This window comes from Pelophylax lessonae (genome assembly GCF_965119305.1).
Source record: "Pelophylax lessonae genome assembly, chromosome: 4".
NCBI lineage: Eukaryota > Metazoa > Chordata > Amphibia > Anura > Ranidae > Pelophylax > Pelophylax lessonae.
Window position 1 is genome coordinate 101,534,538 of NC_138771.1, and position 144,179 is coordinate 101,678,716.

The window sequence follows — 144,179 nt, forward strand, 5'->3', positions numbered from 1 at the left end:
GAGGGAGAATGTCAGGCAGCTTGTGTAAACAAACTGCCTGTCATTCTCCTCGCTGCAAAGACACTGATAAAACGGATCTGGTATGTAGATCCGTTGATCAGTGTCCTTACAGCTAGAGCCACAGCCAATCACAGTAGAAACCACGCCCCTAGGGACACACACAGCCCCTCCCTTCCAAATAAAGTTAACCCCTTCACTACCAGTGTATTTTTACAGTAACAGTGCATATGTATAGCACTGATTACTGTAGAAATGTCACTGGTAACCCCAAAAGTGTCAAAAATGTCAGTCAAGGGTCCGATCTGTCCGCCGCAATGTCGCAGTACCGCAAAAAAAATCGCAGATCGCCGCCATTACGCGTTAAAAAAAAAAACAACAAAAATGACAAAAATCTTTCCCTTTGTTAGTAAACGCGATTTAGTTAGTAAACGCAACTTTTGCGCAAACCAATCAAAATACGCTTTTTGCGATTTTTTTTACCAAACATAGGTAGCATAAAATAAATTGGCTGAAAATTTTTAAAAATTTTGATTTTTACATTTTTTTTTGGGGGAATTTCATATAAAAAATGTGAAAAATATTGCTATTTTTGCAAAATTGAAGCTCTTTTTTTGTTTATAGCGCGTGATCAAAAAATCGCACAGGTGATCAAATACCACCAAAAGAAAGCTCTGTTTGTGGGAAAAAAAGGACGTCAAATTCGTTTAGGTACAGCGTCGCACGACCGCGCAATTGTGCGTTAAATTCACGCAGTGCCGAATCGCAAAATACCCCCTGGTCGGAATGGGGGTAAAATCTTCCGGGGCTTAAGTGGTTAATGATAGTTCTTAATGACCTTGGCTGCATGTTTAAGGTCTTTATCCTGCTACAGAATACATTTGGGTCCAATCACATGTTTCCTGATGGTATGGCATGATGGATAAGTATCTGCCTGTATTTCTGTACTGAGGACACCATTGATCCTGACCAAATCTCCAACTCCTTTTGCAGAGATGGAGCCCCGAACTTGCAAGGAATATTCACCATGCTTTACTGTTGCCTGCAGACACTCATTATTGTACCGCTCTCCAGCCCTGCTACAGATTGCCAACTGCTACAGCCAAATATTTCATATTTTGATTCATAAGTCTAGAGCACCTGCTGCCTTTTTTCTGTACCCCATTTTCTATGTTTTTTTGTGCACAGTTGAGTTGCTTAATTAGACTTATCCAGACAGTAAATGGGTGTACCTGGGTCCCACTGATTTCTGACAGTTCTGTGCTGATGGCACTGCTAGACATCTGAGTTTGGTTGTTCCTCACTCAGTTTTAAGTCTCTAACACAACTGTTTCTTTTTAGGTTTATGACTGTATTTTAAGGTATATTTGAAATTGATGATCATTAGCACCTGCTTGGTGTAATTGATTAATCATACACCTACAAAATCCATGACTTTGATCAAGTGTACAAAGTGTGCAAGTGTAAGAATTGATGCTGTCTTGAAGCCACAAGGTAGTCATCTGTTTGCTTACTTTGCATTTTGTAAATTGATAAAAATAAACAATTAAAATATATATTTTTAAAAGCCTTCTTACTTAACAGAGTTTCTTCATACCTTCCTAAAATGTTTACACAGTACTGTATACAGTATATATATATATATATATATATATATATATACACACACACATATATACAGATATTATTGTATCCGTCTAGCAACAATATATCAAATCTGTGTGTGAATATTTTATATGATAAGTTTCATAATGACTGTAGCAGCACTAAAATCAATCAACCTGATTTCAGGTTTAAACAAATTGTTTTTAATGCATTTATTATAATGCTACCATATTATTCCATGCCTAATACATTGCATGCATCCAATTTCATTTAGAGCAAAATGTGAAGGAAATAATAATCAAATTCACCACCAACTAAAATCATTCATAAACCCACACACATACACCAAAATATTTTGACTAGGGCCAGTTTGGTCAGCAGCCACATTCCTACTTGTGTGGTTCCCAGCTATGGGAACAAAACAAAGCTCCTGAATCATTTTCAAGGAGACAGTATAAACTTACAAGTTAACGTGATTGGGTGAAAGGGAACCACCGAACCAATGCATAGCATAGTAAAGCCTTCTTAGAACAGAAGATATCTACATGCCTCATTCTAACACTATGAACCCCAAAATAGGGATAATTTTACTTAGAGAGTAGGACAATCCTTTTTGTCCTTGGGTGGACTGTACTTTGAGAATCATTGGTATATAGCACAGATAGAGCCTAATATTATAGAGACTTTTATTCCATATTGCACACAGTTGTGTAAGGCTCATTTGACGTTATGAGAGCATGAAACCATTGCTTCTATAGAGTAGGGCTTGGAGTCCTCCAAGAAAGTTTAACCTAACAGGTTATAGTGAGGTGGGCCCAAAGTAACAAAAAGCTCTCCTCTGAGTGCCTTTTTAGAACAGAAAGTATTTATGCTCCATCAAAATCTCCAAAAATAAAGAGGTTATATTGCATAATAAAGGAGGGATTGGACATACAAATCATCCCTTTATGGAATTGGAATTCTATGCAAATGCAGGAAGAACAGACTCTATTTTCCTAGGGCCCTAGTCAACTTAAGCCTGAAGTCCAACACTGCAAATCAGGAGTTCTGATAATCACAGTGCTGTCTACACTAAGCTGGAAAAACTATAATCAGTATAAGCCTTTACATTTTGAAGAAAACAGTTATATTAGGATATCATAACAGTGGTATACATAATGCAAACCAGCCTACTTTTGCTGTGGTTAAAACGGGAAGCGTTGTACCGAACAATCTGCTGTGTTGTTATATAAGCATATGTTCAATAGAAAACACTGACAACTTTTTTTTAAAGCTGACCTCACACTAAAAAGGCTAGAGGTAGGCTACAATTGCACCTATTTGTGAGGCTCTCTGCAAAGACTGTTGGGCATATAGCACTGTATATTAAGGATACCATAAAGAACATTTTCAGGTTTGGTTAAAAAGCCCCCAAACTCTGGTCTTCGATAGTGCCCAGCTCACCACCCCCACATGTGTGGCATCGAGCACTGTGCCTACCATTAACCTCCTAGGCGGTAATCCCGAGCGTGACTCGGGGTTGGTTTTTCATATCAGGAGCGGAAACCCCGAGTCACGCTCGGGGTGGATTGCAGAGAGCGCAGCGGTGTTCTCTTACCTTATCCTGGCGATCCAGCGATGATCTCTCATTGCTGAGATCGCCAGCCGAGAGTCCCGCCGCTCCTCCGTCCCTCCGTCGGTCTGATCACTTCCTAGTTCCGTTCCCTGCAGCAGCAATGCTGCATGGGAGCGGAACTAGGGAGGGAAATTTAAAAAAAAAAAAAAAAAAAACGTTACACAAAACACATTTTGTATTATATATATATATATATATATATATATATATATATATATATATATATGCATATACATATATATATATATATATATATATATATATATATATATATATGCGCATATATATATATATATATACCGGTATATATATATATATATATATATATATATATATATATATATATGCACACACACACACATATATATATATATAAAATTATATTATTGATTCAATTATAATTCATGCGTTATATAATATATATATATATATATACACACATATATCTATAATATATAATGCATGAATTATAATCTAATCAATAATATAATTTTATTATATATATTATATATTAAATAATAAAATAATATTATTGATTCGATTATAATTCACGTGTTTGTGTTTCAAATTTATCACATCTGGGATGTCTACTAGAGTCTTGTTTTGGTCAGGTTTAAGTCAGTAATTACTAAGAATTATAGGCCTATAATACATAACGCCAAATTTCCATGAAAACAATTGTACCGCTTTTGGTATGTAATTCCTGACATAATCATACCGCCAGGGAGGTTAAAGCGGAGTTCCACCCTGAAATTTTTTTTTACCTAAAAATACCCCCGGGACAGTCAGGGCTATTGCATTTAAGCAATCTGAACTGTCCCCTGTTTCACTTACCTTTTAGAAGAAATACTGAAAATGTCTTGTCCAGCAGCCCGTCTAGCACTGGCGAAAGCCTGGAAATCACCAAAACCCCCCACACTAGCGGACACCATTCTCCTGCTAAAGAATTACCTCCAAATGGAATTTGCTTTCGCCAAAGCCAATATGACTACCACCTCCTTCTACAAGCACTGGGCACCTTTGCTCTCTGATAATAGGAGTGCTAACCTATGAATCTCCAACGGTCTCGATCTAACTGTTTCCTGAACTCCGTCCCAGATAACCTACATCACCCCAACTCTATTTTGTTTGGGAAATACAACACATCCCCATGGACTGGGGACACTCCCACGCTTTCTGCATCAGGTGTCCACCTACTTATCAAAACATCTTCCTCGTGGGTTTTTTTCTTTTCCCTTTCCTTTTTGTGGAACCTTGCCGGTACATGATCCTTCCTCTCGTAGCCCACCCACCGATTAGCCTACCACTAGTTAATCGTTGCTGACCCCAACCCATAATACTCCCCCTGTTGTACCCAGTCCTGACTACAGTTGGTTCCTATGTGGGGTAGTCAGAGCCCGTTGTACCTTAATGTTTGGTCCTCACGGGGTGGAAGCTCAACACACTCATATGTCCCCAACAAGGTTCACCTGAAGTGCCTTGACTCGACCTGTTATTATGTTCATGTTTCTTGTTTCAAATCTGTGACCATTGTGATAATTTTTATTTTCCTTATTATGCTTCTACAACGTCTGTACTTAATCTTCTTGCAAAAATTCAATAAAAATTTGGTTATAAAAAAAAGCCCCCAAACTCTACTTCCTACCCCCAACCTACCCTAAGCTAAATCCTCCCCCCACCCTGGTGCCTACTTGCCTTTTTCCAATCGAAGTGGCCTTTCAACCTCCATCCTTGAAATCTTTTCAACTCTGTCTGCCAGAAACATCTCTTAGACCAAGGGCTGTACCTGCACTCTTGGTGTAAGCCATATTCATGTCTAAAGGAGGTTATTGTGCTAACAAAATGGCACCAAGAGGATTTCTGAATGTGAGCATAAACACCATGGAAGGCTTTAGCTGTAGGAGTCAGGTAACTAGGCACCTGAGTGGAAGGAGTAGGTTAAAATTTGGAGTAAAGGACTTTTTGAGCCTGAACTGACCCTTTAAACCTTCCATTTTATCACATTGCATTGTTTAGTGAATGTTCCTGAAATATGGTGCATCAAAATGATTTGTGTCAGATAAGTTTATCCCTCAAACAACTCTACTTGGCTTATAGTTATTTTGACAAGTTTTTCTGTGTATACATTACACACCAAAACATGTTAAAACCGCCAACATTCTAGTTTAGAGAAACATACTCAAACTTGCATATCCTCCTATAATTTTGACTTATATTATTAATCAAAAAACAATTTTTTAACAATATTTGCATGCAGATATATATATATATATAGTGGGTATAGAAAAGGATCAAAGGTGAATGTCCTTGCGTGGCCTAGTCAGAGCCCCAACTTAAACCCCATTGAAAATCTGTGGAATGACTTGAAGACTGCAGTCCACAAATGGTCACCATCAAATTTAACTGGACTTGAGCAGTTCTGCACAGAAGAGTGGGCATATAGGGCATATTGCAAAGTCTAGATATGCAAACTTAGTAGAGACTAAAGGCAGTAATTAAAGCAAATGGTGGTTCAACAAAATACTGACACGGGGGGATACTTTGTACAATTCAGGTATTCTGCTTTTGTTTTTTTGTTTTTTGTTCTAAATATTTCTAAAGCACATAAAATTTCTAAAGCAAGATTAATTTCTAAAGCACATAACATACACTGATATCAATAGTGAATACTCTTCATCAAGCTAAAATATTTAGGGTCTGCAAGCCACAGGAAGGTTTTCCTGGTGACTAGAAATTTTTTTGTCCATTGATCTTATTTACAGTGTAACTACGTTCTCCTGCAAAATGGTCACTGAGCTTTTCCTCAACTTTTTAGCAGAGATTCTGAAAGTCTAACAAATGGAACATTTCATGTCACTAGACTGTTTCTACCACACCCAAAAACCACAAGGAAATTCCTCAGAATGTACCAGTCTATTTCCTAAATGCCAATGGCTTTAGGCATTCTATCAGAGTTAGTATCAGGTCGGTACGACCCGTGGCTCTCACTAAGCAACCAGGCTCAGGAATGGTTAGAAGTGTTTCTCAGTTCCAGTCGTTGGGAGTCAAATGCATGTTTTCCAGGATTCATAACAGAATTGCAGTTGAAATAATCCATGCTATAACATGAAATAATAATTTTGTATTCTTTTAGGCTGTTGCTGATAAAAAAAAAAAGCTGTATTACCATCTGGAAGACATTCACATATGGTGGCCTACTGAAATTGAGAACACGGCTTTAGGGCTTCCTCTTTTACTCGTTAAAAGGGGTTCCTCCACACACATTATCATTCCTATTGGGATTTTCTCACTGCTTGATCTGAGGGGTACTGACCTAAATGATACAGTATACATATATGTGTTTGCCTTTGCTTCATGATGACACAAATGTATGCAATATTTAGGCCTTAGCAGACTACACCAGCCTATTGATCTTCATTTGTTTCTCCCTGCAGCCTTTTCACTACATGGTGAACATTGGAAAGCTGGGGGGAGCCCCTTCTGAAGTAACATTGACTTCAGACTTGCTTATGCATTCGGTAAAAAAGGTAAGCATTGTAAGAAACCACACACAGAGACCAATCAGTTAACTGAACTTTTAATGAAAAAAAAATAGAAAATATTAATATCCTTTACATTTTAACAGCTGTACATACATGAATTATGATCAAGCAAAAACATGCAGATTGATTTTGCAGTATTTTGTGGCATTCATTATTATAAAACAGTCAAAGTCTCATTGTGGCTTGCATATAAGTTAGTTTTTCCCCAGCCCTATACATTAAAACACCTGCAAAACTACCATTTATAAATATCAATATCTCTGGGCATTGTAGGTAAGTGAATTTATAAAACAGTTACCAGTTTCCAGTTAATAAAAGGGTTTGGTTAAAAACAAAGGAAAAAATTGCCTGTCACCTGTAAAGCCCATATGATTGTTTTTCTGATTCCTAACTACTAAATATTTTTGTACCATAAGACTAACTGCCTAGATCATACTATCCCCATCATACAGCTACAATAAACTATCATGGTGCATTCATATTTTCTTGTTGCTAAGGCTTAAGCTGACATTCTTTGAGTACGTAATTATAAGCGACCAATATACCCATGAGCATTTTAGAGTTTTAAACATACAACTGACTTATCATATTTCATGGCTATCACACCTCAGTAGACATCAGGTACATTTAAAAAACTGTGGACCACCATAAACATTTCTTACTTAAATCCAATATACCATGAGTATTACTGGTTGAGCTAGGGGCTGCATTTTTACCAATCCTCTTATCTGGATTTTGTTTTAAGTGAGAGAATAACATTATCGTTGCATGGCATCTACATTGCATGCATCTAAGACTAGAGAAAGGCTGATTGTATAGTTGTGTAAAGCAAAGACATAGAATAAAATACATATATATTTATATACACACACATGCAGTACATATTTAAAGTTGTTGCAGAGAGATTAGGAGCAGGAAGACACTTAACCCTGCCCTCATGACAATTTAAAGGAAAATATATACAAAACTAAAAACCCAACCTATAAACTTATAAAACAAAGTCAAAAGAGAAAGCCTTTATGTGTAGGCGTACAGTAACTTTAAATCTGAATGATTCCTTTTTTTAAGTTTTAAGGTCTCCTACAGTGCTCTATAATGGATCCTCTTAAAAGCAGAACTCTTCCAGATTTTATTAGCCATTTTTCAAGTAAACATTTAAAATGTCCAAAAAATGAAACATCTGCTTGATTTATCTAGTGTCCATTTTATTGAGCAATAAAGCCAGTAATGGAAGCTTTAATATATCATTTAGAATGCTAAGGCTGAACATAGAGCCTTCAGAGTAATCAAGAACAGGAACTACTAGAGAAAACCCCTGTCCTCCCACCTCCTCTTTCATTTTAAGACCATAATTTGTAATAAGAATCTTACAATTAAAATCCAGTTTAAAAAAACATTGGCTAGATCACAGGAAAGTTCAGGGCTCTTATAAATAGGGTAAAATATCTGACTTTGAATCTCACCGTTATTATGTTTGTTTACACATAAGAGTAAACTTGGCCAAAAGTGGCAAAATCTGGAAGACTGCAAAATGACCAATGACCAACATGCTAGCAGTGAAAATATCAAATATATTAGATATGTCAAAGAGCTAGAAGACCTATCTACAAGCAGTCACACAAAAAAAAAAGTATTTTTTCTTTGCATTACCAATCGAACAACCTCAGTACAAAGTTCATCTATTGTAGATGGCAGTAATTTGGCTCCCTTACATATTAGAATAAGTATATCAAAGACCTAAGGCTGGCTAATACATATTGTCCATATTTTAACTGGTAGATACAGAAACAGCTTAAAGAGGTCATTGTATATTACATTCTGTTTCTGAGTAGTGGTCTGAATAAACTTAACAGAAGGTATTAGACATTCTACAAAAAGAGCTTGTCCCTACATATCAACCTTCAGTCCAGTTCAGTGAAGTGTTATAGAATACCAACATCTTAGTTCTTTTTAGCGAGCAATGGTCATCTTTATCATAGTATGCTGGCTTTGATAAACTTATTAGGAATTCTTCTGTGGGATCTTTATGGTCACTGTTTTGGCTTCTGTGTATTCCCGCAATCCATATTCACCCCTGAAATAGAGAATAGCAAAATAAGAAATTATGAACTTAAGATTCAGTTAAATGGCTAAGTAAAAAAGACATTTAGATTGCTATGCAGTGGCTTAAAATCTGTACATGCCAGAATGTTTCCACTATGATGGTGCAGGTACAACAAAATATGTTAATCCAAACAAGAACACACCTGCCAAACAATATGGCTCCGAAAGGAAGTGGTGCCCATTGACCCTAAAACATAGTAACTCTCAAAATGACATATTACATATTTAACAGTTATGAAATACTAAAACAGTCAAAATAATACATTTAGGGTTTGGCCACACTGACCCTGATTTGTTAAAGGAGTATAGCATGTTAACTTTCAAAGTGAATTTTTATCTATCCTATGGTTATCATCTGCCCTTGTTTGTGGGGACAGTCCCTGTTTTGAGGGGTCTGTCCCTGGCAAATAAGAATCCCTGGCAAAATCCCCAGCAGTATAGTCCAACAGTTTAACCTGTACTGTACAGATGCCTTGACTACCCCCTGTATAGAACTGCAGGCCTAAGTGGACATGTACAGTAATTGTAGTTTGGTGGGTCAGCCTGCCTCCTGAGTATTGCTTAACTTGCACAATTGGCTACAAAGTTCAGCAGTACCATATTGGAGTGGCCATGGTGCCTGCTCATTGTGGGTCAGACTACACATCCTGACTGACTGGTAAATATTATTTTTTTTGTTACAGCAGATATCTGGTTATTTACCCAGCTCACAAAAATAGAGGAAACATTTTTGCTGCAGAGACAAAAACCTGGATTTGTCAGTAGCAACCACTCAATTTACAGATTTACTGTTTTCTTACTTTGGAAAAGTAAAGACCAGCAAATGGTTACTGAGTAACTGTATTCCAGACTTCACTTTTTTAACATGATGGGGACATGTATAATTAATAATGTGTAACAATGAAATGCCCTATTTTCTAGCGCTACTTACTCCTTACCTACAACTCTCTGCTTAACTAAGGTTAGGTTCACACTTGTGCGGGTTGTTCCCGCACCCACAACCATTCGCAGCCAAACCGCGCTGCTCCTTTGCAGACATGTTGGGCTGCCATTCATTCTCAATGGCACCCCTACGCATCTGAAAGTGCAAAGCATATACAGGTGCAGGAAATTGTGTGGTGCAAAAGCAGTCCACGCACCCAGCAGAGCATTGCTGGGTGCAGAAAATCCCATGGTGCAAAAGCACCAATGCGATTTCCATTCAGCTGTGGTTTAAAAAAGGTTTTTTCCTGCATGGTACAACAACCCCTTTCAAATGAACGAGCCACCATTTCTGTGCAAACACAGGCCGCAGAGCCGCCTAAATGTGAACCTAGCCTTTCTCCTGATATCTGAACTCTCCGTATCACTTACTCCTAACCTCTGCCATCTGTGTCTTACTTACCAATGACTCCTGCACTCATTTGTACTAAAGCTGGGTAGAATGTCAAACGAACATTCTTAGAAAGTTATTTGTTTTTCTAATCATTAGTGGGTCAAATTGACGTCCATTTTCAAATGCAGTGAGTTGAAAATTCGAAGGAGAAGGATGGAAAATTTTTCTTGACCTAACTAATTACTTTTTTGGTAAAGTCCATTAATATCAAAATCAAATGTTAAAAGGTAAACAAAATCTTTCGACATTCAAATGTTCGGAGAATTTTTGTATGAATTTTCCTAATACTTTTTCCAAGAATTTTCTTTAGAAGAAGAGTAGCCCTGAAGTCAAAGAACAGAAACCTCTAATAAAATACATAAATAAATAAACGTAATTAGAACGTGCAAAAAAGTGTGTCTTCTCGCTAGTAAAGTTAGTAGCATATGCCTTGTGGTGACTGCTCTAAGGCTGGCATAAATTGTGTGATCAAGTTGAGATAGAAGGTTCCATTTCCAGACACATTTACCACATGCAGTTCTTTTGTAGTGACTCTATATCTAGATATAGTGAATATATCTAGCTTGTTTGTCTCAGAGTAAATGTGGCAAATGATTTGGGGAATGGTTTCTTTGACTGCAGCCTTTGTGATCGATGCTTTTAACATTTATTTTTGTAACATATGTTACAGTGGTAATGCCAAGCTTGACATATACAGGTTGACACTAGCACCAGAATACATGTGAAAACAATTCATTGTGTAAAATAAGTACATTTATTCATATATAGAATGTTATGAGTTTATAAGATGCACTTACATTTCTCTTCCATTTCCAGACATTTTGTATCCTCCAAATGGACTTTGAGCATTTAAAGCATTGTAACAATTTATCCTGCATTAGAAAAACATTCACATTTAATTCACACGAAAATTATATGATTTTCACATTGTCAAAGGCTAACAGTTCCACATACTCTAGATATGTTGTTTAGCACTCACCCCTAAATATTCATCTTTATACAGGAAAAACGTCTAGTCAACTCAATACACATTAGTAGGACAGGAAATGTAGTTACTACAATACACATCAGTTGACCATGCAGATTCTTTTATAAACATCGGAGAAGCATTGTGTATTGCAACCAAATTTAAGGTGACATTTAGCCAGCATGTTTGAAAGAATTCAAAGGTGAATTTATTCAAATTTTGTAAGGTGTTACAACTTTACAAATACAGGGCTATGCATGCTTGCCATGCTTGGAGGACAACTAGAATAGGAGTAAACTATTTTTTTCTAGTACACTTACTGTAGCTAGCAAAAATGATATACGCTAACAATTTGTGTTAAAAACTGTTTTAGGTGCACAACATTTGCAAATATAGGTGGACGTCACACACTTCCTTGTACGGGCCCCTCTGTAAAGTGCAGTCCTACCTCTAGTCTATGAGAGCCTCCATGTTGGAGCTTACTGTATATAGCAATGAATAATTAACTATAATGAATATCATTTTTACTTATTATATAATTATATATATTATATACTATACTTATTACAACTCACAGGATCTTTAGCTTCAATTTATTGCTCAAGATCAAAAGAGTGTTTAGTTAGCTTAGTAAATACATTGATGTGTCTTAAATCCAAACATGAGCAAGGCAAAATCTTTTTTTTTTTTTAATTTTCCAGCCCTCTATTGGTTATTCAAAATCAATATTCTGTTTTTCCTTTAGTGAATCAACCTTTTTATGGTGGGAATGCTACTAAATGACTGTTTTCTATGTGTCCCATGCACAAATAATACACCACTAAACATAGTGTGCATTACACTATACTATAGTATATACACCACTGTATAGAGTAATATATATATATATATATATATATAGATAGATAGATAGATAGATAGATAGATAGATAGATAGATAGATAGATAGATAGATAGATAGATAGATAGATAGATAGATAGATAGATAGATAGATAGATAGATAGATAGATAGATACAGTATATGTATATATATATATATATATTTTGATAAAATATTTAAGCAAGCACCTTACTCTTATACATGAATTGAAGTCAGATTAAAAATATATGCACAGCAGATGTATATTTAAAGCATAGCTTATATAAGAGAAATAACTTAATATATCACAGCTAACCAGTCTTTACATTTTGTTGCTGCATTGGTTTTCTTTTTTCTTTTTTTTAACCTATGTGGTCCTGCCAGTAACACACATTCTGTCCTAGGGTGACAACATTCATTCAAAGAACTGTATCTTGAGATATTGAGAAGCATTAATGCCACCTTAAGGCATCACTCAAAACCAATAAACCAAAACCAATAAAACAAAAAAAGACAACCATACAATCCCATATACACAATTCTATACAGTTGATTCAGAGGAAGGCAAAAAACCCCAATAAAGCATGATCCAATTTGCTACAGCAGGGAAAAAAATGTGTTCCCGATCCCCCAAGAGGCAATCAGATATTCCCTGGATCAACTTTACCTATACATGTTAGTACCCAGTTATATTATGTTTATTTAGGAAATAATCCAGGCCTTTTTTAAAGCAATCTAGTGAGCTAGCCAGAACCACCTCTGGAGGGAGTCTATTCCACATTTTCACATATCTTTCACATATCTTACTGTGAAGAAACCCTTCCGTATTTGGAGATGAAATCTCTTTTCCTCTAGACGTAAAGAGTGCCCCCTTGTCCTCTGTGATGACCTTAAAGTGAATAACTCAACACCAAGTTCACTATATGAACCCCTTATGTATTTCTACTGTAGCAACCTACAGGTAGGTGCTAGGTAAAGGTATAGTGTGCCTTGTCTGCCTAACAGCAGGGCTGTGATTTGCTTAGCCAGGGTGTCATGGTTTCCAGGTGTGCCTGCTGAAGGCGGAGTCTCCCCACTGGCTCCTGTGAGAGGCTTCTCATAGGGCAGTGGAGGAAACCCAATCAGGGGACACATCCAGTCTTGTAACTACCCCAGAAGGCAGATTATGCTGCAAAGGATTCTGGGAGTGGGTAGTGGTTTGGGGGTGGCGCATGACACAATCTCTTTGATGGGAGCAGAGTCCCAGGAGGGAGAGAGCGGCTGTCTCTCCTCCTGTCTGAGGAAGAGGATCTCTGGTTGTTGTCTGCAGATTCAGAGAGAGTGCTGAACTAAGCTGAGGGGATCTGGTGTGCCAAGAACCTGCAGAGAATCAGAGGGGTCCAGTCCCAGGAAAGCCTACACAGGTCGTGAGTACTGAGGATTGCCCCTGGGGGTCTGCCTAGAGTTAGAGGGAATCATCCGGGGGAGGTTCTGGGATCCAGTGCCAGCTAGTGGGGAAAGGGAATACCTAGGTTGAGGACCCTGAAGTGAGAGAGAGGGTACATAGTCAGTGGATCCTGAAGAGTTCAAGGTTAAAGGGGGTGCCTGCAGTTGGGCCCTGAATTGGACAGAGTGTGCCAGTTGGAAGTTACAGCTTTACAGAATCCTACCACATACTACCTCAAGCCAGTGCAAGGCGGGAGGGAAGTATTCAGTGACTTGCAGTACAACAGTGTCAGTAGTTCTACCATTCACAGTCCTGGATCTTCTGGACTTCAGGTCGAGGATTCATCACTTCTATTGAGTGACAGAGTGCTCTCAGAGTTAGTGAGCGTTGGCTGGCCCTGGCTGGTGTCAAGGAAGCGCCAACGGGCATTTTTCAGGAACAAAGTCCCAAGTGTAATTAGTTGAAGCCTAAAGGAGTATCCCACTCATTCCCTTCTCCCATCCCCTTTAAATCAAATAAAACAACAAACAAAGATGCCGGAGTTGTCGATGTCTCAGTGCTCACACCCAGTGTCGCAGCTCACATGGGCTGGAGAGGTAACCAGTACTGATGGCAGACCCACATCAGGCCACAGGCCTGGAAAACCTGCTACACTAGCAAAATGAACAAGTACTTCTTTACCAGATGCAACAAAGAGATACACAAAACAACAGAAATTCATTGTTAGCATTTAAACACCCTGTAATGGATTCATTCTGCTCTTTCCTTATTAGCGATGGGGGAAAATCCTTCCAGTTTCAAAACACTGGGAGCTCTAATTTTCAGTTTCAGGTTCTGCTGAAATATCTTTGCAGCAGTTTCATTTGTACTTTTACTATAAAATTCAGATTATAGTTGTTGTTTAAATAGTTCCTTGGGCTATAAGCAACATAAATAGCACTGTAGCAAATACCTAAACCTGACGTCATATGTACTTTAATTAGGCTTCATTGCTAATAAAGTGTTTTCATGGACTCAGAAAGGGCCATATTAATCTGTATAAAAATCCAAAGGCAGCAAATTCCAAAACAACCTTTATTGCATTCTGAAAAAGACCAATATTGCAGGATCTTAAAGTTAAGATCATAAAATGAAAAGTCTTGTTTTGCATTGATGTAATGTTTGCATTCATTTAAACCTATGCAGATTATACCTAGGTAGATATACTGTATATTTGTTTGAACAATTGACTATATAAATTCATATGATAATGCATAATAAAAAGTCAAAACAGTATGAGAACAAAAATTTATAAACGTTGATAAAATCTAGACGTTTTCTTACCACACTGTTCCAGCCTGCATTGCAGAGGAGACTGTAAGGGCCTTGTTGATATCGTTGGTAAATACAGCTGCAACTAGCCCAAAGTCAGAATTGTTGGCTCTTTCAATAGCTTCCTCCATTGTTTTAAACCTCAGTATTTGTTGGACGGGTCCAAATATCTAAAAGGAATGTTTTTGTTTAAAATCAGTGTCTTTTCTTTTACAATGTGTATTTCACATAACTACTAACTCTTCTAGCGTTCCTGGAAACATATGGTTAAAGAGAGCCCAAAGAGATGCATAATATCCAGAATACTAATTAAAAATACAAAACACAAAGCCCCCGAAAAATCGAAGATAAAAAAACACCATGTACCCTATCACCAAATAGTGCCTCCCTGGCATAGAAATAGTTAAAAAAATAAAAAGGGGCAAAGAATCATTGCCCCTTTTTATTATTTCTATCCCAGGGAGGCACTTTTTGATGGTAGGGTACATAGTGTTTTTTGATCTTTCATTTTTCTGGGGTTTTGTGTGGGATGGTAGGGTTCAATGGGATGGGGAGGGAAGGGGAGGTGGAGGCGGACTTAGTACTCTATATATATTTTTTTTTTAAATCAGGTAAAGGTTTATTGAGATGCCACAAATTTGTACAACCAGACATTAAAAGTATATGTAGTTCACATCAGATATCAATTCAGCATACCAGTATTGTAATTCATGTCACAGAAATGCTTTAGAGCCGTATGTAGGGCTGTGCACAAGCAGGACACTAGGGCCACCAAAACAAAGCAGGTAGACAAGCATTAAACGTTTGGAAAGCAAGGGCATACAAATTTCAGCAGAGCATTACCAGCTAAATTAAACATATCCATTTTTTGTGATATCATTATTCACAACAATATCCTGTCCATTAGTTAGTCGGTTGGGGCCAAACCAGAAGAAGCCAAACAGCTACCCCATACCTTCTCAAATTTGGAAAAGGTGCCCCTATGCTGATATCAGCTTTTCTAACCTCAACGTTGTTCCCATCTGTGCAGGCCACATTTGAGGCGAAGGGGAGTACTGGAAGTTCAATGAAGTAAACTGAGCCTGCAAGCCTGAAACAATGCTCTGTGGCCTTTTTATCATACTCTATATTACCAAAAGTATCAGGAAGCCTGCCTTTATACTTACATGAATTTAATGGCATCCCATTCTTAGTCTGTAGGGTTCAACACTAGGTTGACCCACCCGTTGCAGCTATAACAGCTTAAACTCTTCTGGGAAGTCTGTTCACAAGGTTTAGGAGTGTGTCTATGGGAATGTTTTTGACCATTCTTCCAGAGGCGCATGTGTGAGGTCAGGCACTGATGTGGACGAGAAAGCCTGGCTCGTAGTCTCCCTTCAAATTCATCCCAAAGGTGTTCTGTCGAGTTGAGGTCAGGCCAGTCAAGTTCCTCCACTCCAAACTCACTCATCCATGTCTTTATGGACCTTGCTTTGTGCACTGGTCCAAATCATTTGGTGGAGGGGGGATTATGTGTGGGCTTGTTTTTCAGGGGTTGGGCTTGGCCCTTTAGTTCCAGTGAAGGGAACTCTTAAGGCATCGGCATACCAAGACATATTGAACAATTTCATGATCCCAACTTTGTGGGAACAGTTTGGGGATGGCTTCTTCCTGTTCCAACATGACTGCGCACCAGTGCACAAAGCAAGGTCCATAAAGGCATGGATGAGCGAGTTTGGGGTGGAGGAACTTCACTGACCTGCACAGAGTTCTGACCTCAACCCAATGGAACACCTTTGGAATAAATTAGAGTGGAGACTGCGAGCCAGGCCTTCTCGCCCACATCAGTGCCTGACCTTACAAATGCGCTTCTGTAAGAATAATCAAACATTCCCATAGACACACTCCTAAACCTTGCGGACAGCCTTCCCAAAAGAGATGAAGCTGTTATAGCTGCAAAGGGTGGGCCAACTCAATATTGAACCCTACGGACCAAGATTGGGATGCCATTAGAGTTCATGTGCATGTAAATGCAGGCATCCCAATACTTTTGGCAATATAGTGTACCTATCTGGTATTACAGCATTAAGCAAACCTAGTATATAGTGTTAAGGATCTATGTCTATAGAGATCTAAAATGCGGAGTTCACCATAGTAACAACAGCATTCCAGTAGTGATGAAGCTTCGGGCACCTCCATAGCAAGTGTATTAAGTCCTCTACATCCCTATTACATTAGCTTATATGGCATCAGGACGTACGCCCATGAAATGTAGCCTGAGTGGGGTACGGTGGACTCTCAACAGAATGTATAATTGTGACAGTCTCTGTGAGACCTTTAGAGAGCACCCCCACACTGCCTCCAGAAACTCCTCCCATTGGTCTCCCGGGATGTCCCTCTCCCACCTTTCACATGCAGAGCTAGGGAATTTCTCCTGATATACCCTATATACAATTTTAATCAGTATTCTGGATATATTTTATTTCAGTCTTTGGACGCTTATAGTTTAATGTACTACTATAACGTTTCTACAACAGAAAGTATGGAGGAGCACACTAGGGTTTTAAAGGTGAACTAGCAAGATTTTGGATTGTGGAACATGTGGAAACATGTACTAGATTTTGTGGGAATCAAGTACAATACAAGATGTTTGTATTTTTATTCTTGTGACTTGTCTTTGTGGCACACTTTACCTCCTCTTTAGCAATTCTCATGTCATCTGTCACATTGGAAAAGACAGTTGGCTCTATGAACAGTCCTTTCCTTCCCAATGGTTTGCCCCCACATTCCAGTTTTGCACCTTCCGCAATGCCACTCTGAATCAGTTCCAAGATTTTATTGTACTGCTTCTTATCAGTCTTCAGAAAGAAAGAAAGAAAAGCAATAAATATAATTATTCATAAGTATAAGGCTGGAGAGATTAAAAAATTACAAATGTTGCATAAGGTTTCACTAATTCAATTTAAAAAAGTTTACTTGATAGATCGATAGAAGCCAGGTATACCTGAATTGCCATTACAAAGGGGCCATGAGTCTGCAGTCTGCTATGATAATACCAGCTCTTCAGCATTGCATTGATGTTTCAAGAGGGTCAAACTCCTTAAATATGCCAGCCTAAAGATGAAGAGGTCTCCTCTGCACCTCACAAGAATGCAATTGAATGTAATGGTAGCATTTTTCCAGTAACTTTTCTACCCCTGCTGAGGTAAGTAAATAGCTATTCCCTGTTCTGTTGATGAGGTATTGGAATTCATGCGACCCAACCAATAAAAGAGGTGCATAAACAAGCCCACATTCTTATATCTCCTCTAGACCCTTAACAAAGGGGACTGAAAATAATTGTTTTGGGGGAAGAAGGCATATTTGCTCACCCAGTACTGAAGGGCATTTAGGCTGGTATCACCTTAGCAGAAGACCTGCTTGTGCACACTAGGCTGTTAGCCAAACCAATTGGTAAATATTGAGAAAATAAAAAAAGCTAAAGAAGTCATTAAAACATTGATTTACCAGGTTAGTGTCTTTAGGGGTTGGGCATGCCTTGTGGATCTGGTTGTATTTTCCAGAATCCACTTTGTGTGAATAAGCTCAACTTATATTGGATCTTACATGGCACAAATAGTTGATAAACCCATATCTTCATTAATGACTGATGTCAAAGTATACAGCACTCTACTGTAAAACTTTATAAAACACTTTTTGTGAACGCCACCCACTCATGATTATATCTTTTGGTTCACTAAGTTAATTTAACTGTCAGATCATAATCAATGCATGTCATTTGAAGGAACAATCAGTCTTATATTAACAGATGAGGCAAACTGCTGTGCTGGTAATTTCCTAATACCTGTGGGCCTTGTTCTGTAGTTGGATCGAAAGGGCTCCCAACTATTCTCCTCTTTGCACGTTCAACACTTCTCCGAACAAATTCATCATAGATCGTGTCCTCAACAAATGTTCTGGAGCCTGCAGTACAACATTGTCCTTGGTTGAAGAAGACACCTTGGTGTGCTTGTTCCACAGCATAGTCCACTGCAAAAGATATAGAAATACCAGCAGAATCATTAATATGTATTAAAATATGCTTTGTGAAATAAAAAGAGACCCACAAGCCCACAAGTAGGACATAAAGGAGCAGAAGCATAGTAATAAGATCATCCCTCTAGTCAGCCAAGCCTAATGGGCTTCTTCTGCATGCCCTCCCTGTCTTAGGCAACAGGATTACAGGTGACCGATATTAAAACAAATTCATGTCCCTATACTAGTTAAAAAATAAATTTAACATTTGTAAAATACATGGAACCATATTCAATGATTATTTTTTTATATATACATTGATTTTAGCTTTAAGGAGGTTATGTTGATATTCTACCAACATAAGAATGGAGAAAATGTGTGACCTAAGCATCTCTGACCATTGATCGTAGGTACCAGACATGACTGGATACTACATTAGTCTTAACTAAGTGTAAAAACTTGCTTTAAATATGTTTAAAGAATGATCCTCATGCATTAATAAAGTAAAAAATAGGAAATATAACTTTAGAAATATGTTCAAGGAATGATCAGCATGCACGAACAAAGGTTATACACCTTAGTATTTCCTGTGTCAGTTTCAGAACAGGAATACAATTATATTACTAAATGTTTTCAATCCCAAATATTTAAACCCACCCTAATCTGTCCAGTCTCTACCAAACCAAAAAGACTTCAACGTATACTTACGATCTGCATCTGCAAAAATAATGTTAGGACTTTTTCCCCCTAGTTCAAGAGTCACTCTTTTAAGATTGCTTCTTCCCGCTGCCTCTTGAATCTGTTTGCCAACCTAGTAATAAAAGAGGGGGTTAATAATGAAAGAGCAGTACTAGTAAAATGTGCAGAATGTAACATTATTATTGTTCAAATAAATAAATAAATGAAAGGCTTAAACCGCTTAGTGATTTTTTTATTGTTATAGAGTTTGGAGCTAGGATATATTTAGATATGTTACTAAGACCTATGGACATAACCATAGTCATTACACTAGCACTACATCTAAAGTGGAGTACGGGGACGTAATGCAGACTTTAGCATAATAATACACTATGATACAGTGGAATAGGGGACACAATTGTAGTCTTTGTCCTTTGGCCTACTCCTATATCACATTGCTTGTAGACCTTTCTTGTGTTAAGGGCACTATAATTGTCATCTAAAACAACCTTTCTCAACAGGGGTGCCGCAGCACCCTGCGGTGCTGTCTGAAGTTATAAGGTTTTAAAAGGATGCCACAGCATCCTGGTAAAGAAAGGAATGTGGATTACACCGAGCTCCCACTCCTCTGCTGAACTGTATATTGGCACAGTAGGAACTTCTTCATTCAGCAAAGTGAAAACAATCAAAGGAGGAGGTGTCTTCTTGAGCTTGCGCTGTGCTCTCTGCCTCCCTTTACAGTGCAGTACCTGTCAGTGCAAGTGCATGTACAGTAATTGTGTGTGTGTGTGTGTGTATATATGTATGTATGTACAGTATGTGTTTATATGTGTGTATGTATTTATGTATGTGTATGTGTATATATGTGTGTATGTACAGTATGTATGTATGTATGTATGTGGGTGTGTACACGTGTGTATATATGTATATATGTGTGTGTGTGTGTGTGTGTTTATATGCATTTGTATGTATATGTGTGTGTGTGTGTGTGTGTGTGTGTTTATATACATTTGTATGTATGTATGTGTGTATGTATATATGTACTTTATTTTAATCTTGACCCCCCAAATGATCAGAACTGCTTTTTTTTAGGACTTGTTGATAATAGTAGCGAGAACTGATGCTCCTCTGAAAGGCAATCCATGCTTGGATCTCTTTTCAGAGGCATATGACAGGCGATGAAGAGGCAACATATTACCTCCTCAATGCCGGTTTTAATGCCTCAAAGGCAGCATCACCGTGTGGTTACAGCACTGCCTCATTATCCTGGTGGTATACTTCCTGCCGATGCCACAGCATGCATATGACCATGGCTGCTTCCTCTGGAGCAAAAGGGGGAGCATTTGTGGGTGGTAAAAATGTGGCTCAATCATGTGATTTTTTTACCACTCCCCCAAACATTACATGTGAATGAGCTTTTGGTACACATCTGTGAAGCTGTGTGCTCCGTGTTGGGAAAACCATTACTTTCAATGGGCCGCCCTACCCATAGAAATGCAGAGAAATATGCCCCAGACCCTTTTTTTACAGTTACACCAAAAAAGCACCGCATTTGTAAATGCGTGGGGGTATCAATATGAATTAATAATACCCCTGCATGTCTGCTAAAGAGCATCATGTTTGTCTGTGTGTTGGGAACGCACACGATTTTGTACACGTTCTCCCATACTCAGTAATGTGAACCAAGTCTTAGGTTGGGGTGCCTTGAGATTGAAAATACTTTTCAAGGGTGAACTGACTAGAAAAAAAAGTTGAGAAACACTGCTCTAAAACAATAAATAGGCACAAACGTTTACTGAAAGATTTTCAAAGTAAAGGCACATTATTTCAGTGATTATTTTCTTTATAACACTATAAACATCATTTTAATTTTCTACTTTAATTTTATATATCCTAAAAGCCTCTAACCATTCAACCATAAATATGTTATTGTTCTGTTTCCAGTCCGGAGTATATGGTGGTGGGGTCGATTTTACATGTTACTGGTTTATGTCTTCCATTTAAGTATATTTTATAAAAGTAAACGTACACTAAAGAAAGAAATCAAACAGGACATGTGAAAGCCTTATTTCCAGTCCTAGCTATGAGGATTAGTAAATAATTGTACCAGGTATGGTTCCATTTCTGACCTGAAATTGGATTCTTTTACCATGTTTTTTTTTTTTTTTTTTTTAGGACCATAATATGAAATTGCTTAGTAAAGGGTTATATTATCCTGTATTTTATTTTCTTCCTTTCTCATAAATCTATTTCATATACTCCTTGCTTGTAGAAATATATGAACTTTATTAACAGAAGTCATTTCTAGAACCATGAAATCAACTAATGGAAATATATTACATTTAGAGAAAACAGAGCTCAGTTCAACTTAGGAAAATCACACAATAGACAGTAAAGTGTTTATTACCAAAGGGAACATAGTAGGCCAATATCCCCACTTATTTATAGTTTTTTGTAAAAATACAATATTAACAAACATCATAATGGGGTTGATTTACTAAAGGCAAATAGACTGGACACTTTGTTAATGCAGTTGCTGTCATGTTCCTCAGAGCTTAGTTAATGTGGTGAAGCTTTACTTTGTAGAGAATTCACAATCGGGTGCCAGAAATCAAAAAACAGCATTTTTGCTTGCACATGATTGGATGATGGAAATCAGTAGCGCTTCGCCACATTCCCTAAGCTTGGGGTAAAATGAGTGCACCTGCACTGCAAAATGCATAATCTATTTGCTTTTGGTAAATCGAGCCCATTGCGGAATGGATACCAAACTTTTGGGATTAGTAAATGCTATCCTAAGATACTTTTAACATACATTATCTGCTCTGGTGGTCATGAGCGTGCTTATAATTCCCTCATAATCTAGATACCCTGTTTGGCCAGATTGGATGGGGTTGGCTACCTAATTGCTGGTTACTAGGTCTGTTGGTTTATGGCAATTATAATATTAGAACTTTAAATGAATTTCAAGCATGTAGGGTTCTAATTACCTTGTATGTAGCAAGAAACTAGAGAGGCACTTTTAGAGTCCATTCACACTAATACGACTTGTCAGGCTGACTTGGTCAGCCAGACAAGTCATGCACCGTCACGGTCCATTGTGTAGTACAGGAACGGTTCTAATAGAAGCGACACAAGTCGCTCCGACTTAGAAAAAGGGTCCTGTACTACTTCGGGGCGACCTGGAGCGACTTGCATAGACATTCATTTTATGAAGTCCGTGCAAGTCGCGCCGAAGTCGCGCTGCACGCGACTTCACAGGTCGCCCCCAAAGTCGTGCCGCTTCAGTGTGAATGCGGTCTTAGCTGTAATGTTTCAAAATTTTTGGTTCTGCATAATCTAACAGTAAACAAAGTAAAAAAAAATCTGATTTAAACCTTTCATTATGTTTTGGTTAGTCTTATAGGTACTAATCATCAGATAGCAGGGTAGTAGGGGCAGCATTGTATTTACCAGAATAACACACATGTGTGCTGATCAACTATGGAAATTGTATTTTAATTATTTATTTATTTAATTGTTTTTTCAAGGGCTATACTTAGTAACAGATGGTATAACAACACCTCTACTTTAAAAGTACAACCGTAGGGCCAGTAAGTACACCAAATTCTTCTACTGGAGGTTAAGCCTGGTTTTTAATGTATCCTTCTTCTGGCTCATTAGTTACCCAAAACATTGCACAACAGAGTTAAGAACTCATTATTTAGCCAGAGGTCAGAAGCTCTGTATATACTATACATGACATTAATCTCACTTAAGAAATGAAAGGGAAATCCTGCTGAGTAAATTAGAATCAGTGGTAATACAGCTGTTTGCTACAAACATTTGTTTGGCATTAAACTATTGCAATTCTCCTGTAGTGCACTTTGATGGCTTCACTTGTATCTAGTTGAGTAATGATGAGATCATAGTTTGTATAAAGAAAACACATGGCCAAGCATAACAGCACGTAAAAATAGGTTTAACAGTGTCTGCATAAAATTTTGTATCTAAATCAGCAATTACTCCTTTTGTTATGTGCTGAGAAAGCAAATTTTAATATTATATATTGAAAATGGCTCCTGTCAATATAGCCATTTTAGGAAGAAACTTGATTTTGTACCCTATTAGCTGTGATGTTTGCCAAATACAAAGAGCAGCCTCCTCACATTGCACAATCAGATTTGAATGCAGCCTTTTACTAGAAAAAAAACTATTTCTTAGCACAATGTATGCACATACTATCTTGAAGCAGCACATGAACCCGCAGATAATAGCCTGAAGGCTACTTTATTATTTTACACTTAAATGAAAAAGATTTTGATTTAATTTGGTGCCTCCTGCCTATCACTTCACCTGATCCAAGCTATTAAATTGAACCTGACCTGTAATGACCCCCCCCCCAGAGGTCATGCTCCCCAACTAGAAGTTCAGGGGGAAGCCACACAGAAGGGTTTATATGCTGTACCAGTAAATAAAAGAAAATGTAGGTCTTTAGTGGCATTGTATTAAATAATTGATTATTGTCCAGTTATAAATTTTCCAAGACAGATACACTGTAACAGATAAAGTTCTAGTACTACTTTTTGACTAGCATTTACTGTACAATGCCAGTGTGTGTGAGACCTTAATTGTACCTGGAAGGAGAATCCTTCCTTTAGGCTGGATTTACACTGGGTTTACCCCCCCAAGTCTATAAACAAATGTTACTAATAACAAGCCAACACTTGCCCTCAGATCATTTTATTTGCATGGATCTTAGGACACCAGTCTACATGCAAGACTTTGATCTTTCTACATGTTATTCCATCAATACAACTACAACTATTCCACTAACAAGGGACAAGACGTGTCCTTGAATGGATCTTTTTACTAATAAGGTAAATTAAGCCATCAATAGCCAGGTCAAGACTTCTGTGAAAAAAGGCCAACACATTGTTAGCAAAACTGGAGCACTGGGGTTAATTTACTAAAACTGGATAGTGCAAAATCTGGTGCAGCTGTACATGGTAGCCAATCAGCTTCTGACTTCAGCTTGTTCAATTAAACTTTGAAAAAAAAAAAAAACTGGAAGCTGATTTGTTTCTATGCAGAGCTGCACCAGATTTTGCACTCTTCAGTTTTAGTAAATCAACCCCACTGTCAGTAGGCATAGATAAATAGAACTACCCAATGAAACAGCTTAAAAGTAAACTACACACAACAAGTATAATGCCTGAAATGCTTATATTGAACTAAAACATTTCTGTGCATTTCAGTATCCAATCCTATTCTCCTGTTGTAGCTATATTAAACCATTGATCATTATTATTATTATTATTATATAGGATTTATATAGCGCCGACAGCTTACGCAGCGCTTTACAACTTGAAGCTAGACAGTACAAATACAATACACTTTCAAACAGTAGGAATCAGGGGGCCTTGCTCATTAGAGCTTACAATCTAAGAGGGAGGGTATCATAGTCTTTAATTGGCAATATTAACTGGTCCATAAAGCTATCAGAGAAGTCATAACATAATCAACCAACTTCCAAGCAATCAGTTTAGCAATCTCTTTCAATCCTTTGCAAACAAAGCATGGAGACTTTAAATTATCCTAAAGTAAACCTGTGCAAAGAAAATGCACACTAATGTATTTTACATATTCTAAACACGCAGTAAAAGTCCAAAAAAACAAGCTCTCATTCATCTCTGTATCTGCAAGCATTGTGAAGGAATCCATTTTAGAAATTCACAACAGATGCAATATGTTTTTCTATGATGACAGATCTTGGAAGCCTGCAAGCCTTCTAATGTAAACAGCTAGTAGATGTTTATATCCTGTTAGAACTGCCTGTCAGTTTTTCAGGCAGATCTGAATAGAAGCTTCATGTTAGTCTATGGGCAGACAAGTTTTTTTTTTTTTTAAAGCCCGTAGCGTGTGAAACACACTCAAAAGACTTCACCCGGTGCATAAAAAAGTGCACACACACAAACGTGAGGAACACAAAAAGTGCACAGGGTGTGCGAACAAAGTGGTCTTCCCTCCGAAGAGGTAGGACCCGAACCTCGATCCCCCGGGGCGCAAGACTCCTGACAGGGATTTGAGGTACTCATGGTCTGTCTGGCCGGAACCAGACTGACCCCGTTCTTCAGGGGGACTGCCGAAACAGCCCCCACCGAGTACTAAGTGGGGCTCCCCCGAAGGGAGACCCCATGAGAGAGGGCGGACCAAGCCAAAAGGCCATATCCACCCCCTCCCAAGACTCAAGGTAGGGCCCGAGGACCCACACCCTACAAGTCGTGCCAAGTGAAAAAAGGTGATAGAAAAGTGACAAACCACAAAGAAAAAGCACACACAAACAAAAAGGTGGGGGAGGGGAAGTGGAGAGGTGAATTAGTGCCCTTGTGAAAATACAAAGGCAGGCCTTCCGGCCGGAATAAAAATTCCTCTGGTCGAAGCCAAAAGGCCTTGCCCAAGAGGCAGGTGCTTAAAAAAGTGTGCGTAGGTGCAGTGACCATGGTGCCGAAAAACTCAAGGCGAGCTGCCCCTCACCAGTGAGAATTAAGGCACCCCTGGGCTGCCACCCCAGGGGCACATACACTACGGGCTTTTTCTACCCCGGCCCAATAGCCAGACCGAGTGTAGCCCTTGCCCACCAGGAGGTTTGGAACGTGGACAGCTTAGGGTGAGCCTGCCTTCAACTGGGGACAAGCCTTTTGCAAGGCCAGATTCAACCCAGGAGGAAAGGCCCTCCCACCGCCATCCTAATTCCTCACCAATTACATCCAGGAGCAATACAGACCGGCCTCCATGACGAACCAGCCCTCTTGCTCCCTTCAAACTGGTAGGGGCGGACCCATTCAAATCAGAAGGCAACGGACCCATCCGGCTTTCTCTGACAGTGCCTACTTCCCGGTCCCCCAGTGACGTCTGGAGCGCCCCGGTTCATTTCAGCCCCTGCCGATACTAACCATCAGGGTCCATACCAACTGATAAGAACAGATACTACACTTGATCTTAGCCAAAAGGCCGAGAAGCGATGGGCAGACAAGTGTCAAAGGACACGCATCTGTTTACATCTGACACCTCCAAGTCTGTCCAGGTCTGAAAGTAAAACAGAAAAGGACTGTTCCCCTTTCCATTGTAGAGATCTGTTGTCCTCTCCTGTCTGTATTTGTAAGTGACAGTGCTTGTTAATTACTACAGCGTTCGCTGGTTAAGTGGTTATAGACAGACACTTCCTGCTCCTACTAGTTGGGTCAGAAACCCTGATTGGAGGACTGTAATGTTTTATAAAGGGAGGTTTCTAGGGAAGTAGAGGCAGAACTTAGCCACGTGACTTTTTACACACACAGGAGCTGCTGCTGCTGCTGTATTTCACCCATGCAAGCAACAGAGACTATTAAGCAAGAATTCTTATATCCAATTAGTTTAACTGCAGCTGCCCACAGTTTCTTGATTCCTGTGAAAGGTGTATCTCTCTCTTAATGTTATTATCTCATATGCGCAGTGCTCAATGCGTAAAATTTGACAAAGTGCTTGCCAAAATTTAGAGATAATAAGTATTTCTATACTGGTGTGCATTTATATGCTTATGGATAGTGTTATATACTGGTTGCAGTAGTTCCACTGCTCCTAACTACTTTGATCAGATCACTGGTTAATTTCACAGGAAGTGAAGCCCCACTGTTCACAGAGGCCCTGTCCTGGGTGGAGGCACTGCCAACTTTATTATCAAACCCACTCCTCAACTTAGAGAAGGTTGTGATTCTCTTGGTTACCTACAGGTTTAGCGCAATATACTGTTTGGGGAGTGTCATCTCTCATAACACCCCCACCCCAAAAGAGGGCTACACAATTTGTTCATATATAAACGTGATGGAGCTGAGGTAGTTTGATGCAAATGGGCGCATTTCCATTTACATCCACCTGCCCTTAGACCTAACATGGGTTCAGCAAACCCTTGTAAAGCAAAACTGAATGTGACATCTATACCCCTCAGCTCCCTGCTGTTCAGAATGGGCATGACCAGTGTGGGGACCCTTAGAAACATACTAAACCCTGATTCTGAAATCTCTGTTGTGTTAAGTAAGAATAACTTTACATTAAAAGTTGCTGGAGAACTCATTGGTGACACGTAAAGCTTTTTTTTTTTTTTACTGCTTGTTAATGTTATGTAGATTAATGTCCATAGTCTCAGCACAGGTGTACTTTAAGCTTCAGGTAGCTAATTTCAAGTGCCTTTTGGTCAATACGTTTTTTTTTTTGTTAGTTTGCCATTGCCAAGCTATAACAATTACATCTTTAAAAACCGGGTACATTAAGAACTTGCCAGCTATGGAATTTACAAGTTTTGGCTTTAATGTGACAGTTGTTCGGGCAGAAAATAAAACTGTCATAAGAAAGAATAGGGACAGATTTCTTTTCCTCAAATCATTTTTTTTTTTCATCAATTGAAAGTAAAGTCCTGCGTTTACAAATTGTTATTACAGTGAGTGTATTTAAGATGTGATAATGTTGACCGCTGTCACAGGAAATCTAAAATATGGAACAGTTTATGTTAGCCTTGCATTTAAAACTTCCATCTGTTCTTGCTTAGCATCTTAAGAGACCCCTTCTCTCATATTAGTGTTGCTTGCCACTTCCTATTACAAAGCCTGTTGTATTACTAGCTAAGAAGCTTCTCTTTAAAAAACTATGACAGCTTTTGATCTTTAAACCCTGTTAACTAGTTTCAGCTGAAACAAAATATTCTGTTATGGAAGAACTGTGGTCTGTAGTCTTGACACCAATAATTGCCTTACAATTAAACACTTTACGAAAACTAAATACTTTTTTGGACACTGGTCAGAAAGAATCATGAAATGTTGAAAGCATTGTACTTTGTGGCTTCAAAAAAACAAAGTGTTTTGGCTTGGCATAGAGAATTGAAATGCATAATTGCTATGTTAACATACACTGTTCTTCACCCAATAGTAAATGATGATACTGGCTTTTTCCCCAACTGTCATTTAGCTGAACTGATTATAGCCACACATAAACAGGGGTTTTTGCTGATGTGGTCATTATGCAAACAAATTTACTATATCTGCCATCAGACATCAATGTAATTATGATTCATATTATTCAGCTATGGTTGAGGCTATTTATCAGCTATGAGATAAAGCTCTGCTGACTTCAATCACCCAATCCAATAGATATTCTTTGCAAAGTGACATTTCAACACATTTACAAAATTTCCTTGAAAATTGCAACTCTCCTTTTTGCCTATTTGCCTTTAGTAAATTTTTCGCCATGTCTCTGTGTGGAGGTGGTCATCTTGGTAGAGGAAAGGCCTTGCCTTCTCATTTGAAAGTCCCCAGCAAGGAGAAGAGTGAACAGCACAGTAGTGTCATCTTCAAATCAATCAAAATGACATAATCAAATCACTCCAAATGTTGTGAGACTGCGACTCAGAGGCACAGTGCCTTAGGTCTCGCACTGCAGAAAAAAAATGATGTGGCTGTAGGCACAGGAGCGCCTATGTACCTTCAAATGCCTGGAAATGCACTTCTACATTTTCCAGACTTCCAGAATTGCAGACTAAATGTACATTTTCAATGTATTTCTTGATGTCCCCTACAATATAGCAATCTTTAATTTTTGACTTCAGGTTCATTTGAAAGGGTCCTGTGCATAGGCCTTTGGTTACAATTAAACTGCATTTCCTCCATAAAAAAAGTAACTGTATATAAAAAAACCACTACGCTACTGTCATGGAGACCAGCTGCAGGCACTGCAACACAACAATGTTGTAAAAGACTAAGGAAAGAGATATAAATTCCACGCTATTGAACAAATAATATTAACAAATAAAGTGCTGCACGTAACCATATACAGTTACGTATATCTGTGACTAAAGCATCATATAAAGTCCGAAAATTGTGCAATATATGCAAATGTGCAAGCACAATGTCATGGAGAAAACTCAATGGATCCAATGGGTAAATCGGTCCATTGAGTGCTCCATAGCATTGTGCCAATTGGATTTCCTTGGATCCCACTACTTTGTACCAGAATCGCTTAAGAGAATGTACGTTTTCTACTTTTAAATAAAGTCTATCTTTGATGGTTTTACACTATGAAAAAGGTTTTTTGTTCCCTTGGTTACCCAAGTTCCTATATGCTTATCAAAAGAGTTGAGGAGACGGTGACAACCACTGGGAGATTATTGCACCACAGGTGACACCACTTCCTGCCTGAATGACTCTTTACCGATGGTATTTGAATCCATGAATTCTGGTAAGCGCTCCTGACTCTCTTTTGGTGATGGTTGCACCCAGGGTGACAATTCTCCATTTTGTACAAGTGAAATTCCTCCTTTGTTTGCATGTGGACTTTAATTCTCTGAGCCCCTTTTTTATATAAGTGAGGACTTTAATTTATTAATATTCATGTATTTTTTTTTCTTATTGCACACATTTTTGCACTTTATTTAATGTTGTTTATTGCACATCTATTATATTGCATTTTTGCATATATAGCACAATTTTCTAACTTTATAAAAAAGTAAATGCCAATAAAAAGTAACCTGAAGCAGCTCTACACAGCTCAGTAAAACTCAGAAGCTGCTTCAGGTATTTCCTTCAGCAACCAAAAGGCAAATCAAAGCAACTCAATACCAAGTGAAAGCAGTTCAGAGGCTCCTAAAAGCATACTGCATTTGACTTGCATCTGAATCTGATGCCTTTATAAATGAGCCATAAAATTACTGTAGAATGCTATGGTGTTTTCAGATAACTATGAATAAATGGAAAATTATTGGATGAATGATTGGAACTGGGGGTCTAAGGTTGGCACTGAAAATGAACCAGTATAAATATTTAATTCTAATGCAGCCAAAATCTACAATGCTTTAGTCTAAGCTCATAAAACCATATAAGAGTTCTCATATGTGATCATTTATTCTAGTTTCTAAAAAAATAAATTAAGTTCACACTTCAGTATAGGATGGAAGACCATCCAGTTAGAAAATAGTTGAGACATGAAGAAACATTGCCCTTCACATACAGAAAATGTACATACCTCTGTAGAGCCAGTGAACGCAATTTTATCTATGCCAGGGTGAGAAGTTATTGCTGCGCCAGCAGTTGGCCCATATCCTGGCAAAATATTCACAACTCCTGGTGGAAACCCAGCCTAGTAAAATAAAATTGAAGGGGAAAATGGAGTGTCAAAACTATCTTCATACATTTATTTAAAGCTCTTAGTTTTAGCACTTACGAAAGTATAATATCGTAACTGCTGCTTTTTCTTTCTTTACCTCTTTGATGAGAGCTCCCATGTAAAGTGCAGTGAGCGGTGTTTGTTCAGCCGGTTTAATCACAACAGTATTCCCACAGCAGAGAGCTGGTGCCACCTTCCATGCAAACATTAGTAAGGGAAAGTTCCACTGCAAAACAACATTAAAGACAATATGCTTTATTTGCTAAATTTATAGAGGCTGTCAACCTATCAAAGTAAATGTTCACTCTTAAAAATGAATAGTGAATAAGGTGAAACCATGTTAGCTATGAATACCCAATCATGTTCAATTGAAAAAAAAAATGTTTTTCTAACTCATTTCTTGATATTCAAATTTTTGTATTGGATAGGGCGTGGCTAAAACATTTGGCAGGTTTTTTTGTTGCTCTCTGTGTTCCATTGGGTGGATTTCCCTTCACTTGTTGTCTTACACAAAACAGGGCACAATGGGACGTTAGATGAAATCAATACTAAGTTAGGGGAAACCTCTCTTAGACAATTATCACTGGCATTACAAGATCTCCACTATTCTTGTTCCGGTGACAACAGTACACTTTTGTTTTTCCCAATAGTTACAAAGGACTAATGGGAGCGTAAAGTTCTCTAGCACTAGCAGGGGACACAGACAATAAAGCTGTGACAGAAGTTCTAACCCTCCCCTATTATGTCAAAAACTACAAAAAACTGTTTTGTACTAAAACACATTTTAACTGAACTGGGCCTTCAGAATACTTCAAAGTAGACTACAGCAATGAAAGTGGCATAAATACCAAAAATAAGCTAAGCTTAACACAAGGCTTCGCTGCCTGAATGGTATCAACTACCCCTACATTTTTGCAAACGTTTGCTTCTTCAAAGAATTGCTAGAAAACAAACTAATGGCTTCATTTCACCAAACACCTAATTTACTTCTAACATAAATGTTTATAAATCAGATATTAAACAATTTCTGTATCAAAAAAATCCATTAAAAAAAGAAAAAAAAATGGCCTGAAAGTCATGATGCGGGCAGCTTCCATTTAAAAGATTTTAGATGCCAGATCTCCCAGTAAGCATTAGGCAAAGGCCAAGCTCTTTGCCAAATACTACTGCTGACTTTAGGGAAAATGAGTGACTACATTAAAGAATTTGGAAAATGTATTGTTGATATAACTATTTTTAACATTGCTGGAAAAAGATGGAGATGCCACCCTTGTTTCAAAGACATCAAGATTTTAAACTACTTGTTTGTATTTATTGACTTAAATTCATTATTTTACAGTATTTTTCTTACAATGAAACAGAAACACTCAAGCCCTGCCAATAATTCTAGATGATTTAGCAGGTATAGGCTCCCTTCACATCTTTAAATCACAAATGCTTAGGTTAATAAACAAAACCTCAGTGAGGGAAAATCTGCAATAGGGATACAAATAGCAATTAAAGATCAAGTTCAGCACTGTATGTCAAAGGGCTCATGGTAGGCCAAATGTAGAAGTGATAACAGATTAGTGGACATTAATGTTCAAAACATTGAAAATGTACCCTTTACTGTATGTGGACATCTTCAAGTTATGACATTTATGGCTTTTGATTTTCTTTTTTACATTTTTATTTATTTTTTTTATTTTTTATTGCCTTTTTAGATTTCAATTTTTATATAGATGCATGATGTTGTTCCTAACAAAATCAGTCATGTCTCTCAAATGCTCATGTAGGTAAGACAAGACAGCATGGAAGAGGATAAGAGCTTAGGTTGTGTAAGTCACCCTCTTGTTTGACTGCTGGCCTTCCTCATTGTTTTATTAGTCATAGCTGGATAAAATCTGAAGAGCAAAATTATAGCCTTGGAGTCTTTACTGATGAGTGCAGGTTAGTAATGTTATTTCTGTCCACCTTTGTAAATGAGTAAGGGCTTTGGAAAACCTACTGTGGTATCATAACAAATGTCATGAAGGAAAGATAATATGCCCAGGAAACTAAGGGATAAAGAAAATGTTTACCATAAAAGCCAGTGTTCAGACTTGCTTTAATATTGCAATACAGCATGCTTGCCACAAGAATTTTCCATGGGTGTGTTAAAGGGAAAATTGTATTGGATATTAAATGTTCCACTGGCACAATGGCACACTAATTTATATACACTAGAACGTAGACTGTTTTTGATTATGGACCTTAAGTTAATTGGACAGTCTAATCTCTCCCAGTAATGTCTATAATACAGAGAGAGGGGAGGAGCTGATCATATATATACGTTTAGGCAATCAAAACTAAAAGTTTTTTTTTACAAAAGGAATTTCTCTGCGTCTTTTATTTATATACCTATGTTTCTCAAACATGGCCACAAGCTGTAGCACTACTCAACAGCTACTATGACAAAGTTTATTTAATTATTACAGATATTTTAAACAATTATGTAGTGCTTTACATACTGTAGATTCACATCAGTTCCTGCCTTTAAGTAGCTTACAATCTAAGGTCCTCAGCTCATATGCATATATTTCATAGGGCCAATTTTAGACAGGAGCCAAATACCTTGCCAGCATTTATTTGGAGTATGGGGAGAACATGCAAACTCAATGCAGACAGTGCTCTAACCAGGATACAAACTTAGGATCCTAGTACTGCCAATGATAATGAGGGATCCCTACTTTGGTACTGACCAAATACACTAAGAGTATTGCCCAATATGACTCTGTACATAGCAGAATATTTCATAGGCTCTATAAAAAAGCAACAATGGAGAAGAATGTGTGCATTCAGTCAGTTTAATATAGCGTTGCTGTGCACAGTTATGGCATATGTTGCTATATGCTATGATGCTCTAGAGCCAAGTATTGTTTTTTTTTTTTTAAATCAGGGAAAGGTTATTGAGATGTCACCAATTTGTACAACCAGACATTACAAGTACATGTAGTTCACATCCAATATTAGAGCAGAGTATTTTGGGTTTCATCCTTGCATTTGATAAAAATTAAATTACAAAACATAACTCTTTGGAAAAAAAATGCATACAGGGGCGCAGAGGGTCACACACACACATGCACACACAGTTCCAAGATCTGTTTATTTCACCAAATACAGTCAATGTATTATGTATTTATTTTTATTTTATTCCTTGAGCCATAAGAATCCCAGTGCTTGGGAACAGCTCTCCAAGTTGCAGATTTAAATCCCCATTAACCTGTTTAAATAAGCAGCTGTAGGGAGGCTGATAAAAATATGCCAATAGAAGCTGAGGATTTTTTTTTTCTCTCCTCTTGCTTAACAGAAATGCACAGCTGCAAAGCCCCATGTTGTGTGCAACTGCAAGGAAAGTCACTCAATGAAAATAAAACACGGTGATACTCACTGGGATGATCTGTCCACATACTCCGATAGGTTCATGTCTTGTAAATGTAAAATAATCTCCATCTAAAAACATGTTGTTACAGTTAGTGAAATGTATATCAGAAAACAATGAGTAGGCAATTTAATGTACATCAAACATAAGCAATAGGAAAAAACGAAAACCTAAACACAAGTTGATTTATAGACACATCAATAGTTACAATATATGCCTAAAGGAGTTTTAAAGTCAGAAGGGTTTTTTTGTCCCAATGCATTCTATGCATTAAGATAAAAAATCTTCTGGGTGTAGCAGCCCCAGCACCCCCTAATACTTACCTGAGCTCCATCTCCCTCCAGCGATGTCCATGAGTCCCTCGGCCTCGGCTGCCGGAGACTCTCCCTACTGATTGGCTGATACACTGCTGCGGTGCCATTTGCTCCCACGGCTGTCAATTAAAATCAGTTAGCCAATAAGGAGAGAGAGGGGGGGAGGGCAAATGGCACATCCAATGTCTGAACGGACACACAGAGCTGCAGCTTGGCTCGGGTGCCCCCATACCAAGCTGCTTGCTGTGGGGGCACTCAACAGGAGGGAGGGGCCAAGTGCAGCAAGGAGGGACCCGAGAAGAGGAGGATCCAGGCTGCCCTGTGCAAAACCAACTGCACAGGGGAGGTAAGAATAACATGTCTGTTATTTAAAAAAAAAAAAAAAGAGAGACTTTACAATCACTTTAAAAAATGTAATTCCAGTGTTCTATGTGATATTGAGCCACTCAAACTTTTTGTTCATATGAGGTCTATATTAGAGCAGATATTCAGAAAGATAGGTACATAAGACCATCTAAAAGGCTTAGAGCCATTGGTGGTTCCAATGTGTGGAAGCAATCCTTTCTTGACCATCAAAGTGTATAACTCACACTCCTAATAAATGCATACACCTATTAGCACCTGTGCTTGTCTTAAGATCAAACTTCTGAGCCTGTGGAGGCCACTGGATCCAAGTTTAAGGATGTACACAGAGCCCCCATCTTTACATTAAAGCTAACCAAAGATATGTAGAATTCTGATAGGATATTTTAGTTGTAAGAACATTCTATTTTCTTACCTTTAGTGGGTTCAGATTAACATTCGTTTTTAACTGAACTGACAAGCATAGTTAGAGAAGCCGGATAGAAATTCTTTCTCGAATGAACAAATTTCTCACAGTGTTTATAGTTTTTGTTTATGAAAATCTATTCGCTTTAAAAACTAATGTTAAAAGCAAACTAAATGTTAAAGTATTTTAAACTAACAGGTTGCAGTCAAAGTACTTTCAAAGGACATTTATCAAGTCAACAAATGTACTGAGAATTTTCAGTATACATCTACTAGTGCATAGCCAGTGCCCCTTACTCTAATATGCCAAGCCCAGCCATTGGCAATAGTTAATTGCTAGAGCTTTTGTGTCCAGTACAAGCCTATTGTTCTTATAAGCCCATTTGATGGCTTTCCCCAAAATAATCTATAATAGTTAATGGGGACTGCAAGTGGATTCTATCATTCATTGATGTTACTGGTAAGTTCCCCTAGTTTATTTATGCTATCAAATTATTATATGTATATTAAAATTGAAGTGTATGTTAAAGGATCACTCAGAATAGTCTGTACCTCCAAGACATGCAAGCCTATTTATTAGGAGTGCAGAAAGATCATTAGCAAGACAAACTGCAAACTCTAGTAGTCCATATCAACCAAATTTCACATTACTGAAGTCATGCAAATGGAAGATGCTTATTGATTGGCTGCTATGCATTACTATAATTTGCTTATTGTGAGGGGTTCCTTACACAGTCTTATTGCATAAGCAAATAAGTTCTTTTTGAATAAGCCTAATAAGGTTACCAACCTAAGCTGCTGGCAAGTCAGCGTTCTCAAATATAATTTTAGTGACAATAAACAAATATATCTGAAAAAAATTCTTCTGTTATGAGCACACTTAAAAACGTATATATTTGTTGCCAGTAGTGCCTCCACCCTCCCATATCATTTTTCCTCAGAGTTCTTGACATATTTTATTTAACACTAACAGCAGGTGGTGGGTGGAGGAGAAAATATTTATCCTGTGCAATGACTGCTATTCTTCTTCAATAGTGACATTATTTGGCACCACATTTTACAGATCATGGTCATCATAAATGATGATGCCACTGGAGCACTTCCCTGTTGGGAATACAATTTCAGAACTCTGCATCTGTTTCTCTTCATGTATAATCAATATATACATTTCAAATCCAAAAATAAAAAACTATATATATGTTGTATTAAAGAACTTTAAAATGACCCTGAAACAGACATGGACAATTCAGACAGCATATGATAAAGAGCAGTAAAAATCTCCTAAACAATGATCGGCAGATCCAGATATACAGGCTGCAGATGTACAAGCAAATCTAATATTTCCCATGCAAAACTTAAACTTGTTCTTTTCTTCTACCTCTCAAACCTTCGTTCATTGTAGTAAGAGGCTTCACAGACTAATAGGAAGACATGGGGGGAGGACCAATTTTATGTTTTACGGAAAAGTTCAAGATTTGAAATAAAGTGTTTTGTCTATATATAAGGATCTACTGATCATTCTGACATGACGTTCTAACTGAAAGGAACCTCTGATTATGGAATATTTTATCATATGCTCACCATGAATAGCCCAGTTTGTGGCATGTTTATTTTAAAGGACAATATGTTTTCCAAGGACAGAACACTTGAATATATAGCACCAATTTTTACCAAATTTTCTGGATTAATGTCACCATGTGACACTAAATTTACTTCTGGTACAGCAGAGATAGAGCTGGGGTCTTTCTAGGAATGAACCCAAGAACATATATTCAACACATGAATAAAAAAAATATGTCCAGATGAATTCATTTACATCATATAAAAATTTCAAATAATCAAATATGATGCACGAAACAATATTCTTTTTTGACATATTACAAAGACCACTTATATATTCACATTATACTGAGTGTCCCATTTTACAGGCAACAGGTTGCAGTCAAGCATTTTGCAGAATACTGTACTTCATCAGGACCCACAGTGAAAGGGTTACAAAACATCCAATTATTCAATTCCTTTGATCATCATATGGTTATGGCAATCAAAGGCTACACTTTGTTACACTTCCCCTTGTTTGCATCCTCCCCCTTCCACTGCCACATTTGGCACTTTTTGTCAAAACCAGGTACCTTTTCCCACTTCCCGGTCAGATCGTTGTGGAGATCTGTGAGAATGCCCCCCCCCCTCCTTCCCACACAGGTCCCAGAAGACTGCAGGACTATTTACAAAGTGCAGCATGACTCACGCTTGTGCAGTAGGAAACCGGTTGTGAAGCTGGGAGGCTTCCCTGCCGGATTTCCTTACCTAAGATGCCGGTGCCTACTCCGATTGAAGAATCGTCTCGGGTGGAGAAATCACTGGATCCTTGGACAGACAAGCGCCCTTGTATTAAAAGTCAAAAGCTACAGTATTTGCTGACTTTTCATTTTTTGGTGGGAGATTTGAGCGCCTCTTTAAACGGGAATCTCCAAACTTTCTAAACAAACGGCCAGTTTACGGTCCCTCAGACTTTAGGAGGGTAAGACTGTAGCCAGTGAGAATAGAAAATGCCACAGCATCAGTGGAAAAAGAAAATGTCTCAGGCTTGGTGGTCAGCGAGATTTAAAAAATTACATAGCACCTGTTTTCAGTAGGAGGAAGAATAACGCCTCATCATTGGTATTAGTTAGAAGAATAGTGCCTCATCATTGGTATCAATGGTAGGAAAAATGCCCCATTGTCAGTGGGGGAAATAATTCCTCACTGTTGGATGTCAGTATCAATGGGGGAAATAGTGCCTCATATCAATGGTAGGTACATTACCCCAAAGATAAAGGTAAGCAAAGGGCCATATCTGGCATGGGGGCCACAATTTGGAGACCACTGGATTGAAGGATAGAGAGGTCCAGGGCATAATGTTGTCCTGTCACAAGATGGTAGTGTTGAAGGAAACCTCCTCCTTTCCCAAGCAACAGAATTGAAATAGATAAAATGAAACTACTTTGACTGCAACCTGTTACCTGAAAAATGCAACACTCAGTTTAATGCAATATAGTGTATCTATAGGTGATCTTTGTAACATGTCAAAAAAAATATTGTGTTGTGCATCATATGTGATTCTTTTCAACTATTATTTGATGTTATTATATTCATGTGTATTATATTCCTTGGTGGCATCCTAAAATGTATTTTCTGGAATCGTTTTAGTGTTCAGCATCAGGCATTGTTTAGTATTCTCCTGAGCTCCCACCTCCATGAAACATTTTGCTATATAGAAGGCATTTATATAAAAAGTGCAAAAACTGCTGTTTTTCTAGTGATGATTGGTAGCAGAAACTTAAGACCTAAATGTAATGTGTACATTTTTTCTGTCTTATCTACAACACAGATCCTACTTCACATGCTCAAGATTCACTTTATTTTTTTTTCTTTATCTTCCTTCCTGTTTTTGCCATAACTGAAAATTAAGTATGTATGCATTGTGATTTTATCACTGAAACAACTGTCTAAATCACTTTATTTGTCTCAGTGACTTTTGAGGGAATGTTTCACTTTACTCTTTGAAGCACATTATTTTCGTCATGCACAAAAGAGAGCAGAGAACAGTGGTTAAATAAGTGAACTGTCCTAGCAGCAAATCTTAATTTCGTGGCGCCAGTGGCTACAGCAAATTAAAATGTTTCCTCTGTGCATTGAAATTGGAACCAGAATTTTTTTATTCTTTAGCATTAAATAATAAATAACTTCAGTTTGAGAGACAATGTTTTGTGTGTTTAAAGAAGTATTAACTTTGAAACTGTTAGGTATTACGGAGGAAGACAGAGCTTATATCAAGAGAAATCCCTTTGATAAGGGTTGTATTGCACTAGTGATATTGCTGCTAGTTACCCCTTTCCAAAGACAAAACCACCAGACTGCAAGAGCCACTTTGTTTAAAGAAAATGTGGGTTGGGCTGGGTTGGAGAGTACGGGGGTAAAGACATAGGATAAGGTAAGTTGAGTTATAGTGATTCTGTTGTTGGTAGCACCAGTCTATCAAAGGCGTAAGAGTTTGTCCCCATTGACAACTGAGCATTAATGATGCACAATTCCTGGAACATGACAATTCTCAACATAAGGAATCCCATTATTTTCAATGGGACCGTTCACACTTGAACATTGTGTTGCTTGATAATTGTCGCATGAAGGTCAAAAAAGTATATAAGCTCCTTTGGGGAAGATTTGCACATTTCTGCTTTTATTGGGAGTGCTTTAAAAAACCATTGAAAAGTGCATTTTTCAAGCACTCCCATTTGAAAGTCTATGGGGCCAAAACACATGATTTTGCTCCTGTGCTACAAGTTGCCCATAAAAAATGCGTGAAAAATGTGCAAAGTAAATACCGCTAAATCATTTGGTTACACTCACACTAAGGGGTTGATTTACTAAAACCGGAGAGTGCAAAATCTGGTTCAGCTCTGCATTGAAACCAATCAGCTTCCAGTTTTTTTGTCAAGGCTTAATTGAACAAGCTGACGTTAGAAGCTGATCGGCTACCGTTGTCAGGTGCACCAGATTTTGCACTTTCCAGTTTAGTAAATTAACACCTAAGTGTTAATGGAGGCTTAGTTGGCCTCTTTGCAGTTCAAACTGATGGTTTAAAATAGGAAATTATTTTACGTGAAACTCCTGTTTAGTTAAACAAAAGAGGTTGTTTCAACTGGGTGCATCCAAATTTTGCCCAGCTGGTCATTACACAGTTATAAAAAGGACAGTATGGTAACATTTTGAACTTGACAGTTCGCCCGATTAGAAAGGTAAAATTGGCTTCAGATGTTTTGTCTTTCTCTGAATAAAAACTAGCGTTTTTTTGCTATGGGCTGAGATTCATGGACATATGTCATTAGTCATTCTAACTGCTAAGTGACAGACAAATGTGTGCCAATCACATAAGCCAAGAATTCCATAAAGCAAGGTAGACTTAGTTTTGTGTAGAGAGGTGCAGTATGGTGGTCACCTACCTGCTGGTATAGTCATGCCATGTATCTTGTCAGCCCAGCCAGCATAATAGCGGAGAGTTTTAATCACACCTTGTAGATCTACATAAAATGACTGCAGAAAAGGCTTGCCGCTATTCAGGGATTCGAGTGTCTGAAAGGTAAATTAAAATGTCAAGGCCTTGAGTTTATAATAAACTTCTGATCAGTGCAGAATAAACCCAGAATTTAGGAGTTTGGATTTCTTAAACTGATAAAATTAAATTAAAAACAAATCAGCCTACTTACTCGAAATGTGTGTAGAATATTGCATAAAAGCTTGACATTATCACATTAATGACTAGAATCAAACTGTATGAACTGACACCTTGTTTCAAGAGCAGTCTAGTGATTGAATATTGGCTGCCATAAAAGAAAGTTAACTTGCTCCTTAACAGTAAACTAAAATGAGGTTGATTTAATAAAAGCAAATACACTGTTTAATTTGCAAGGGATGTTGCACTTCACAAGGGAATTTGCACCAGAGCTTAGTGAATGTGGTGAAATTTTACTTTGGAAAGAATACCCAATCATGTTCAAGGAAAAACAGAAACACAGCCTTTTTGTGTGCACATGATTGGATGGTAAAAGTCAACAGAGCTAAACCTCATTCACTAAGCTCTAGGAAAATGCCCTTGAAAAGTGCAACTTTCTGTGCAGAGTGAAAACAACATTTACCTTTACTAAATCCACCCCATGTTATCAAGCTTACTAAATCATTAATTCCAGAGAGCAATGATAATGTGCAAAGTGCTATAACTCATAGTAACTAGAAATAATTTCACTGAAATGACCTTACAATAATCTAATTTGGTTTCCTTCAGTTAATGCATTTGGCATTTCTTTCCACTGTGTTAGATAGTAAGGTTGCCTTTGGGATGGGAAGCATTATACTTGACAGTTATATTAAATGTACACATTGCTGTAAGAGTACAAGCTAAAATATGGAAGGTGTGTGCCTCCTGGAGGTCTATGAACTATGTGTGTTCAGTCTGCAAAAGTGATATAGCATTATTATTATTAGATTATTGTTTAATAATCTCACCAAGTTCTGTGCAGAAAAAATTATCCAGACACGGCATCTTTGCCAGTCATGCTTGACATGCTTTAGTGAACATTTACAGCAGAGAGCAACATCTGCTAGTTATTATGGGCACCAAGTACTTTTGTAGAACATGAAAGATTTAAAAAGTGAATGAAGATCCGGCAATAGCAAGCAGTAACTGTTACATGTATGCTATAGCTTATGTTTCCTACAGCATAACCGGCATTAGGCATTCTAAAAACCTTGAAGCAGTGTCTTATATGTTATGTGATATAGAACACATATAATAAAACATGAATACACAAGAATGGTGTATGCCAACACTACTCAGCGAGGCTTTTTTTATGAAGCATGAGTAAAATCTGTAACGCTAGTGAAGGTGTTGTCCCTTTTAGCCAGTTAGGTAAAATCTTTAGTTTTCAGGAGGGGAGGGGGGATGAGAAATACAACTGGTTTTTATAAAGGCAGGGTTTCCTTTTATGTAGCTCAACAAATTTTGCTTTTCATAAATCAGCATCTCTATATTTTAATGTGAATGTGTCTAAGTATCTGTGGTGCCTTAAGTAGAGTTGGCCAGCATAATCAAAAACCTGTTCCATCTTTGAATATTAGTGAGGGAAATAAGTTTTCTAAAGTTCTGCTGAGCAGATCAGTACAGGTGGATAGTGGGCTCCCCCTTGGGAGGAGGCTTATGCTCTCTCTGGCTCTTCAGACAAATTTACCAGTCTTCTGAGCAAATCAGATCTGCTTGTAAACCAACCCTTCCTGGGTTTGGAGCCCGCCAGGTTTGGGGAAGTCTCTGGATAAAAGCAGCTTCCACCTGTGCATTGTGGTTTGCTGCAACCACACAAGCATAAAGGGTGCTTTGCAATGTGTTTTGGGGTTCCATTCAAATGGTATCACCGGCAGATCAGACCACCACATTGCAAAAGTGTAAAGCAATTCTAAATCTAGATAGACTTCAAACTAAAGTGTCACTTAAATTATTGGGTTGGTACTTAGCTTAATGCCTGCCTTAATGGATTACAATCCTGCTTACCACTGTAACATGAAATTGACTTCATGCCAGTATTTTTATTCAATGTCATTCTCCTGTGATTCTCCTTCTCTTAAATGTCACGCGAACCACAAATGTCTGCATTCAATATCTCCAAACATTTTACAAAAAATGTCTCAAAATAGCATCATTATCCCTTTTAAAGGATTATATGAATTGATTACTTACAGCAAGGATTGCTCGTTCTCTTTCTACCAGATCAGCTAGTTTATCCAAAAGTCGCCCCCTCTCAGATGCATCCATTCTGCGCCACACTGAGCTAAGAGAAAACGCTAAACGTGCAGCCCTTACTGCTTTGTCCACATCGGCCTTTTAAAAGATGACAAAAATAATTATAGTTGTCTTGCAACAATTGACCACATTATTACACTAGAATTTATAAATACAAATCCATTAGACTACAGGGGTGGATTTAATCTTATGATATTTACTGATTTAGCAACTTATTGCTACCTCCTTATGTGCAGCATGTTTTTTTTGGCATGTTACAGATGGGATGATTGCCAATAAAATTAGATTATCCAGTGACCTAAAAACAAAACTCTTCCTGCAATTTAATCTTTAAAGAAAGTCAGGAAAGAATATGGTAGCTGCCTGTACTTTTTCTACATGCTCCTGTGCTGATATTCAGAATTGTGTTTTACTACTTAGAGAGTAAATGACCTGGAACAAGCATGATGGTCAGGTGTTCTGATACTTCTCGAACTACAGGCTTGTTCCAGGTCAGTGAAGCAAGGATTAGGATGAGGATGATAGTCCTTGGTTTACACAAGTTAAAAGAAGCCAGTGACTGGAGCTCCCATATGCTTATCATGACAGGTTCCCCTTAAAGAGTTGAAACCCCTTTATGACCATTCTAGCATCTTAAAATGCATGCATACCCCAATACAGGTCATTATGTTCTGAAATACAGGGGTCGTTATTAACTGACTGAGCAAACAGAATGGATGGTTTAATGCAGTTACCTTCTCAGCTTCTTGGACCTCACAGATCTGCTCTCCCGTGGATGGATTATAGACCGGGAACACTTTGCCGCTCTCAGAGCTCTGCCATTCATTATTTATAAAAATCTGAGAAAGGTGGGAGAAAAAACGAATCAGTTCATGCATCCACATCTGTCACATAATATATCCATGCCACAAATGTTCCCTCACTTATTTTCCATCTTTATATTTAGAGTAAGAAAAATATGGATGATCTGTTGGGCAGATTGACCTAATTTTAGTAAGAATAAAATGCATTTCTCTCTATTTCTTGAGTTTCTTCTATTAACAATAACATAAATTAAATTGTTATGACCTATATTAAACATTCCTGTCAACTGGACATTCAATTAACAGGACAGCTTATACTGGCAGTACTCAACATACATTTCAGTTTCATTTTCTGCCCTTATGATAGCAGAAAACTTGGAGCAGGTGGTTAAGGGGAAGATGTGTTCTGCCCACGCAGGGCTACCCCCAGCAGCACATACCTACCCTTTTCTCTTCTTAAGCTGGCCCTAGACCAGGGGTCTTGAATTAAAATTTACAAAGGTCCAGCTAGTAATTTTATTTTTCAGCAGAGATCAGAATCTCATGTTTGCACTAAAACACATCACAGTCCCCCTTAACTTCACAACATCCCTCGTACTTCAATGTCATTGGCCTAGCATTAACAGTGCCTTCTTTACTTTATTATGTTCAGCCCCCCCCCCTTTTTAACACAACCCCCCTTAATATCACAGTTACCCCTTTACATCAGTGTTTATAGCCCTCATGTACATCACAGTCATCCCTTTAAAACAGCCCCACAGCGTCTTCAGTTCCCCTTCACATCACAATGCCCATTTACATTGTAGTGCACTTTACATCGTAGTGTCCCTTTATAACACAAACTCCCCTTTATGTCACAGTGCCCCTTTAATCACAGTGCCCTTACATTGCACTGCCCCTTACATCACAGTGATCCTTCATCACAGTGCCCCCTACATCACAGTTCCCCTTTATGTCACAATGCCTCTTTAAGCCACAGTGCCCCTTACATCACACTGCCCCTTTCAATATAAGCCTCCCCTGCACTGTTCTACCTTTGGCAGGGTAGAGGCACTTAGCTGTGTGAACTCTCCTGAATCTCCTACCTGGCCACTGCTGTCATCCTCACAGCAGGTGGAGGAGGAAGGAGCTGCAGATCGGGGTGGAGGATGGGAGCTCCCCAACTTACTGTGTTAGCAAGTGGGTGATTAGCCACTTTGAATTTGAAGACTCCTGATCTGCAACACTTTCTGCCCGCACCTGCAGTGGGGATGACAGCGGCAGTCGGGTGGGAGTCTCAGGAGAGCTCATGCAGCTGATAAGTGGAGGCCGGGTCCAGACCGCATTCTGACATTTAGTGATCCCTGCTCTAGACTAATCAAATTTTGGCAGATTCTCACTAAATCAGTTGGAATTAATTCTGTGGGTGGCCCTTTTGGTACCACCCAGCTCAAAAAGATCAATTTTTATTTGACCATGTCAAAGAAATCAACCAGAAAATTGTTAGCTTGAGCAGTGTGTGCATCCAATTAGATACTGGTACTGTTCGGGTATTTTGACAGTTGCTGGTGCCTGCTGTCACTATACTGTAGCTGAAACTACAGATTTTCCATCCATGCAGTTTAGAAGAGATGGGGGAATTGAGTGATTTCTTAATGCTTAACACTCTGTTCAGCTGCCTGGAGTTTAAACATTTATCCCTAGGGATTTTGCCCGTCCCACACATCCCTCAACCTGGCAGCACCAAGCATTTTTTTTCTTACCCAGCGGCCAAATGGAGCAGTGTAAAAATAAAAAAACAGGCAAATATGTAGAGCTGGGGACTGGGGGGGGGGGGGAGTAAGGGGACCTGTTGCTTTTTCTTGTATACTGTATAAATATGTTAAAACAACATCCATATATCAAGGCACCACTTCTAAAACGTATGGGTATGCTTCACGTGTCCATACATACAATGCAAATTGATTTCAGCTTAGCAGAACTTTTATAAATGTACTGCCAGATAAATTTAAACGAAGAATCACACATTTATTTAAAAGAGGTACAGTAAATAGCTAGCTAGCCAATTTTGTAATTTAATGCTATTGAAATCTGCAAACAACCATGATTTTAAAACTAAACAAAACTGAAGTTTTTCTTACTTACAACCACAGCAACATTGCATAGACAAAGCTCTCAACTGTCCCTGATTTCGAGGGACTGTCCCTTATTTGTAACAAAGTCCCTCTGTCCATCCTTCCTCATTTATCCCTCATTTTGAAGTGATCTATATAGTTGTATATAAAATGCACTTTTTAGCTATCCAAAAGTGTTTTGCAGTGCTAAACCTTTCACCCAATTTCAAATTGCTGCATTTGCAAATTTCAAAAGTCAATATAAAGGAATAGCGGTAAAAAAAAAAAAAGAACTTGTGGGTCTAACCAATCATTTCTTTTGTATAATTCTCCTTTAATGGAGGCTTGGCAAAGGGTGTGTCCTATGCCTATATACTTTTGCTATTAGGGTATCCCTCGCTCCCATCTCAGAAACTAGGGAGGTATGGATAGATTGTAGACAGATTGGCCAGAATGTTTACACATACGTAATTAGTAGACCATTTTGACATACTGTATGTCTGCATGGAGCCTAAAGGCAAGCTATGGGCAATGTTCTTTTGGTTTACTGAAATTCCTGCAAACACTTCTGCCCTTCTGGATGGATGCTGGGGTGTATCAGGGTCAAGTAGACACTTCCACTAACTACTGATTTCAAGACGTGCACTGGCATGACTATCACAATATATACAATATAAAAGCAGATAAGGGCTTGCAAATCAGTGTGTAAAAACCAGCATAACAAATCAAAAATCAGCATTCCGCAGCTTGATTATACTTGTAGAAGCTTCTGTTTTATTAATAAAAATATAATAATGGGAGAAAAGGGCCGCTGGTTCGAATCACAACCATGACACTACCTGCCTGGAGTTTGCATGTTCTCCCTGTGCCTGTGTGGGTTTCCTCCGGGTACTCCGGTTACCTCCTACACTCCAAAGACATGCTGGTAGGTTAATTGGATCCGGTCCAAATTGGCCACACTATGTGTATGTATGAATGTGCGTTAGAGACCTTAGATTGTAAGCTCCTTGAGGGCAGGAACCAATGTGAATGTACAATGGATATGTAAAGTGCTGCATAAACTAACAGTGCTATATAAGTACATGAAATAAATAAATAAAACACACTGCCTGAGCAACAGGATGTGCAAAAAAAGGAAAATGATATCATTCCGCCAGAAAGGACTTCTTGATTGATCTGACTACAGTAAACTTATATCTAAATGGTTGCTGTAGCTTTCTGCATTTTGTACATTGTGATTGTTCTATGTTCCACCCTAAAGTGATACTAAACAATATCCGTATTCACCAAAAATAATCTATACTAGTGACCCTGCTGGATTTGCACATATTTTTTGGGAGTGCCCTTAGGTTAGTAGCTACTGGCGGAAAGTGACCCAGTTTATATCTACCCCAACTACTATACAGGACCCTGTAAAAGTTAGTGTTTGCCTCCTGGGGTTAGTTGGCTCTCTGGCCATTAGTAGGGCGATGTGTACTCTTTTAGGTCTCATATTATTGTATGCCAAGAAGGCAAAAGTGCTCAAGTGGAAATCAGACACAGCCCTTAATCTGCCCATCTGGAAGTGTTTAATCAATAAGGTTGTACCCCTATACAAAGCTACTTATTTGTCCTGGGGTTGCTCTAGAAAATTTGAGAATGCCTGGAACTTGTGGACAGATCCGGAGTGTGCAACAGATGATCAGGAGTCCACAGACTGAATTCATTCCACCCTGATAAGGTTTAGTTTATGATATGAACGAATTTACTCCTCTGCAGGGACTCACATTACATTTGTCTAACTAGGATTCTAAACACGAGTTAATATTCTTCCAATACATTATCCTGATGATTGAGCGGGAACAGGAATCTCATAGTTACATAGTTACATAGTTACATAGTAGGTGAGGTTGAATAAAGACAATAGTCCATCCAGTTCAACCTGTGTAGGTGTGTGTGGCTGTAATCATCTCACATAGCCCTTAATGTCCTGATCCTTGAGATGTTCGTCTAAGAGTCTTTTGAAAGCCACCATACTACACGCAGAAACCACCTCTTGTGGTAGAGAATTCCACAATCTTGTAGCCCTAACAGTAAAGAACCCCCCTCGTTGCCTGAGGTTAAAACGCTTCTCCTCTAATCGCATTGTATGTCCTCGAGTCCTCATGCAATCCCTTCGAATGAACAGCTTTTTTTCTAAGCTGAGATCCCCATTAAGATATTTATAAATTGCTATCATGTCCTTATAATTCATCAACCCAAGTGATTTTATAAGAGAATGACATTGCGAAGTGTATGGAAGTTATGTTGTTTCTTTCTCCTCTTTTTTTTGTTTTGTCTTCTATATTAGGAGGTGTTATTAGTAGTTTGATGTTTTTTGTATTAATTAGCTAGGGAATAAAAAATTATTTTTTAAAAAAAAACCCACATAATAATCTATACACGTACACTACTTAACCATTTGCTTACAGGGCACGTTTACCTGCCTAGGCCAATTTTCAGTGCTGTCGCACTTTGAATGACAATTTGCGTGGTCATGCAACACTACCTAAACAAAATTTTTACCATTTTTTTGAGATGGATAGAGCTTTCTTTTGGTGATATTTAATCACCACTGTTTTTTTTATTTTTTGCTAAACAAACAAAAAAAAAAAAAGACTAAGCATTTTGAAAAAAAAAAAAAAAGTTTTTCTTAATTTCTGTTATAAAGTTTTTCTTCTTCACTGATGTGCGCTCATGGGCACTAATATGCTGCACTGATGGGCACTGATAGGCTGCACTGATAGGCTGTAGTGATGGACACTGATGAGGCAGCACTGATAGGAGGCACTAATGGGCACTGATAAGCGGCAATGATGGGCACTGATAGGTGGCACTGTTGGGCATTGATAGGCGGCACTTACAGGTGGCACTGATGGGCACTAATAAGGAGGCACTGATAAGGCTGCACTAAGAGGTGGCACTGATGGGCAGTGATAGGCAGCACTGATAGGCATCACTGATAGGCACGCCATGGTTATCAGTGTAGATGTCCCCTGCGTGGATTGCTGCTTATTGGCTCTCCTCTACTCACACACTGTCAGTGTCGGCAAATCCTATTTACATTGTGAGCAGCTGTGATTGAACACAGCTGGTCACATGGTAAAGAGCCACTATATTTGGCTCTTTACCCTGATCTGTGATCAGCTGTGTCTGAAGGACTACTGCCATTGTGTGCTGCAGGGGATGCGCAGGAAGTGCAATCATGTGAGGTTGTCAATAGACACCCTCCCGGCAATGTGCAAACGTGATGCAGCTGTCATTCGGCCATAGCGCATTCATAAAGAGGTTAATGGCCCTGTAACCTATTTATCATGAAATTGCTTACTGAGTGACCATAAGACGATGGCTACATTCCTAAATACAGTGAGAATGTGGAGAATGATTGTTGCCAACCTGTAACAGAAAATTAGATCACAGCAGCACATAAAAAGGAATTTGGAAATTTGGAGGAAGCAGAGAGTAATTAAATGGACTTAATCAACACTAGAATAGGTTTTTTTTAAACTAGAGTTTAGTGTCACTTTAATGGTAAAGTTAAAATGTGTGCAGTTGCTTGTGTGTCCATACTATGGAAAGGAAATTGTAAAGTCCATTGGGACAAGTACACATGTGAATGGTCAGCTTCTACTCTGTGAATTGCTGCTGTATAAAAAGTTGTCAATATATAACTAATACACACTCTACATTAACTAATCTCCGTTAAGATCTACTTTACAAACATAAAACCATCTTTTAAGAGGAGATGCTGCCGTTCAGCTTTTCTTTTGTCTCAAAGCAAAACACATTATTGCCATTACTTTCCTATTAACAGAAGTTGATCACATTTAAATTGGCTGTAAATGTCCTACATTTACTCCAGTTTGTGTAAAGTACCTCATCTAGCATCCTGGAACAGTTTCAAGTTTTGAAAAGCAACAGCTGTCGGATTTACAAGCACCTTACACTTAAATAACTTTCTTTTGAAAGTCTTCAGTGTTCTGTGTCAGGTAGTACCAGCCTGCAGACATCCATACCACCAAGCCCACATTCTTTTGTAATAAAAGTAAATTCACTTGGGGGCCTTTAGAATTCGTATACATAGCTCGTCCAGCTATACAGATTCTGATGCTTGTCGATTAAATGTATATGTAGCCAGTACATTTAATCTGACTTTCATTATGGTCACTTCATAAAATTGCCATGTAGTGGACAAGTGATGACACATGGCAAGAAAACACAAGGAATCCCTGCAAAGTTTAAATTAGTTTCCCCCGCCAGCACACGGTTTAATTTATAGAGTGCGGGCTAAGGGTAGTCTGTAAATCAGATAAACTATGACATGAAATCATCCTATCCACTGAATATATATAGCCAACGCTGAAGGCTGCTTGACAAAGAAATGGGAACCCTCGGTGAAGCAGGGCTTGTTTCCATGTAAATCACCCCGCAGAAGCCTTAGAGCCCATTGTTCAAACTCAATAGCAAAAGCCATCCACTAGAGTCATTCTCCTGGATTCAGCGTTAATTAAGGCTGACTTTTTACCATAAATCAGCCCTAGTGTTTTTACAGCTTAATTTGGCATTAAGTACACATATTTAAAGAAAAATAAAAGTAATTGATTAACTACAGCGTGTGTAGGGGATTATTTTTTTAGTATCATATCTCTGGATAATCATCTTGCAGGTAAAGACTATCCAACTGTAAGGAATCATAACAGAAAAAAGAGAATACAGACAAAATAACATTCTAACATTCCTAAAACTGTCCCAAGGCAAGTTTAATAAAGAGGCAAAAAGGGCATTTGTTCTGGCTGGTCAAGAGTCTTACAATTAGTGTTTCAGTAAAGGAGATTTTATATTATCCCCATTTCCCCCATTCCAGGACCCCTTGATTTAAAGGAGGGAGTATCACATTTTAATTATAGGAGCAAAGCAATCCTGAGTGTCAATACTAAATAAACAAAAAAAAACATATTGTATACCTATGTAATATTTATCTCTTACCTAACCAAGATCAATTACAATTTGTGTACAGTAGATTCTAAGAGAATTAAATCTTCCAAAATTACAAAAATGTTTAACTACTTCCATACCGGGCCAATTCTGGCACTCCTCTCCTACATGTAAAATATCATCATTTTTTTTTTGCTAGAAAATTACTCTGAACCCCCAAAAATTATATATGTTTTTTTTGCAGAGACCCAAGGGAATTAAATGGTGGTCATTGCAACTTTTTCTGTCACACAGGATTTGCCCACAGTTTTTTCAAACGTTTTTTGTTTTGGAAAAAAAAAAAAATGGTTTCATGAATCAAAAAAAAAAAGAAAAACACTAGTTAGGCCAGTTTTTTGGTATAATGTGAAAGATGATGTTATGCTGAGTAAATAAATAAATAGGTACCTAACATGTCATGCTTTAAAATTGCTCACACTCGTGGAATGGTGCCAAACTTCGGTAATTAAAAATCTCCAAAGGTGACGCTTTAACATTTTTTACAGGTTACCTGTTTAGAGCTATAGAGGAAGTCTTGGGCTACAATTGTTGCTCTCACTCTAATGTTCACGGCGATACTTCACATATGTGGTTTGAACACCATTTACTGTGGGCGCGACTTACTTATGCGTTCTTTTCTGCATGCGAGCACACGGAGACGGGGGCGCTTTAATTTTTTTATTGTTTATTTTATTTTAATTTTTATATTTTTACACTTTCCCTTAAATTTTTTTTTTTTATCACTTTTATTCTTATTACAGGGAATGTAAACATCCTTTGTAAAAAGAATAGGGCATGACAGGTCTTCTTTATGGAGAGGTGTGGGGTCTAAAGGACCCCACATCTCTCCTCTAGGCTGGAAAGACTGAGATCAAAAAACAAAATGATCTTGGCTTTTCCAGCCAAGTCCATGGCAGTATTTACAACTGCCAGGTGGACGTGATGTCTTAACATCACACCCGGGCCTCTGAGAGTCATAGAGACTGCCAGGAACCACCTGGTCCTCGGTATTCTCTATGGAGAACTTCCCCCACAGGTGGATTCCTTCTCTGGATCGCACAGGTGAGCTGGTAGAAGAACCGGCAGGTTGTGAGAGGGGGAAGGGTGTCCCCTCCCGCCGCCTGTAAGAATGATCAAGCGGCTGAACTGCCGCTATGATTGTTCTTACGGTGCAGTAAATCGGTGCTGCAAAAGATGATGTCTGAATAATGCCTTTAGCTGCAGCCTTCATTCAGATATCCCCATTCAAAGCCCAAGATGTCCTTGGGCAGGAAGTGGTTAATAGCCACAGATTGCTTAGATATGCTTGGTGTGCCCTCCAAGACTGCAACATTAATGTGTTCAGTGTTAAGGTCACATACATATTTCAGCAAATATTACATAAAATAATTATTCAACAGGTGGTGAAAATGCAAGATCCACTTAAAAAAATAAATAAATAAAAAGCAGCTTAAAGCCTTTGTTACCCCAACACTTCATATCCCTGATATGTGCCTGCTGTACCATGTACCTGTATGAGAAAGCATCCTGCTCTCTTTGTATTGCTTCCTGTATGTGAAATCCCTGGTGTTCCTGCTAGTACCCTTGCTTTCCTATTAAAAATTGACCACACTATGCAGGAGAGCACAATGTGGTCACTCAGTTCTCTAGCTATGTTGGGAACTCAATGACTTGTCCTGACATGCCCCCACTGCACAGCCATTCACTTGGAAGCTCAGTGTGCTGCTGCTTCTCCTCCCCCCAGATCTTATGCAGCTGATAACAGAGGGAACGTGAATGCTTAAAAAGGGAAAAAAGATATTTATAATGTTTTTTTATAATGTATGTATAATATTTTTTTTTTTCATATCTATACAAAAATGTTTTAACTTTAATTTCTATTTTAAACTGAATGGGTTGTTTTACAAGGTGATCATTTAAAATCACTTTAATGATTACGTTCCATTTAGATCTATGTGTTTGTGTACAGATAGGTGGGGTTTTTTTTGTAGTGTTGGGCAAGTGATTGCGATGCATCAATGTGTGTTTCTTTTGTGCGTTGACAAGCTTTGATGTGCTTTTTTCAGATTAAGAATTTGGAGTGGAAATGGTTGACCAACGCTTGTTAATACCTATTGCCAATGCATCAAAGGGTATATTATATGGATTCGATGCATTACTATCAACTTTTTTTGAGCTTCCCAATGCACTGAAAAGCAGAAAATTAAACGGACATGACATATTTTTCAAAAATCACTGTACTGGAGCTCTGAGATGGGAACAGACATTGTTTTTACTATGAGCATCCATGACATATACATTTTAGAAACCCGCAGCAAGTGCATTAAAAAGCAGTAGTATAAAGTGGCCCTTGTTACTTGCCCAATTTGGATGCTGTGATGCAATTATAGTGTATTTTATGCCTGGGCCATTAAGAATAATGAATAAAAGAATTACCAACATATAGAATGTGTATGTAGAGGGATAACCTGGTAGAAAGAGGTTAAGTGACCTATACAGGGGAACAAGATACTGTATTCTTCCTTTTTCTAAATTTAGACCCCATGGACTCATAGTATTGTTAATTAAAATGTTGATTTAATGCTTAAAATGCCAGTAAACAATTTAAGAACCATATACATATTTGAATACACCTATACTGAATATACTGAATATTGGTTTAAAAGCTGACAATAAACATAAATATTCTGATAATTCCTATTCCTACGGAATTCATTACAGTCAGAAAAAGCAGAAAGCACTTTTCTGAATACTTTTGTGCCTTTGTATTGAAGTACTAAATCAAGAAGTTTAGCAAGAAAATCAGGTAAGTAGGAGTCAATAATGGTGGTTTCCATGTTTCTAGATAGGTTTCTTCTAAGGGTATGTATACTTTTTTGAGCATTTTTAGAGATTATAGTATATAAGTAATTATAGAGGCATTTTTAAAGGATTTGCTGTTGTTTTGTTTTCTTGAGTTTCGTCACGTCTTGAAATAAGAAGACCACCATGTGTGGTTTGATTACCCACAATGATTTTGTCACATTCTTCACAAATACATTCACATGCTCTGTGATGCATCTTCAAAGCATTTCCCTAGCGTTCTTTTAGACCTCATCATGCACATTGGGCATTTAACCCCGGAGCATGAGGATCCGGCATTTAGCTGCGGCTAGAGGTCACAGGCACACCATCCAGCCCTGTTGCTGGCAGCCTGTCAAACTCTATAAGGGTCTATGGAGCTGGGTGGTGCACCCAACAGTATGTACATTTAGGGCAGAACATGCCCAAGGAGGAATGCCTGAAATGTAACCAGTCTGCATTATGGGCATTTGTCCCTGGATGCATGTTGCCCTAAACAGAAGGACCACTGAGTATTTAGAAACATTGCAATATAAGATACATTGCAATGAAGCCAAATGCAAGTGTAACAACAGCGAGAGAGACTTAAAGTAGAAGAAAAGCCTAACACTACTCCTAAAAACTTTCTGCCTCCTCCTACCTATCCTGCATACCCTGTGTAAAAAAGATCTGGATGCTTACGTTTTTTAAGTCCGCTCCGTTCTGGTCATGTGATCCTGCAGCTCCGCCAACCCTGAGTGGCTGCCATGGGAGTGTATGGGTGACATTGTGGTTCCTGGAATTCACAGCTGTTGTAAATATACCCGGGAGTCGGGGCTCCTGAATCACATGACTGGAGAAACTAAGTACACAGATCTTTTTTAGGCAGGGTATGCAGGATAGGTAGGAAGAGGGGGGAGGGATTTTTTAAGAAAAGTTAGTGTTAGTGTTAAGCTTTTCTTCCACTATAAAGAGGCATTTATTAAAAATTCACTAGTGGTAAATCACTCTGATTTAAAACACATACACCTGGAAGATTCACCTATTGTAAATGTACTGTAATTCTCTTGTATGCATTTGTACTGTATCTGAGCCGCACGGTTTCTAAGTTGTTAGCACCTCTGCCTTGCAGCATTAGGGTCATGGGTTTAATGCCCAACCGCGCCACTAACTGCGTGGAGTTTGCATTTTCTCCCTGTGCCTGCATAGATTTCCTCCCACACTCCAAAGAAATGCTGGTAGGTTAATTGGCTTCCACTAAATTGTCCCTAATACGTGTATGCATGAATGTGAGTTTGGGATTTTAGATTGTAAGCTCCTTGAGGGCAGAGACTGATGTGAATGTACAGGATATGTAAAGAGCTGCGGAAATTGATGGCGCTATGTAAGTACCTGTAATAAAATAAATAAAAACTGCATTGTCTCGCTTTACTTTTTAAAATGCTGAGCAAAGTCTAAAAACATACAGTATCTCACAAAAGTGAGTATACCTCTCACATTGCTGTAAAACCTTTAATATATCTTTTCATTTGACAACACTGAAGATATGACACTTTGCCACAATGTAAAGTAGTGCGTGTACAGCTTGTATAACAGTGTAAATTTGCTGTCCCCTGTAAATAACTCAACACACAGCCATTAATGTCTAAATAGCTGGGAACAAAAGGGAGTACACCCCTAAGTGAATATGTCCAAAGTGGGCCCAAAGTATCAATATTTTGTGTGGCCACCATTATTTTCCACTGGTGTCCACTCCCACTCCTCCCATCATGGAGCTAGTGGATGTTTGAGACCTTGCGCTTCTCCACCTTCCATTTGAGGATGCCCCACATTTGGCATTCTTGGAGGTGTGTTTGGGGTCGTTTTCATGTTGAAATACTGCCCTGTGGCCCAGTCTCTGAAGGGAGGGGATCATGCTCTGCTTCTGTATGTCACAGTACATATTGGCATTCATGGTTCCCTCAATGACCTTTAGCTCCCCAGTGCCGACAGCACTCATGTAGCCCCAGACCATGACACTCCCACCACAATGCTTGACTGTAGGCAAGACACACGTCTTTGTACTCCTCACCTGGTTGCCGCCACACACACTTGACACCATCTGAACCCAATAGGTTTATCGTGGTCTCATCAGACCACAAGACATGGTTCCAGTAATCCATGTCCTTAGTCTGCTTATCTTTAGCAAACTGTTTGCAGGCTTTCTTGTGCATCATCTTTAGAAGAGGCTTCCTTCTGGGACCATGCAGACCAATTTGATGCAGTGTGTGGCATAGGGTCTGAGCACTGACAGACTGGCCCCCCACCCCTTCAATATCTTCAGCAATGCTGGCACCACTCATACATCTATTTCCCAAAGACAACCTCTGGATATGACGCTGAGCATGTGCACTCAACTTCTTTGGTTGACCATGGCAAGGTCTGTTCTGAGTGGTACCTGTCCTGTTAAACCGATGTATGGTCTTGGCCACCATGCTGCAGCTCAGTTTCTCAGGTCTTGGCAATCTTCTTATATCCTGGGCCATCTTTATGTGGAGCAACAATTTTTTTTAGATCCTCAGAGAGTTCCTTGTCATGAGGTGCTATGTTGAACTTCCAGTGACCAGTAAGAAAAAGATAGAGTGATAACACCAAATGTAACACACCTGCTCCCATTCTCACCTGAGACCTTGTAACACTAATAAGTCACATGACACCAGGGACAGAAAATGGCTAATTGGGCCCAATTTGGACATTTTCACTTAGGGGTGCACTCACCTTTGTTGCCAGCGGTTTAGACATTAATGGCTGTGTGTTGAGTTATTTTGAGGGGACAGCAAATTTACACTGTTATACAAGCTGTACACTCACTACTTTACATTGTAGCAAAGTGTAATTTCTTCAGTGTTGTCACAAGAAAAGGTATAATAAAATAATTACAAAAATGTGAGGGGTGTACTCACTTTTGTGAGATACTGTATGTAGACCCTAACAAAGAATTTTTCTTATTTGCAAAGATGTACGTTATGTTTTTTTTTTTTTTTGTGTGTGTTTTTTTTAAATTTTGCCCTGTAATTATGTAAATCTAAAGCCAAAATGTTTATTACCATATAAAAAGAGTGTGGATGTGTTATTACCCCTGTTTTGCAAACTGCATTTCATTTTGGATTTCTCTTTTCTTCCTGTTTTGAACACACAGTGGGAGGAAATCTGTCCAAAGACATGGAAATCCCTCCTTCACTTGTCACTGGACCTGATATCCCCATTTATATGTTTTGTTTTTATTCTGATTCTGGTGACAACTCAAAATGATGTATTTTACCTTACTTTCTGTCCCAGTGACAATGGTCACCAAAAAAGGGGGAGAAATTACCTAGCAGGGACATAGACATAGACAACAAAAGATCCTTCCCCACTTAATTAAAGAACTAAAGAAAAAAAGATTTAGGCCCCCTAGACCCTATCTATAATGTCATTAGAATGGCATTACACTCTTCACAATGGAATCCACATTTATTTTATATTACAGAAAATCTGGCTTAATTCTGATGGCTCCAGTAGGGAAGATTTCAAATAAAGAACGGCACCAGTGACCTTTAACCATCAAGATGATAATCTTTTTTTCATATTTTTTCATAAGTTTGCAATAAAACAAGTAGAAACATACATTGTTCTATGCAAATACAGAATCACATCTGTTCCCCCCTAAGCAAAATTTTGTTTTATAAACAGTTTTAATGGGCATATAAAAGTATGTCCATAGCTAAGATAATGGGCACCTGTGTATAAATCTGAACAGGAAATGTTCCTTTATAGATGTTTTACAGATAGAAAAGGGCTGCCTTTATCTTTACGTTTTACAAAGGATCAATGTACACAGAAATTTTGATGACTTTCTCCAAGAAATAAACCCCCTCAAACCAAAATACAATGCTGCTTATCGTAACATTGTAACACAGGACAAACTTGGTTGTCCAAGTGAAGTTGGGAAGACATTTGGTGCAGTTTGTACATGCCTTCCACAAGACAGGAGGTCAGTACTGTTTGTTTTCCAAGCCACAGGGGGCAACTGTTGAACAGCATAGCACACAAATGTTTTAGTATGAGTTGAAATCAGATGAATTGTTTGATCAAAGTGCTCAGGAGTTGCTTTGGACCAAAACTTCTAGAGCATAGGAAAGACTGAACTGGATGGACATTTGTCTTTTATTTAGCCTAAATAATAATGTAGCTTAAAGCAGATCTTCACTCAGTTTTTCTACTTTACCCATTGCTTTTCACCCCAGATGCTCTTTCACACAATCACAAGTTTATTTATTTTTTAATCTATTTTTATGTTTCTGGCTTAGGCTTCTATAATGCTTGCCTTGGGGTACACAGGTCATGCATCCCAAAGAGCTTTGGGGCCATTTTCACCACACTGTGCATGCGCACAGGTACCAGCTGCTAGAACCCATAAGAGACTTCATCCATGCTGCCCATATTCGTTATTTGTTTTAAAAGCCAATAACTGTAGTCTCAGAATATGATTTGGTTTAGAGGTCAGTATAATCAAAAGGAAGAGAGGCACACTGATGATATCTTCATAACCAAAACTTTTTTTCAACATGTTTTACTCCTGGGATTACCCTATGATTAAGTCCGTCGGGTGAACATGTCAGAGGCATGGTCCTGGAGGTGGGACCATGTGCTGAAACTTTTTTTTGGTGAAGACATCTTTATTGTACTCAAAAAAAAAAAAGGACTAGAGATGTCCTACCACATAGTGGCCAAATTGAGGGCTTACATAGGGGGACTTTTTTGACCCTACAAACAGTAGATGGTTTACAGGGTCGATACACCCAAAACTAATACTTCAGCTTTGGTAGATGATGGCGAGTGTAAGCACATGACATTTTTTTTATATCTTATAGGTAATAATTTTGTGAGACCCCTGCTATTGAGTTCCAAGTTTTTCAGACCTACCATGGCCAAGGGATGCCTACCATTCTCTTTGCATTTATTTTCCATTGTGGAAAATTCAGCAGGAGGGATTAAATGACCATCACAATTTCATAGACTGAAACATACCAGTTTTTGTTACTCATAACAATAAATGGTGACACCAATACCGATAATAATAGATAAAACCAAAAATGATCATGATCCAACTTTCCAAAAGACAAACACTTTGCAGAGAACTGCACAACCTTAAATATTTAGCCAAGCATACACAAAAATCTTAAGAAGAGGTAATGGAGGAATGAGGCCAGATACTACACACTACACACACTGCTAATGACAAAGTTGGAACTTAATTTGAGCAGGATTTCTAACCTGTCTAGTGGATCTTCCTAAAACCCTACCAGTATATAACTGATCAGGTGACTGTTCTTCTCATAACCATAGGTGGCTTTATTTATTTGTTGATAAACATGCATCAAGTTACTACTAGGGAGAGAAAACTTATAGGGGTTGATTTACTAAAAGTAAATAGCCGGTTCACTTTGTAAGGGAATTTATACATTGCTTAGTAAATATGGTGGAAATTCACTTTGCAAAGAATACTCAAATTACAAGAAAGAAAAATTAAAAAGAAAAACTTTATTTTTTGCTTGCAAATGATGCAATGATGAAAATCAGCAGAGCTTCGCCTCTTTCACAAAGCTAAGGAAACTTTCTTTGTAAAGTAAAAATCCCCTTGCAAACTGAAGAGCCGTGATATTTACATCAAGCCCATAGTTTTCATTAGTATTGTCCCTATAGTGTGACAGGGTGACAACACAGGAGCATGAATGGAAGAAAGAGAAAGAAGGGTGTCATCCGGTAAGTAGGCAGTGTCTAAAAAAGACTTTTAAAGCAGGAATACTAAAAACTACAATTAACTTTGTACATTTAAAGATTGTAAATGTGTATTCAAAATTAGATAAACATGAAACACAATTCATTCATGTATTTATTAATTTATGATTTGGTTTATATCTTCTTTAAGAGTATATTAGTGTTTATATTTTTATCTGTATATACTACATTGCTATACAACGCCTTGTAAATTATTGCATTTTTTTTTGTAGATCAAAATGCTTTGCCCTAAAGAAGAGTAGTATTATACAGAAAGCCTCATCATAAGAAGTCTTTCCGCAACATACACATCTTGCAGGATATCACTGCTAAAGGTCATTAGATTGCATAGCAAAAAGACCAAAGGGTACAATATACCATCAGCACATTTGTATTTGCTATACAGTTTTTTAAGTTTGTTGTTTCTGGTGAAAGTATCTAAATTAAGGACAGATTAATTTACATTAGGCTAAGCTGCACAAACAAGCAATTTAATTGAAAACATTCCTAAATTCTGGCTTGCTACCAGGATTATTTGAGCAAAAAAAGAACAGCTTTTACTTATTTTTTAGTATGGACATACTTTCATTGAGAGCTTTTATAACTCGCACATCATCTTTATCACAGTTCTCATCAGATACAAGAATACATTTAAACTTCATGTTTAGTTTCACAGAACCATGCTAATATACAGATCTATCATATTCTATGGTGTATTGGATTTGCAAAAAATTGTTCATTACCATCTTTCTAAAATAGGTAGCAAGGTTACTAATTGGCTAGCACTTGCCTTGCTGCACTTGCCTTCTGGGTTTGGAAAAATGTACCAGTTAGCTGGCTTTCATGAAAAAAATGTAATTGTTGTGTGCATATGACTGTAGAATGGTGTAATATTACATAGGGACACTAGCTAGCAAGCTTCTTTAGGGGCAGGCCCTGGTCAAGGATTACATTTTTTCCCTGTAAAGGGCGGGAGAAAAAGTTTTGGTAATGCTTTATGAGTGCTGGCAGCTCTGCACACGGCAGGTTTTTCCATCATTCACCCTTAAGACACTTATGTTATTTGGCTATGCATTATTGCCAAAATTGTGTACAAACAAACCTAATCACAAATTTTGAAATAAACCCCAAATCTATTTTGCAGCATCTTTGGAACCAGGCTTCAACATATATAGTTTTCATATGCAAATCATTTTTCAGGATTTGTTGCAAAGTTTCTTATCTGAAGACTCTGATAGTAACAGTACTTCTTGTTGCAGTCTGACAATGCTAAGTCATTGCCTTGCAATTGGTAGAAGCATTGTCACCCTGCAGTGGGAGTTCTGTCTCTTAGCCTGTTGGGATCTTATCTGATAGAACTGGTGGGCAGCCCAACAGGTCAACTGATGGAGCTCTTACAGCCGGCTGACAATGCTTCTGCCATATGTGAGGCAATGGCTTAGCATTGTAAGCATGCAACATGAAGTGCTATTACCGGCAAAATCTTCAGGTATGAAACTTTGCAACAGATTCACAAAAAATGATTTGCTAAAGAAAACTGTATACTGTTAGGCATGATACCAAACATACTAAACCGTAGATTTTGAGTTTACTTGAACTGGCCATAGAAAGATCGAAATTCAGCCAGTTAAGCAGGAACTAGACTCATTTTGAATCATCTATGGGCAGGGTAGTTGTACTGAAGTCAATCTATCAATCGACTACAGTACAACCAACCTGTCTGGGTTTTTTTTTTTTTTTTTTTGCTCAATCACTGTCGGCGGCTATCACTGCCGGCGGCTATCACTGCCGGTAATGATCATTGAATTCTGAAGGTTGGGAAACCTCCCGCTGTCAGAATAAAAGAGCGCAGCACCTGGGATTCCCCTATCAACACAGTCAGTGTTGATGGGGGAATCAAGCAATTTTCTTTCCTTAAATGTGTGGTTGAAGGAAAGAAAATTGCATAATGTGTTGTCAGCCTTACATTTTAATGTAAAAAAAAGCCTAACTACCACCCCCCCATCCCCTATCCTGCATACTATGTACAAAAAAGATGTATGTACTTGCCTATTTGTTATCCGGTGCGCTCAAATTATCCCGCAGCTCCAGCTCCCCTGTGTCAGTGAGTAGCCTCTCCAGGGGAAAGGGGGAAGCACCAACAACGGCTGGCTAATGAGAGCCTATAGGGGGGATTTATTAAACTGGAGCAACTATGCATATAACCAATCAGTTTCTAACTTCAGCTTGTACAATTAAGCTTTGACAATAAAATCTAAAAGCTGATTGGTTACTATGCACCAGATCCTGTGTGCTCCAGTTTTAGTAAATCTCCCCCATGGGCGATGTCACGCTCTCAAAATTCACAGTCATTGTCAAGCTCTCCCTTACACAACTGCAGGATCACATGATTGGACCACAATGGATTGAAAATAGGTAAGTACGCAGATCTTTTTCATACAGTTTAGGAGAGATAGGTAGGAAGAGGGGGGAGGAGATTTTTAGGAATAGTTATAATTAAGGTTTTTATGAATATTCCAGCTCATACTCAGCCATTACTGTATTTGAAAGAATTTCTGTGGAACCCCATGGACTGCACAGTGTATGGCAATAATACTATGTGTTTGTTTTAACCAATAAACAATAAAAAGTGGAGGGGAACACATTTAAACATAATAGATAAAGTACGCCACTTTAGATACAATATCATTGCACAAGAATAGCATGCAGATAAAAAGAGATAAAAAAAAAATCCTTTTGTTAAATGCACACTGGCCTCCCTGCTGTTTATGTGACAGAATTATGTCCAGTGTTGCAAACACAATGACACATAATTACTGAAGAGTTAAAACCACCATTGTAGCATTAATCACCCAGATGGTAGAAATGGCTATCAGCATGTAAAGGCATGAATGGCTGTATTAATTACGCTACCCCATGCAGCCACATAACATTCTTTTAAAAGTACACCAATAAATATCCATTTGTGAAGGTTAATTTAATGCAGTTATCTTGTACTATATATGTCGCCAATTTCATCCATTAATCAAGTAGTAAATTCTCTAGAGGACCAGCTAAAGTCACATGCTGCTATCCAAGGTTCACAGCCTTTACAGTCCCTAAAGACTGGTAAACTGGAGTGTACTTATCTACAAATCATTCCTATTTCATTTTCTTCTTCATATACTAGTCTACAGTCATGTATGTCAACATTTCTTTTATGATGGCCTTTTGTTTAGATTGGATAACCAGAATTTTTCTGTGTGGCGTCTATGGCCATCTCTTCAGTCTTGTACACAGGGCTGCCATCAGGGGGGTACAGCCCATACAGATGTAGGGGGCCCGGGCGTCCCAAGGGGCCCAGTCCCTCAGGATGCCCTGTGCTCCAAGTTTGCACCTCTTTTGTTCCTTTCCTCCCCTACAATGACAACTAGTCCCGACTCCCGCTGGTGCCACCCGCTGCACTGGCTCCTGACTCCCATCCTGCCGCTGGCTACTGCTGTCAAAATTATTGGTTGCTAGGACCGCCTGGCAACCTAGCAGCCAATCATATGCATTCACAGGCCCCCGCAGAGGAGGAGGATGTAACCTGGTGGTCAGGCCCAGAGGGCCCAGGCCTAAAGCTGTGTAAGGGGCCCGAAAATTTCTGATGGCTGCCCTGCTTGTACACTATGGGGAACAATATTATTATTCTTTATCCCCCATATTATTGGGTTTAACCTTCACAACGTGCTTTACAAGTGGAACCCGAAGCTATGAGGGTCTCTGCTTATCTGTGTATGAAGCGTGGAAGCGGAAAACAATTTATTCTTTTTTCACAGGCCATGTACATTTTTTAGATAGTAGAATGTATCATTAATTTGTACGGTATAATATAAACTTTACCCCTTCCTTATAAAAGTGCAGCTTTTATATGAGTCCTTGCACTTGTTCAAACATTATTTTGCTTTTGGTGGAAGCCAGTTAACCTGGCAGGGTCTGAGTAAAACTTGAGTATTTGAGGCAAAACATCAAAAACATGTGGATAGCCTACACACTCCATGCAAATAGTGTGGTTGGTTTGCTAGAGCAGGATTTCCCAAACTACGGCCCTCCAGTTGTTCAGGAACTACAATTCCCATCATGCCTAATCATGTATGTGAATGTCAGAATTTTACAATGCCTCATGGGATGTGTAGTTCTACAACAGCTGCAGGGCCGTAGTTTGGGAATCCCTGTGCTAGAGGACTAGCAGAGAAGTTGCAAGGAGAACATTCTCTTAGCCTACTGAAAAAAAGTTTAAGCTTTGTTTACAGCGCAAGCTTGCTCAATCATATACAAGGCAAAATCCATTTTTGTTTTTTAAAATGTATCATCCACGTGATTGGGCGTTCATAGTGTATAAAGCTTTGCTTTATATTCTACTCCTTTAGTAAACTATCACCATGTCTTGGTGAGGATGGACCATGGCCACAATGTTAACCATGCCTCTGTGTATATACTGATCAATGTATGTGCTACAAATTTTCATTGAAACACATATATGTATAGTTAAAGGCACAGTAGAAGATAATTGAAAACTATTTGCAAAAATTCCACCTGGTCTTGAGCCAAAGGTGATCTGCTCATCCGCGCAACACACACTTTCCTCTATGAAAAAGGCATTAAAATTGTTAATAATGTGACAGTCAAACTGTAGGTATGGATGACCTGAGGAACAGATTAGTGGTTATTGTATGTCATATTTGTATTACCCCATTTCTGTATGTTGAGCTTTGGGTTGTATTCTCATTGCAGTTTTTACAAATGTTTGTGATTAGAACGTAATTCCATTTTTTTAGTGTAATTCTTTGTACGCCATCATAGACAGTGCCAGTGGCACTATCGTAGTTACCTTTTTATGCATTAGTTTATCAACTGCCACACTATTTAAATGAGAGTAAATATTTTAAATTTTAGATTGTAAGCTCTCATGAGCAGGGCCCTCTTAGTCTTTCTGTATTAAATTGTTATAACTGTACTGTCTCCCTTTACATTGTAATTTGCTGCACAAAGTGTACAAGTATATAGACCCTAAAGTACTGCGGAAATTGTTGGCATTATATAAATCCTTTCTAATAATATGAACAATATGTTCACTGGACACTGATAATATTATTACCGTAGGTTTTATCATTAACGTATTATATAACTTACGCTGGGTTAAAAAGTAGCCTCCCAAATACAGTAACAAAAAAAAAGTAGGTCTGTATAAATTATTTTTGTAGTCACTCCACACTATGATAGTTTTTTTTTTTTTTTTTTAAATGAAGTGCCTTCAAAATCTGTTATAGAGAGTGTCTCTATGCAATAGATTTAGCACTGTCACTTTATGCCAGGAGGACCCCAATAGCCACATATAATGTTTATTATATATTTATTATATCATTATACTATACCTTTCTGTCCTCTTTAGAGGTTTACCTACATTCATTTGCATAATATAACTGCATGCTTTTGGAAGTTTTGGGAATATATTCCTAAATAACATGGGCTTTTATTAGAATGTATGACTGAAAGCTAATTAAAAATCAAAACAATTTATTAACAGAATGTGTTTAGAAAATATTTTTATAGCAAGTGTGTGAACCTTTTCAGTAACCCCTGGAAACAAAGGTATTTATTTTAATTAGTATATGTTAAACTGATAAAAAGGTGTCATCTAGCTACTGCTAGTTATTGTATTTATCATACGATTATTGTGCATTGCAACTCATTATTAATTACATACCACTTCTTAGTAATTAATCTTGGGATTCCCTTATTTTGCAATACAGTCCATACAAACTTTAAACTGTACATCTTTTGCAGCAGAGACATAGCAAGTATTACTTTGCCTGCATAATAATATCTCAAAAGCTAATTTTCTACAATAGCTTTAATAAATGCATGAACTCACAGTCCATGATGTCCTGCTTTGGCAGAGCTATAGTTACATGCTCATTGAAACTTGGTATTTTTGTTTAAACATCCACTGCTCTCCACATACAGATATGGATTAAATCAGGTCACTTTCCCAGGACCTTCTGGGCTGCCTAATAAAAATCTGGCAACAGGTTAGATGTGTAATCTTTAGCTTTAATAGATACCACCTTTTTATTGATGCACAGGTCAAATATGGCATCAAAACAGCACAGGATGCTGACGTTAGACCTTCCTTAATTTACTTATATGTGGTTGGAAACACAGGGTGAATGGAGGGTAGAGAGTAAAATGCAATGATCGGTGGTTACTATACAAAGAACCGGGAGTCTAACACATAATATTCAGTGAGATTTACTCATACTTGAGAAAAATCATCTAAAAATACACATTTTTGACAGATCTGAAGATGTGATGGGGTTTGATTGCATGCAGAAGGTTTGGATCGCTCACTACATATAGATCGCACATATTGTATGTACAAACCTAACTTAAATACTGCTACAGCATGAAATAAATAAACATAGGTATATATATATATATATATATATATATATATATATATATATATATATATATAGTGTAAGTAGATATATTTTCGGGATCCTATATACATAATATTTAAATTATTATAGGGTTGTAAAGGCAGAGGCTGGATCCATTCTCAGTGGTGGAAAGTATGAAGTGTCACCGAAAAGCTTCAGCTCTCAAGTTTGCATACATTTCTATCTGCTAAAAAGTTGGAGTTTAGCGATGTCCTTTATTGGCTGTGCTGAGTTATGAAAGATACAAACTTTGGGGATAACTCAGATCCCTTTGTCGGGCTTTATACATTAGCCAATAAAGGGTATACCTCCAAACATCCACTCTCACTATTACTATGTCTATCTGCTGATATAAGGTAGATTTATTAAAAGCCTATATACCCATTTATGTGCACAGAAAAAAAAAAAAGATTTTTTTTTCCTTTTTTTTTTGCACATGATTGGGTGTTAACAGTGAACGCAGCTTCACCTTCTGTACTCAGTGAAAAGTCTATAATCTTTAATAAATCAACCCCTAAAAAGCATACTGTTACATATCAACAGGAGCATTTTCAACACTCAATCATGTGCACAGAAAAAATAAAGATTTTTTTTTTCTGGCTTGCGAGTATTAACAGTGAACAGTTTCACCTTATGCACTTAGTGAAAAGTCTATAATCTTTCAGTAAATCAGTCCTTGTAAAGACAGACTATTACATATTAATATATAACTCAGATCTATAGTTATAGCAATAAAAAAAATCAATTGAAGCGTTCAGATATTAGCCTATACATTTTTAGTGTCCCCTATTGTACCTTTTATGAATTAATAGTAAGTTATTACTGAGTTATTGTCGAGTTATAATTTTTAGTGCCTTTTATCCTAATAATGAGCTATTTTTGATTTGTTATTATTGAATTAATTATTAATAGTGAACGTGTTTAAGTGCCCCCTATTTTTGATTATCTAGTTAATGAATAATATAATAATAGTGAAAGTATGTTTAATGCCTCCTATTGGACCCTTTATGAGATAGTGAATTAATATTGAGTTATAATCGAGTGAATTAATAATAATGAGAGCCTTTTTAGTGTCCCTATTGTACCCTTCATTGGATAGTAATACGTTGATATTGAGTTAAGTGCATACATTTATAATAATGAGAGACTTTTTAGTGTCCCTATTGTACCCTTCATTGGATAATATTATTGAGTTATAAGTGCATACATTTATAATAATGAGAGAATTTTTAGTGTCCCTATTGTACCCTTCATTGGATAATATTATTGAGTTATAAGTGCATACATTTATAATAATGAGAGAATTTTTAGTGTCCCTATTGTACCCTCCATTGGATAGTAATACGATATTATTGAGTTATAAGTGCATACATTTATAATAATGAGAGAATTTTTAGTGTCCCTATTGTACCCTCCATTGGATAGTAATACGTTATTATTGAGTTATAAGTGCATACATTTATAATAATGAAAGACTTTTTAGTGTATATTGTATCTTCTGTGAGATAATAGGTGATACATATTAGAATACAATGGTATCCTGCAAAATACAAAGTAGCTAATGATAAAGCATAAATATATAAACATCCGATAAACATAAAATGTGTTTAGTAATACATTGAACGAAGTTATTCTGCTGCTTAGGATCTGTTCTACCTCCAGTGTAGTGTTAGGATTTAAGTCCCTGTCCTTGGCAATGTCCCTGAATGGGCACAAGGCACATTAGCCGACAATTGCAGGATAGCAGAGCTGGAGGGATCTGTGAATTCCTGCGCTGGGATCTAGGGAATGTGGATCAGATTACAGAGTTCCAGCGCAGCCTGATAACTTCCATTAGGACTGATCTACCCTGTGCTGCGTGCAGGCAGCAGATCCAGGCTTGGTGACTCCTCTTACCTTGGTATGCTTGACCTCCAGGTTTGGAGTGGGTGAGGGCAGCAGATGCAAAGAGGCCATCAGGGCAGCAGGATCTGTCTTCACTTCTCCAGGCATCTCTATTTTACTGGAAGTCATAGCTGGGATGCTGGATGGACTAAGCCTTCTCCCTCTCTGGATCTTTTCAGCTGACCTAATATTTGTTTGTAGTAGGGGAAGAGATGAGTGTTCTGGATATTAGCTCTCTTCCTCTGTATATAGGCAGGTGTCAAGCTAGGTCTCTTCTTATTGGACATCATGGGAGAAGCAGGGGGGGCTGGTTCATCCTATGATGATATAATTACAAACGTCTATTTACATAAACCACTCAGCACAAGCCTATTCAGTCCCATCGCCAGTCAATGGGACTTCCCTTCCTTTTAACACGTTCAGTGCTGAAGAATGTGATTGGGGCTCTCCTAACACCTCCACCCAGTAGTGTGATGGAGCCCTCCTTGGCTTGCACACAGCTCCATCCACATTTGGAGAGACATGGCAAGGGATTACTTGGCACTAATTAAAAACGAATTAGCACCTCTATGTTGTGTTCAGCTCATCGGAAAACAACCAAAAGGGTTTAGACAATCAGAGAGTGTCACACACTCACTGCCTATTACATACTAGCAGCTCAGAACCTAATTAGATACAATCTGTAAAACAGGACCTCTGGATGCTCTGCAATGCATGACTGTGAACAAGTGATTCCATTTGTGTTCCTAATCCTTGCTGATTACTCTGTGCTCTGGTTAGGAAACTTTTCCAGACTTGCTTGCTTTTTACAGCTGTGGGATGGATTTGCAGGTAGTCAGTAAAGTCTATACAGTAGGAAGTGTGACAGTATGTGTGGATGGTCCTTTTAAAATCTGCTTTCTTCCTATTATAGGTATTTATATAACATCGATTATTTACACAGAGCTTTACATATATTATTAATTAACATTAGCCCCTGCCCTCAAGAAACTTACAATCTAATGTCCCTACCCAGTGCTGGGACAAGGTCATCTAGAGCCCATGGTGAGCATACCAAATTACCCCCACCCCCAGATGTATGAGCATCATGAGTCAGCATACCCCCCCCCCCCCAAAAAATAAATAAAAAAAAAATAAAAAAGAAACCAGCTATCTGGACGCTTACTCCCTAAGCAAATTCAAATTTGTCTCCTAATGAAATCCACTTCCCAGCACGATTTTTTTCCCTCTCAACATCTCTAGCTCAAATCCACGAATTCTTGATATGCCCCCAGTACAAATCCACCCCCCCTCCCCCAAAAACAAAAATTCCCCTTTGAGCACAAATCCTCTCCTCCCATGCACTCCGAATTCCTCCTCCCAGCACAAATTCTCCCAATCCTCCACCCTAACACAAACCCCCGCCAAATCTCCCCTTCTAGCACATGTACCCAATCATTGCTGCTAGCAATCATCCCAGTCCCTGCCAATAAAGAAGCTTGCAATCTAATGTCCCTGCCCAGTGCCAGGACAAGGTCATCTAGAGCCCAGGGTGAGCATAGCATACCAAATTGCCCCACCCCCCAAATATCCCCTTCTAGCACAAATACCCCAATCATTGCTGCTAGCAATCATCCCTGCTAGTCCCTGCCCTCAAGAAGCTTACAATCTAATGTTCCTACCCAGTGCCAGGACAAGGTCATCTAGAGCCCAGGGTGAGCATACCAAATTACCCCCACCCCCAGATGTATGAGCATCATGAGTCAGCATACCCCCCCCCCCCCCAAAAAAAAAAAAAAAAAAGAAACCAGCACTAATCTGGATGCTTACTCCCTAAGCAAATTCAAATTTGTCTCCTAATGAAATCCACTTCCCAGCACGATTTTTTTCCCTCTCAACATCTCTAGCTCAAATCGACGAATTCTTGATATGCCCCCAGTACAAATCCACCCCCCCCCCTTCCCCAAAAACAAAAATTCCCCTTTGAGCACAAATCCTCTCCTCCCATGCACTCCGAATTCCTCCTCCCAGCACAAATTCTCCCAATCCTCCACCCTAACACAAACCCCCGCCAAATCTCCCCTTCTAGCACACGTACCCCAATCATTGCTGCTAGCAATCATCCCTGCTAGTCCCTGCCCTCAAGAAGCTTACAATCTAATGTTCCTACCCAGTGCCAGGACAAGGTCATCTAGAGCCCAGGGTGAGCATACCAAATTGCCCCCCCCAAGATGTGTGAGCATCATGTGTCAGCAAACCCCCCCCCCCCCAAAAAAAAAGAAATCGAGCACTAATCTGGATGCTTACTCCCTAAGGATAAATTCTACCTCCTCCAAATTAAAATCAATCTCCTACTGAAATCCCCTTTCCCGCACAAATCCCCCCAACCCCCTCGGCTCAAATCCTTTCATTCCCCCATTGGCCCTAGTAAAAATTCAACCCCCCCCCCTCCCAAAATAAAATTCCCCTCTGAGCACAATTCCTCTTCTCCCATTCCAAATACCCCCTCCCAGCACAAATTCTCCCCAATCCTGCACCCCAACAACAGATAACAGCTTACAATCTAATGTCCCTCCCCAGTGCCAGGATAAGGTCATCTAGAGCCCAGGGGGAGCACACAAATTGCCCCCCACCCCAAGATGTATGAGCATCATGTGTCAGCAAACCCCCCCTAAAAAAAAAATTCAGCACCTATGTGGATGCTTACTCCCTAAGAATAAATTCCCCCTCCTCAATATACAAATCCGTCTCCTATTGAAATCCCCTTCCCAGATCAAATCCTTTCATCCCCATATGCCCCAGTATCAATCCACTTCCTACCTGAAAAACCTCCCTACTTAGCACAAATCCTCTCACCAAGCTCCAAATCCTTCCTCCCAGCACAAATTCTCCCCAATCCTCCTTCCTAACACAAATCCCCACCAAATGTCCTCCTCTAGCACAAATCCCCCTAATCATCCCTGCTAGCAACCCCCCCCCCCCCAAAAAAAATACTCCTCCTATGACAAATCCTCTACTCCTCCCTACAATATTATCTTTTCTAGCACACACTTACCCAAAATTCCCCCTTCTAGCACAAATCTTCTTCCCCCATGACCTCTTCCATCACAAATCCCCTCAAATCACAATTCCTAGCAAAGCTACACAAATTTCCCCTCCTAGAACAATTCAGCCCTTGCCGTTCCCCAAATCCCCCCTCCCAACACAAATCCCCCCCCCCCACCTTACATGATAACACAGTGCCCAGGGCAGCTGCTCCTTCTGTCCACCCCTTATCCTGGCCCTGTTCGTACCTTACATTTAAGGACCAATTTACTGTCCAACAAGTCTTTGGAGTGTAAGAGGTAACCAGAGTACCTGGAGCAGACCCACACCATAAATAGGAGAACATGCAAACTCCATGCACGATTGGGACTCAAACCAATGACACTAGTGCTGCAAAGCAGAAGTGCTAACCACTATGTCACTGTGCTTCTGCTCCTCTTCTGCTAGTTTTTAATTTTATAACAGGTACAGTGTATATTTTAAATGTATCAATATACTAAAATGCTTGGATAACTCCATAAAATCAAATGCTGAATAAACCATCTTTAGATTATTATTAGACCGGCCATACAGTACATGGTTCGAATCTTGGTTGATTCCTGCTGAACTATTAATGGGCAGGCTGAGTGTACCAAGTTGATCGATCAACCAACTTAGGTACAACCAGCCTGCCAGATTCTCTAGCAATTATCGCTATCGGCTATTACAGCCACTGACGATAATTGCTCTCTCCCGGTGGGGACGGGAAAGACATTCGCACCATGGACAGCCTTAGAAAACCTGCATCAACATATTGAGGCTGATGTACTAAAGAAGTTAAAGTCCAACTCTAGGAAACTTGTACATTTTCCTTACACTCCCACTTCAAGAGTTAAAGTGATATTAAAGGTTCAGCTTTTTTTTAAGAAAAATAATAACAAACAGGTCATACTTAGCTGTGCAGTGGTTTTGCACAGAGAAACCCAATCCTCTTGCTTGTGGCCCCTCCTCCTTGCCCAGTGCCCATTATAGCAAGCTGCTTGCTATGGGGTACTGGTGCATGCTCACTCCTGAGCCATGCTCTTTGCATCTATAAGAGCTACATAGAGCTGTGGCTTGGCTTGCCCCCCCCCCACTCTCTCCTTATTGGCTCACTGGCTATTACTGACTGCAGTAGGGGCCAATGGGTCTCATTGCTTTCTCAGTCAATGAGGAGAAAGAGTCCCAGGACAGTGCAGTGGGGCTGTGCTGAGAGCAGTGCACAGAAGGTTTTTCACCTTCATGCATATAATACAGCCTTTACAACCACTTTAACTGCTTGGTTATGTCTCAGGAAGCATAGAAAAGAAGATTTACTTACCTGATCCTCCGTTCCTCCAGACTGCTATACCAGTCCCCACAGTACCTTCTCCCCAATGCTCCAGTGGTCTAAGGCAGTGGTCCTCAACTCCGGTCCTCTGGGCCCACTAACAGGCCAGATTTTAAGTATTACCTTGGGGAGATGCAGACTAGAATACTGCAATCACTGAGCAGCAAATGAGATCACCTGTAATGTAATTTAGTTATCTTGCAAACCTGGCCTGTTAGTGGGCCCCGAGGACTGGAGTTGAGGACCACTGGTCTAAGGTCCTGATGTCATCAAGACTGATGCAGGCTCCATATTTATGCAATGGAAGTGATAATGCTGGAGACAGTGTACTGTTGAAGCATATGGAGTGATGTCTGCTGGGGGTACAGAGGGCTGGGTAAGTACAAGTGCTTTTGCTCTACCCTAAAATAAATGAACAATTAACTCTTACAGTGTGGGTGCAGCCTCACTCCAAGGGAGTATTTTCAGAATTCCCAAGAGTTAAACTGGCCATAGATGGTTTAAATCTCGGCCAGTCCCTGCTGAACGGGTCGAGATTGAAACTATCTATTGGCAGGCTGGTTGTTTCCAAGTCGATCCACCAATCAACTTAGGTACAACCAGCATGTTGAATTTTTACATGTGATTATTGCCAGCGGCTATAGCCACTAGCAATAATCACTTTGTTTTCCCGACAGGGGCGGATCTCCACGCTCAAACCCTCCAAACCCCCAACCCTTCCCCTCCAACTGGGAGAACACAATAGTTCCATGGGAGGGATTCCCCCATCAACACGTTGATGGGAAATCTAGCAACTTTCTTTCCTGCAACCCGAAAGAAAATTGCATCATCTATGACCTGTCTTAGGCTTTAGGAATCTTCACAAAATAAGAGCCCTTTCAAATGGGCAGGGTCTATTTCGATCAGCAGGGGATCAGGAATCCCCTACTGAATGGGAGCAGAAGGAAAAGGATGTCACTTTTGTGAGATCTGTGTTCATTCTTTTCTTTTCCTGCATCTTGGATGGGCCCACATTAGGTCTGTCGCCAGGCAGATGTAAAGAAAGGTGTATCTGTCTACATCCTGTTACCTCTGAACTGACACATTTAGATTTGAAAAAATGGAAAAGGATGCAGAATCTTTTCAATTTTTTTCGGAACTAATGTATTGGTAGTTGGATGTAAACAAACACCCATTCGTTTTCAACCGCTTGCGCATACACATTGACATAACATTGAGCTTCAGTTCAGATTTATATAGTCTTGAAGGTTGCAGACTGTCTGCTGTGCAGTAAGTAAATTGTGTACAGCAACACGTGTGATAATTTGTGCATGTGGATGTCCTTTAGAAATCTGCTATATTTAAAATTTTCGAAAGACGTTGACAATTTTTACACACCAAGAGCCCTTACAAAAACGTGACAATATGTAAATGTGGATGTCCTTTTGAAATCATTATTTGTCCCTTCTAATTTTAATGGATTGCTTTGTTTCTTGGTTACCTGCACCTGTGAAAATGGACATCTGACTCAAAAACTCACCAAAAATGCATTTTTGGTGTGGTTTTAATGCATTTTGTTGGGTTTTTGCTGCATTTTCGAATTCATTTCAATGGGGAGCTGTGTTTTTGGTGTAGTTTTCAATACCACACCAAAGATGCAGCATGCAGGACTTTTCAAAATGCACTACACCCGTAGCGCAGGGGTGTGAGGAGTCCCATAGGATTTGCAAGCATTTTGCTTGCAAGATAAAAATGCAGGAAACATGTATCAGTGTGAAAATCAGTGTGAAAGGGCCCTAACTCTTTAAAACAAGTTTCTATATATATAATTGTATAGCTTATTAGACAACCTGAACTAACATAGTGAGGCTGCTTTACTACCTGCATAGAGCTTGCATGTTTTCCCTGTGCTTGTTTGGGTTTCCTCTGGGTACTCCAAAGAAATACTGGTAGGTTAATTGGCCCTAGTATGTGTACATATGCATGTGAGGTAGGAACTTTAGGTTTGTAAGCTCCTTGAGGGCAGGTACTGATGTGAATGTGCAAGACGTGTAAAGCACTGCATAAATTGTTGGCATTATAAGATCTGAAATACATATTAAATGAAAAATAATTAGGTTTACTAAAGGAGTTGAGATTTTTCACACAGTACATTGTTTGAATATTCAATTCAAACATCCAATAATGTGAAGAGCAAATTTCTATCTACTTATTTCATCTACACTAATTTATTGTGTGATGCAGGCTTTATCAACCGGAGTCAGTAGAACCCTAAGGGTCCTCCAGAGGTTGCTTGAGGTTCCTTGAGTAGTGGTGGATTAATCTCTGTTCTGCATTGACCACCAATGTGGGAGGGCAATTTTACACTTTCATCCAATGTAAGATCAAGTGTAGTATCTGTTCTTATCACTGACCCAGTGGGGGCGCTGTGCTATAAATTGACCTGACCAAGGTTGGGTGGTGGCTATGCAAACCTGCTGGAGTGATGGGGGCTTGAAAGGTTAGTCCTGGCTGGAACCAAAACTTGGGCGCCCACAGGCAGTTGGGGCATGGGAGTAATTCCCTCGGGAAAGCTGGAAGAAGCCCATTACCTCCTGATTTGAGCAGTCTACCTTGTCTGGCCATGGGCTGGGAAGGCAAAAGAAACATGTTCACAGCCACTAAAAGCATTTCTTTCTGCACTTTCACAGCCTGGTCTTTTGGCTAAGTCCAGGGGCAATTTTTGTCTACTAGGCCTCAGGGCCTAGGCCACTGCACATTTGACACAGCCACTTTTTTATTTTTTACTTATTTTCTCCCACTGTTATCACTCCTCCACTTTTGTGTGTTTTTCTCACGAATGAAGGGTGTGAGTCCTCGGGCTTGCCCTGACATCTAGGGAAAGGATGTGTGGCCCTCAAGTTCTTTCCTCCCCTGCCCTTGGGGGGTCTCTCTTCAGGAGAGCCCCTCGACCAAGTGTTCGGGGTCAGCTTTGGCTGGCCTAGAAGAACAGGGTTTGCCAGGCCTTCTGGCTAGGCAGACCATTGTAAACCCTTTGTCCCTTTCAGGAGCCTTGCTCCCCCGGGGGTCAGGGTAGAGGTCCTACCCCTTCGGGGGGGGGGGGGGGTTGGACTAAAAGCACACCCTTAAGTGCACTTTTTAGTGTGTGTTCACATGCATGTTTTTTATACACTTACAAGTTTTTCGTTCTAGGTTTTTGCACCACCGTGAACTTAAAAAAAAATAAAAGGTATCTCTTCTACAATGGTTGCCAATGTAAAGGGGCTTCGCTACTCAAAACCAATGTAAGGGGGCACTGCAATGACCAGCAATAATAGGAAGGGGGGGGGGTCACTCACTCACACACTTTGGTAAATCAGCTCAAATGTGCTTAGCATTTCTGAAGTATTGGCATTTATTTGTCTCAGCATTATATATACTATCTCAACTGTTTCTAAAAAAAAAAAAAAAAAAAGGGAGAATGTTATAACCTTATATCCTTACTTTGGCAAAGCACACTACAAATAAAAATAGCATTCACATACAAACAATCTTCAAAGACTGAGAGATCCATGAGAGTCTTCATAATCCCAGTGCTTTCATAAATCCCAAACCTAAATTATAACAAGGGAGCAAGAAAGAATCACATCATTTAATTAAGGTTTCCTACTAGGTTTGTGTGTTTTTCTATTTTTTGTCTTAAATATATATATATTCATATGTGTCTATGCACAAAAATATTATATAAAATAAATTATATATATATATATATATATATATTTATATATTTTTTTTGTGCATAGACACATATGAATATATATATATATATATATATATATATATATATATATATTTATATTTTTGTGCATAGACAATAGAATTAAGCTCTTGTACAGCTCTGCTACCACATGGCTTGTTTACAGAGTGACCAAATGGGCGATAGCCGGTCAATTAACATTATCATGCAGGCCAAGTCTTGAATGAATTACTGAAGCACCAGCTAAGGATTCTCTCGGGTACAAAGCATTTTGAAACAACACCCAGTCTTTCCTTTGAAATAATGTAAATCTTAATTGCAAACCTATACAGCTTGCTACTGGGGCTAATATATATATATATATATAAACTGCAGCAAAAACAAAAAAGCTAGTGTTTATCATTGTAATCAGTAAATTTTTCTAGTGTGGTTTAGAAAACATGACATATACTGATTTGTTTTGGTGGGAATCGGTCACTTTTTTCATTTATTTCCCCACCTTTAAAGGGTAACTCCACTTTAATTGGGAAAAAATAGCAAATAAAGAGAAAATAATATAGTGGTAACTACTGCGACACAAGTCATATTGTAATTAAATGTTATTAAAAAATACCTTTCCTTTTCAATCTGCAGCTGCTGTAATTTTCTGAAAATGCAATGCAATATGGCTACCTGGAGTTGTCCTGTATACAGAATGTGTACTGACCACACCCCAGAAACATCATTTCCTGCTTGTGTGATTTTCTCACCAATTTTCCCAAAAGTCTGCCTAAGATACAAGTCAGATTTCAGGCATCCCCTGCAACAAAAATGACATTTTTCGTGAGATACTCCCAATAGGAACACGTCTAAAGGGATGCAGGCCCAGCAGATTTCCTCATTAGTGCTCTGCAGCTAAACAGCTGATTGCTAATTATGAAACCACTCCCAATAGACCCACCCAGCACAGAGGGCACAGAGGAACAAACAGAGATTTCTTCAGAATAACAAAAGGTAGAAATCTGCAACAAAGGATGTTATAATACTTGCAATGTACATAGATCACCCAGAGGGGAATGTTTTTTTTTCTCAACAAAAGTGGAGTTACGCTTTAAATACTAAGTCAACCTTTTGCAGAAAAACAATAATTGCACCCATATTGATTAATTAAAAAAAAACATTTTGTTTTTCCATTGGAGCCTCAAACATTGCAATCACAATCTGTGGGTTTTAGGTGCAATGCTCTAGCACCTGCAGATGATGGACCTGCAGTATGAACCTTATGTTATAAGGTTGGAGGAAGTATGCAGTAACATCATCACACTTGTGATCTATTGAGAACTGCAATCTCTTTGCCAATGTTGCAAATAGGACTGAAGTTTTTTTTTGTTCACAGATCTCTGTAAATAAATGACAAAGCTGGTGATTCTATGCAAACCCATGCTGAATTCATATTTTGACAGGAGTCAGCAGGTAGAAGAACCTCATTATTGAGTTGAGTAGGGTTAGGTGTCGGGGTAGGGTGTTACCCACTGTGACCCTATTTCATGATACACCCATATTTTAGGTGTAACATGACATTTGGTGACAGTGTGTAACACCCTACCCCGACACCTTCCCCCTACTCCCCTCAATAATGAGGTTATTCTACCTGCCAGCCCCTGTCAAAATTTGAATTCAGCACGGCTTTGCATGGCATCACCAGCTTTGTCATTTATTTACAGAGATCTGTGAACAAAAAGACTACAGTCCTATTTGCAACAATGGCAAAGGGACTGCAGCTCTCAATAGATCACAAGTGTAATGATATTACTTCATATTTCCTCTGAAAGGTGGACTTTTAAAGTAGATCTAAACTTTGATCCATATAAAACTTGCAGTGACAGAGATCTCTCTGCCGGTTACAGTGAAGGGGGTTGGCGACAGTGCACCATTTAGAGGTGTAAGAGCATCATCAAAGAGAAGAAAAGGCACTGCTCAAAACCCATTGCATTAATATGTAGATGAATGTGGCCTCAGCCAGCACCACTCCAGCCACGCCCCTGACATGTTTCGCTCTGCTCACCAGGGCTTGGTCAAAGAGATGGCAACAATCTCTGTGACCAAGCCCCGATGAGTGGGGCGAAACATGTCAGGGGGAGTGGCTGGAGCTGCGCTGGCTGAGGCCACATTCATCTGCATACCAATGCTCTGGGTTGGTGAGCGGCTCCTCTTTTTCTCTTGGATAGATCCGAACTTTAACTGAATGACTGAAAGCACTGTGTATTTTTAAGCAATTTCCATTTTTTCATGCAATTTATTTTAAATCCCAATGCTGCTGATCTCCTCCAGACTCTCTCAGCTGCTTTCTGTCTACAGGCATTCACTCAAATGATTTAAGTGGTGGCACCAGCACACCGCTCGTACCCCCAGGAAGACGTTACATGTGATGAAACGCATGGGGACCGGCGTGTTGACGTCACCACGCAGACCCGGAAGGACGGGCGATAGTGTTAGCCGGCCGGTTTTCCTTGTATCGCGAGCGTTTATTACTGCATTGAATGTGAGTGCATTTTTTATATATTGAATCTATTAAAGTTTTTTAAACATACTACATCATGAAGCCCTTCATATGTTTTATATAATCTTTGGATGGATGTTTTTATGGCTCACGGGGTTGATCGTTTCCGGTGGGAGATCCACTACACTAATGGTCCCGGTTTAGTGTATTTACATCCCTATTCCGTTACCCATCAACTGGAGTGCTTTGATTGGCCTGCTGATTACCTTTACCTGGTAAGCTCACAAGTTTGGTGGTTTGTCAGACGCAACGTGGAGGAATTCATATTTGTTGCTGTGGTGGAGGACTTTATATCTACACGCCTTTGTTGCACAATTTATTTTATTTTTTATTTATATTCTTTGGGACACTAATTTATGGTTTATCAACCTTTGATTATCCCTTTTTTTTTGCTAGTTGGTTATCAATTCACCAGTGTGTATATATCAGTTGATACACTGTATATTCTATATTTGGTTTATATTTTTTATTTATATATATCCTATCACTTGTAGCACAGCTTCACTTTATACAATTCACTCAAATGTTGCCTTCACAAAGTTGAAACATGTTGTACAATTTGTGTTTGTTGTAGTCTTTATCAGGGGCACATGTGACAAGGTGACAATTCAGGAGCTGAACTGGAAGATAGTTGTTGTCCCATAACAGGAAGAAGCAAAACAAGGATCTTAATAGCAAGACCAACAGGGATTATTTTTATAAAAGCTGAATATTTAAAGCATAGAAAATAACTTTTGAAGCTAGTTTAATATATTAAATCTTAAATCAAATGTTAGTGTTTGGATTTAGATCAACTTTAAATTATTGTCACAGATAAAAAAGAATAATGCAAAGTAACGGAAAAGGTTGCTGTTTTTTGAGATTTGCAAATAAAATATTCCTGCTGTCCAGTGCTTATGTATTTTTCTTCTGTCTGGAAGGTGGTAACTTTAATTTTGTAGCGGGGAATTAACATCATATTTGCTGTACAAAAATAACAATTCCAATTTAGTATTTTGGACAGAGCCTTAGGCGTAGAGACAGCCCTTCTGTATGGACCTTGGGGAGCAGAGAGGGGACTCTTCAAATAACTTTGGGTGCATGCACAGTAATTCCAGGGATCATCATTCCAAGTGATTAAATAAAAGCTCCCCAGCCCCACAAGTTAAGCAGCAGGGGCCAGGGACAGAGAGAAAACTATTTACTCATTTTCAGGAGCGGGCAGAGTAATCGTCCATGCTGTGGCTCCAGACAATAAAATTATTTTATGTTCTGGCAGGCCAGAATTTTAATGTAATTTTCAGGAGCTGCAGAAAGGAGGATTACTCTGACTGATCCTGAAAATGAATAAATAGTCCCCTCTCTATCCCCAGCCCCTGCTGCTGAACTGATATGGCAGTACCATATTTAGGGCAGTGCCGTCCACAGAGCAGAACTTTTGGGGGTGCTGGCTGGCCACCCAACATATTTCTTTTTTGTATTTCTGTCAGACTGGCAGAAGGAATGCTATATTACAGCACCACTTCTGCCTGTTTAACAGCTGCAAGGAAAGGCTCCTCCTCAGCTCCCGTACCTTGACACAGCAGAGGGAAGAACTTTCCTTACTCTGGACTGCCACTAATTGGTAGGGATATCTTCCCCAGTATAATCTGTACTGAGGAGTGTCTGGAGTAGGGGGTGGTCTGTACTGGGGATGGTCTGTACTGAAAAGTTAAGCTGGGAGGGGGATCTGTACTGTGGGGGTGTTGACACTGGGGAGGTTGTAATGAGAGGCTGTGCAGGGTGTTGGGGAGGTCTGTATGGTGGGGTCTGCACTGAGGGTTTACACTGGGAGGGAGGTTTGTACTGGGGGGGGGGGGTGTTTGTATTGAGGGGTCTGTACTAAGGGGTTAGGCTGGTAGGAGAAGTCTGTACTGAGGCATTTGACTGGGGGAGGGGACTGTACTGAGGTGGGGGGGGGGGTTGTACTGAGGGTTTAGGATGTAGGATGGGAGGAAGGGTCTGTATTAAGGTATTATAATGGATGAGGGGGGTCTTTACTGAGTGGTTAGGGTAAGGAGGGGTCTGGACTCAGGAGGGCTTGTATTGGGCGGGTTTGTACTTGGGGGGGGGGGGGGCTATACTGAGGGGATAAGCTGGTAGGGGGGATTTGTACTAAGGGAGTCCATATTAAGGGGTATGTTATTTCTTTAGGTGTGTGTGTGGTGTGTTGAAAAATATTCACTCTCAGGTGCCAGATAAGCTAGTCATGCCACTGAACTGAAGATTGCTGTGCATACTCAATAAGGTGTTTAAAGTCCCTTTGCCATGTGGGGTAACAGGGGAAACAGTTCAGATGTGCTACATACAGATAGTTCAGCAGTAAATAGCATATGCTACAAGCGGGACTGTAAGCAAAGAGGGCTTGTTGGTACTTGTGGTGCACCAATGTAGATGTCATTATGGTAGAGTAAGAGCAAGCCAGGTCATACATGGTAATACACAGATTCAAGCTAGGTCAAGCAAGAGCACACAAGGTGGCATCCGCTATCAAGAGCACTGGTGGTGTGTACAACAGGGGCTTTAAACATGGACTGCAAGGAGCTGACCAATCATCATCATTTCCAGGTAAGAGCTGTCACAGAGTTTTGCTCAGTCTTAAAGGAACAGCCTAAGTCCTGGAACTGACATCACGCCCTCCCCTCTGCAACCCAGGGCTTTACTTGGATAAAGAAGATGGAACTTCCTCTTGAGTTGAATGGTGTGAAAATGATGAGCTGGGGCTGAGTCAGAAGCAGACTGACTTATAGATGATACTGTGACCAGTTGAACTGAGGTGGCAGGACATAGACAGGCAGGACGGAAAAAACTGGGGCAGGAATTGGTATGATTGCCACAGATAGCGCCAGGCAAGGCTACACCAGAACCACTGGGTTGTGGCCTAGATTGAGGCAGCAGACATTAAGGAAGGCTGGACTAAGGTAGTAGACAGAGGCTCAGTGGAGAGTGGCTGGGCTGTAGGCACAGGATAAGTGGCATCTGACACAAACAGTAGGAAACACTCTTCCTCAAGGAGTTGTAGTGCCAGGTAGGAGATCACTGGAACTGTTGTAATTGCGATGAGGCAGTAAAATGGTAACCAACCCTTTAGAAAATATATCCAGGGAATTCTGAAAACAAGAAAAAATCTGTTCCACTTGGCAAAAAGAATGCAGAATGCAAATTTGTACACACTGATTGGACCAAGCCAAAATAGTTTCTGTGCTCCAATTAATCACTGGATTGTGTCTTTGAAGCCAGGGAAGGCCTAGAATCAAAATTATGGAAGGGAAATCATTGAAAAGACAAAAAATCTTCTCCCAGTGCACAGCCCCCACTTTTAGAAGGAGAGGGTTAGTGGCCTGTAGCGCTTGGTTTTGTGAGAGAGGCTGATTATCCACAAAAATCAAGTGGACCAGACAGTTTGGAGCATGAGTTTTAAGAGACATGCGTGTGGCCAGGGCTTTATTAATACAATTTCCGGTGGCTCCGGAATCCACAAAGGCCAGCAGCTTGTGAGACCTTGTCTCATGATGCATAACAGGAGAGATCATTAAGTGATTGTCCTTTTGGGGAGTTTAAAACAGACCCATGGTAACCTCTTCACAATCACCTTGTGTCCTGGAGTTTCCTGGACGTGTTAGACCACAGTATAAACATACCCTTGAGACCATAGTATAAACAAACTCCCATGTTATGGCAGCATGTGTGCTGCTGAGCAGATGAATCTATGAAACCTAGCTGCATAGGTTCCTCCTCAGACATGGCACTGGAGGGGGAGGAATTGGGTGTCAAGAAAGGCACAGGTTTCGCCTCAGCTTTGTCAAATTCCCTTTTCTTCTCCCAATGGCGGTGGTCAGTTCTGATGGCCAACACATGATCTCGTCCAGTGCAGCTGGGTAGGGATAATTGATTAAAGCTTCTTAGCACATATCAGGACTGTAGGCAGAGCAGACGTGCTGGTACTTCTGGTGAACCACTGCAGATGTCAATAGGGCAGCAAAAACTGGTGAGTTTTGCTCAGCCTTAAAGTGATAGCCTGAGTCCTGGTACTGAGACTAGCTAGTACCTACCATACTAGATTTGCTTTAGACTGATTGTTTTCATCAAGGAGTACTTACTGCAGTAAAACATGAAGCTTTCCTAAGGGCTGCTAAGTCTAAAATATATCGCCCACAGTTAGAAAAGCTACAGGAGTAGACAGCACATGCACTTTTGTTCACTAGTCACTAATATAGGCAGCAATAGAATAACTGCACAGCCAAAGGAGTACAGCATCAATGGCATTATATTTGTTTGTAGCATGAAAAATATCTGTGCTTACAGTGCATGTGCATCCAAAATTAGAATTTAAAATTTCGGTAAATATAGGTGAAATTAATCACCCCACAACCTGTTCTGGTTGAAAACAAGACCTCTGTAAGCTGTCATCTGCATTCTGCATCTATGCCATAGCAGCTATTACCGGGGTGTAGCACTCTTCCTGATGGATTTGCGTTTTACTTAACCCACCAACATCCACGTGTATCTTAAACATCAGTTTTGGTTGAGTTAGGTCTAAAATCTACAGACAATTTAACCTCTTGCTCCCGAGCAAAGTGTTACAATTCTTTAATGCTTTTTTTTTTTTAGCTCAGAGACTTAGGATGCATTGAAGTCAGTGTATTAGGATGACAGCAAGAGAACTAATATTCTAAAAAAACGAGAGGTCAACATTGGCATCTCCCATATTTCTATCCAGAAAATTTCACTTTAAAAACATGTTCTCTTTATTGTTTTGGAAATTAGGTGATTGGTAGCAAGAGTTTGGTTATGCCTCTGTAGCTAGGGATATAAAATTGTCCCTTTAAATAAAACCTAAACGTGCACACACACAGGGGTCTAAAAGAATGATCCTGGACATTATCTTCATGCCCTCGGCTCGCTGTTGAGTTGCAGATGCTAAACTTATAAAACCAAATAGATCAATACATATTGAATACATATTGACAGTTAGGGGTTGATTTACTAAAACTGGAGAGTGCAAAATCTGGTGCAGCTCTGCATAGAAACCAATCAGCTTGCAGGTTTTATTGCCAAAGCTTAATTGAACAAGCTGACATTGGAAGCTGATTGGCTACCATGCACAGCTGCACCTGATTTTGCTCTCTCAAGTTTTAGTAAATCAGCCCTTAAGTAACATATTCTGTTCACTGAACTAAAATGAAATTGCAGCTTCTAGAAAGTAACAATTTCTAAACAGAATCTGTCAAAACTGTTTTTTAAGGATGTTCTGGGGCAACATTCTTACCACAGCTTCATTACTTGGTGACAGTAGTATAACAATAGCCACAGTACCCCATATAGCTGCTATGTGGCCTGGGGGTGAAAAGGGACCCCATTAGGGGTGTTCTTGAGGCAAAATTGGCAAATTAGGCAAAGAAAATTTGTATGCATGTAGAGATAACACAAATCCAGTACTGTATCATTAAGGATTGCAGAAGTTGCTCTTGACACTGACACTGAAAACCGTGCAAGATATTTCCAACCAAGAACAGTTGGCATCAGATGTACAGGAGGAGACTTCAGAATTGTAGTAAGATGCACAGGAGAAGACTCAAGAATTGTTGTTGCTATTCACAAATTCTCCTTTGCAGGCTGTGCAATATGGAGAATCTGTTTAGCTGTCTTAGCAGTGTAGAATGTTTGCCCTTAGAGCTTCTGGTCATCCCAGCCAGCACTGAAATTCAAACCTGTATGCCTAATTCAGTTTTCCTGAGGTTGTAAAAACTCTAGAATATCTTTCAGGCAAGATAGCTGTTTGTAGTTCTGGCAAAAAATAAAAAAAGTCATGGCTTAAAGACGCTTGCATTAGAATTGTAAGGGCATGTTCACATCTGTGCTCTTTTGGCGCTTTAAAATGCACCTTCCCAGTGTGTCAAAAGCAAATCTAAATGAATTCCGTATAAATGCTATGTAACTGTTCACATTTGTATGCTGCAGTGTGCTGTGTTTTTGAAAAGACCTTCTTGGTGCATTGCGTTTTTTGAAAAACACGCCAAAAATGCATCTTTCATTATAGTCAATAATAAAGCACCAAAAACACAATACACTTTTTTAAGTCCATCTTTTCAGTCACATGTTCATTTTTCCAGGTGCCCAGGGAAGAAACACATGCAAAACACAAGAAAATTCCATGGAAATTATGGGTTGGTTTTAATTGTAACGCATGTAATAAACTTGCACTAAAAGCAGAAAATGCATTTTCAAAAATTTTCATTTCATATTGCATTTTACAATACTTGGATGTGTACAGGCCCGGATTCTTTACTGTAACATTTATGTCATAATATAAAATGTTGTGTGGTCATTATTGTTGTTACAGTACTGAATTCACACTAAAATTTACAGTAGGGCCCTGAGATCTGAGATGCTGAAATAGACTGTTGAGCTACTGAGGACAGAGAAGTTTGCTGGAAAATTAGGATTAGTAGTTAATAATATGAACTGATGCCCCCCGACACTATGGGGGTATTTACCAAAAATGGAGAGTGCAAAGGCTGGTGCAGCTCTGCAGACAAACCAATCAGCTTCCAGGCTTTTTTGCCAAACCTTAATTGAACAAGCTGAAGTTCTAAAGTGATTGGCTACCATGCATAGTTGCACCAGATTCTGAGTGCACCAGCTTTAGTAAATCTCCCCCTATCTGTCTACAGCTCTGGTCCCTAGGGATGAGATGGCAGAATTGTCCAAACCTAGGATCGTACCAAATTTTGCTTGATTGAAGGTTTAGCAATGAGCAAACTAAATCTGTATTCTGTAAGACAAACTTCACAGAAAGCGGAGTGTTACTAAATGTGGCAGCTCCCCACCCGGCTCATTCAGCAGTAAGCCAGAGATTCCTGGCTGGCAGCAGAGTGTAAACAAAGGGGTGGGTACTGTCTAAAAAAAAAAAAAAAAAAATTAGTTGAGTTCCCCCTCCAAATTCCACACAGAAAAAAGGGGAAAAATGCATGACTCCAGGTCCTCCTAAAAATTCCACTCCAGACTCTGATCCAAGCATGCAGCCTTGCAGGCAAGGAAAGGGGAAGATGAGTGTGCGGTCCCTTCGTGAACCATACCAAACCACACGCCCTCAAGTAGTTGCGTTCCTTGCCAGGGGGGAATACCCCTGGAAAAGTATCTTGTCCCCATGTTGATAAGGACCAGGGCCTCTCCCGCAGAACCTTTGACCAGTGTTTGAGGTGGTCTATAGGGGGGAAGGCTTTTTAAATCTGGAATTCTCCTTTAACAATAAGTGGGCCCCCAGATACCACCCCATGTGAATGAGTAAGGGTACTTAGGCCTACTACACACGTGCCTAATGTCGAACGACATCAGGCGGTTCAATAAAAACCGAGCAACATTCGGCCCGTGTGTATGGCAGCTGTTCTGACAGAAACCAATGTCTGAGAGCTCTGATCGGAGTATTCTGTTGGGGGGGGGGGGCATCTCCCTCTCAGAACACAACAGCTCAGCAGGGGAGATTGCTGTACTAACAATGCCTACGCCTTTGTGTTGCGATACCCCATTAACATCTATATCAGAACCTTATCTTGGATAAGAGTCAAGTCTAGATAACTGGAATCCTGGCCATTTGTTGAGTCTTGTTCCACAACCCACCTCTAACCAAACCCAGTTGGCTTATCCCTAGTGAATAGTTTTCTTTGGCTAAAGCATGTAGATATCAAGTGTTTGGGTACCTGATATGCACATGATCATTTGAGATCAAAGACTCACCATGTAGTGAAGAAAATAAAAATGAAGGCTACACCTTCAAAAATTACAAAGCAATAGCTGTTCCTATATTACAGGCCTTATGGATTTCTTTTCAGTACCAGTTTATTTGAATGGGCATCCAGTTCAGAGGAGCACAGAATAGAGTTACTTTGCATATGAATATAATTAACTTAGCTTTCTGTATTTCTTTAACTGATTTTGTGTGCATGCATTGAAGAAATATGATTACTTGGAACAGGAAAAAAAATTAATGGTAGTAATTTTTAAAACACAGAGTGGCTGATATATAAAAGAGAACAGTAAACGCTCTCCACGGGACATCACAGTCATTACACTACATTACGCTTTCATGCAGGGCATGGTGTGGGGTCTATGGTGTCTTTCAAAGTGTTCTGTGCATAATACTACAGAAAACATTCCGGGTTAGGAGGAAAGCCCTTTCACAAGATCTGTCAAAGTCATGTGACAAATTTCCTACTTTCCTCAGCTCTTCTTTCACATATTCCATCAGAATGAATGGTCTTTGCTCCTTTCAGAGTCTGTAAACAAGCAAAATAGATTGCACACTTGTTAAGGAGTGGTATGGCTACAATTAAAGCCGAGTTCCAGCCTCTTAAAAAAAAAAAAACGTTTAAAGTCAGGTGCTACAAATAATGTAGTTGCTGAATTTTAATATAAGGACTCTTACCTGTCCAGGGATACCACTATGTCAGCCCCCCCAAGCTGATTTATTCATCAGCTCGGGTGCAGGCATTGGCATTGCAACTACGTGAAACTGGTTGTAAAGCCTTCAGGCTTTACAGCCGGTCTCCTACTGCTCATGCACGAGTCGCACTGCGCTGCGCTTTCTGAATGGCCCGTCATCTTCTGGGACACAAACAGGTCCCAGAAGGCAGTGGGGGGCAGGAAGAGGGGCCGATGCAAATGGAAGCCATGCTGGAAAAAACAAAAAAGGCACAAAACAAAAAAAGGATATCCAAATACGAGAGAGGTGGGGTGCTCGATTGGATTATACCTAGCTTGATTTTAGCCTGGAACTCTACTTTAAACTGGTCATGCACAGCTTGAATTTCAGGCAAATCCTGTGATTAGGCTGAATTTCCAGCCGTAGATGGCCTTACTGATGTCACTCCATTTGACAAACTTTAATACGAAATGGTATTTTGACAAACCTTTAATATGAAATAGTAATGTAAGCCAATCAGCTGCAGTTACTCTTTGAATATTCTGACAACCGCAGGTGCTAGCTGTCAAAATACGATAGTAAACTATGGAAAAGTCATCCATTCAAGCTGTTTATTGCGAATAGGGGAATCTATAGACTTCTCTTATTCAATCTAGCATGTATGACTAATTTTAGGCTGCTTTATAAATTGGTCATACAGTATAACAACCTCAGCTAAACAATAATTAAAATAGATATGGATAAAGAGACAAAAAAAAGTATTCAAAGTAAACACAGCCCCTGCCCATATTGTCTAAGGGTCTTATAAATTATTTAATAAATAAACACAACTCCTCTTATCACTATATTCCAAAAAAATGTAATCTCACTAGTTTTTCTTTCTTTAGTCTTCCACAACAGATCTTTCTCCTCTTAAAAGAAAAACTTTTCAAAGTTTATTTTAAAGTCTTATTTTGTATGGCCTGACAAGATGAAAAAGCCATTTTAAGGGTTAAATAAGCTTATACTAAACATTTCATCACGCAACCTTTTCTGTGTCTCAAATATCTTTCATAATTTTCCAGTTGAAAATCGTGATGTCTCCCGGTAGCAGAGTGTTGTAATATTAGCCATGAATCAAAGCAGAAAGTTTGGACTAAGTTCTGTACTGTCTCCCAGTAGGAAAGATAAGCCTACTTGAATTTTTAAAGTCATTTTCACACAAGACCGTTCTTTCAGTGTTTATAGACCCTAGTGCATGCATTACTAAATATTAAATGCATTTGAGATTTCTTTATAAGTTGTAAAATAAAGCTCAATGTCCTTATATTTAGATATTACAATGAACTAACTCTGACTGGCTAACCACAGTGTTAACCACAGTGTCAACTTCCATTAAACTTAAAGTAGTTGTAATCCTAAAAATAAATTTTTTTTCCTGTTCCTTTAAAACATGATCTATAGTATAGTGCTTGTGCCATGTAATTTTTACCAATGTATGATATAAAATACCTGGTTGACCCTGCCAGTTCCTGTGTCCTCCCTGTGTGGACTGACCACGGTGATCATGGCTGTTGATGATACCATGGTCAGTTCATGTGCCTCCTTCATCCTGCTTTCTGCTGTGAGTCTCTCCCCTCTCATCCTCCCTCCCCGCCTGTCAGTTTCCAAGCATGTGTGTGAGAGCAATCTACTCCCTGCCCCTCTTGAGGCTATTCCTGTAATTAATTAGTAATGTGTTACAATCGCTGGCATTCCCTCTGTTGTTGGCAGATCTAAAGTACTATGTGTCCACTTTTTAAAAATGATATTCCTAAATACCCTCTTGCACAGTTTGGCTGTACGGTCACGTGGTCTTCTTCTGGTGGCTGGCTGACGTCAGAGGGGAATATCAGCCCCTCCCGCTGCTCCCCTTAGATCGGGGATGGAGAGCGGAGGGGATCACGTGATTGCACAGTGGAGCTGTAGAAAAAGGTATTTAGGAATAAAATCTTTAAACAATGGACACAGAACTTTATATCTGCCTAAAACAGGGGTGATAAAAGCGATTTAAAGTAGTGACTTAGAAACCACATTAACCAGCAGGAAACTGTCCCTATTTCATTTGTCTTTAGTAGACATGGTATGAATCTAGATAGAGGAGGAGGGAAGAGCGCTACTGACTTCGGAGCGCCTAAACCAGTCTCTATGGTATGAATCTAGAAGCATCTATTATAGGTCTCCTTTGACACAGTAAAGGACTGGCCAATGGAATAGAAACAAATTATGACATCAGGCTTCATTGAATTTATATGGTATGGTGATTATTCTGTTAAGGTATCATGGGAACTCAAGACCACAATCCCTAATTTTGGACTTAAATCTAAAGTTGAGACACTATCTTGATGGAAGACACATAACTAAAAAAATAAAAATTGCTGATGCTAAAAATTCCTGATAATTTGCTTTGATTACTTTTAATTACATATGGCTTATATATATATAAGAAAGAATCCCTATTTATTCTTTCCCTAATTATTATAGCACTGGCACAGCACACAGAACCTTAAATATTTTATAGGACTGCTTGTTGTAGTATCTACTCTTGTGCTTGGATGTCCTGACTCTCTACCATTCTCCAAAATTCATCGAAACTTAGTGCCAAATTTGGGCAGCATAACCCAACAAGGGGCTGTATTTGTTCTGCTGGGTGTTGCACTTACAAAATTAAAATCTGCCACAGCACCTCTTCAAGAAAGAACATACTAATTATATAGCCAATCAATTAAAAATAAATTTATTAGATGCTTGTACCTTGTAGAATCTTGGATCACCAATTTGATGATAACATGAAAGGAAACATCACCATTATGACTTATGGAAAAGACTGGGACTTTATTCAGTTTCATACATTTGACTTAAACTGAAGAGTGTGCCCAAAAAACACCTGGCTTCAATGACTGGTAGCAGTGGTGTATTACAATTTTGTGCTGCACTAGGCAAGACAAAAATCAGGCGCCCTCCCCTTCTAAATTTGTTCCACCCCAGCCGCAGTATATCGTTCTAGTCTCAGGGTCTGATGGGGAAGCTGCAGCCATTCACAGTGAACAACTGCAGCTTCTTCATCAGACCCTGAGACAAGATTTGTCCAAGTGCTATATATAGAATTACTGCCCATGATCTGATGTTCGCTGGGATATCTCACACATAGGCCAATCGCTGTTTGCATATGTGCATGACCGACATGTGCGTTCACCTTTGCATGCGAGCACGGGGGGACTGGGGCACTTTAAATGTTTACTTTTTAAATATAAATTTATTTTATTTCTTTATTTTTACACCATTTTATTTTCATGTAAACCTCCTTTTGACAGCAATGGCCATGTGTTAGGTACTCTTTATGGAGAGATCTGGGGTCTATAAGACCCTAAATCCCTCATCTGCACTTAAAAACATTAAAAACAGTAAGATCTGTGCTTTTGAATGCTTTAGATTTTTAAAAACTTGTGCCAATGGTTTCCGAGTAAACTGGACGTGATGTAATGTCATCGCTGCAGGTTTACTGTCATGAACAGCCAATCAACAGAGATCCTGGCTTTGTATGATTGTCCGGCCAGCCAGTGTTAAATGTATAAGTACATTTGGATATACTAAAAAATAAAAGCCACACTTCAACTCATAGTTTCAAATTAGTTACAGTAAACTGTTTTTTTTTCCCTTTTTGGATAAAGGTTTTTAAATAAAAGCTGATCATTTTATTCACCCATGCCAGCATTAAGTGGTTTGTCCCATCTATGTAAGCTGATACATTCTGCTGGAGAACTGAAGAGCTTTTGAAAAACAACACATCTGCTGGCTGGATCACCAAATGAAAATAGAAGCAAGAAAGCTTAAAAAATGAAACTAATGCAGCCATATCATCTAAGAGTTGGTAAGCTGCAATATAATAAATGTTTGCCTTTGGAGTTAATGCTGCTTTAAAGGGTAACTCCACTTTAGTGGGGAAAAAAATAGCAAATAAAGAAAAAATAGTATACAATTGCGACACACATCACATTGTAATTGAATGTTATTAAAAATTACCTTTCCTTTTCAATCTGCAGCTGTTGTAATTTTCTGAAAATGCAATGCAATATGGCTACCTGGAGTTGTCCTGTACACAGAATGTGTACTGACCACCCCCCAGAAACATGATTTCCTGCTTGTGTGATTGGCTCACCAATTTTCCCAGAAGTCAGATTTTTGGCATCCCCTGCAACAAAAATGTCATTGTTGGTAATATACCCCCAATAGAAACATGTCTAAAGGGAAGCAGGCCCAGCAGATTTCTTCATTAGTGCTCTGCAATTATGAATAACAGCCGGTTGATAATTATGAATGAATAAACTTCCATTAGACCCACTAAGCACAGAGGCACAGAGGAACAAACAGTGATTTCTTGAGAATAACAAAAGGCAGGAATTTGCAACAAAGGTTGTTATAATTCTTGTAATGTACATAGATTACCCAGAGATGAATATTTTTTTCTCAACGAAAGTGGGGTTACGCTTTAAAGTAGTTTTAAAGGCTCACAGTTTTTTACCTTCATGCATTCTATGCATGAAGGTAAAAAAAACTACTGTGTGCAGCAGCCTGCCCAATCCTCCTAATACTTACCTGAGCTCCTTCTCAATACAGTGATGTGCATGAGAACTTGAGCTTCTCCCGGGTCTCTCATTCCTCATTGGCTGAGACAGCAGCGGGAATCATTGGCTGAAAAGAAGGAGGCAGGGGCGTCAGTGAGGGACCCAAAAAAAGGTTAAAGTAAACCTTTAATATCACTTTAACACAGTAGATCAGCCTTAATATGTCTAATAAATGGCAGGTATTTAAAATGTTTTAAATTTAAATAATATAAATGTTGTAATAATATAAATGTTGTATCAAAAAGTAGACATAACATGTTTATTAACTTATATAGGTTGGTCAAATTGTGCATATTGGTAGAGTAACTCTTTCTTTATAACAGCTATTTTCTTCTTATTTTATATTGTAGGTAAATAATGGATTCAAGCAGAAGCAATGTATTGTCATTGAGTTCTTGACGAAGGAAGGAGCAGGCTGTCTGATATCCACAGAAGGCTACAGAATGTTTATGGAGATGACACCATTGACAAGATCAATGTGTACAGATGGATGAAGTTTAAAGAAGGGGAAACTGGCAATGAAGACAAACCACGAAGTAGGAGACCATCAACTGCAACCACTGACAAGAATCATTAGAAGGTGAAACTCACTAGGCTTACCTGACATCAATATGTATGATAAGGCCATGGCCTTGGTACGAATTATTAACTGGCATAATAAACTTACCGAATTTGGCCGGAGCGCCATGGATACCCGCTTCAGGAAGGGGCATTTCTAAATGGGCTTCACCCTTAACTCTCACGACTTTGAGACTTTGGGATAGAAGCAATAAAACAGGTGAACTAGCTCCGCATACATCACCCTTGGCCCACTAGGAGGATTTCTATGGTTCCCTCCAGGGGAGAAATTGGCCTTTTTTTGTAGTTGGAATCCGGAAGGGGATTCAAGCTGTATGAGATTAGCTCCTACGGGACGCATTATTCATTTATCAGACTTCAGACAGAGTCTTGCACAGTTTCCTATGGACTTCTGGCGCCATAGACAGATCCAAGATTTTCTGTTTAAATTGCGTAAGTTATTAACAGACTTTGAAAAAATATTTGCGGGGGTAGCGAGAGGGGGACATTTGCTCTCCCGCACATATAAATTACTTTTGGACTTGCGATCCTAAAATATTCCTTACTTTATTAAAGAATGGGAGAAGGAACTTGGAATAACTTTTACACCAATACAAATCCAGCGTATATATAAATTGACGCATGTTTCATCAATTAATATGAAAACGCAAGAATTCTGTTATAAATTCTTGGCCAGGTGGTATCGTACCCCACTCTGCCTGGCTAAGATATTTCCTGCAGCGGAGAGTGCTGGAGAGGTTGTCCTCAGGAGGGCACTTACCTCCATTTATAGTGGAGGTGCCCTAAGATTAAAGTTCTAGGGAGGATATTTTTTCCTGGATACAGAAACTAACACTGAACCCTTTAGAGTTCACACCTCTTAAAGTGGAGTTCCACCCTGAAAATTTTTTTTAACCTAAAAATACCCCCGGTCAGGGCTATTGCATTTAAGCAACGATAGCCTCTGAACTGTCCCTGGTTTCACTTACCTTTTAGAAGAAATACTTACCTTGAAAATGTCTTGTCCAGCGCTGCCATCTCAGGTGTGGGCAGCTGAAGCCAGAGCGTCCTCTTTGGTGTCCTCTTCAGTGACGTCGGAGTCCCAGAATGCCAAGAAGCTGTTCAGCAGGGAATGATGCACCTGGCCCAGAAGTGCTCATCTCCCAGGAGTCAATGCAAGGAGGAAGTGACGGCGCGGGCCGTGTCCGCAGAGGGAGGAAAAGGAAGGAAGGTAAGTATATTTTCATTAAAAACAAGTGAAAATTTTTTTTTTAATTATCCAATTCTTTTTCAGGTTCATCTAAGCTATCTGAACGGTGAAAAAATAATTTTTAGGGTGGAACTCCGCTTTAAGTTACTCTTTCATGATACGACTTCGTCTATAAATTCATATAGAAGGAGTATTACACCTCATCTGCTGAACGCAGCTAAAGGCCTTATTTCGTGGTATTGGAGACAAACTGAGTACCGGTTCACATATGTGTGGCTGCGGAGATCGCATGTAATTCGGAGCGCACTGCTCCTTCATTACATGCGATCTCCTGTGCGGATGCGAATTCAGCCATACACTTTGTATGGCTGAAATTGGCACTGCACCCGCACAAAAGACGCACAGGACCCTTTTTTTCAGCCGCATCAGGATCGGATCGCAGAGTGGTTCACACTTGTGTGATCCGATTCTGTGCGTAATGTCAGATCGCACTGCGATATGCGATCAAACTGGGGGTGTCTTTAACATTTCATTGACACCCCCTGCGTATCGCATATGGCAGTGTGAACTGCCAAAGGTGCGAATGCGATGCGGGAACAGGCTGCGTATTCGCAGCCTTCCCGCATTGCACAAGTGTGAACCGAGCCTAAATGCCCTACCCTGGTGGAATGGAAGAGGGAGGTGGATAAGATAATGAGGCAGAACATTGGATTCATACGAGTCAGGACAGGGAAGAGCAATTCCTGGACACTTGGTGTGGGTGGATGTTCAACTCGGTAGAAAAGGATAAAAATAATGATATCATGGCTCAGGGATTCAGAGATTAAGGAATGGAAATAAATTAAAATAAGATGAAATAAATAGCCCATAATAAATGTATTAATAGCAAACAGGAGGTGCAATATGAAGAATTAAAATAAATAAACATTGTAACAAAAAGTAATCCCAACACTTAGAGGTCTATTTATCCCCCCCCCCCACCTTTTTTTTTCTTTCCTGGTGTAATTCACGACAATAAGGTGGAGGAAGGAAGGTTTTGGTAAGACTCTCCCCTTAATAATCAACAATAATTATTATCACTATTAATTTATTCTTTAATAAATAGGACAATTTTTTGTTTCCTCCACTTACATTAATAGATATGGTCACTAATTATGGATGTCACAGAAGGTGGATTGATGTGTTGTTTTTTTTTTTTTTTTTTCTTCCATTGGAATAATCAATGTTTATTTTGATCTGGAAATGCCATATTATATGTATGTATGAATGGTTGGTAATCTTTGTTTAAATGTCCTTTTTTTTTTCTCTCCATGTATTTTAATGAAAATTAATAAAAATATTTAACAAAAAAAAGAAGGTGAAACTCAATGACAGCACGTTACTTCTGCTTGCAATCCATTATTTATCTTAATTTGAACGACAAATGTAGGTTAATACAAAGTTATGTCTACCATTGGATTTCTTGTTTCGGTACAGCCCACGTATATATATACTGTATATATATAAATACTGTGTATATATATATATATATAAATATAATCTCACAAAAGTGAGTACACCCCTCACATTTTTGTAAATATTTTATTATATCTTTTCATGTGACCACTCACTTTTGTTGTTAGTGGTTTAGACATTAATGGCTGTGTGTTGAGTTATTATGAGGGGACAGGAAATTTACACTGTTATATAAGCTTTACACTCACTGCTTTGCTTTTCATCGTAGCAAAGTGTCATTTCTTCAGTGTTGTCACATGAAAAGATATAATAAAATATTTACAAAAATGTGAGGGGTGTTCTCACTTTTGTGTGATACTGTGTATATATATATATATATATATATATATATATATATATATATATATATGCAATTTTTAGATGTAACATCCAAACATCCACACCTCACTGACTTCCAGCTGTGGTTTACAACCTGGTGCTGCTTGATTACACAGCAGGAGACTGTTCTTTAGAAAGTGATGTGGCTTCCTAACAAATAATTAGAAACACCACATGCAAATGAAGTTTGTCCATTGTTTGAAATTAGTTAACTGTTATATACTACTTGTGTCCATACTGATTTCCCTAATTCTCTTATTAATATTATCTAATTTTATTGCTAAAGCTGGTCATACAAAAGGGAAGTTTTCCACTTTTGGTTCAGTAAGAAACAAGCAATGAGTTCCTACACCCAAACCTTGCAGTCTCCTGTTGGAAAATGACTCGTCTTCCCCCAGGCACTGCTCATCCTTTTTCAAAAATATTTTGTGACATGGAACAATCACTTGTTATGTATGTCTATCCTAAAGTGCTCTGTCACATAATTGCAATATCTTGTAATAACTAATCTCTGTAGAAACAGAATTATCTCTCCTGCCACAGGTCCTACTGAATGCTGCTATTACTGAAGGAGTGTCGATCTCCTATGTCCCCTTCAGAGCTCATTGGTTCTTCCCACTGACCTACATATCATTATAGTGTATGTGAAACTTTACCTGGGCCAAGCTAAAAGACAACCAAACATAAGAATTGGTAAATATATATATTTTTGGTCCTTATACCGCGCCACCAACTTATGCAGCACTTTACATATATATATATATATATATATATATATATATATATAATACATTTACATCGGTCTCTACCCTCAAGGAGCTTACAATCTATAGGTCCCTAACTCACATTCATAAACACGCATACTAGGGTCAATTTAGACAGGTGCTAATTAACCTACCAGCAAGTCTTTGGAGCGTAAGAGGAAACCGGAGTACCCAGAGGAAACCCACACAGGCAGAACATGTAAACTCCAGGCAGGTAGTGCCATGGTTGGGATTCATACCCATGACCCTAGCCTCCCTGGCGGTATTCCCGAGTGTGGCTCGGGTGGGATTTCACTGCCATAAGCGGTAACCCTGAGCCACACTCGGGGTACCGCCAGGGAGCATCACTGGATCCTTGTAGAGGGTTACTTACCTTGTCGCCGGGATCCAGCGATGTGTCCCTTTGGCATACTGCGGCCTCCCGATACTGTAGAGCCTCGGCTTCCGTCTCCTGCGACATGACGCTCGCAGGGGGGTGGAACCGGCGGCAAATTTGAAAATGTATACACACAAACACACTGATTTCATTACAAAATAAAATAAAGTGATATTAGTTTGCCCCCCAGTGCCCTTTCCTGCAGTTTTACTGTACTTTATATATATATATATATAAGCACAGTATATATATATATATATACACACACACACATATATATATATATATATATATATATATATATATATATATATATATATATATATATATATATATATATATATATATATATATATATATATATATATATATATACATACATACATACATACACACACATATATATATATATACTCTAACTTATTTATAGTTATTTATTATATTATAATTTTTGATTTTGTGTTTCAAACTTTATTATACACGAGATGTTATGAAGAAGAACGCACAGAAAAACAAAATCATATGTAAATAGTTGGTTTGGGCTGCTCATCCTTAAGAATTACTAGCAGAATAATTGTACTGCTTTCAGCACCTAAAATCGGAAAGAATCATACCGCCAGGGAGGCTAGTGCTGCCAGGGGGGAAGTGCTAACTACTTAGCCACTGTGCTGCCGCTCGTATATGTGATTTTGTCAACAAAAAAGCTTTGAGTCCCCTGGCCCAACACATCAGACAATATTACAACTCAAATAAAGGTGTATTATATGTGCAAAGGATTTAACATCTTTACTGCTCATCAAGACAGGGTGGTTTTGATGTGGGACTCCTCTGCAAGGAAACAATATGTATATACCTTTTAGATATGATAGCCCCTAAGAGATCAAATAAAATGTGTATAAATATAGATGCAAAATATATATAAAAAATGATAGCCAGCTAACACTACTAGTAACATCAACTCACTTAGGGGTTTATGTACTAAAGCTAGAGAGGGCAAAATTAGTCACAATTCTGCAAAGAAATCAGATTTTAACCTCAGCTTGTTCAATTAAGCTTTGGCAATAAAACCTAAAAGCTGATTGGTTCCTGTGCAGAAATGTGACTCATTTTGCCTTCTCGAGCTTAATAAATAAACCCCTTAGAGCCGGTTCACACTGAGGCGACACGACTTCGGGGGGCGACCTGTGAAGTCGCGTGCACTGCTGTGCACCGCGACTTCGGCGCGACTTGCAGGGACTTCACATAATGGAAGTCTATGCAAGTCGCTCCGAGGTCCCCCCAAAGTAGTACAGGACCCTTTTTTCTAAGTCGGAGCGACTTGTGTCGCTCCTATTAGAACGGGTCCTGTACTACTCAATGGACCGCGAGGGAGCGTGACTTGTCAGGCTGACAAGTCGCCTGACAAGTCACGGCAGCGTGAATGGGCTCTTAGTGTTAGTCCATAACTAATAACAGAACAGCGCTACCAATCTGTAGATATAAATAAAGTGCAAATATATCACAGCAAATAATAATACATAAAAGTGCAATCAATATATCAAGTGAAAGTCCAAAAGTCCACAGTGTTATTGTGAACACTGAAATACACTATATTGCCAATATTGAACCCTACAGACTAAGACTAGGATGCCATTAAAGTTCATGTGTGTGTAAAGGCAGACGTCCCAATACTTTTAACAATAAAGTGTATGTGCAGAAACACAATTAAAGTCCACAATGCAATTCGTGACACTCATCTTGTGGTGATTCAGTGTTCAGGTGCAAAAAAGACATGGATGAGCGAGTTTGGGGTGGAGGAACTTGATTGGCCTGCACCTAAACCAGGCAGAACACCTTTTGGATGAACTCGAGTGGAGACTGCAAGACAGGCCTTCTCATCCAACATCAGTGCCTGACCTCACAAATGGGCTTCTGGAAGAATGGTCAAACATTCCCATAGACACACTCCTAAACCTTGTGGACAGCCTTCCCAGAAGAGTTGAAGCTGTTATAGCTGCAAAGGATGGGCATACTCATTATTGAGCCCTACAGACTAAGACTGGGATGCCATTATTGTTCATGTGCGTGTAAAGGCAGGTGTCCCAATACTTTTGGTAATATAGTGTATAAAGACAAAACCTCTCACAGTGCTTAGTGACAGTTTTTTGTTAAATAATCAGGTGTAAATACACTCACATAAATAAAACTCTTTAGTTCATGTAAATGCCTCAATACCACCACATGATTGATATTAGCTGACTCATCGCTCGCTGTTACCAACTGTTGTATTGCATATTTCTAGAATTTGTGATAAGATTTCCTTCTGATGATCATTTGTTCAAACAATACTGCACTGTGATTGAAGAGACAAGAACTCACTGCTCAAGGTGGTGTGATTGCCTGATGACTCACACCGGTGTATGCCCCGGCTCGCCGCCGTGAAAACCTGATAAAGAAAAAGGAATTGGCAACACTCCAGGTTGAGTAAAAATCCAGATTTATGGACTGGACATCCAAATATGACAATCATGACAAGGTAGACGCATTTCACACACTGACTGTGTGCTTAATCATTACAATGTAATCTGGATTTTGACTCAACCTGGAGTGCTGCCAATTCCTTTTCCTTTATCAATACTGCACTGTGGACTTCTTCCAAATGAGATACTTATATCATTGTTAGCTGAGGCCTCATTTCAATTTATAGTTAGGGGCAGTAAAAATACAGGGTTGGGCCAGGTTTTTAACAGCCCCCAACTGCTGCAAATGTAGCTACCGGGGGTATACATGTGCAAAAATGTTCCCCACTGTCACATTTGGATGGGCAGTACAGACTACCAAACTTGACCTTCTTAAATGAATGCGGATGCCCCTCAAGCCTGTGCAATGCATGCATTTGCAGTATGCTGGTGCAGGGTTTAAGACATTAACCTCCTTAGCGGTATTCCCGAGTGTGGCTCCGGGTGGAATTTCAGTGCCATTAGCGGTAACCCCGAGCCACACTCGGGGTACCGCCAGGGAGCATCGCTGGATCCTGGTAGAGGGTACTTTTACCTTGTCCCCGGGATCCAGCGATGTGTCCCTGCAGCATACGGCGGCCGGATCTTCCACCCGATGCTGTGAGCCCAAACTTCCGTCTCCTGCGACGTGACGCTCGCAGGGGGGTGGAACTGGTGGCAAATTTGAAAAGTATAACACACAAACACACTGACATATTGTAATCCTATTGGATTACATTACAAAGTAAAATAAATTGACATTAGTTTGCCCCCAAAGTGCCCTTTCCTGCAGTTTACTGTACTATATATATATATATATATATATATATATATATATATATATATATATATATATATATATATATAGACACACACACACACATATATATATATATATATATATATAGATAGATAGATATACATGTATATCTATATATTACACATACACACATATATATATATATATATATATATATAGATATATATATCTATATATATATATATATATATATATATATATATATATATACACATACTTTAACTTATTTATAGTTATTATATTATAATTTATGATTTTGTGTTTCAAACTTTATCATACCCGAGATGTTATAAAGAAGAACGCACAGTAAAAAAAAAATCATATGTAAATAGTTGGTTTGGGCTGCTCGTCCTTAAGAATTACATGCAAAATAATGGTACCGCTTTCAGCACCTAAAATCGGAAAGAATCATACCGCCAGGGGGGTTAAACTGCTGCCTTTGTGAATAAATTCTATTTGAATACCTGTTTGGGGTAGCATCCAAGGTGTCAGCTGTTTGCACAGTAGTGTGTAACTCACTATTGATTTACTAAAGACAAATAGAAGCAAAGTTGCACTCTGAAAGGACATTTGCTCCAGTGCTTAGTAAATGAGCAGAAGGTTCACTTTGCAAAGAATACCCAATAACATGCAAGGAAAAAAAAAAAAAAGAAAAAGCAGCATTTTTGCTTGCACATGATTGGATGATGGAAGTCATTAGAGCTTCCCTTCATTTACTAAGCACTGGAGCAAATGCACTCACAAAGTGCACAATATGTTTGTCTTTTGTAATTTAACCCCAAGATTCACGAGCAACAAAACAGATTACACCCTCACTGACATCATCATCTTGACCATCATAAATCAAGCCTAGAGGAGAAACGTGGCAATTGTTCTGTGTTCCAATAAATCTAAGGACTCAGTAAAATATATGGACCAATCACTATCATTTCAATTACAGTTTTAAAAGCCAACATTTTTTGATCTACAGTTTGCATTGTAATCCTGCCAAGAAGGTCCTTGTTCATAATCTTGCTGCTATAGTGTAACAGCCTTCCATTCTTGTCCCTCAATTCTGCTTTTGTGACGTAACCTCATCACACAGACTTCTTATGGGGGGTACAAATTGCTACCCCAACATTTCATATTCCTGATCTGTGCCTGCTGCACCATGTACTTGTATGACAAAGTATCCTGTTCTCTTTGTATTGCCCCCTTTATGTGAAATCTCTGGTGTTCCTGCTAGTCCCCTTGCTTTCCTGTTAAAAACTGACCACGCTAAGCAGGAGAGCACAATGTGGTCAGATCTATAGCTGTGCCGAGAACTCAGTGTGCTCTCTTCCAATGATCAGGCTTGCCCTGACATGCCCCCACTGAACAGTCATTCACTAGGAAGCTTAGTGTGCTGCTGCTTCTCCTCCGCCCAGCTCTTATGCAGCTGGGAACAGAGGGAATATGATCACTTATTAAAAAGGGAAAAAAAGTATTTGTAATTTTTTTTTTATATATATCTATACAAAAATATTTTTCCTTTCATTTCTATTTTAAACTGAATGGGTTGTTTTACAAGGTGATCGTTTACAATCACTTTAAGCACACATTTTGCGGTCATCATCCTGATCAGGAGCACTGAATGCAACAAAAAATAAAAAATATTTTATTAATCGCTTTACGACCTCCCGCTGCAGTTATACTGCGACAGGCAGCCACTTCTGGGCAAACTAACGTAGCTATACATCGGTCGTGCGCTGGAGACTAGGGGGCGATCACACGCTGCCAGTGGCACACTCCTGCCCCCGCTTGACAGCGGGGAAGCTAATGCATGGGGCAGGCGGCTCCGATTGCCATCTAACAACAGCGATCGCTCCTCGCTTAAACACAGCTGACTGTTCTTCTTCCTGGAATGATCATAGAGCCCATGTGATCCTTCTATATAGGAACACAGGTCTCTATGGTCCTTTCACAAGCCATGCCCCCCCCACAGTTAGAATCACTCTCCTAGGCTCACATTTAACCCATTGATCACCCACACTTTTAACCCCTTCCCTGCCAGTGTCATTATTACAGTAACAGTGCATCTTTATAGCACTGATTACTGTAGTAATGTCACTGGTCCCCCCAAAAGTGTCAAAAATGTTAGTCAGGGGTCCGATCTGTCCGCCCGCAATGTCACAGACCTGCAAAAATTTGCAGATTGCCGCCATCAGTAGTAAAAAAAAAAAAAACAATAAAAATGACATAAATCTTTCCCATAGTTAGTAGACGCAATAACTTTTGCGCAAACAAATCAAAATATTCTTCTTGTGATTTTTTTTACCAAAAATTTGTAGCAGAAAAGAAATTGGCCTAAAATGTTAAAAAATTTTGATTTTGAATTTTTTTGGGAATGTTATATAGCAAAATGTGAAAAATATTGGGTTTTTTTCAAAATTGTCGCTCTTTTTTTATGTTTATATCGCAAAAAATAAAAAATCACACAGGTGATCAAATACCACCAAAAGAAAGCTCTATTTGTGGGAAAAAAGGACATCAATTTTGTTTAGGTACAGCGTCGCACAACCGTGCAAGTGTCCGTTAAAAGGGGACAAATGCTTCCGGTCCAGAAGGGGTTAAATTCAAAAATGGCAATTGTCTATGATGCACAGGAATTTATCAAACTACAGTAATTGTCATTTGATTAGGGTTTACATCTCTCTCTCTCTCTTTCCACCCTTTCTTGATCCCCCCCCCCCCTGTATTTCTTCTACCTCTTTCCCTCCTTTTTTACTGAAAGGGTAAAGAGGGGAGAGCATTGCATGTAGGGCGTATTTTGCACTTTCCTTACCCCTACACCGTGTATTACACACCCCTGACTCCTAATTTTTTTTTGTTTTGTTTTGTATTCCTCATTCCTGCTATACATTACAAACTCCTGTTTCCTGCATTCTGTGCATTATGTACTCCTTGACCCTGCCCTCTGGGTGTCAGGTACTGCTAAACCCACTCTGTGTGCTGCATACGTGTGACCCTTGAACCCTATGAATTACACACCCTGGAGCCCTGGACTCTGTGTTATGTATACCCAAACCTGCCACCAACTGCAACACTCTTTGCATTACATATCCTGACTCCTGCACTATATACATTATATTGTACATTACAGACTTCTGTACTATAATGTACATTACGTATTTCTCACGTCTCAAGTTGTTCATTGTTTCAACAGTTACTGGTTGCCATGTATTCCCTCACTATTGTAATCAAATTCTTCTTTAAAGGGTAACTTCACTTTCGTGGGTAAAAAAAATCAGCAAATAAAGAAAAAAACAATATAGCGTATACAATTGCGAAACAAATCATATTGTAATTGAATGTTACTAAAAATGACCTTTCCTTTTCAATCTGCATCTGTTGTAATTTTCTGAAAATGCAATGCAATATGGCTACCTGGAGCTGTCCTATAGACAGAATGTGTACTGAACACACCCCAGAAACATCATTTCCTGCTTGTGTGATTGGCTCACCCTATTTTCTCAGAAGTCTGCCTAAGTTACAAGTCAGATTTCTAGCATCCCCTGCAACAAAAAATTTATTTTTGGTGAGATACTCCCAATAGAAACACGTCTAAAGGGTTGCAGGCCCAGCAGCTTTCCTCATTAGAGCCCCGCAGGTTCCACAGCTGATAGATAATTAAGAAACCACTACCATTTGACCCACTCAGCACAGAGGCACAGAGGAAAAAATATTGATTTCTTCATAATAACAAAAGGTAGGAATCTGCAACAAAGTTTGTTAAAACCATTGTAATGTACAGAGATCACCCAGAGGGGAATGTTTTTTTCTCAACAAAAGTGGAGTTACGCTTTAAAGTAGGCACCAACAAAATTGTGGTTTTTGTCTATTTTCAGTTTTTACAAAGCCATATGTATTGGAAGAGTTTCTTTTTTTTTAACGATTGTGCTGAGGTTTATACATGTCTGTGTGACTCTTGATTCTGGCACAGCAATCAAGGCATATTTCATAGGTACAAGAAAGCCCAGGTTTTGTTTACCTATGCCTGTCAGGTTTTGCCACACCCACTTTTTGCAGCAGGAGGCAATCACTATTTCCCTAAAATGTCCCTGATTCTCAAGTTCTAAAGTTTGGATGTATGTAAAAGAGTAAAATGGTCTCTCCTGGTGTAGCATAGAAGCACTATTACATGTATTTATTATATAAATTATTTATTAAATACAGATTAAAAATCACTCACATATGGCTTAGTTAAAAAAGCATGTCACAAATTCCTAAAAATTAGTACATTTCACCGGCTTCCTGTTTGCTCTAAATATGTTATGGTGACACACTTCTTTCCTATATTACAGCCAACCTTTTTCTTCTCTTTCTACTCTATGCTAACCCATACCACACCTGAAATACCCTCCTACCAATTTATTTACCACAACATTCCTAAATATTAAACCACATTAAAAATGTAAAAACATATTCCCTAACACAAAATCCATCATTTCCCAATAATAAACATACAAAGGACATGTAGTGTCATCCATTGAACCTTTGGACTAATAAGCAAACTATTGTGAAAGGAAGGGCGTGGGAAGCCAAGCACTGCCACGGGGCACATGTACCAATATCAAAATTAAAATAAAAAATACTCTACAGTGGGGAAAAGGCCTTTTCTTGTGGGTTCTAGGACAGCACAGAAAATACAGAAATCTTTTAACTCTTTTGCTGCTGGAACATTTTTTTTTTTTTTCATTTTTCCCACACGTTAAAATCATCATTTTTGACAATGTAATCCTGATTAAAAAGTAAAAGATGAGGTTATATCACACAAATAGGAACTAAAACTGTGTGAACAAAGGTACCCAAAATTATCAGTAGGCATTAAAGAAAAAAATGGTTCAGGTCTTTATACTGCTAGGGACATTATAGTATTGGGGTTTATTCAGGTTTGTGCAGTGAAAACCTATTTTGATAAAACCAACACTTATGTAAAGTATGCCAACATTGCTGCGTGCTGCAGTTTGGACATACGCTGTGAAAATGCTAGGCACGCGACTGCCAAGACCTGAGCCATGGATTATGCCTCTCTAACATGCTGCTTACGGTAGATGCACCCTGGTGCTGTGCTAAAAAAAAAACCTTCACTGCTCTGATGTGATTGGTGTTAATGGGTCCTTAGGGCTTTTGGAGTAGTAGGGGCAGTGGGAGGCACAAACCTAACTTTTCATGGTCATTTACAGAATTTTCAGCCATATGACAGTAATTTTCCCATTTTCTTGTGTTTGGCTGAAATTAATCATTGTTTTTTTTTTTTTTTTTAATAAGGATCATTATGCTGGTGTATTTGCTTTGCATATTGCCCTGTGTCAACAAGCCAAACCCATTAGCTCTATCCATCAGTTCCAAGAGACTAATATCATCAATAGCCCAATCCACCAGCACCAACAAGCCACAATCACCTGTTCCAGTCATCAATGGCAGCAGCTCAGGTTCATTAGCTTCCTGCAACAGCCCCAATGATCCACCTTCAGTAACCCGTCCACCAGCACTTTGAAAGTGGAGTCATACTCTTTGACCATGGAGAGCTTTTCTCTTCAATAATCTACTTAAACGGGGGGGGGGGGGGTTGGAAAGGTATGTGATAAATCATATTTCCTTAAGGGTTTGGTCACAGTTTGCTTTAAGTATTTCCCTATGCATGTTCTTCAAGGGAAAATAATTATATTCTTGCATTACACTTGTTTACTCTAGACACAAGAGGCAAAGTATGCTAAGGAATGATGCTTGCAGCTCTTTTCTTCATTTACTTTGTTTTTTTTTTTTCAAGACAGCTCTCAAATTCTGCTAAAAATGTAAATGTAATTTATTCATCTACCCAAGGTTCAAGCCTGAGCTTAACCTTAAGGATCTTTGAACACTACACAGGAGTGGAGGGCGGCAGATCAGCACAGCACCAGAGGAGAAGAATAAAGACAGTATCTGGCTATGCCCATAGTGTATCCTAAGCGAGTTGCATATCCTACATGATGTGTGTAGCTTGATATTCCTCCTCCAACAGGTTGCCTCAGGTACTAGCCTACTGTCCCTCCCTGAATGCCCTGAGTAAGGTGGGGGTGGGGGGTGAGTGAGAAAGAGAGGTGGAGTGAGAGAGAAAGAGAGAGAGAGAGGGGGGGATGAGAAAGAGAGGGGTGAGAGAGGGGGGCTGAGACAGAGAGAGAGAAAGAGACAGAGGTGAGAGAGAGAGGGGGGTAAGAGAGGGGATAAGAGAGGGGGTGAGAGAGAGAGGGGTGAGAGAGATAGAGAGGGAGAGAGGTAGTGAGAGAGAGTAAGCGGGTCCTAGGTGCCCTTGCTGCTCACTTCCCTGCCGCCTCCAACTCCAGGGCTGCCCGCTCGCCAGGGATATGTATAAGTCCTATTGTCTGTGCCACTCGAACCTAAAAGAGTTGGATAAGGGGACTTCCAAAAAATGTGGATAATGTACCTGTAGCCTCACTGTATCTCCAGCATTCTTTAGGTATTTACATGTTGTAGACATGTAAGACTTCATGTATCCTGTACCAAAACACCATTTTCTTTATAGACCAATCAAATGGAGGATTTAGCTGCTACAGCCCAGATTTTAGTCCACTAAGCCAGAGAAAAAGTATGTTGTAGGGCTTTTTTTTCCATTTTACCATATATTGATGATGTTCTATTGGTTTGGTCAAAGAAGACTAATGTAGATGTTTGTAAAGGGATAATTTAGATGAGTTTGGGATGGTACTTGTGCACACATGTATTCAAATTTATTTTATTCATTTTTATTAAAAAAAAATGTTCACATAGACAGCAAATCAAATGAACAAAGGTCAGAAATGTACAAGGAGATATGTGATATTGACTAGATATGTACTTACGTCGCAAACATTCAAGAGGAAGAAAAATATAACTTATAGCTTATAACAATGTAAGACTGTCTTTCCAGGGACTCTCGATCACCGCCTGGGTAAATGCATAATAAGAGACGGGAAGCACCAAGAGCCGTGCACCAGGGAGTGGGTGCGAAAATATACGGAGTCTGGGAACTTCCTCTGAGTAGAGTCTAGTGAACCCAGGGGAAGGTGAACTGAGATGTCCCTAGATGATCCAATCCCAGAGTCCGGAAGAGTCTGGGATAAGGAGTCAAATCAAGCTCCCCTAAAGGCCCAACCCCCAAGCAAAACCAGAACAGTACGAGGACAGATTTCCCCGCCCCTTCCTGGTTACGCCGGAGACAGGGTGGCCCGAAGGGAGGTCGATTAAGTAATCACATGATAAAATCAAAAATGTTTAACCAAAAGAGAGAATAAAAGTCAGAAGAGTTGTGAAAAGGTGAAAAGTAGGAAGGTTAGAAAGAGGGGGAGAAGGAGAGTCAGGCAGTCAATGGGGGGTGGAGATATTATGTTACAGGAGAGATCACAATGATGTATGCATAAAGTTTGCCCGGGTTTCCCAGACACGCCCAAGCTTCTCGACTCTGTCTTGTAAAATACTAACAAGTTTTTCCTACGACATCCAAGAAATCTTCCGCTTGGCAGCTGCGAAGGAAACAGAGGGTTGTTTCCAGGCATGGGCTAACGTAATTGACTTAGGACACCTATAACCCTTTTTCCCAAAAATGTAATGTATAATTTTGGACTGAAGATTCTTCCATTGATCTATTTTAAGTGGAATGGGAAGAGAGGGAAAAAGGTAAAGGAGATGTGGGAGCAAAGTCATTTTAATAGAATGTATCCTACCTATCCAGGATAGATCATGTTTAGACCAGGTGTTCAGGATCTTCTCCTAGCTTTTTGTAGATGGGGGGGGGGGGTGGGTAGGTCTGAAAGGACTGCATTACTTTTTGGGGATTCTGAGATAGGACAACAGAAGGGGTACGAATTTTGGGGAAGGAATAGGACACGTATTAGGTGTTAGTTTAGAGGCCAGTTTAGGGCCAATTTTGTCTCTAAGGGAATAATATTGAGCACCAGACCACCAAAGGTTTTTCTCGGCTTCTGTGGTCAGGGCTAGGTTTAAGGCGAGACGAACCTCATCCAATTGGGCCAAGGAGGTTTGTGTGGGGTTTCTTTTATGTGCTTTGCTCAATTTTTGAAAATCTGTCTCCGGATTGTTTATCTCTAATCTCCTTTCTCTCTTAAGGTTAGCTGAAATCTGAATAATTTTACCTCTGATCACAGCCTTATGAGCTGACCAAAGGGTTTAGGGAGAGACATCTCCGGAAACATTTGTGGAAAAGTATTCTTTAAGTACAATCTCAAAGACAGTGCATTGGACCAGATCGCTAAGTATGGACTCATTAAGACGCCAACGAAATGGGCCTTTGAGGGTCGGTGAGTGTGTGAGAGGAGGTCTATAGCGTGATCTGAAAGGGCAGTGTCTCTGAAGAGGGACTTGGTGGTGAGTGGGATTGCTGTAGAGAGGATAAAAATGTGATCTATCCTTGAATAGGTTTAATGAGGGGCAAAAAAATGGATGCAGTCTTTAGATTTAGGGTTTAGTTCCCTCCATATGTCTACTAATCCCAACGAGCGCAAAATCCTAGCAATGCGTAAACTTTGTTTTGGGGGTCATTTGAGGTAATATTTCTCCCCCACCTCATTTGTCGAGCCTTTGGTCTAGTGCTATATTGGAGTCACCTCCAAGAACTATTATGCCTTCTGCATGGGATGCAATGATCAGAGCTAGAAAGGAGAAGAATGCTGCTTGACCGCTATTAGGGGTGTAATAACAAAGAAATGTGTAGACTGTGTAGACTGCTACCCCTCTAGTCTTAACTGCTGTGTTTGCTAGATAGAACTGTGAGTACTTGTGGTGAATAAATTAAGGGCTATACTGTATAGGAAAATGCGTCTCCTGAAGTAGAAGCACATCTATTTTTTGGGAATGGTACTGTGGAATAACTTACGTCTCTTACGTCTCTTACGTTCAGCCTTTGCACATTATGGGAGACTATCTTCAGATGGGATTTGACTTGATCATGTAAGAGCATGGACCTGGAGATGGGTGAGTCCTGAAGATGAAGGAGACCTGAGTTCTTAAGAGGATCCAAAGCCTGGAGAGCCTGGGAGCTAGGAGCAGGAGAAGAACCCCATACACTGAACCCACGGAGACTGCGAGGAGAGACCAAGGTAAGGAAAGGACTAGAAAAAGAGCAGTGGAAAAGGAAAGAGAAGAGAGTTACTAAAGCTCAAGAACAAAAAAAAAAAAAACGTAAATTCCCTAACCCTAGGTAGAGGGAAAGAGCCCAGCCCATTCCTATCTACCCATACATCGCATGACATTTCCACCGGACTTGGGGACATCAGTCTTCCCTGGCATGGTGATCTATACTCCATGCAGAGGACAGAGGAGCAAAAGACACGCTCCAGCCATGCTCTCACAGATTGTTGTAAACCCTCAAAGGATATAGAACAAATTTAAACGTCCATTAGCAAAAAAGTACCATTCTCTAAGTTCCTGGTCAGGGGAGAGGATCTCCTCAATTGTAAGGAGTAATCCCCTAGTGGGAAACTGTAGCCCAATGTGGGTCAAGGAAGGCGAGCCCCTGGAGAGTAAGAAACTCAAGGCGGGACAGCCGCCTATACCTGACCCCCAGTAGGAAAGAGAAAGAAAACTTATAACACTGTGTAAATTGAAAGTGTTTCCCTTGAGGGGGGATAAATGCCCCCCACCACAAAAGGAGGCTCAGGGGGAACAGTGAATTAGTTGAATACGATCAAATAAGATCAACAACAAAAACATAGTTCATTCCGTGTGATTCACAGATAAGCAAAAGTGAGTTGTAGCCCTTAGGGATGATCGAACTTTTCAAAAGTTTGGTTCGGCCAGAACATCCGAACTTCCCGAAAGTTCGGCCCGGATTTCAGAACCCCATTGAAATCAATGGGACCCGAACTTCGGTAATCAAAAAACACCATTTTGAAGCCCTAAAACCCAATAAATGCCCCTAAAAAGTGCCTAGGGTTCTGAGTCATACCCCAGGGACTATTAATCACACAAAAAAAGTTCTTAAAAATTTTCATTTTTGATAGAGAGCCAATTACTGAAAAAAAAAAAATTTTTTTGGATTTAGTATCTGGGGGGGGGGGGGGGGGGGTCTAAAAAGTGTACCTGTGAAGTTTCAGCTCTGTAGCATGTCCAGAACCATAAAAAAAAGATTGTTTGTATTTTGTTACTTATAGAACAGGTTAGTGGCTTCTCTCTTTTCACACCTCTTGGTTTAGTAGCAGGCGTTTTTTTTGTGCATTTTTTGGGGTCTTTTCAGGCAGGCAAAACATCTGAACTTGTGTATACGGGTATATATATATACACACATACTTATATGTATATATACACCTAGACATATATAGGTGTGATAGTAGCAGAAATATATGCTTGCGCTAATTAAATCATGTACACTAATATGGCTCCACTCCTATAACACTTATATATGTCTAAGTGTAAAATACATATAAGTATGTGTGTATATATACCACTATACACAAGTTCAGATGTTTTGCCTGCCTCCAAAAACCCCAAAAAAATGCCTGCAACAACATACCTGGGCGTTTTTTTTTTTTTGGCGCTAGCGTTTTTTTGGGTTCTTTGGAGGCAGGCAAAACATCTGAACTTCTGTATAGTGGTATATATACACACATACTTATATGTATATATATATATATACACCTAGACATATATAGGTGTGATAGTAGCAGAAATATATGCTTGCGCTAATGAAATCATTTACACTAATATGGCTCCTCTCCTATAACACCTATATATGTCTAAGTGTAAAATACATATAAGTATGTGTGTATATATACCACTATGAACAAGTTCAGATGTTTTGCCTGCCTCCAAAAACCCCCAAAAAATGCCTGCAACCACACACCTGGGCTTTTTTTTTGGCGCTAGCGTTTTTTTGGGCTCTTTGGAGGCAGGCAAAACATCTGAACTTCTGTATAGTGGTATATATACACACACACTTATATGTATTTTACACTTAGACATATATAGGTGTGATAGGAGCGTAACTATATTGGTGTTAATTATTTCATTAGCGCAAGTAGTGTTTTCTGCTCCTTTCACACCTATATATGTCTAGGTGTATATATACACATACATGGGTGTGTATATATACCCCTATACACATATTCAGATGTCATGCCTGACTCCAAACATGTGCTCAAAAAATCCCTATAGACGCCTGCAGCCAAAAAGCAAGCTGACGGGTGAGAAGCCATATCCCTGCAGCAAAAGTGACTTCAGAGAAACTAGCTTTTCTCTATAGCGGTCACCCTGATATGGAAGGGTTTGGTCACCCTGCCATAGCAGTCAGTGTCAGTTCACCCTACACCACATTACGGTCACCCTGGCACTTAACACTTTCCCTACAGAAACTGAATAATTAAAGCTAACTATAGTGTAAAAGAGCACCCTAACTACACTAGATATCCCTTTCCTCACACTAAAAATTGCTAAATGACACTTTGTAACAGAAGTCACAGAACTGCTTCCATTCTCTTCTACGTCCCTGTATAACAATGCTAGGAATTTGGCGGGGGCTATCTTATATACTGGGGGGCGTATTCACTTATGATTGGTCTAGGGACCCGCTAGTCACTCCAATCACATTCCTAGCATTCTCCTGCCCCCTCAATTGGCTTTTGCTAATGGGTCTGGTCCAATCATGGGCTTTTAAAGCCCATTTCCTGTCCCATTGCATTTTGGTCGGTTCTGGTTGCCGAATTCCAAACTTTTTGGGCAAAATGTTCTAAATTCGGCTGAACCTCAATCAGCCAATGTTCGGGTCGAACCGATGGTCGACCCAAACCGTTCGATCATCCCTAGTAGCCCTTATGTGAAGGGAAGGCAGCCCAGACAGAAATCTTCTAGGAATTAAGGTATTCTGGTCAGGGAGGGTGTGAGTCCTTAGCTCTCTTTGGTTGTTGCTTCTGCCACACAGGGGTGAGTAGGCTCGGTGGAGAGGGCCTCTTTGATGATCCGGAATTCCTGTGGGAGAAAGCTGAGGGGGGTTCTTGAGAAATCAAACCCAACTGGAAAAGTTTTCTCTTGGAGAGAGGAGAATCCATTAGTTTTCTGTTGGAAAAGGAAGCTCAGGCGGAAAGGAAAGAATCAGCAATATTTAATCGCTTTCTGAGTGAGAGATCGAGATGACCCTGGATAGATAGCTGATCCATGTTCCTGGTTATCCTCATGACTAGGGTTGAGCGAACACCTAGATATCCGTGTTCGACGGGTTCGGCCGAACTTTAAAAAAAAGTCCGGGTCCGTGTCCCGGACTTTTACCGAACTTTTCCCGGACACCGAACCCCATTGAAGTCAATGGGGACCCGAACTTTAAGGCACTAAAATGGCTCTAAAACACCAAAGGAAAGGGCTAGAGTGCTGCAAATGGCAGCAAAACGTAATTAAGAGCATGGCAAGTGCTCTGCAAACAAATGTGGATAGGGAAATAACTTAAAACAACAAAAAAAAAACAGAAAAATAAAACAATGTTCTTCTTCATCTCTGAAGGACGAGGCCCATATGGAGTAGGAGGGAGGTTGAGGTGGTGGTGGATGTGGCGGTGACATAGGCGTGCGCACAGGGTGTGCTGGGTGTGCCTGGGCACACCCTAATCACCTAGGGCACATAGCATTGCCAGTGAGGAGATGGGAAAGATCTCCCTGGGACCTGCTCTGCTCTATTTCTCCTTGCCTACAGGTACATGGCCCCGATACATTACTCTCCCTGCTGGCAAACACATGCATGTGTATTTCAACTTTGGGGTGCACACCTTAATGCAATAGGCTGCGCAAACCTATGGGCGGTGTAGGTGGAAGCGGCGGTGGAGGAGGACCAGGGCCGGATTAACAGCATCATGGGCTTGGTGCTGAGGATTTTGAATGGGCCTTAAGGGCCGTGCCTTGCCATGCACCCAGAGGAGGAAGGGTGCAGCCATGCATGCCTAATTCAACATGGGATGCTGTCTCTGAAGCCCATAAACACATCCATGCATCGCCAACTGTCCCTCCTTGTCCGGCCTTCACGCTGTGTGGGGAGGTTCTGAGGGTGCTGCCTGGGGAAGCGAGCATAGAAGCCAGACTTCTGTGTTTACAAGTGACAGAAGAGCGGTAACAGTGAATATGGCCAACCCGGGGCCTATATAAAAAGGTAGGGGCCTGGAGCTGCAGCTCCAATAGCCCCTACATTAATCTGGCCCTGAGGAGGAGGACGAGGTAGCCAACACTGCTTCTTTTCAAAAATTTTAAATGAGGGTACACCCCAAAAGAGTGAGAAAGAGCAAAAATGGAACAATGGGTGGGTAAGGTCGGTATCCATTGCTATTCTGCATAAGGTACGGAAAAGTCCCGTGGGATCCATGCCTGGTTCATTTTAATGAACGTGAGCTTGTCCACATTGTCTCTGGACAGGCGGCTGCGCTTGTCTGTTATAACGCCCCCAGCCGTGCTAAATACCCGTTCAGATAATACACTGGCTGCAGGGCACGCCAGCACCTCCAAGGCGTAAAGGGCAAGCTCAAGCCATGTGCCCAATTTGGAGACCCAGAAGTTGAAGGGGGCAGACCCGTCATTCACTACATGTAGGCGTGTGCACACATACTGCTCCACCATGTTGGTAAAATGCTGCCTCCTGCTAAGACGTTCCATCTGAGCTGCTGGTGCTGCTGTTTGTTGTGGCGTGCTGACAAAGCTTTTCCACATTTCGGCCATGCTAACCCTGCCTTCTGAGGTGCTGGCGGTGCCCTGGTTGCGTTGGCGACCTCCTCCTCCTCCTCCTCTGCCTTGTGCTTCCACTGTGGCCCCGCTGTCAGATGGGAATGCCAGCAGCATGGCGTCTACCAGCGTGCGCTTGTACTCGCGCATCTTGCGATCGCGCTCCAGTGAGTGAATTAAGGACGGTACGTTGTCCTTGTAACGGGGATCCAGCAGCGTGGCCACCCAGTAATCAGCACAAGTTAGAATGTGGGCAACTCGGCGGTCGTTGTGGAGACACTGCAGCATGTAATCGCTCATGTGTGCCAGGCTGCCCAGAGGCAACGAAAGGCTGTCCTCTGTGGGAGGTGTATCGTCCGTGTCCTCTGTATCCCCCCAGCCACGCACCAGTGATGGCCATGAGCTGGCCTGGGTGCCACCCTGCTGTGAACATGGTTCCATCTCCTCCTCCAGCTCCTCCTCCTCCTCATCCTCCTCATCCTCCAGAACTGTGCCCCTGCTGGACAATTGCGTCCCTGGCGTTTGCGTGTGCAGGAACCCACCCTCGGAGCCCCTTGCGAATGACTGCCCTGAAAGCCTTGGAAATGTTACCTCTTCATCCTCCTCCTCCTCCTCATCCTGTGCCACATCCTCTTCCATCATCGCCCGAATTGTTTTTTCAAGGAGGCATAGAAGTGGGATAGTTAAGCTGAGAACGGCGTCATTGCCACTGGCCATGTTGGTGGAGTACTCAAAACAGCGCAACAAGGCACACAGGTCTCGCATGGAGGCCCAGTTAAATTAAATAGCGGAATAGAAAATATGATCCAAAAAAAGTGTATGTATATCACACGTACACAACCACACTGGGCCCCAATTACTATTGTTTGTACCCCTAAAAGGCTAGATGAGGAGTAGGGGGAGTATGGAACAGGCAGCACCCTCAAACCTTCAGAAGTATGAGATGAACCCCAACAACTTGGAAAGGTGGATCTCTCTCACACGTACCGACACAGACTATCCCGCAATTCAATTGATCCTCAAAGGTTTTTATTGAATAGCGGAATAGGAAATATGATCAAAAAAAGTGTATGTATCTCGCACGTACACAACCACACTAGGCCCCAATTACTATTGTTTGTACCCCTAAAAGGCTAGATGAGGAGTAGGGGGGGTATGGAACAGGCAGCACCCTCAAACCTTCAGAAGTATGAGATGAACCCCAACAACTTGGAAAGGTGGATCTCTCTCACACGTACCGACACAGACTATCCCCCAATTTAACTGATCCCCAAAGGTTTTTGATTAAATAGCGGAATAGAAAATATGATCCCAAAAAAGTGTATGTATATCACACGTACACAACCACACTGGGCCCCAATTACTATTGTTTGTACCCCTAAAAGGCTAGATGAGGAGTAGGGGGAGTATGGAACAGGCAGCACCCTCAAACCTTCAGAAGTATGAGATGAACCCCAACAACTTGGAAAGGTGGATCTCTCTCACACGTACCGACACAGACTATCCCGCAATTCAATTGATCCTCAAAGGTTTTTATTGAATAGCGGAATAGGAAATATGATCAAAAAAAGTGTATGTATCTCGCACGTACACAACCACACTAGGCCCCAATTACTATTGTTTGTACCCCTAAAAGGCTAGATGAGGAGTAGGGGGGGTATGGAACAGGCAGCACCCTCAAACCTTCAGAAGTATGAGATGAACCCCAACAACTTGGAAAGGTGGATCTCTCTCACACGTACCGACACAGACTATCCCCCAATTTAACTGATCCCCAAAGGTTTTTGATTAAATAGCGGAATAGAAAATATGATCCCAAAAAAGTGTATGTATATCACACGTACACAACCACACTGGGCCCCAATTACTATTGTTTGTACCCCTAAAAGGCTAGATGAGGAGTAGGGGGAGTATGGAACAGGCAGCACCCTCAAACCTTCAGAAGTATGAGATGAACCCCAACAACTTGGAAAGGTGGATCTCTCTCACACGTACCAACACAGACTATCCCCCAATTTAACTGATCCCCAAAGGTTTTTGATTAAATAGCGGAATAGAAAATATGATCCAAAAAAAGTGTATGTATATCACACGTACACAACCACACTAGGCCCCAATTACTATTGTTTGTACCCCTAAAAGGCTAGATGAGGAGTAGGGGGAGTATGGAACAGGCAGCACCCTCAAACCTTCAGAAGTATGAGATGAACCCCAACAACTTGGAAAGGTGGATCTCTCTCACACGTACCGACACAGACTATCCCGCAATTCAATTGATCCTCAAAGGTTTTTATTGAATAGCGGAATAGGAAATATGATCAAAAAAAGTGTATGTATCTCGCACGTACACAACCACACTAGGCCCCAATTACTATTGTTTGTACCCCTAAAAGGCTAGATGAGGAGTAGGGGGAGTATGGAACAGGCAGCACCCTCAAACCTTCAGAAGTATGAGATGAACCCCAACAACTTGGAAAGGTGGATCTCTCTCACACGTACCGACACAGACTATCCCCCAATTTAACTGATCCCCAAAGGTTTTTGATTAAATAGCGGAATAGAAAATATGATCCAAAAAAAGTGTATGTATATCACACGTACACAACCACACTAGGCCCCAATTACTATTGTTTGTACCCCTAAAAGGCTAGATGAGGAGTAGGGGGGGTATGGAACAGGCAGCACCCTCAAACCTTCAGAAGTATGAGATGAACCCCAACAACTTGGAAAGGTGGATCTCTCTCACACGTACCAACACAGACTATCCCCCAATTTAACTGATCCCCAAAGGTTTTTGATTAAATAGCGGAATAGAAAATATGATCCCAAAAAAGTGTATGTATATCACACGTACACAACCACACTAGGCCCCAATTACTATTGTTTGTACCCCTAAAAGGCTAGGAGTAGGGGGAGTATGGAACAGGCAGCACCCTCAAACCTTCAGAAGTATGAGATGAACCCCAACAACTTGGAAAGGTGGATCTCTCTCACACGTACCAACACAGACTATCCCCCAATTTAACTGATCCCCAAAGGTTTTTGATTAAATAGCGGAATAGAAAATATGATCCCAAAAAAGTGTATGTATATCACACGTACACAACCACACTAGGCCCCAATTACTATTGTTTGTACCCCTAAAAGGCTAGGAGTAGGGGGAGTATGGAACAGGCAGCACCCTCAAACCTTCAGAAGTATGAGATGAACCCCAACAACTTGGAAAGGTGGATCTCTCTCACACGTACCAACACAGACTATCCCCCAATTTAACTGATCCCCAAAGGTTTTTGATTAAATAGCGGAATAGAAAATATGATCCCAAAAAAGTGTATGTATATCACACGTACACAACCACACTAGGCCCCAATTACTATTGTTTGTACCCCTAAAAGGCTAGGAGTAGGGGGAGTATGGAACAGGCAGCACCCTCAAACCTTCAGAAGTATGAGATGAACCCCAACAACTTGGAAAGGTGGATCTCTCTCACACGTACCAACACAGACTATCCCCCAATTTAACTGATCCCCAAAGGTTTTTGATTAAATAGCGGAATAGAAAATATGATCCCAAAAAAGTGTATGTATATCACACGTACACAACCACACTAGGCCCCAATTACTATTGTTTGTACCCCTAAAAGGCTAGGAGTAGGGGGAGTATGGAACAGGCAGCACCCTCAAACCTTCAGAAGTATGAGATGAACCCCAACAACTTGGAAAGGTGGATCTCTCTCACACGTACCAACACAGACTATCCCCCAATTTAACTGATCCCCAAAGGTTTTTGATTAAATAGCGGAATAGAAAATATGATCCCAAAAAAGTGTATGTATATCACACGTACACAACCACACTAGGCCCCAATTACTATTGTTTGTACCCCTAAAAGGCTAGGAGTAGGGGGAGTATGGAACAGGCAGCACCCTCAAACCTTCAGAAGTATGAGATGAACCCCAACAACTTGGAAAGGTGGATCTCTCTCACACGTACCAACACAGACTATCCCCCAATTTAACTGATCCCCAAAGGTTTTTGATTAAATAGCGGAATAGAAAATATGATCCCAAAAAAGTGTATGTATATCACACGTACACAACCACACTAGGCCCCAATTACTATTGTTTGTACCCCTAAAAGGCTAGGAGTAGGGGGGAGTATGGAACAGGCAGCACCCTCAAACCTTCAGAAGTATGAGATGAACCCCAACAACTTGGAAAGGTGGATCTCTCTCACACGTACCAACACAGACTATCCCCCAATTTAACTGATCCCCAAAGGTTTTTGATTAAATAGCGGAATAGAAAATATGATCCCAAAAAAGTGTATGTATATCACACGTACACAACCACACTAGGCCCCAATTACTATTGTTTGTACCCCTAAAAGGCTAGGAGTAGGGGGAGTATGGAACAGGCAGCACCCTCAAACCTTCAGAAGTATGAGATGAACCCCAACAACTTGGAAAGGTGGATCTCTCTCACACGTACCAACACAGACTATCCCCCAATTTAACTGATCCCCAAAGGTTTTTGATTAAATAGCGGAATAGAAAATATGATCCCAAAAAAGTGTATGTATATCACACGTACACAACCACACTAGGCCCCAATTACTATTGTTTGTACCCCTAAAAGGCTAGGAGTAGGGGGAGTATGGAACAGGCAGCACCCTCAAACCTTCAGAAGTATGAGATGAACCCCAACAACTTGGAAAGGTGGATCTCTCTCACACGTACCAACACAGACTATCCCCCAATTTAACTGATCCCCAAAGGTTTTTGATTAAATAGCGGAATAGAAAATATGATCCCAAAAAAGTGTATGTATATCACACGTACACAACCACACTAGGCCCCAATTACTATTGTTTGTACCCCTAAAAGGCTAGATGAGGAGTAGGGGGAGTATGGAACAGGCAGCACCCTCAAACCTTCAGAAGTATGAGATTGTGTTCACTGTACCCCACAAAGATTGAGTTCACTGCACCCCACAATGATTGTGTTCACTGCACCCCACAAAGATTGTGTTCACTGCACCTCACAAAGATTGTGTTCACTGTACCCCCCAAAGATTGTGTTCACTGCACCCCACAAAGATTCTGTTCACTGTACCCCACAAAGATTGTGTTCACTGCACCCCAAAAAGATTGTGTTCACTGCACCCCAAAAAGGATGTTGTTCACTGCACCCCAAAAAGGATGTTGTTCACTCCACCCCAAAAAGATTGTGTTCACTGCACCCCACAAAGATTGTGTTCACTGCACCCCAAAAAGATTGTGTTCACTGCACCCCAAAAATGATTTTGTTCACTGCACCCCAAAAAGGATTTTGTTCACTGCACCCCAAAAAGGATGTTGTTCACTCCACCCCAAAAAGATTGTGTTCACTGCACCCCAAAAAGATTGTGTTCACTGCACCCCACAAAGGATTTTGTTCACTGCACCCCAAAAAGATTGTGTTCACTGCACCCCAAAAAGGATGTTGTTCACTGCACCCCAAAAAGGATTTTGTTCACTGCACCCCAAAAAGATTGTGTTCACTGCACCCCACAAAGGATTTTGTTCACTGCACCCCACAAAGATTGTGTTCACTGCACACCAAAAAGGATTGTGTTCACTGCACCCCAAAAAGATTTTGTTCACTGCACCCCAAAAAGATTGTGTTCACTGCAGCCCAAAAAGATTGTGTTCACTGCAGCCCAAAAAGATTGTGTTCACTGCAGCCCAAAAAGATTGTGTTCACTGCAGCCCAAAAAGATTGTGTTCACTGCAGCTCACACACAGAAAAATGGATGTGGATCACTGACACCTGCCTATCTCCAATCCCACACCACACAGCAATATCGATTGTAGTTTGTAGAACACAGTTTCCCTAAAATTCAGCAGACTCTGTCCCTAACAGGATTGAGAAGAGATCGTAGATCAGGATTGAGTGCAGATTCACCCCACCCCCCACACAGCAATATCGATTGTAGTTTGTAGAAGACACTGACCCTATAATTCAGCAGACTCTATCCCTAAAATGCCTACAACTCGCCCTGCCTAAACACTCCGACGTGTCCCTCAATTCTATCCGGACACAAATGGTTTTTTCCTGCCTATCTTTCCCTAATCAGCAGCCAGCACGTTGATGTGTGCTCTGTCCCTGAATCTAAGCAGCATAATGACGCCGCTGCGGCTGCCTCGAACTTATAAAGACTTGGTCACATGCTTCAGACGGCCAATCACAGCTACTGAGACATTTGCAGGCATGGCTGGGATGGCTTAAGGCACACCAGTTAAACGATTGTTGATTGGCTGTTGAAAGCCCGCCATGAAAAGAGCGCCAAAGCATGCAAAACCCGGAAATAAAACGACCGAACACGGATTTTTACCCGAACATACAGTAAAGTGTCCGTGTCCGTGTTCGGGTACAAAAAATCCAATTATTCGGTACGAACACGAATAATACAGTCCGTGTTCGCTCAACACTACTCATGACCTCTTCCCTCACCTTTGTAGAAGTGGGGTTTTATAATGACGTATCTTTGAAGACCATCGGGGCGGGGAGGCCGTATGGGCTCTATCCAGTTCCAAGCGATGAATAGGTATGTCAGGGAAGAGATCTTTATTAAAAGTACATACTGCACTGCACTGATATCTTTTACTGATTCAGGGGGGCCCCTTATCCTGAAATTGTAAAGTCTGGATCTGTTCTCAAGCTTATCGATTTTAGCTAGGGCAGTGTCCAGTTGGTCATGGAGATCCTGTAATCTAGCAGTGTTTTGGCTAGCCCTTGCTATGGCCTGGTCTGTTTTTTGCTCTATGTCCTCAATCCTTATGCCTAGATTCTGTAGATCTGCTTGGATGGCTGTGGTGATTTGAGTGGCAGTCTGTGCAAGACCCCTGGCTATCATTTTTGAAAAGGTAGTCATAATGGAGGAGACATCAGTGGGACTCGATGGGCAGTTCTGTGGTGGTTCTCCTGTGAATCCCGGGCTGACCATAAAGTCCCCAGAAGGGGACTGAAGCAGATCATCTAGGGTCCTCTCGATGAGGGATTTGGTGGAGGCTGGTAAGAGAAAGGCCAGGGCACCGGTGCCTAGAGTGCAGCTCGAGCGGTTCAGGGGCTGCATCTACTATGTCTTCCTCACCTTCTGCTGCCTCTCCATGTTACTGAGTGGCCACCATCTTGGAAACTGCAGAGGCCGGGAGAGCCGATTCCTGCTGATGGGAGAGGTCTCTTCTAGCTTGCCCCACAGGCATAGGGACTTTCCCCAGTCCCTCTGGAGTCGTGGGCTGGTTTTGCGGTGCAGGGCTGTGCTGTATACCGGCTACAGCGGGGAGAATTCAGCCGGAGCAGGATGGAGTTCCCTGATCAAGCAGCCATTCAGGGAGCTTTTCATAGGCAGTCTAATGTTAGTGGGGGTTGTTTAGTTAAAAAATTGTTTCTAAAATGTAATTAAGAATAAGAAAGGTGGGCTTGCAGTTTCTTTTTGGGCCTGAAGTCTGCAAAGAAGTAGTTGAATTGATAACATGTCAGAGTTTAAATATTTTAGCTTGAGCCCAAGGTAGCATTTGAACTGTAGACAGACTATCTGGAATCGCAGGATTGTATAGGACATTAATCATGCAAGAGACCGGAGAAGTAAGAGAACAAGTCTGTCTAAATTTTTTCCTATTCTGTAATGTAAAGGATATAGGGGCCAAGAGTCGGTGGCATAAAGAAGTATACCAAACTTTCATTAATAGATCAGAGGAGTGAGTTTAAGTGTACAGGGAACAAATAGCCTTGATCTATCTCCATCCAGCTGTCTGGAGCAATTTGGGATGACCAGGAAGTTATATGACGAATATGGATATGCAAGATAATATTTAATTAAATATGGAGCATTCAATTCATCTCCCATTTTTAAGGAGTAGAAAACAGTGCTATCAATTCTATGGGCCTTAAAATGCCATATAAATTAATAAAAAGCTCTTTGGAGATTGCACAATCGAATCTAACAGGAATGGGATTGAGAGAGTGTCAAAAGGATACAGCAATGTAGAGAGAAAAGACATCTTGAGCATTGTAATGCATCTAAGTAGGGATAAGTTGTCACTGTCCCATTGTTTTAATAACGCATGAAACTCCTGGAATAGTGGGGGATAATTCACGTTAAATAAAGCTAAATATGTGGGGGTGATATTAGTGCCAAGATATTTTATCGAATGCTGACACCAGTGGTGGAATATTGATGGGGAGGGCTTCCATGTTACAGGAATTAATCTTATAGCTCTTATAGCCTTACAGGATATAGAAGATATCATCTGCAAAAAAGAGAGCTTGCATTCCTTGTGCCTAATGGGGATCCCTTGTTTTATTTTTATTGGAACGAATGGTTTCGGCCATCGGCTCTGAACACAAAATAAACAAAAAAGGGGATAATGGACATCCTTGCCCTGTAATACTATACTTTGTAAAGGTAAAGGACATGGCATGAATTAGTTTGACCTGCACTGAGGGGAATAAGTAGAGAGCTTGAATTGCCTTAAAAAAAGAGGGCCTTTAAGTTCAAAGCATCTTAGAGTAGAAAACATGTACTGTACGTACATGTATCCTAGCCTTTTTTAAGGCTTTTTAGATGTCTAAACTCAATAGAAATGTAGGAGTAGTGCATTTGTTTACAACGTCATTCAAATCTATGGTCCACCTGGTATTGTCACCTGCTTGACTAGAAAGTACAAAGCCAACTTGATCTTTATTTATAGGGTTAGGCAAGATTTGGGAAAGCCAGTTGGCTAGGATCTTCGAAAATTTTATAATTGGAATTAAGTAGTGCTTTAGGCCTGTAATTGGTGGAGAGTGTAGTAATTTTCCAGAACTCAGGTATAACGGTAATATAGGAGTGGAGGAATTGTGCATGGGGTTTCTCCCCTTTGAGTAAAGAGTTTTAAAGATCAAACAGGCAAGTGGCCAGGATTGGTAAAAAATGGCTGCAAGTTCCTCCATAGTGACACTAGCACTAAAAATAAATTCAGGCAGGTTGATCGAGGACATGAATTCATCAATTTTAGCAGGATGAAAAGGGCAATGGGAGTCTGGAGAAAGACAATTATACAATTTTTTGTGCGCTTCCTACAATGTGGATTCCTTGTCCACAGTTCCTGTATTAAGATAAAAATATTCCTTAATTATTTTTTTAATTAGCACCAGATTCAGAGTGCTGAAGTATGGATTCGGTCAGCTTCCAGTGACAAGTTTTGGAGCTCAGATTAGAAAACTGCACCTCTAGGTCAATGGAGGCGTGAGGAATGGTTATGTGATTGAATTCAGAAGAAGCAATAAATTTAGACAATGTTGCAGACACAAAAAAGTAATCCAATCTAGAGTACATTTGATGTACTGAGAAGTAAAACGAATATTGCTTGTGTATAGGATGTTTGACTCACCAGGCATCAAAAAGGTGGTGTTCCCTTATAAGTTTGTGAAACGTAGCAGAGGTTTTGATAAGTCTATTGTAAGGAGCTATCCCAGTCAAGGTCTGTCTATCTTTGTAGGGAGACATTATAGAGTTAAAATCCACTTCAATAACAATAATAAGTGGGCGCAAAAACTTGGTGTCATTTTTTTTATGGTCTGGTGTAAAAATTGAAGATGACCGGTGTTTGGAGCATAGACATTTAAAGCGTAAATCCACGTTGAGAAAAAAACATTCCCTTCTGGGTGATCTATATACCTTACAAGGATTATAACAACCTGTGTTGCAGATTCCTACCTTTTGTTATTCTGAAGAAAACCCTCTGTGTACATGTGGGAAAGTGAGTCAAATGGGAATGGTTTCATAATTATTAATCAGCTGTGCACCTGCCGAGCACTAGTGAGGAAAGCTACTGGGCCTGCATCCCTTTAGACGAGTTCCTATTGGGAGTATCTCACGGAAAATGACATTTCTGTTCCAGGGGGTTGTCTCAAACAAGCAGGAGATTATGTTTCTTGGGGGCTGGGGGGGGGGGGGGGTCAGTACACATTCTGTGTATAGAACACCTCCAGGTAGCCATATTGCATTGCATTTTCAGGAAATTACAGAGCTGCAGATTAAAAAGGAAAGGTAGTTTTAATAACATTCAATTACAATATGACCTGTGTGGCAATTGTATACGCTATATTATTTTTTCTTTATTTGCTGTTTTTTTTTTTTACCCACAAAAGTGGAATTACCCTTTATCAGAATCAGGGCTTAACTCCCCAGCACATAATCAAGTAAAATATATCACCCTTGGGGGGTCTAAAATTAAAGAATGTGATGCCAGGTGATGTGATCTGATGCAAGGAAACGGTTGGGGAATTTTTTTAATGCAAACTAAAAACGGTTGTAAACGTTTCATTTATTTTTTTTTTTTAAATAACGAACATGCCTATACTTACCTGCTCTGTGGCTCCAAGCCCCTGCTCTTTATCTGGGGCCCCCACCAAAAGCTGCTTTCCATGGGGGCACCCATGCGGGCTCACTCCCGAGTCCCACTGCTGTGCGTCCCATGACATAGACAGTGGGACTCAGCCCAGCCCCCTTCTCCCATGTCACAGCTTTAGATTGACAGCAGTGGGAGCCAATGGCTCCTGCTGCTATTAATCTGTCCAATGAGGGTAGCGACAGCGGCTGGAGAATTGAGGTGAAAAACCTTAAGGCTTTACAACCACTCTAAGGTAATCCTCTTTATGGGTGTGAGTTTCTTGGATAAATATCAGCAGTAGAGGCTTTAAATTCCTTTAGAGCCAACCATCTCTTTCTGGCAGAGTTCAAGCTCTCGATGTTGCAAGATAACAATTTTAAAGACATTGCAAGACCACAAGGATATTACGCCATTGTAAATCGTATAATTGAAATGAGATAATCTTGTGTGTACAATAGAAGTTGGAGATATATAAACAGCACATAAAAATCAAGGTGAAGTAACCTAGGAACTTAAAACTGAATTGGAGATGAGAGGCCATCGAGGGCCTGAAGCAGGAACAAAGCAAGCATAGAATGCCTGGGGTGATCAAACTTCTTAGGATACCATGGACCCACCAACGGTATCAGTAGGCGTACATGGAGACAGAGACTAATGGACAAGTGTGAACATCAACTTCCTTTAGTAATAGCTAATACCATTTTCCAACATAAATAAAACATTCATGATTCTCATAGGGCATGGATAGGTATCCCCAAGAGGATCAGAAAATATAGGCAGAGAGTTTTGTTAGACGAGAATGGAATAACGGTTGAAAGTTCTCACCACAGGAGATTAGGTTGGTTGTTGGCAGAGATGCCTGGGACTGTCGTCTGTTCTTGGGCTTTGCCGAGGGGTCCAAATCTAGCTTGGTGTTGGAGTCGGATGAGGTCTAGGAAGAGGGATGGACAAGGCTTCTTCAGGTTAAGGTGGTAATCCCAACACTTTAAGGAAGGCCTTTCCTTCTTGAATCTCTCACATGTTGTGAGCCATGTTTAGTGATAAGCAATCTAAAGAGGAACCCCCCAGTGATATTGCATTCAATGTTTTTAAAGATGCAGGGTAATTGGCCTGAGAGTATGCCGTTTGGCTAAGGTGATGAGGAGAGGTCGCTGAAAATTTGAGTTTTCTCTTCCTTGTAATCTATGTTCAATTTATTGCGTGTGTTCGCAAGTAAGGTTTCTTTGCTGTTGTAGTAATGAAAATATACAATATCTTCTCTTGAATGTGCACCTGAAGGAGGTTTTGGGCCTAAGCAGTCATAAGCCAGTCTATGTCAGAGATAGATGGGGGCCAGAGTGGTAAACAGACCTAATAGATACAATTGTAATTCAGAGTTTCTAATCAATTCAGGGATTACCCTTTCACACGGCCGTTCAGTTTTTTTGGCTCCGCTCCGGTCCTTTTTTTTTTTTTTTTTTCACGGAGCAGATGACATTTGTGTCATCCGCTCTGTATGTCCGCATATCATCCCATCCGTTTGTGGATGATATACAGACATAATGTATGTCTATGGGCATTGTGGATGTCAGCGGATGACACAGCTGACATCCGATTTTGCTTCCTTTCCGTTTTTTTAACGTAGGAAAAATAGGGTTCTGTTCCGTTCCAAAAAACGGAACAGAACTGAAAGGAAGAAAATCAGATGTCAGCGGATGGTCATCCACTGACATCCGCAATCCCATTGACATATATTATGTCCGTAAATCATCCGCAAAAAAATAGGATGATTTGCAGACATACGGAGCGCCCGTGTGAAAGGGCCCTTAGATGCAGATTTTGTCGTCTTTCCCAGTTTTCCAAATCTTCCTACTGGATTTGAAGCTGTGAAACATTATGTTTTAGGGAGAAATTTTCTTCCTTTAAAACATGGACATATTGTACTAAGTCATCAAATTTTGTCTCAAGATGGTCAGTGCGTTCCTCAACCAGAACAATTTTGCCCACCTCTGTAGAAATGCTGCGTGTAATGTTTTGTAACAATGTTTTTAATTGTTTTGTATCTATTATCTAGTATTGCAGTTGTTACGTAAGGCACATGTGGCTGTGATATTGGGGAAGAATTAATAGCAGTGTCTTCACCCAAGTCTATGAGAGATTCGGAAGGCTGTGCAGCAGTGCTATGAGTGAGAGGAGGAGGGTAGGAGGCTGCAGGAGAAATTGAATCAATCATGTGATCCTTGGAAAGCTGGTGGTCTCATGGGGGAGAGGCATGCAGCCGATTTTACTCATAGAGACTGCCAGAGATAAGCTTGTACTAGTCTGGGTTCCCCCCCCCACGAGCTGTAAACTCCCAAGATTTAACAAATAGTTCATCCTTTAAGATGAAACATTTTCTTCTCAGTAGAGAGTATATTAAGTTAAAGCAGTATTAAAACCAAAAATAAATTATACTGCAGCTTACGAATCATTAGATGTGGTGGCTGCGTTCGTTTTCTTTTCTTTGTCTTTTTCCCCCTGGTGATCTGGCCAGTAACACACCTCCGGTATTAGTGAGACACTAACAAATTGAAACCAAACTCCAGCTCACACTATAGAAAGCTACAGCAAACATTTTTTTCCCTTTGAAGTAAAGTCTTTGCAAGAATAAATCAAAGTTGATCTTTTTATCCACCCCTTCCAGTGTTAAATGGTTTTTCTCATCCATGTAAACTAATAAATTCTGCTGGAGAGCTTGAGCTTTTGAAAACAGACTTAATGGCTGGATCAACAGATGAAAATACATGAAAAAAGCCTAGAAAAAGAAACTAATACAGCCATCACATCTAAGAATTGGTAAACTGCAATATAATAAATAGTTGCTTTTGGGTTTAATACTGCTTTAAAGTGGAACTTAAAGCGGTTGTAAAGTCAGAAGGTTTTTTTTCTTCTGGGTACAGCTGCCCCTCCTGATGCTTACCTGAGCCCCATCTCGATCCAGCAATGTCTACCACTATCTCAGCTGTCCAGGACTCCCCCTACTCATTGGCTAAGACACAGCAGCAGTGCCATTGGTTTCTGCTGCTGTCAATGAAAGGCAGCTAACCAATCAGGAAAGAGGGGGGCGGGGCCGGACAACAGCTCTGTGTCTGAATGGATACACAGAGCTGTGACTCAGCTTGGGTGCCCCATAGCAAGCTGCTTGCTGTTGGGGGCACTCAAAGAGAGGGGCCAGAAGCACAGAAGAGGGACCCAAGAAGAGGAGGATCTGGGCTACTCTGTGCAAAACCAACTGTACTGAGGAGGTAAGAATAACATGTTTGTTATTTTTATCAAAAAGAAAACCAAGACTTTACAATCACTTTAACTGTACAGTATCTAAGCAATACAAACCTAAAATGCTATTTAAAGTGCTACTAAAAAATCAGTGTATATATGCAGTAAAGCAATCTTCTTATACTTACTGTGGAACCTAAGAGGTTAATCCTCTGCTTTGTGTAAAAAGACTGTTTGATCCTATTTCTCTGTTCCTCCCCTTCTTCCACAGTCCCCAATGCATCTCCTGATAGAACAGAGCCTAGGGACAAGCTGCACATGCTCAGTTTGGTGTGTATTTTTTTTTTGGGGGAGAGTGCATGTGATCAGCACAGGGCCAATCAGAGGGTCAGGGGCCCTGCAGCCTCATTGGACAGTCATAGGAGAATGAAAACTCCTCCTACAAGCTTTAACCAGACACTGATAGAAGTCAAAAGACTGCTATATATTGCTGATGAGAAAATGTATTTATCAGTATATATTTACTAAAATAATTGCATTTCCATGTGCTGTGTACTGTGGGAAACCAGATATATTGAATGTAGGCTCCTGGGTTTAGAACACTCTAATTCATTTTTAATATTTAAAGCAAATTCACCCATTCATCTATGTTTTATTTTGATGAGAAATAACTTTGAAAAACACCCCCTCGCATTTCATTTCTATGTGCGGTCATCTTGAGTAGAGGAGGACGATTCATATAGCATTTACTTCCTAGAATCCATCTGCCCTTAGCTCAGTTATAAATCCAGAAGGGAGTGCATAGCTGAGAAAACCCCTTCGCCCATCCCCCCAGATGAAAGAAAAAAAAAATGCCCATGATGACTCCAGCTATGTACAGTATAACATAATTTTGGCCTAGGCCTAAAACCAGGAAGCAACTGAAATGTAAAAAAAAAAGATGTTTAAAACAAGTAGATATAATACATCTTCCTATCTATTTACAAAGGCTAGCAGCATAAAGATCAAAAACAGTTAATGTTGATTGGTAGAGTGAAGTTCTGCTTTAAGCTGAGGAGGTTGCATACTTCGGAAACATTTTTCTGTGCTCTGTGTGGCCTCTGTTGGGAGGATGTTCTAACAATTTCCTATTCAGGTTCATATTTTTATCAACACCTTCTCATCTCAGGGAGGAGAGCTGCTACTAGCTCAGTTTAGATGTATTCCCTCAACTTGCTACACTTCCTCTAATATAATGATTTCCATTTTGTGATTCTTCTATTTAAATATTAATACTTTTTTCCACATTGGCAGCCAGTAAAGCAAATACATGTTCACACAAGATTGGTGATTATGAATGTTTTTCATATTTTCCTGGAAGATGGCATCTTCATATACAGGGACAGATTTATTTTGTTTCCCTTTGCAAAGTTTGAGTACAGCACCCCACACACTATTAAAAGGCACATTTTTCTAACTGTTCCTGTAACTATAGTTTTATTGATATGGATATCATGAAAAATAGCCACGACAATAAGACATTGAACCCATGTGGTGGAGTTGGTACATCACAGAGTGTAATTTTCACTGGAACATTACTGATGTCCAATGTGCAGAACTTTTTTCCCCAGAGAATAAGTGCAGGTTCTCCCCCCCTTCTGTGAGCCACCCCTTGCCTCTGACCCCACCCACCTACTAGTGCCCCCCCTCCTTTTTTCTCTCTTCTGCATGACCAAGTCAGCATGAAAGACAAGGAAGGCAGCAGGCAATAGTGTAATACCATTTATTCATCCTTCGTACACAGAGGATCTCGCTCCTCCCTAGTCTGTACCCAACCCATGAAGACGGTGTTGAGGGCCTGAAGAACAATGCTTATGTAACGCCCTCCTAGGACCTGTTAACTTTGGGAACCTGATTCAAGTTATCCCAGGAGGAGTAAAAGTCCCTTTTTTTCAGAGATGTATAGTAACAAAGTAGAACTACTTCACTATTTTACTTAAGTACGGAAAGGCGGTATCTGTACTTTCCTAGAGTAGAATTTTTTTCTCCTACTTCCACTTTTACTTCACTACATTTTTTCAATGATTTCAATACTTCTACTCCTATTTTTTTTTTGTGCTGCATAGTTACTCGTTACAATTCTAAAAATTATAAAAATTACCACTGCCAGAACAGTAGATGGCAGGTTTCATGAAGCTCAAAACATGTGTATTATCAGCGCATACGAAAATAAATGCTACTGTATGTATAAATAAAAGCTGCATTTGAAATAATAAAAAACAATATGATGTTCAAACGTTGGACTTCTTTCTTTAATAACTACATAACACAGTACTTGTACTTTTACTTTCAGTACTTGAGTAGCAATTTTTTTTTTCAAAACTACTGGTACTTTTACTTTTAGTACTTGAGTAGCAAAATTTAAAAAAAAAACGACTTGCAATACTTAAGTACAAAAAATGTTGAATACTTTAGTACTTCTACTCAAGTCACTTTTTGATCGAGCACTTCCACTTCTACTCAAGTCATTTTTTGATCGAGCACTTGTACTTTTACTCAAGTATGGGTTTTGAGTACTTTATACAACTCTGCTTTTTTTAGCCCGGTTTTTGGATGAAGTTGGAGTCTGGAGGTGAGCCTAGGGGGTGTTTTCTAACTGTATGGGGGAGGGACTTGTTAAATAAACTCAGAGACCTGTGATCCTAAATAGGAAGATCACAGGTGCTCTGTGTTCATTCCAGAGAGAACAACAGTGTGCTGTGTTTACAACAGCAGACCATCATTCTCTCTCAGCGGGGAGCGATCGAGGGTGCCTGGCGGCAATCGCAGCCACCGGCCCCGTGGAACGGCATTCCCGCTGCCTAGCATGGTGCGCTGGCCCCCAGGAGCGCTCCTGCGAACAGGTACAGCGGTTCGTGCAGCCGATCCAGCCTGCCGCAGTACATCTGTGGCGGGCGATCTGCAAGTGGTTAACAGTGATTTCCATAGATACATCAAGGTCCAACACGTTTCAAAGAACGCTTTCTCTGCTTCTTCAGTGAACTTTATTATGCATCTACATTATTATGGATTTGAAAAAAGAGAAACACATATTATATATCAAAACAATTTAATTCACTTGAAATGTACATTTGCTGTTTGTATATACACAAAAAAGTATTTGTGCTCCCCAAATCTTTCCACAGTGTACTGTTAATACCTCCAGGCGTGCCTGATTTTTCACCGGTCATATAACGACCAACTGGCTCCTGGTAGAATACCAGGGTCAGGTCTGATGGATACTGAACCGTATGTACAAGGTTTGTGCGGGGCACAATTATTACCGGATAACTAAAATAAAGATTACTTCACATAATGAAGATAGAGCCATACTATTGGGCCTCTCATAGCATATCACTGTCTCTACAATCAATTGTCATACCTAGATACCATCTAGCATATCCTACTACATAACACACATCTACTACAGCCATACACATGCAACCAAACAACCCAAACACCCCTCCCCATATAAGCCAACACCCACCATGCAAACATCCAAGCACAACATCAGACATCCCACATGCAACCCACTCACACAAAGCAACCACATACACCAACACACACACCACCACAAATACCAACATTCCACTCCTACATACATAATCCCCTAGAAAATTAAACCCCCCTCTTAGTCTCTCTAATGCTTTGCTCCTCCAAAAATTTACCTTTAAAAGATCCAAATCATTAAAATACCAAGTACAGAGCCACTACTTTTTTAAAACAATTGACAGACTGCCCCTGGCCAAAAAGGGTACATCACCCTGTGGCAGGTGCAATTTCTGCCATTTTCTCATACATGCTGATACTATCACTCTACCGAATGGCCGTGTCACCCCCTATTGCCCTTGCCCTTTTTAGTCACCCTTCATACCCACATGACTTTATCTTGAGAGTCATTTTTATGGTTTTTGAAATTTTGAATATCTTACTGCCTAATTTTATATTGAATTGATTTTTAATACTTTTCCCAATACAGGATTTAAAAAGCTGGGGTAGTGCCCTTTGGGTCCCTAGTTTTGTGCAAGCGCCACTAAATATGACAATATCTTCCTTTTTCTCCCCAGATCACAAAATAGCTAATCTATAAATATGGGACAGCTATTATGAGGCTACTACTGCCCTACATAACCTATTGCTGGAATCTGTCTGTAATAACTGGGTGGCTCTGCATGATTTTGGACTCTCTGTGGTCTTTGATTGAGAGGTCCTGGTGTTTGATGTAACATTCTAAATTGTATCATGCATGGGCAAGGCGTACAGACATGGTGACATGGTCACGACGTCTGGCGCAATGGAAGGAGTATATAGAAAGCGGTCCCCAGGGGCTGGTAGTGTCTTGGGGGGGGGGGGGGGGGCACGGCAGGCACAATCGTGGCATCTGATGATCCTACGTTGACGGTAGGTCCACTATGGTCTTTGGTTGCAATAAGTGGATGCTGTGTTCAATGTATGGAGTTATCTATAAACATAGTTTCTTGTATTTCCTCTTGTCGTTTTTTTATGTAAACAAGGCAGATCGCCATTCTGACAGGGGTGAAGGGATGGCTTCTAAGTTCCCACAAAGCAGGGACTAGAATCCATCTCTTTCCCTAGTAAAAGCAGCACACATTATAAACACTAACACTGGCTAGGTACACATTTAACCCTTAGATCGTCCTAGATGTTTAACCCCTTCCCAGCCAGTGTCATTACAGTGAAAGTGCATATTTTTAGCACTGATCCCAGTATTAGTGTCACTGGTTTCTATAAAGTGTTAAACATTTCAGTTAGTGTCCGATTGTCTGCCGCAATATCGCAGTCCTACTATAAGTCGCATTACTAGTATAAAAAAAATAACATTTAGTATACAGCACATAGTTTGTAGACTCTATAACAGTCACATAAACCAATCAATATACGCTTATTGGGATTTTTTTTTTTTACCAAAAACATGTAACATGTTAATTGTTGGTCTTTTCTGTTTATAGTGCAAAAAAATAAAAAAAGTTGGTAATCAAATACAACCAAAAGAAAACTCTATTTGTGGAAAAAAATTACATAAAGGTTATTTGGGTACAGCGTGCAATTTTCAGTTAAAGTAACGCAGTACCGTATCACAAAAAGTGGCCTGGTCATGAAGGGGTGTAAATCTTCACAAGGTCAAGTGGTTAAAACTGAATATTCATAATCTCAGAAGAGCAGCAGCCATCTTTCGGGAGACCACATTGTAATGTTTGTCTATGGAGTGTCCCCTTTGCAGGGGGTAGCCATTTTGCTGGGTCTGATTCGATACTGGAGTTGATTGGTTGATGCAACAGAGCAAGGAGAAGGCGCCTGCGAGCTGGTGAAGAGAGAATGAGCTTGAAGCTAGCAGGTGTCTGGGAAAGAGATTGAGCTGCTGCTGATAGATGAACAGATCCTTGCCATAGCTGACCACAATCGGGTGAGAATTCAGTGAAGTAAAGAGACTGAGGAACTTCTCCCTGATAGGGTGTGAGGTGTGATTTCGATGCCTGATGAGATCAGACTGTACTAGGCAGCATTTATACCAATTGTAAGAAAGGGAAAGAGGGACTGTCTCAGCAGGATTGAAAGAGAGACATCACAATAACTTTTATCCCTGTCTGACTTGAACTTGACTTATATCAGTGTGCAGAGACCAAAAAGAAGGTGTTCTGGGGCAGGTAGACTAACATCGGGGACTGTTATTGCAATCAGGGCTGTTTTTATATATTGCTAGGTAAATGCAGTTCAGTTATGGTAATTACTTTTAGTCAGAATACTGCATGTATTAAACTCCCGTTCGCACATGGGCGACACTGAGAGGCGATGCCACGTTGTTTTTTTTTTTTTTTTGCATGATTTTCTGTTACATTTTTGAAACAGCACCATTCATTTTTAATGGGCTTCCCTCTGCTCCAAAAAAGCCACAAAAAAGCTCATGTACCAAAATTTGGAACTGAGCCTGATGTGTTTAGCGTTGTTTTTTTTTTGCAGTGATTTTCATGCAATTTGTCATACGACAATCACAACAAAATTGCTCTACATTTTGGATGCCATTAGGAAATAATGACACAGCAAGCACATCCTGCATTTTGCTGCAATTCTGGAAGCGCAGGCAGAATCGCACGATTCCAATACGCTCAGGTGTTAATGGTGCCTTAACCATATCTCTCAGACTAACATTATAAATGTTATGCTAACGTTTCTGCTTTTAGTCTATGCTTGACCTAATAAATTATTTGAAATGCCTTAAAGGATAAGTTCACCTTTCTGAGCAGAATTTCACTTTTCATTATAAATTGAAATGTTTTCCAGTGCCATTTCTGGCCCAGCCATCCCAATGTGCGTTGCTCTCATTTACCTTATCCACAGGAGGTTTAAAACATTTTGTTAGTTTATTTGAATTTTTAAAATTATTTTTAGATTCCATCACTTCCTGTAGGTTCTCCCAGCATTCACTTCCTGTAGCTTGTATCAGCATTCACTTCCTGTAGCTTGTATCAGCATTCACTTCCTGTAGCTTGTATCAGCATTCACTTCCTGTTAGGTCATCTCCCACAAGCCTTCACTTCCTTGTTCCATCACAGAAGAAGATGATAGGGTGTGTTCACCACTCTGGACCACACCTCCCTCATTACAATACCACCTTCCTATACAATCTGATTGCACAATCTCCTCAGCTATGTAGTACAAGGGCTTGTCTGATTTGATACAAATTGATTGGATTGTTCAGGTGTGTCCTACTATTCCATAGTTCAGGTAAATCTATAGCAAATTGTACGGAGATTGTACAATCAGATTGCATAGTGTATGGTCATCTTTATACAAGTGGATAGAATGAGGAAGTGCTGGCGCTACCTAATGGGGTGTTCGGGATCTTTCGGGACAAGTACACAGGAGGTAATGGACCGAGATACTCAGTTGTCAGGGAGCATGCACATCTCGATGTAGTGAAAACTCACATTCCCGCATGTGTTTGTTTTCCATCGTCACGCATAGTGCAGCCCACATGACAAACGCCCCAGAGAAGCTCATGAAGCTATTTTGGAATGGAGCAAGGTGTGTTACTGCAGTTTTGGGTGCGTTTGCCATACTTGAGGTGCCTTCAACATGTAATAACAACACAAACACGATGCACATTTGCAGAGTTTCTGAAACGCATGGCAAAGCGCGCATTTTCTGTGCAGTTTGCCATGCATTTGGAAACACACAGATGTGACTGGTGCCTCATTGTTCTTGGTTAAACGCACCAATTTTACTTGTAGTGGGAGCGCATGTCTTTTGGCTCGTTTTTCTAATGACACGCATTGATTTCAATGGGCTGAGCTACACAGTCGACAAAGTAGTTCATGGGCATTTTGGCATAGTGTGAGTCACATGCTTTTTACTGCGCTTGTCACATGTTTTTTCATGCGCCAAAATGTGTGTTTGCTGTGCTGATAACAATTAATGACTCTGAAAGCGCAACTAAGTAATTTTAGGTGTATAAATGTGGCCATACACTATAAATTCTGAATAAACAATCTCTGTACAGTCCCCTTTAGAATTACAAAATGATATGATAGGAGGAAGCACCATATATCCAATCACTCTGTATCTAATCAGGCAGGCCCTGCACTACATCAGTGTCCCTAAGAAGTTTGGCATGCAGCCTGAGCCCGCCTGAAGGGGCGCTGGGGAAGCCAGGCAAATGCATGTGTAGAGAAATGCTGGGGGTGCTGTGAAAATTTAGGTAATGGGTGAAGGGTGTGTGCTAATAAGGTCAGCTGGTAAACTCCTTCCTGTGTCTTACTGGTTTCTCTGTCTCTGTCTGTATACCGGTGTAACGTGAGAATTACCTACCCCGTGAGAAAAACCTACCCTCGTCACTTCCGGCCAGAAACAGCTGAGCAGCGCCGCAGTGCGCATGCTCACAGCCCCCGATACGTAATGGAGCAGCTAAGGATCAGACTAGTGCGCATGCGCACTAGTATGAAATTATCACGGTGTCCGTGATAAAAACCTACCGACGCGGCGGTTAAATTAAAACAGCCGGGCTGCACTATGAGTCATCTCAGCTCCTCTCCCTGTCATTACCCTGATCTTGGCTAGTAAATATAAAAGCGGCTCTCGGCTCCGTGATTTATATTTTCATACAGCCGCTGCCGCTTTTATATTTAGTAGCCGAGATCAGGGAAGTGACAGGGACAGGAGTGGAGATGACTCATAGTGCAGGCCAGCTGTTTTAATGTAACCGCGGCATTAAACACACTGCCGTGAAACCGGAAGTGATGAGGGTAGGTTTTTCTCACGGGTAGGTAATTCTCACGGAACACCGGGGAGTCTCTGAAGTTGAATAGCAAGGGCTAAGGTAAGGCCTTGTCCTCCAAATCAAAGAAAGCTTGTATTTTTATGCAACCAAGGTATAATAATGGGGTTTCTATGGTGTGGGTGAATGACACATATAACATAGCACCACATTCCTTTAGTAATGATTAACCACTTCCCGCCCATCATATAGCAAAATGACAGCTGCAAAGTGGTTGCCCCATCCTGACTGCGCGTCATATGACGTCCAGCAGGATTGGCCACTCTGACACAACGCATCTCCGATCCTGGTAAAGAGCCTATGATGTGCCCACCAGTACCACCTATCAGTGCCCATCAATGCTGCATATCAGTGTCGCCAATCAATGCCCATTAGTGCTGCATATTAGTGCCTCATCATCAGTGCCACCCTATCAGTGCCATCCCATGTGTGCCTCCTCATCAGTGCCTGTCAGTGCGGCCTCATTAGTGCTCGTCAGTGCAGGAAAAAATGTATTTATTTACAAAATTTTATAACATAAACAAAAAAAACGTTTTTTTTTTTCAAACTTTTCAGAATTTTTTTATTTGTTTAGCAAAAAAGAAAAAAAATTGCGGTGATCAAATACCACCAAAAGAAAGCTCTATTTGTGGGAAAAAAATTGCATAAATTTGGTTTAGATACTGTATTGCATGACCGCGCAATGGCCATTCAAAATGCAACAGTGCTAAAAGCTGAAAATTTGCCTGGGCAGGAAGGGGGTGAAAGTGCCCTGTATGGAAGTGGTTAAAGCACAAAAATAGATATATGGGATTTTTAAAAGGTGCTGAGATTTATATATTCACACATGAAACATGACAGATTAAAAATTCAACATTTATTATATTATTACAATATTTAAAAACCGTATTGTGGTAAAATATATACACAATTGTTACATTGTTGTTGGTACGTTCATAGATGCGGCAATGTGACAATGTAAATTCTCAACATGATTAACCTACTAGGGCAGTGATGGCGAACCTTGGCACCCCAGATGTTTTGGAACTACATTTCCCATGATGCTCATGCTCTGTGCAATGTAGTTGAGCATCATGGGAAATGTAGTTCCAAAACACCTGGGATGCCAAGTTCGCCATCACTGTACTAGGGCTTCCTCAGGGGATTTTTTTTATCCGCCAATAATCCTTCATAATTATTATTAATCAAAGACAGGTTTATCCACTTGGTGTCAAAAGATGGAGCATTGTGTGACCACACGAGGTATGACGGGACCAAAAATGTGCATAATCCTGAACAATAGCATTAGGACGCTAAAGCCTAGTACACACGCAATGAATTTCCGCCGACCGGTGGTACATCTTTTGTCCAGAGTGGTGTTTTGTTGGTTGGAATGTGCTCTAGACTGCACACGAATTTTCCCGCACGACAAAATTCTACTTCAGAAGTGATGTCATGTGTTGGATTGCTTTCTTTGTGTTCTTTCTTCTCTGAGCATGCCCAGACCTGCTCATAAGATTTTTCCCTGTCGAAATCTGTACTGACTGCATGAAAATTGGACGTGTTTTGACGGAGGACAAACATTTTATAGCCTGCACACCAGAATTTTTTCGGTCGAAAAGTCGGAGTCGGTTGTCGGAAGCATCATACTAACAAGCCGAAAATCGGCAGATCGGTCGGCGTGTGTACGAGGCTTTAGTTCCCAAACAGGGAACAATGACCAGTCTTACACAGACTAAAGTTTTATTTGTGTGTTGGATGGGTGTTGGATGTGTTGGATGGGTCCCCACGTGGCTCCAGCCAGGTACATTAATGGTATATTGGTACATAGAGGAGCTGGATTTTAGAGAAAAAAAAGTGAACTTAGCCTTTAAGGTGTGTTGGAAAGCGCTGGATAAGTAAGGTGTGTCATCTTCAGGTGTCTAGAGCAATCACAAAATAACTCAATGGCTCCTTTGTGGATAGCACTATGGGAGCAATGTTACTCGGCACTTCTTTTCCCCTCATTTGTCACTCATTTTGGTCAGATGTTTTGTACCTGTGTAAAACATGCACAATTTATGTTTCAAAAAGTGTTTTACCATGCTAAATCTTTCATTAAACTTCTACAGTGTTGCTTTTTTACACTTAAAAGCCAGTCTGGATTTAACCAATTCATTTTTGTGTATTAATTCTTCTTTTGATGGGGGTGTGGCAGGGATGGGTCCTCTTTTCCATCTCAGAAAGTTGAGAGGTATGCTTTCAGAGTTCTGATGAGAAAAGTTACAGTGTCTACATCCCCTTTAGATGTAAATACCCTTGGGGAATATGTCACCAAAAAATGAAATTTCTGTTGCAGTAGATGCCTAAAATTTTACTTTCATCTTAGTGCAGACTGGGGAAACCACTCACACAAGAAGGAGATTACATTTTTGGAGGAGTTCTGTACATCAACGGTTACAGAACGCCTCCAGGATTTGATATTGCATTGAAATTTACAGGAAATTACAGTGCTGAAAATTAAAATGAAATGTAATTTTCAATTACATTGATAAATTGCAGTATGGCTTTGCTATATTCTTTCCACGAAAATGGACTATCCTGTTATTTAAAAAGTGCCCCAAAATTTAGCAGTGTAATGAGGCAACAACTGTACAGACTTATTATGAATAGTGATATTTAATCATCGGAACTACATGGAAAGCAAGAACTGCTTACAAGAGCTTATAATCGAATTAGGGCAGTGCTAGCCAACTAAGCCTACAGGGATCATGGCCTTCCCACTATAAGATTTAACAGACAATAATAAAGTAATGGTTAGTTCAATAACTAAGACTGCTATGTTTATCCCATAAGCTGCATTTTAAGCATTACTTGAGGTCTAGAGATGGACAGTCCAGATACACAAAAATGTTTGTGCCTTACAAGAACACTGAATCCGCCAGTGTGGAAGTAGGGATTTACAGTTTTGAGCTCCGAGGGTTGTTTTATATCTGTAGATGCACATAGAGAGATGTGTTTGAGGACATGTGGAAGAAGAAAAATAGATATTATGAAATCTATCCTTGGACTGGATTTTTAAAAAGTAATTATATGTTTATGAAAATCACAAAAAAGGGAAAAAAAGGATGGATTAAACATGAGACATTTCTTCTCTGTTTACTGCTAAAGCTGTGCTTGTGAAATAAGCCAGCAGTTTTGGACGCAATGTTGGCCACTGGGGTATAAAGGATTAGTCTACATGGCCCCACCAAGAATTTTTAATGTGTACCAAGCCCTTGTCCTTTGGTTTAAAGCAGCCTCTCTCATTCAGGGTGACATGGAACCCTTGGGTTCCTCCAGAGATGGTTAGGTTATGAGTAGGGTTGAGCGAACATGGACTGTATTATTTGGGTCCGTACCGGATAATTGGATTTTTGTTACCTGGACACGGACCAGAAAACTTTACTGTATGTTCGGGTTTAAAATCCGTGTTCGGTAATTTTATTTCCTGTATGTAATGGCGCGGTTTTAATGGCGGGCTTTCAACAGCCAATCAACAAGCGTTTAACTGGTGTGCCATAGAAGCCATCACAGCCATGCCTACTAATGGCTGTGATTGGCCAGCTGAAGCATGTGACCCAGGTCTTTATAAGCTAGAGACAGTCTGCTCTAGTGTAGGGAGAGAGCACACACAACGGTGCTGGCTGCCGCTGATTAGGGACAGACAGAGAAAAAAAACATTGTGTCCGAAAAGAATGCAGGGACAGGTCAGAGTGTAGGCAGGGAAAGATAGAAGAGCATTTTAGGGACAGGCTGGAGAGAGTAGGCAGGAAGAGATTAGGAGACACAGGACAGAACAATCGTCCGTTAGCGATCTACATAAATTTTGCTGTGTGGGGGGTGGTGCAGTGAACGATCTTTTTGCCCTCACTTGAGCCCACTGAGGAGGAGGAGGAGGGAGAAAAAAATATATTTTTATCAGTCTGTTGTGTGCAGCGTTCAGCTATATTTTACTACAGAGTGCTGTTCTAATCTGCTATTTAAAAATTACAAATTTAAAGGGGAATTTTTTTTAAGAGCACTTGCCATGCTCTTAACTACATTTTTCTGCCATTTGCAGCACTCTAGCCCTTTCCATTGGTTTTTTAGAGCCATTTTAGTGCCTGAAAGTTCAGGTCCCCATTGACTTCAATGGGGTTTGGTGTCCGAGTAAAGTTCGGAAAAAGTCCGGGTCACGGACCCAGACTTTTTTTTCACATTCGGCCGAACCCGCCGAACACAGACATCCAGGTGTCCGCTCAACTCTAGTTATGAGCAGTGGTGGACTCATCTCCCACCTGCCAATGCGTGCATAATTCTGAAACCAATGCCATTTGGCAAAGCCAGTGTATGGGACCATGGGAGCCTTACCTATTATTTCTAAAGTAAGGAACCACAGACAGGAATGATCTTTTCTGCTGTCTATGAGGGGCCATTCTTTCCACTGATCCCTAAGGTAAAGGAGCATTATTCTTCTTCCCACTGACCTCCAAGGTAAAGGGAAATCTTTTCACTGACAACCAATGTAAAGGGGCCCTTCTGATGCTGACCATTAATGTATTGTTCCATTTCTTCATTGAGCATCAATGTAATGAAGCATTTCTCCACTGATCACCAATGTAGGGGAACGCTACAATTTACACTGTCTGCATTTTGTTTCTGACCAGTTTTGTATCATGATTATCACCCAGTACATTAATATTGTTGTTGCACTGGGCAGATGACTGTTATAAAAATGATCTGCTATGGATGTAAAATACAATAGAAATGCCACTTTATTTACTGATGATGATGCTAATATAATGAGTCCTGTGGATGAACAAAATTGCAAGATTCCCTGCAACTTGAGATTTATTTCAAGGGTTGCTCTATGATAAAATGCTTGAGAAAGGAAACTAGTATATCTGAATACAAAACTTTTTTTTTTTTTTTCCAATGTTAAAAGAGAAGCGACGGCGAACCTTGGCACCCCAGATGTTTTGGAACTACATTTCCCATGATGCTCAACTACACTGTAGAGTGCATGAGCATCATAGGAAATGTAGTTCCAAAACATCTGGGGTGCCAAGGTTGACCATCATTTGAATATGACTGAAGTGGGAAACCAGGGACTTTTAAGGTGCATAGTAAAACGAATTCCTTCATAGGAAAAATGAAAAAAAAAAAAATAGGAAAATTGTATGTAATATAAAATATACAAATGTATTTATTACAAAAAACACTCATAAAAAGACATTAACTCATAATATCAGTAAATAACCGTGCTTTGACTGACCGGTTTTGCCAAGATGGCTTCTTCAGAACAAGCACAGATGAAGCTCTTTACCTGAATAGATAAACACAAAAAGATTTATAAATATGTATACACCACATATAAATGTGATTATATTCAGACATAATGCAGCCTTCATTACTCCAATCAATGAACTGTCCGTACCTGAGTGCAAAACACACAGCAGAAAGGTAAAGCTGCAGAGGATGCCAGGACTTACGCCTATAGGAATGGTCCACCACACCAGGTCATCCGCAGGGGGGAGACACCCACACAGATGACCAGAGCAGCTAAATATTTGACCTATCAATAATAATTGATAGACAAATAAGTAAAAGAACATATTTTTGAAAACTATATCGAGGAACTTTGATATTACTTCCTTTTTATAAATATTTATATGCACTTACAAAGGCGTCAGAGTGATCCGACCTCCAAATGGCACCTATTAGATCTTATTGGAACAGTACTGAGTATCCCACCAAAGAATGATGGCCTCCTGATCCTGTTACTTCGAGAAACCCCAACTAGATTTTCTTTAATTTGAAGCACACGGATATCAACTCAAATGAGTATCTATAAACACAGACAGCATGGCTCAGTCCTGTACCAGCTCCCTCCTCACAGGATTTGACAGGCAGCAATGACAACCAATGACTCCTGCTGCCTCAGCAAAACCTGTGAGAGCAAGGAGAGCCACTACAGATAGGCACAGCACTGGATCGAGTAAGGACTCCAGTAAGTAGGGGGGGTGCATTAAGGTACAACATGTTTAGACTTTAGAACCAATTTAAGGATTTCTCCTACCGGTAGTGTGCTTTGTGAGTATACCTTTATAAGGTGGATGGAGCTTAGGCATTGGACCTTTTTTACAGAGTAAGAGTGGGAGAATAAGCAGTTTCCATGGGGTGTTCATGCTCTTCCCACTAGGGGAGTGGCTGTCAGAAGACCATTTTCTCTAATTTCTTTATCTCACACTAGGGAAATTAAGATGAGAGTTCCAAGGCAGACGGGCTGGGACAAATTTCAATACAGAATTAAGCGTTGGTGTTTCCCCTTGTTGTCCCTTCCGAGAAGAAGTAGGTCACACCATGCAGGGAACATTTCAGAGGACTAAGATAGCCAGCCTAGATCACATGTGACCTGGTGCATGCATCTTGCAAGTACTTGGATCTCAAGCCACTATTTGGATTGTAACATTCCCAGTATTTGGATTTTTATGCCTTGTTCACTAAGTTATACAAGTACCGATGTTTAATTGAAATTGAAAGCCCCTGTGTGATATCCAAGGCCTCAACTGGACGTTTTTCCTCCCCTGAATGCCTTGATTCAGAGGAGGAAAAAGCAGAGTTAAAAACACGCCTGAAGCAACATTTTGCAAATACATTTAGGTGCGTCAAGCGCTTGGGTGTTCATTCATTCCATTGGCCATATTCTAGCCATTGGAATGAATGAATACTCAAACGCTAAACGCCTAATGCCTAAGCCTGTTGAGACACATTTACTTGCATTTAGGCACGTTAGGCTAAAATACACCCTCACTGGCCCTGGGGTTTTTTTCTGCCTCTAAATGCCTGTAATGTAAATGCCTAGGTATGCACGGACACATAGGCTAACATAAAGGGGTGTTTAGAGGAAAACAAAAAGTCAAATGCCCCTAAAAGTTCCATTTTTGACACCCCGTGTACATGAGGCCTTACAGCTAATGTCTGAGGAGTGGAGTAGGAGGCATGTACTGGTGCAAACCTGGCCATCTAGGTCATGAGAACTGACATGTGGACGAAGTGTGTGAGTATTCCCGGGGAAGAGGATGTTAACCACATATGGGCAAGGAGGGTGGGAAGACTAGGCCTCAGTCCACCATCCATGCATTGGACAGTATTGGTTTGGGCTGAACAAACTGTGACGTCCTGCAACCTGCATGTGGAGGCTGGTGCATGGCTGCATATGTGGGTCTTATGAAGCTCAGCTGGGTGACTGCCCTGCACATCCACCTGGCATTACGAAGCTAACACGTTTCATTCCTACATGTAATTGATTCATAGAGTCTTCCTAACCCCTCCCGCCCACGCTATAGCTGAAAGGCGGCTACAGCATAGTTCTCTAGTTCTGGGAAAGCGTCCATGGTTGTTATTCCAGAACTATGCCTCCCGGGTGCCCTCTGGTGCTTGCATTGGCATGCTCTGTGAGTGCAGCCTCATCAGTACCCATCAGTGTAGCCTCATCAGTGCACATTAGTGCAGCCTCTTCAGTGCAGCCTCATCAGTATCCATCAGTGCAGCCTCATCAGCGCACATCAGCGAAGAAGAAAAATTACTTTTTTGCAAAATGTTATATCTGAAGCTCCTCTCCCTGATTATCTCTCGCCTCGACTACTGCAACTCCCTCCTCATTGGCTTACCTTTAAATAGGCTACCCCCCCTTTAGTCCATCATGAATGCTGCTGCCAGACTTATCCACCTTACAAACCGCTCAGCGCCTGCTACCCCTCTCTGCCAATCCCTTATTGGCTCCCACTCACCCAACAAATTAAATTCAAAATACTATAATAACTTACAAAGCCATCCACAACTCTGCCCCCAGCTACATCACTAACCTAGTCTCAAAAACCAAATTGTCCTCTCAGTTCCTCCCAAGACCTCCTGCTCTCTAGCTTCCTCATCACCTCCTCCCATACTCACCTCAAGGACTTCTCCCGAGCCTCTTCCACCTTTTGGAATTTTCTACCCCAATCTATCCGACTATCTCCAACTCTTTCCACTTTTAGGCGATCCCTGAAAACGTTTCTCTTCAAAGAAGCCTATCCTGCCCACACCTAACAACTGTTCTTTTCATCTCTTCATCAGCTCATCCCCCATTACCTTTTGTATCACTTGACCCTCCCTCTTAGATAGTAATGAGCAGGGCCCTCTGATTCCTCCTGTATTGCATTGTACTGTAACTCTACTCTCTGCCTTAAAGCGGAGTTCGAGCCAGTTCCAGCATTTTGTTTTTTTCACCCCTGAGTGATAGTCGCCATTTCTGTATTAGAAAATGGCATATGCCACATCTGACAACGTTTTCTGTGTTAGTAAAAGTATCGGTACTCACTGTACCCTCCTGTTCCAGTAAGTGTTCATCCTGAGTGTGGGCATCTGAAGCCCACCAGGAGTCTCTTCCGGGATAAGGTGCTGCTGACTACCCAGCAAGCACCTCCCGATCTCGCGCATGTGCAGTGGCACTTTTTCACAGCCGTAGCCTAGCCTAGCATCGTGTCATTTCTGCTTTAGAAGTAACGCGATGCTAGTCGCGGAGGATGCCCATTGGCTCCTGGGATTGCTTACACTGGTATCCCAGGAGCCATTGCGAAGAGGATATGACATACTGCGCCACGGCCGGGTTTGGACGGAAGTGCATCTTTTTTAGAAGAAAAGGTAAAAAAATGTACTTTATATTTAAAAAAAAAAAAAGACACTATCCGAAAAGGAATGGCGGAGTGATGAGCAGGACATTCAGATTTAGATTCAAATTAGGGTGGAACTCCGCTTTAACGTTGTAAAGCGCTGCGCAAACTGTTATCATTATAAAAATCCTGTATAATAATAATAATAATAATAATCTGAACTAAGGACAATTTTTTTTTTTTCAAAATGATTGGTCTTACCACCAAAAGAAAGCTCTATCTGTCTCAAAAAATGATAAAAAATTTCATATAGGTAATGCGTTGTGTGACCGCGCAATTGTCTTTCAAAGCGCAACAGTACTGAAAGCTGAAAATTGACCTGGGCAGGAAGGGGGAGAAAGTGCCCAGTACTGAAGTGGTTAAAGACTGCTTTTAACGAGTGTTGCACATGGAGCAGTTCCCGAATGTTGGAAGACTGCACCCAGTGTCGGAGGACTTTACAGAGGGGGGGGGGGGGGTTATGCCTGTAGCGTAATACAACTTTTTTAGTACACTAATAAAAATATAAGTAACATCTGAAACCTGTACACAGTATCTGGAAAACCAATTAAAAATGTTATAGGAAAAATGGTGTAAAGCAACCAATTAGAAATTATCTTTTATATCCTAACTTGTTTTAAAAGCTGAAAAATGAATAGAGAGGGAGAGCAGGAAATAGATAAAAAAAGATAAATGATCAAGGAATACATATTTGAAATCTTTTTTGCTTTGTGGATTTTATTTTCTTCTTAATAGGATTTAGGTAAATCTGTGTCCTTATATTAAGAT

At 40.0% G+C, this 144,179-nt stretch overlaps 1 protein-coding gene across 1 annotated transcript; it reads right to left on the bottom strand.

The window, feature by feature from the left end:
• Positions 1–7,511: 7,511 nt before the first annotated feature.
• ALDH1A2 (aldehyde dehydrogenase 1 family member A2) lies at positions 7,512–67,576 on the bottom strand. Its single transcript, XM_082256057.1, has 13 exons — positions 67,321–67,576; positions 43,188–43,292; positions 42,391–42,531; positions 40,106–40,235; positions 34,051–34,112; positions 30,739–30,867; positions 30,501–30,614; positions 19,503–19,605; positions 18,625–18,809; positions 17,474–17,638; positions 14,814–14,971; positions 11,035–11,109; positions 7,512–8,833 (listed from the first exon to the last, which is right to left on the bottom strand). Exons 1-13 carry the CDS (start codon positions 67,435–67,437, stop codon positions 8,761–8,763), a joined length of 1,557 nt encoding a protein of 518 aa, XP_082112183.1. The 5' UTR covers positions 67,438–67,576; the 3' UTR covers positions 7,512–8,760.
• Between the last annotated feature and the right edge of the window lie 76,603 nt (positions 67,577–144,179).

Excerpts from the sequence above, each read along its gene's own strand:
- ALDH1A2 (XM_082256057.1), bottom strand. The coding sequence starts at position 67,437 with ATGACTTCCAGTAAAATAGAGATGCCTGGAGAAGTGAAGACAGATCCT. Across the intron at positions 30,615-30,738 it reads TGGGAGCTCTCATCAAAGAG|GCTGGGTTTCCACCAGGAGT; the intron begins GTAAAGAAAGAA and ends TTATTTTACTAG. Across the intron at positions 17,639-18,624 it reads CTACAGAACAAGGCCCACAG|ACTGATAAGAAGCAGTACAA; the intron begins GTATTAGGAAAT and ends TTCTTTCTGAAG.